This window comes from Nuphar pumila, chromosome 16 (genome assembly GCF_984573655.1).
Source record: "Nuphar pumila chromosome 16, dmNupPumi1.hap1.1, whole genome shotgun sequence".
NCBI classification, from domain to species: domain Eukaryota; kingdom Viridiplantae; phylum Streptophyta; class Magnoliopsida; order Nymphaeales; family Nymphaeaceae; genus Nuphar; species Nuphar pumila.
The window spans coordinates 79903085-80047263 of NC_143264.1; the positions used below are offsets into that span (position 1 = coordinate 79903085).

At 36.8% G+C, this 144179-nt stretch overlaps 3 protein-coding genes and 1 pseudogene across 4 annotated transcripts; 1 reads left to right on the forward strand and 3 right to left on the reverse strand.

Moving 5' to 3' along the window:
* Positions 1 to 8949: 8949 nt before the first annotated feature.
* Positions 8950 to 10095, reverse strand: LOC149813784 (uncharacterized). Its single transcript, XM_089992043.1, has 2 exons — positions 9824 to 10095; positions 8950 to 9339 (listed from the first exon to the last, which is right to left on the reverse strand). Exons 1-2 carry the CDS (start codon positions 9943 to 9945, stop codon positions 9129 to 9131), a joined length of 333 nt encoding a protein of 110 aa, XP_089848169.1. The 5' UTR covers positions 9946 to 10095; the 3' UTR covers positions 8950 to 9128.
* Positions 10096 to 14638: 4543 nt separating this feature from the next.
* Positions 14639 to 51593, reverse strand: LOC149813785 (Nucleic acid-binding, OB-fold-like protein). The gene is made up of 6 exons (XM_089991453.1): positions 51314 to 51593; positions 51100 to 51174; positions 48099 to 48187; positions 18209 to 18293; positions 16085 to 16166; positions 14639 to 14959 (listed from the first exon to the last, which is right to left on the reverse strand). The coding sequence occupies exons 1-6, from the start codon at positions 51482 to 51484 to the stop codon at positions 14871 to 14873; spliced, it is 591 nt and encodes a 196-aa protein (XP_089847579.1). The 5' UTR covers positions 51485 to 51593; the 3' UTR covers positions 14639 to 14870.
* Positions 51594 to 66028: 14435 nt separating this feature from the next.
* LOC149813786 (uncharacterized) lies at positions 66029 to 111897 on the forward strand. Its single transcript, XM_089990931.1, has 15 exons — positions 66029 to 66297; positions 67969 to 68105; positions 68648 to 68803; positions 70108 to 70224; positions 70309 to 70393; positions 79584 to 79692; positions 79865 to 79932; positions 80059 to 80181; positions 80262 to 81469; positions 83801 to 84004; positions 84103 to 84163; positions 88637 to 88750; positions 109729 to 109842; positions 109926 to 110015; positions 111609 to 111897. Exons 2-15 carry the CDS (start codon positions 67996 to 67998, stop codon positions 111630 to 111632), a joined length of 2583 nt encoding a protein of 860 aa, XP_089847057.1. The 5' UTR covers positions 66029 to 66297; positions 67969 to 67995; the 3' UTR covers positions 111633 to 111897.
* Positions 111898 to 116419: 4522 nt separating this feature from the next.
* LOC149813787 (ammonium transporter 1 member 1-like) lies at positions 116420 to 118644 on the reverse strand (annotated as a pseudogene). Its single transcript, XR_016428270.1, has 2 exons — positions 116936 to 118644; positions 116420 to 116659 (listed from the first exon to the last, which is right to left on the reverse strand). The product of XR_016428270.1 is annotated as an ammonium transporter 1 member 1-like (transcript).
* Between the last annotated feature and the right edge of the window lie 25535 nt (positions 118645 to 144179).

The window sequence follows — 144179 nt, forward strand, 5'->3', positions numbered from 1 at the left end:
TTATGTCATTTACTTTGTCGTATAGTTGTTATATGCACAGGCTACTGCTTATGCAATTTATTTAGCTAATGTATGGTTTCGTACATCATGCAATGCTTACGCAATTTATTTAGCCGATGTATGACTTTGTACGTCGTGCATTGCTTATGCAATTTATTTAACCGATGTATAGTTTTGTACATCGTGCATTGCTTATGTAATATATTTAATTATTGTTTAGTTTCGTATATCATGTATTGTTTAAGAAAATTTATTTAGCTCGATGTATGGTTTTGCATTTTGGGTCTTGCTTTACGTCATTTAGTTTGTCGTTGTACTACAATGTGCACAGGCTTACGCTTTACTATATATATATATATATATGATTGTATAAGGTATACATACTCCTGCCTACTTTAGATTATACGTACATTTAAAGACGCAGATTTGTACATCATCGCTAAGTCTCTATTTTTAAAAGGTTTTTACATGCGAAATTTCAAAGCTCGTATTATTTGTTATACTGAAAAGCAAAAACAATTATTTGTCGTTTGCATATTCGCAACCGAGTCTTTCTCTCAAACCTGTGTAACGGAAAGGCTTCGACTATGTAGCCCTAAGTGGTACATACGTTCGGTCCATCATTTTGGTATCCGAAATGACTCGGATATTCTTAACCTAAAGCATGGGACTTTAAAATTTTTAAATGATGTTGGGGTTTCTTTCTGAGAAACCTATATCCCTCTTATCGTAGTGGTACTATCAGACTTGCACATCTTGTTAGTATTACGATGATTGGATGAGAGGTTTATGGTAACTTCGTAAAGTGAAAATGTACAATGATTAAAAAAATTACATAAATGATGATTATTCGTCTTCACAGGAAAGATGCTCGATTTGGTTGGAAAGACCAGAACATGTGGAAAGGGTAGTCAGTTAAAAATAAAACCTGACATATTCATTCATCTCTTTGGTTTTATCAAGAGAGAGGATGAGATGATACAAAAACTCCAATGGACAGGTTGATAACAATTACGCTCCTCGAGTAGCAATTGAATCGATGTCCCTAATCATCGGAGTTAGGAGACGGGACTACAAAAAATTATCCTAGGTGGTAGATCCCATAGACTTCTGCAAAAGTTTGGATGCATCCTTTGCCATGTATGCTTATAATGACTTTGTTCTCGATTATTGGTCGTCCTCTTAAGAGCAGACTCACCAAGTTCTTCGGAGTATCAAAATACATAGAATAACAAACCTTCGAGCAATTTCAGTTGTTTTTACATTTCTCCTATGTATACCCTCAGGACAGTTAATATCGAAACAAGATTATCATGCTCATGCCACTTATTCTAAATTGCACATCATGAAAGGAACAATGTATATGTTAGGCTTGTTTTGAATTTTGATATTTATGCACCTACCAGATTTTTATAAGTCTGACCCATTTTATGGGGTATAGGTGATGATTAGGTTGATACGATAGGCGATGACGCGATGATACCACGATCCCACTCTTTCTCTGACGTTTCGTTCCTTAGCGCGTTTTCTTTGAAAGTTCTTATTTTGTATAAACTTTAAATTATCAAAAACCTTGTTTTAAATGTATGTGATTTCAATGCTTATATGGAGATACAAATTTATTGTGAAAAGTAAGGTTAGCTTGTAATGCGCCCAAGGTTTGTTGACTTGTTATTTCAAACATCATTTTTTGTTGAATTGTCATTTTAAACTCCGAAAAAGAATTGATTACAAAGCTTTCAATTTTTTCTTAAAAAGTTACAAGTTCAAATTTTTGGGGCGTTACAGTCTCCCCCACTTTCTATACATAAGAGAGGATAAGGTAAGTCCTCTTCCTCTCCTCCATTACCCATTTAATGGGAGAGAGAGAGAGAGAGTGGTCTTGCCCTCTCCTCACTGTAACCGACCCAGGTGGGGGTTACTCCGACCTGGTCGATGTTACAGAAATACACAACTTTTGATGTATTTTTATGCGGCCCACCCGGTCACTTTCCTCACTGAAAAGAAACTCTAAAATCAATGTATGATTCCCCCCTCCCCGCCTTTCAGCTACATTTCCCACTTGAGGATCCAATTCATTTACCTCGGAATGAGACACGGAGCCTCATTCCGCGACATGCATGAAGCATTTTCGTGAGTCCCACCATAGCAAATGCAAACAACATGGAAAGAGAGTCCCAAAATCAACTGGACCACCCCCTTTCAACGAAATTGCTTCTCGTGGGAGACTAAGTTCGACATTGTTTCTGCAGAAGGAGGCTCAGTATGGATTGTGGCATGGAGCTTCCTTCCATTGTACACCCTTAGCCAGAGGCAGCCCAGTCCTGCATCCTGAAACAGTGATTTTTTTTTTTTTTTAAAAGCCCAGTCCTAACCCAGCCCTGATTCTATATGACATAGATTTTTATCCATTTTTTAAGCCCAGTCCAGTCCTAGCCCAGCCCTGACTGCAGCAAATAATTTGATTTGTCCATATGAAATAGATTTTTATTAATAATTGTAGCCATTTTTTATTTTATCTCAAAAAAAAAACGGGGGTGCTACCACCAACCCCCGACTATCACACCAATTTTTTTTTTTTTGCTACACCCCTGTTCCCCCCCCCCCCCCCTCACATGAATCCTAGCTAAGCCACTGCCCTTAGACAATCTGTGAGTGTTTAAGGTTGAATGGACTCCTCTTAAATCGACAATGCCCAACACTTGTATGCGGTCAAAATTACAAAAAAAAAAACCTAAAGCAGAAAAAAACCATTAAACATCTATCATTAAGCACCTATGCTCTACTCTCTCTCTATATATAGAGAGAGATTACTATTTGCTACTCGTATGGATATGGAACCTTTTAGGAAAAAATTAAAATACTTTTTATTTTTTAATGTTTTTAAAGCATCTCACCCTCCAACTGCTATTTAAGTGTTTGGATTAATAGAAATTGGTTCATGGATCATATCATTCCAACGTGCGAGTAAGATTTTGGAGTGATTGAAAAATTAATTGCCACAATGCGCTAAATTGTCAACCCTCATAAGATCATATTTTTACATAAAAAAAATTCCATCCAAGAGCCGGTTCCTACTATTTTTTATCCATGAGATTAGATTTAATCAAAATAATCTCCAATCTCCGGCTATGAGTTCCAACTAGGTAGTTCTTTAACAACCAGGATAAGAAATACTTTCCCTCATGTTCTAGTCTCCCGCATTCAACTTTCCATGCATGATTGGTCATGCTTCGGTTCTGTCAAGTGCTGCTTAAAGTGCTGATGGTGTCGACATTAGCCACTTAAAGGTGTTAATGATTTAGCTGTTTGCCATATATATCCATCATACACACCAGATATTTTTTCTAGGGATGGCAGTGGATTGGAGGGACAAGGTCTTCATCCTCGTCCCTTCTCAAAATAGTGACCTTCATTCTTGTGATGGGAGACTTTGGATCTCCACCCGCCCTGTCTCAAATTTACCGCTCCCGTCTCCATCTCCACCCATGCTTCGTCCATGTTCTCATCCTCGTTCTTGTTCTTGTTCCTGCATCTCACCAAATTTATCGTCTGTCTCGTACAGTTGTGTTCGTTAGGAGGAGAAGAATGAGAGGCTGAGCTGCCGAGAGGGTCGAGTTGTTCACGTGGAGCGGCATGAGGAGTCTTGAGAGGAGGCCCAAAGGGTTGCCCATGGTGACCGAAAAAAGGAGAACCGGATAAGCTAAAAAGATTGTTTTAGGTTTTAGGGTTAAAAATTTAGTATTAAGAATATATATATATATATACATACATATATATATATATATATACATACATATATATATAATTTTATTAAATAACTAAAGATATTTTACTCAATTTACTAATGGAGGATCAAGGGCGGGGCAGGAAAAAGTGTAAGTTCATCCACGCATAGGTTTTAATTTTCGCGCTTATCCCCGGTTCATTCCTCGTTTCATGCCCTCCCTCCTCGCCCCAAATGAGGTGGGTTTGGATGGATCCGGGCTTCTCCCGGGTCCACTGTCATCCCTAGCTATTTGCATAAGATCACAGCCACTTTAAAACGTGAGCTATGCTCATACAAGAGTTTTGTGTTTTTTTTTTTTTAAAGAAACTTCACTTTTCCTTATCCCTGTTTGGACCTATTACTAGTATGTCATATCTCTCTGCATGCTCATACAAGAGTCATATCACCCAAATTGCATAGATTCGGAGGGTGATCACAATCATTTTAGGTTCCTCTTGCTTCCATTCACTCGTCTGAATCATCTGCATCCTAGACAATGGTGAAGATGCCTTCAGATGTATGCACCCGTTATCTATCTGCGCATTTTATATTTGACCATTCTTTCATAATAGCCTTGTTAACATCACATAATAAGCCTATGCATACTCTGACAAAATTAAATGCATAATGACTGACTAAGCCAATCGAAGCAGTATATCAATCCATTTTTACAAGTATTTCATGTTTCACCGACGTGGTATCCCATGTGGTAAGCGGTCCTGTGTCAAGCTGAAGGCCCAGGATCGAATCCCTCTGCCACATAGGGCGGCTGTTGTTCCCAGCTTGCCTTTCAAAAAAACATGTATTTCATGTTCAGTTTTTTTGGAAAGGAAAAAGTACACTGCATTTCATGTTTTATTCCATTGCATGCATATCAACATATATCGGCAATACTTTGAAAATCATGAAAAAGGCAAAAATTTAGTCTAAATGAACAAAATATCAATTGTATTGGCATTTATGCCAAAATATCACGATATTTACTGTCTTCTTTTTTCTTTGGACAACGGACCTCACTCACTAGCAAGCAAAAACCCCATTCCCCCTTACCCATTAGGGAGTATGCTCAGCTTCAGCCTTTTTGGCAAGGAACATGCACTTGTGGGTTTCAAACTCATGATCTCATTGGCTATTTAACATCAGAGAAAAAAAAATGATTGGTCGAGTGTCAGGGGGCTCAGGGAGAAGGTGCTGACCCATTCGTTCCAGGTTCAACTCCCACTGAATGTGTGGGTGCCTTTAACTAGTAGGCTTCATAAGGTCTTGGATGCCAGTGAACCCACCCAGGGTTTACCTCGGAGGGGTGGGCTCATTAAGTGACTCAGTTCTTGACGAGGTTCTTCATCATTGAATAAAGAACGTTGGAAAAAATGACATGTTTATTATATATATATATATATATATATAGAGAGAGAGAGAGAGAGAGAAAGAGAGAGAGAAATGGGTAAGTGCTAAATGAAACATGCTAAATAGGTTTTTCTGATCTTCAAATATTTTTTTTGCAATTCCAACCCCATAAATGTGTTGGCCATGGTCGATTTACAAGGAATCCGCCCCTGGATCATGTGTTTTTTCGATGAAAAAAATAATATTTGGAGCCTAAAAATTTTACAAAGATTTTGGACCCTTGTTTTTGCGAACTTTATAAAAAACCCACCTATGTGTCGGAATAGAACACTTCAAGAGCTGATCCCTATAAAATCAAGTGCATAGATCACATCTGTATGGTCAGAATTAAAAAAAAAAAACTGAAAAACTCATTTAGCACGTTTTATTTAACATATTTCATTTAGCATGAACCTCTCTCTCTCTCTCTCTCTCTCTCTCTCTCTCTCTCTATATATATATATATATATATATATATATATATATATATATATATATATATATATATATAGGTGTGTGATGGGCGTTCGTGATACTTTTTATAATTTTTAGTTATGTGATGGAGATTCTGCATTGCCTGGGGACCCAACTTAAAATGCAAGGCAGCATGTAATCAAAATAATCACACGTCCATCCAGCAGAGAAAACATGAAAAAATATGCAAGCGAAACAATATGACTATAGCATCCAGCATTGCTAGTCTTTGCCGAGTTTGAACCCAAGAAAGAAAAAGCTTTACCCAACCATCACTACAAGAAAAATGTTAATTAGCGACGGAAATTTGCGACGGATTTTTTCCGTCGCAAATTAGCGACAGATTAGCTAGAGAAAACTTTCTTAATGAATCTGTCGCTAAGTAGCAACGGATTAGCGATGAAAGTTGTTTCATCGCTAATCAGTCGCTAATTAGCGACGAATTAACGACAACAATTATTTTGTCGCTAATTCTCAATACAAGAAAAACATTTTAGCGAGGGATTTAGCGAGGGAATTTTTCCGTCGCTAATTTTCGATTTAAACCGAGCGCAAAATTTTCCCTCTCTCCCTGTTTGAAATTTAAATCGACCACGCTCGATTTAAACCGAGCGACGTCGGAGAGCTTATTGGAGAGCATGTACATGAGAGTGGAGGACGGTGACGCCGGAGGACAGTCGGCGATCGCTGGAGGACGTCAGCGCCGGTTCACGGAGGACGACAACGCCGATTCACGGAGGACGGCGACGCCGGAGGACAGCGACGCCGGAGAACGGTCGGCAATCGCTGGATGATGTCGGCGCCGGTTCACGGAGGACAACAACGTCGGTTCACGGAGGACGGTGACGGCGAAGGACGGTCGGCGATCGCTGGAGGACGTCGGTGCCGGTTCACGGAGGACGATGACGTCGGTCCACGGAGGATGACGGCGACGCCGGTTCACGGAAGATGACGGTGCCAGTTCATGGAGGACGGCGACGCCGGAGAGCACCGGTTCATGGAGGACGGCGACGCCGGTTCGCGATGAGGCAGAGCGATCGTTATGTGCATGCAATGCCTGTCGGGTGCGGTATAAGTCCGGCTTAGTGCTGCCGGAATACCGCCCGACAAGGATCAATTTTTTTTTATTTTTTTTTTAAGTTTAGCGACAGATTAGCGACGGATAATGTCCGTCGCTAATCTGTCGTAAATTAGCGACGGAATTAACGACAAATAATTTTTTCCGCTAATTAGCGAGCAAAAATTCGCGATGGCCTCTATCCATCGCTAATCCGTCGCTAAGCCGTCGCTAAACAGTTTAGCGACGGCTTAGTGACGGATTAGCGATGGATAGAGGCCGTCGCTAATCCACGGTTTTCTTGTAGTGCATTTTCCAGCTTTACAAAAATACAGGTTTTACAAGAAGCAAACTGTAGGCCATTAAATTCTCACACATTCCATTGACAGCCTTACCGTCAAACTTTGTTCACACTTTTAAAATAGGAGTAAACTAGTAATTTTATCTCACAAGTTAAAGAGATAAAAAGTAATTGGTCGGCGCTAAACTGTGTGCTAAATAGGTTTTTCGGGCTTTTTTCGTTTTGTTTTTAAATTCTGACCTTTCAGCTGTGATCTATGTACTTGATTTTATAAGGATCAGCTCTTGAAGCGTTTGATTCCAACACATGGGTAGGTTTTTATAAAGTTTAAAAAATTAACGGTCCAAAATCTTTCTAAATTTTTGAGGCACCAAAGATCAGTTTTTCATCAAAAACACATGATCCAGGTGTGGATTCTTAGTAAATCAACCATGTTCAACACATTTATAGGGCCGGAACCTCATAAACAGCACCGAAGAAGCTGAAAAACTCATTTAGCATGTGGTTTAGCACCAAATCGGTTTAACACGGACCCATTACTATAAAGATAAAATGCTAACTTTAAAACATGAATTAGTGTTAACCCAAGAACAACCCAAAGTTACCAATGGGGCCTCTCCTTGTCTCGTAAGAGCAGCTAGTGCACATCACCTTGTGTTGGGACGCTGCAGGTTCAAAACTCAATGATATAGTTGTATAACTAGTAGGGGTATGCCTAACCCCAGCTTGCCTTTAAAAAAAAAAAGAACAGCCCAACTTTAATTTATGATTGGAAAAGTTTGATTAACCCAAGTAGATTTTCTAAACTCCCAAACTTTTGATGTGCACATGAATTAAACAGAAAAGTTTGAGGATATTTGAAAATTTCATCCTTGATGTACTAATACGTTTCATAAAGTGCAAGTCATACTTTTGAGCCTCCATGTGGTTAGCCCAGTTGGTTAAGACATGGGATACAGTGTCTTATGTCAATCTTAGCGGTCCATAGCCATCCAACCAATGTATCTAGACAGCTAAGATCAGTTCACATCCTGGTTAGAATGTGGACAAATTCTAGCCATTGAAAGGACATCAAGAGTTTGAAACCTATGGGTGCAAGGCCCGAGCTGAGTGTACACCTATTGGGCAAAGGGGACTTGAGGATCCCATCCTTTGACATAGAATACAGTGTCTTATGTCAATCCCAGCCATACATAGCCGTCCAACCAATGTATCTAGACAGCTAGGATCAGTCCACATCCTCGTTAGAATGTGGATTAATCCTAAGCGTTGAAAGGACATCAAGAGTTTGAAACCTATGAGTGCAAGATCCAAGCTGAGTGCACTCGCTATTGGGCAAAGGGGATATGAGGTTTTTTTTTACACAAATGAACTAGCGAGTAAGGTGGTTTTCCCTGCTCTCTCTCTCTCTACGTTTCACTTGTTCTAATTTTGCCCAATATTTATGGAAATCTTTAGTAGGACCTGGAGGCATCCGGAAGTATTTGTTAAGGAGGAGTCCTTTGCGCTAGATCTGATCTTGGGGCCGGTTTGTATTAGGCGCAGCAAGAGGTGGAGGTTCATCTGGCGGACGTGGTTGCTTACCTCTTGGTGGTTTGTTTGGATGGCGCAAAACAATGCTCATTTTCGTCATATTCGAGTTAACATTCAAAACCTGGTGCATAAAATTTTGGTAGATGTTTATGCGATCTTGCGTATGCATCTTAGTGATCTTCCACTCCCTCCTACTGATGCTACCTATCCTTTGTCTCAATCTGGGCAAGCGGCTATGGCGTGAACCCATTTTTATCTGTCTAATGTTCTTTTCTCTTGTGCTTTCTTTATTTGTTTTGGCTTTTGTTCTTGTTCAGTTGATGGGTTCAACATTTTGTTGATCTTCATGAGTGGTAATGTTGAATTACTTTCGGCTCTCTCTCTCTCTCTCTCTCTCAACTGGCCAAAGAAGTACTAAAGGCACATGGGGAAGAATAAATGTGATTTTTTACTGCTAACAAGCATCTTTTACCATGCAAAGTAAACATAGAGGACCCTTGGCTCAATTACTCCCAGATTGAATTAATTCTAAGACCACAACAACAAAACAAAAAACCCAAAAGAGGATTAAGAAAAATGAAAAACAAAAGAATAAGAGATCGAGCAGATCAAGAGCAATCAAATTTGTAGTGCTTATCTACTGCAACAGAAACTTCCCAAGTGCAACTGAGACCCTTTGGAATGACCACCAAATCACCTGATCCGAACTCCACATACTCCGAAGACCCCTTCCTATACGCCCTCACCTTACCCTTAAGAAAATAGCACGTCTCCTCTGCGTCGAATTTTAGAGGAAATTTCCCAGGAGGACATCCCCATCTGAGAAAAAAAAGCAAATCAAAACATCCATAAATTGTAACAAAAATCAGAAAATGAATGTAAAAGCCTCATATTATTGCAGCACCAATGAGAAAAATCCATCAAGAGTCTAGACTATTGGATTCCAAAAATATGGCCCTCTCAAATTATTAAAACTTTTCATTCTGGAGACCAAAAAACTATTGGAACATTTCTTTTCAAAGAAACAAAGTATTAGAATGTTTCACATCACATCAGCTCCAATACATTGAAATTATAAAAATCATCATATGGTCATCAAGCCTTGTCCGATATTCTGTTTCCATCAATCAGTCGAGACCAAAATCATCATATGGTCATCAAGGCTTCCTTTATCCAGAGCCTTGGGACTCACACATTAGTAAAAATCAATACACCACCAAGAAGAAAAATAAAAGAAAACAAGCTAGACAAGATACAGAAGCAGAAGAAGAAGAAGAAGAAGAAGAAGAAGAAGAAAGCTTACTTTGGCCATGAGCGAACACTGAGTTCCGACAAGCGTGATCCTGATGGTTCGTGTTCGATTCTTATATCAAAGACACTGGCCTCCTGCTTCGACTCCGAGTCTTCTTGACAAGAATCGGCCATGAGGGAGGAAGAAAGAAAAAGAATACCGATATAACAAGAACAACAAACAACAAACAACAAGAATAAGCAAAAAGACGACGAGGAGGAAAAGAAAGAAATGTATTATCGTTATCTCTTCCTCTTAACTTGTTAGGGTTTCTCTTTTCTCAGTCTTGGTCTTGTTCTTGAGTTGAACGACGAGGTATCTATACTATATAGAGTGAGAATCAGGTCAGAGGCACATTTGACGATAATACCGTGATACGCGCCTTGGATGCCGTTCATCTTGAAAATGAAGGACGCACATGAAACAGATAATAAGGCTCATTGTGAGCCGTTCATTTTAAATCATTTAGATGTCATCCATCCAAGACACGAACGGTATCGGGGAAAAGGTGGGGGCCACCCATGTGATGAGCATCTCATCCGTGTAGGTTTGGATGTCGTTCATCTTGAGATCAATGGCATCCAAAGGAGATCTGACGGCACACTCTGATCACCTGATCCCATCCCTGCGTGCACAAGTGAGAAGAGAAAAGAGAAAGAAGGAACCTGAGAGGAAAGTGTGTAGAGAAGCTATTTTGGCGTGAGGATATAATTTATGGTATCTAGTCAGCGTTGACCCAATAATCAAAATTATGTGGCAGCTGTTTATTCGTTGCTCTGACTTTTTGACCGGATAAAATCAATGCCTTTATCTTGCCGATGATGGCTCAGATTTTTTTTTTTATGATGAGTAACCTTGGCCGAGAACTGGGTCACTTAATGGGCCCACTCCTTGCGAAGTAAACTCTGGGTTAAATTACTAACATCCGAGCCCTTACGGATCCCACAAGTTAAAGGGACCTGCACAGCCGGTGGGAGTCGAACCTGGGACGAAATGGCCATCACTTTTGACCCAGGCCCTCTGCCACTCGGACGACCTTGGCGGGTGCGGTTCATCTTGGTTTGACCTTTTGCTATTAATCGCCTAGCTCCGTTGTGGAGTCCTGGATCGAGTTTGTGAGTTTGTAGACCAGGTCTTGGCTAGGTCATGGTTTGATAAGTTCTGTCCTTGACACAAAAAAGACCAGTTTCTGGTTGCAAAGATGTTGCAGACACAGTCCAATCAAGCGCACTCATCTGAAAGGGCTTGAGGACGTAAGTTGAAGTCAACTGGGTTAACACAAGAAATGCAACTAGCATAATTCAGCTTGGGTTAACCAATGTTTGAATATGATGCATCTTCTCGCAGGCAAGCTGTCTCAAGCAACTTGAACCCCATTAGTCAAAACTTTTTTTTCCGTTTATCACACAGAGACACTGCACCTGCCATCTGAGACTGAGACTTGGCCGCGCTGGTCTTAGCCTGCCACACCTACGGTCGCCATCCCAGCAGCGCAGAACTCTGTGGGTGCCCTACCTCGATGTCCACAGAGCCTCTCCTGTTTCGATTGTGAAAGGGGTTGCCCACACAGGGACTCGAGTTTGGGGCAGGGGAGAAGGCCTCCTCCCTAACCATGAGCTCGAGACCATGTGGGCAAACTCTTGAAGTCTCATCAGTCAAAACTTGACAAGAAAGTCATTGAACTGAACTGGGTCTTGATTCAGTCAAGCTTTCGTTGAAAAGAAGTAAAACCGAACTGTTATTACATTTTTTTTTTTTTGAAAGGTAAGCTGGGGTTAGGCAGACCCCTAAGCCCCATGTAGCAGAGGGATTCGAACCTGAGCCTTCAGCTTGGCAAAGGATCACATGGGATACCACGTGCCTTTATTGTTTGGCAATTTATTGCATCACACACTTTTGACCATACAGAAGGCCTAGAAACGTCAGGCATTGATTGCAGAAAGCTCGTTGACAACATTTAATAGGAATTGATGCTTGACTAATAAACCACCACAATTTCATTACTGTCTAAAAGAGAACCATGGTATCAGTATCACCATACAAATTCCCAAGCCATGCCCATGTGTTCCACGAGATGTGCAACACAATGAAGAAACCTGTGGTTTAAATACAAAGGGGAAAAGTAATCAATAGTTGCAGACAAGCGTGCTGGCTTAGCAACCACAAAACATTGCAAAAGATCCAAAGATTTTAGTGTTTGGAAACTGCACATTGATGACACCTTTCAGAGCAATTCATATTCATATTCTGGTGAAGAACAGCACTTGCTTTACCCAACAGCCACTTTTTTTTTTCTTTTTCTTTTTATAGCCCAAGAGAAAAACTCACCCATCACTGACCCCACCTCAGGCGGACCTCCAGTTATCAAAACCCTTGAGGTTTTCCCTTTACCCACCAGAGAGTACACCCAGCTTCGACCCTACAACAAGAGATACCATCCATGGATTTCAAACTTATAACATCTGATCAACTTGATGATATTCACAAGCCACCCCTACCAGATGAGCAGAACCCTTGTGAGCAAGCGCTCTATTTTTATGCTAGAGACTAACGGTCTTTTCTAGTAATCACTATTCGACCATTTTTTGCCTAAAGAAACTTACTTAACCATGGGTCTAGGGGTGGACATCAAGGACCCAACAGGCCCGATATTAGCTTGGTCCAATTATTGTGTTTTTTTGGCCCGATCATCAATCAGGCCGAACCCCAGCTCAGGTCCGACATGAGCCCAGCCTGGTTATTGTGCTTTTCAGCCCATTATCAATCAGGCCGAGCCAAGCTCAGGCCCATTGTCCTTTTAATTGAGCTGGGCGTGAGTCAGGCCCATTATCATGATATTAATTCAACAAAAATGCTTTTTAATATTTCATGTTATTTATTTAATTGTTTTCCTTTACTTCTCCCTTATAAAAACAGGAAAAGTCAGATTCTGCAGAGAAAAACACGGCAGATAAGATGCAGTTTAGAACTTTTGTCACCATAATAGGTCGAGATTCAAAAGATGCGTTCTGTAAATGCCTATATAAATCTTTCACCATTCTAATTCTCCTGTTTTTATTTTCCACAGTTTGATCCTTTTTTCCTCAAATTCTCATTAACGTATCTCTTATTTATTTTTTCCTATTTGTTTTTTTTTTTCGAGAATTTAAAAGTTTCCAATTATTTTTTTTGTCATTGACATCATCATCAGGCATTGTCCTGTACACGGAGCCAATCAAACTTAAGGAGTCCTATCCCTTCATTCATTCTTAATGTCCATTATTGATACATTAAACCAACTTTTTGAATTTCAAGGTCCACAGCCACCAATAGACCCTGCAGTTCCCAGACAATGGTGCTGCCTGGCCAATTCAGCATTGTCAGGTAATGTATGCCTGCAACAGATCAAAGACAGTAGATGATCTAGTTTGGCTTATTTATACCATCTTAACTGTGCCACCCTGCACCATGATGGACAGCCTGCACATACCACTGATTATATACAGGGTTCAGTCTTTTTACCAGTTACACCCTTGTCCATTTCCATGCATCTCAACATGGACCATGTTTGGGAGGACAGAGCACAGTATCATCACTATTGTCAATTGACATACCATCCCCTATATTACGGTAGCTCATGGACCAGTAAGAAGAATATGGGACAAACGGATCAGACACAGGGAACATCGCATTCGGGACCAGGCTCTGTTTCTTGACTACACTACGACTCAGACTGGTGAAGGATCAATCGGAGGACCATGACAGACCACTGCAACCAGCAAGCTTCAAGGAAGATGTTGGCATGTGCATTACAAGTACTCTAAATTCTTTTCAAGCACCGCTGGACCTGATCATCTCTCAGATATTCAAATGTGATTTTCTACAAATCCAGCAATTTGTATCTGTAGAAACCAAATGTTGTCAGTATAGTCTCAGGCCCTAAATCGATTTCCAAACGATTCAGGTGAATCAGACGATACCGATTCAGTGCTGAATCATGTATTGCCCAACTTTTAACCTGAGAATGACATGCCAAAATATTTAAAAAGTATTTTTAAATTATTTTTTGATCTATTTGAAAATTAGCCGATTCAGGCCTGTTCCGTATCAGTTTTTGCCGATACGGTACTTATCAGAAGATTCAGCCCAATTCAGGTCGATCCTGACAACAATGGTAGAAACAACAAAAGGGCAGTTAAGCTTTGCTTCAATCATCTTGAGAAGGCAGAAGCACAAATTTCTTAAACATCATCCATCCTTGGAAAGAATATGTTGATTTTTTTTTTTGCTAGGTGAAGGGAACCCCCTCCCCCCCTTCACCAGCCGTACATTGGCTGGCCTCAGCTTGGTAAAACCCTTCAGGTTCCCACTGCCCATCAAGGAGTTCACCCAACTTCGACCTTGTGGCAAAGGACGCTCCCCTAAGGATTTCAGACTTATGACTTCTTGTCAACTTGGTGATGTTCACAAGTTGCCCCTACTAGATGAGTGGAGTCCTTGGATACCAATCCTTATCTCCTGATAAAGGTTATTTTTATACATGCATATGAAACCAATGGATGACTGAATGGGAAAAATATGGATCATCATGAATGGAATGCATCAATGTAACCAATGCCAGGTTGATTTATACCAGGCAAACCAACTTATTGAAAGAAATGGCAGGGTCTGGATAGACATGACCACAACCATGGCCAAGTAATATATGGCAAGGTTTGGATCTTAAAGCATCATGCTAGTCAGATTAGGATTCCCCTGCATCACCAGTCAAGGTGGCTGATCTGCATACATTAAGTAGGGGTGGGGGTGCTGAATATGATCACACAATGAGTTTCCTGTGTCCATTAATGTTCAGAAGTAGCCAATCTGTATAGTTTTTCAGATCATGACTAAAACTTGTTCATATTACAGATGTGGCGAGCCTTAGGCCCAACATGATCCATATAAGCCGTAAAAATTGGAAGCTGGTCGGACCCATCAAAAGGCAAGGTCATCATATATTGGCACAGAAACAAAAAAAACTGGTCCATATCTCACAGGTAGCAGCAAATGAAAAATATGTCCTCATACATAGAAATGTCTATGTTACCTTGGCAACTTTTCTTTGTTCAATTTGACCTGTCAATGGACATTGCATCTCTGTCCAACTGATAGGAACCATAGTTGCACCTAAAGTACCACCAAACATCAAGATGTTATCCTCCTGAAGAAAGTTTCAACAATAAATCTATGTATCCAAGATTCCATTAGCAAACATGTTTATTATTTACAATCTAACATGACCAGAGATATTAGGTGACGGGTGCCTATGTGGTGTGATTCGTGCCTGTGGTATGATTCTTACATGAAAGACACACATAGCATGAACACCTTTAGATTCCAAAGGTTCAGGGGTGATTATCCTCTGGAAGTTGCATCTCCTATCATGGTGAATCGTGACAATAAGCATCTATATCCTATGTGACAGGGACAAGACATTTTGGCTTGGTGTCCCTGGTGAAACGACCAGACATGCTGATACGGACACTTGACATATGGTCAATATTTTATAATTTTTTACATTTGAATGCTTTTTATTAATTTTCATTAAAGTAGCATTCTTAAATATTAAAACATCAAAAACAGTTTTTTTATTGATTAAAAAACATTAAAACTTCCATGTCGTCCTGTCCTGTTTTCTAATTTTGAGCTTGCAGGTCGGACCCTAGTTGTGTGTTGTGCCGTACCTGTATCATTTTGAGATAGTCAATAACTGTTATTTCACAAGTTCGTAAGCACTACGATTTTTCAAGTTTGGTTATCCTGTAATCCTACTGGAAGCCACAATGCCAGCACGTGGTTACTGGCAAACAGGCAAGTTTCAGGTCTTCTTTTTCCCCTCTGATCCTATCTACCGGAAAATCAAAACCAGAATTTTCTGTCCAGAATATGACAATATCAGCTCATATTTTTACTGCCCAAGGCCCAAAAGAGCATGCTTTTATTTAAGTCACTGCAACATGAGAACGGCATCCAGATGACAGACTTATAGTAAACACTATATAGTTTACTACATAAAGAACAAGTCTTTATCTAGTGGAAAACAGGAAAAAATAAGCAAGTACTAACATCCATCGTCTCCTACATAGTAATGTAGGAAAAATACCAATAAATAATCTACAAGACAATCTAGAACAAGTAAGGTCTCTTTGAGAAGATTTTACTGACTCTATGACACATATAAGCAAGGACATCAACAATCGCTTCTATATGATTCCTTTTATAAGCATAATGAGCAGTAAAAGGAATAATTACCTGCAATACTTTCAGCAGACACAACACCCAACTCATTCTTTGCAGTCGAAAGGTAATAGGCCCGTGCATCCCCAAGAGATAGCTTCACAAAAATCAAGTCTAACAATTCCTTTTCACATAAATTGCTATAAAAAGAAATCAGCCCAGAAGCCTTTATCAAGCAATAACTATTATAATCAGCCACTTTCGCCTCAAAGAGAGGAAAAGAGAACTTATAGTTCTTTAATAAATTAGCTTGTGAACAAAAATAAGGAAACTGAAATCTCCCTAAAGACGTTCACAGCAAGAGTGGGGTATGAGAGCAACTAGTCAAAAAGTGGAGGACAATGAAAACCTTGCAGAAAGGTTTGTATTTTGAGAGAGAGAGATGAAACCTTATTTCACCTACATAGATCACCATTGCTAGCCTCGTTTCTTCTAGGCTCTCAAGTCATATATTTGCCAACAGTTCATAATAGAAGAGAGAACTCATTAAGCCAGAATCTTTAACTAATATTTAACATAATAGGAGAGCAGCCTGCAATGGCACGGCCCTAAAACTAATAGTAAGATTCAAATAAAGCCTAACAAATAGGCATCTAGAGACAAAAAGAACAGCGTTGTGATTAGCATTTGCCTTTTTCTTACATCAAATAATTGTCCTTAATTGAAAAAGGAGATTTGAAAGAATGAGAACAACAGATAACAAGTGACAGCATGAGAACACAAACTTGCCTACATATTTACATCTTAATTGGTTTTTACAATGTGTCTTCTTACATGTGCATGCCTTGACTCAAGTGTCTCAAATTTTAACCAGATACCAAAATGAAATCTTGCCTTGTAATTCAAAACATCAAAATTAAAGCACTTATTCTTATTCAATCAGGAAAACCAAAAGCATGATGAACTTCGAGTCACTGCAACAAATTCTTGAAGTTCTAGGTTGAAAACCATACTTTGGTTACACCAGATTTAATTATAACAAAGACATAATTCATTATGTGCTCAGGGTTTTATTGAAGTTCACCAGGAACAAAATAACATCTTTAGACACACTAGAGTGATATGAAATATAGGAACATAAGGACTTCTAAAATGACACTTCCCATCAAGATCATCCCTTACCAGAGCATTAATGACATAGGAAATTGTTAACAGAACCTCAGGCCAAGGTATTTTAGATCACTTCCATCAAACAGTGAATCTCAAGATTTGAGATCATAGAGCTACGTTCTTTAATACTTTTGCAGAAGCAGATTGAGATTTCTTAGTGTGTGTGGGTAAATGGTAAGTAGGCAGGAAGGGAGTCCTTAGTAATGAGGGTTCCTAGATATCTGAACAATGAGAATTGCACAGCACTGTGGGCCCCAAACCTTGCCATTATTCCACGGGTTCCCTGTCATCACCTTTATAGGTGGTAATGTTGCATCCTGTTGAAAAGCTGAAAAGCCTCTAGTTTATTGGGGAACAAGAATTCTGGTCCGTATTTCAAGAGTTCTGCTCCACATTTCACGTAAATGTATGAATATGGTGTGTGAAAGGAGGGCTTGGGGATCCAATGATCCATACACAACCTTATGTCCAAGAATAATTTAGATCAGAGTCTCAGTTCAGACGAAGATCTTGAATATGTTGTACCATGGTCACATACTTGAGCTCATAATGGCACTCGAACGTTAAAACTTGTTTATGTGTACTTCAGATGGTAAGTCTTTCACTGATCAGAAGCCATGCACAAAATTGGTGCTCTTGCACCTTTTTCTTTTCTTTTTCTTTTTTTTTAAGGTGGATTGTATGAATCCATGTTCGTCCCAGCAGAAGATTGTACGTGGGTGGTACATTGACGACAATGACAAATTCAGCATTCCTCATGGACACTCCTAACATCAACCTTTTCATCTCTTGATCTTGCGGCTTAAAATATTTGATGTTGGATTTTATATTTCTTAGAAGACTTGTTTCCACTGCAGACATGCAATGTGTTGCACAAATAGCTAAACCACACTGAAAAATAAAAATCAGGCTTGCTAAACCAGATGAACAAGAGTCAGGCTAAGTAATTAGCATACAACCAAGCATAATATCACAAAGATACTAGCTAGGGACAAAGGTGTACAACTAGGTTCAAGTAAGAAAGGATACAACAGCAGCGCGGACAATGTCACCAGGACGAAAAGATAAGTGCATATCAACCTTGTCAATTTCTGTTGCCCGAACATCTTGTTGCCTGCCAATTTGCTAAAAATTAGATTAAGAACCCCTTAAGATCATATACATGGTCACATTAATGCTATGAATCTATGATCAATAAAAGCATACATTAAAAGTACCAAAAGTCAAATGAACAGGGTTGCATGCCTACTAAACAGGTATAAACTATAAACAAGAAAGAGTTTCCATTTTTCAATCTGAAAATTCAAACCATCATTTTCAGGAGTTAGCAATTCTAACCTGAAACAAATTGTTTAAGCTAAAAAATCCAACCCATATTAATTAAACCAGAATGGTAGAAACAAATTTATCATCATAAGAAGCCCAACCTCATAATACATAATCTGAAGAACAAAATCACTTGTGAGCGAGAACTAGAAGATTAAAAACCTTTACTGAAGAAAATATATGAGTATAGACAGAAATACCTTCCATATCACACATACAGACACTAACTAGCAGCCCCTTAGCCCCATGCATTGAGAGTAACATCTACAGTTTGCTCAGAAGTATCCAAACTCTAAAACCTAGTGCTCACTTCAGGCCTCATACATGTCCATATAACTGACGAAGTAGAGAAATGTAATACAAAGAGATAGTACTCGAGTGAAACTCCTGTAAATCTCAAAACGTAGTTTTTCCTTCTGTTTTACTTTTAATTTATTTACATTTTTTGCCCAATGATGTTGCTAAATCTTTGGTAAAAGAAACAGTATCCAAGAAACTGCCTAGACAAGGTATTGCCAAGCCCAAAATACTAGATAATACTCTCAAAAGAAGCATTTGCCTTGATGAAATCTGAATATGCATGCAGTTCAATGCATGAAATCAATTTCAAGAATCAAGAAAAATATTATTTAAGTATATTACTGTCACAGGTGGAGAGTGTAAAGACACCAGATAAATCATGAATCATGACAAGAATAGAATATGCAATGGTAAAAAAATAAGGGTAAGCTAATCAAATTTTCAAGTAGTTTATATTGATGAGTGAAATGAAATATCTGCCTAAGGATAGGAATTCTAATTAAGTCGAAGACCATGTCATCATCCATGCTTCAATGCACCAACCAGAGCATAATCTAAAAAGGCTATAAGAGCACAATGCAGAAATGTAACTATTTATAATTATCCAACCAAAAAATGATCAATTTTGTTCTTAAATGACTCAAATTCTGGATAGAAAGTTCATGTAACATTCTGCAAAGACAATGTACGTTGAAGCTATTTTGGTTAGTAACTAATAGATTCTTCACATCTAGTCAACTTGTGAGCATTGATGACCTGATGCAAGCGCAACAAATAAATGCCTAAATGGCAAGGCCATGAAACTAGTGCTCATAATGAAGATTGTACCAGGCTCCGAAATTAAGAATCCTGTCTAGGACAAAGGAATATCTTCCCATTGGGAGAAACTCTCAAGCACCAAGACATTATAAAGCATCTCTTTTAGTGTACTGATTAAAGGACTGAATCTTATGGTTAGAAAGGCAGCAAGATCATAGAGTTGATGAAGCACCCAAGGACGTATGGATGAAGTGAAGACCTGTCAGAAAAAACAACATATCCAACTGCCAAGATTGGATAGTAGCATAAGCAGTGAGCACAGAGAGCGAAATCATGCAATTTCATTAAACTCACATCTTCAAGCCGCACATCAAATTATATGACAAAAAAAACAAAAAAATGGATTCTGTACTCAAACCATGAATTCTAAAACAAGCTCATCTATATTTATGCCACTGAGAATGGTAAAAGATCAACTTTAAATGGTTGTAGTTTAACGGGAGGTTAATTGTGTAAGGAAATAGGCGGAAATACAAATAACAAGTGATATCACTTGAAGGTCCAATAATAGACACGAAATCACAAGCACATAAAGTGCAAAATAGGAGAAATCACAAGCACATAAACCCAGAAAGGGGTAATGCCAAAAGACTAAAAAGAAATAATTTTACTAAGAGAGGGCAAAAAACTCTACAAAGAATGAGGAAAAAGATAAATGAAGAGGGAGGAACACCCCTTATATATACAACAAAAATGAGAGAGGGAGGCCTTGGGGCTCCCACATATGGAGATGTTGGGGAGCCCCAACGGTCATATTTTTGGGGACCCAACAACTCCAATAGTGGGGGCCCCAAGGTCTCCTTTATGAACAAATAAAAAATAAAAAAGGAAAAGAAAAAAACAAAAAGGTTGTTTTAATAAAAACAACTTTTACAAGATGTGAAAAGACCAAAATACCCCTATTGGGTATTTTAAAGTAAATATAGAAATATATATACATACGTGTATATATATATTTAACACGCCCCCTCAAACTTTACATGGGGAGGATGGAAAGTTTGAAAATACAATAAAGAGGATTCCAAGTCTTCGTGAATCTTCAATGAAAATCGTCATCTCTATATCATATCAAAAAAATTTGCAAATGTTAGCCTTCAACTATGATCATGCATAATATTTGCATTTTAGTAATCATTATGTATGCATGATCCATGTTAAAATTACTATAAAAACCCATTTTTATCGTTAGTTTTAAGAAACCGCATTGAATTGAATTTTATCAGAAAATCGGGTTTTTCAAAGCTTTCCCTGCAGTTTTAGTATTTTTATTAGATTTAGATTTTCTTAATTGTAGTTCAATTAGTTTAGGCTTGTATTAGCTAAATTTTAATTAGTTTAGTAAGTTTTGATTTTTAGAAAAACATGTTTTTCATAAGAGACCTTGTTTTGAAAATTAGCAAAAATCTTCGGACACTTTTTAAAAAACTTGTTTTAACCTAATTAGATCATTATAAACTCATCTTTTCCAGCCATGGAGGTTGTTTTTCCAGCAGCCTTCACACCCCCTCCATCTTGCCTCTCTCTTCTCTCTCTCTCCCTCTATTGCCGATTTCTCCTCCTCTCTTCTTCTCCCCTTCTTCTTTTTCCTCCTCCGTTTCATCAAACTTCGAACCCTTTCGTCATCGGCAACTTCTTCTTCGTCGGAGCAGCGTGGATGCAGCTGGATCAACCATCTTCTCTTCTCAATCAGTCTGTCGAAAGCGAGTCGCAAGGTGATCTTCTTCTCCCTCTTCTTCGTAGCTTAGGAGCATTCATTGCATGTCTCGTTTCTTTTATTTATTTATTTTTTCTGCGTCTCATCGTGGCATATAGCATAATCAGTGTTATTTTGTTCATATACATCATACTCAACATACATAAACTAGTTGCATATTAGAATAGGTAGTTGACGTCGTTTTTAGCGTTTATTGATTTCATGTGTTAGATAATCTCATTAGCTGTTTATTGATTAATTTATTTTATATGATGTTAGTTATTAGTTGTTTATGTGAATCATTATTTTACTTCATAGTTGTAGGGTAAGACGTTAACTCATTGCATAGATTAGGTATTCATTAGTTTATATTTTATAGATTAAGCAATCATTGTTTTATTTTTTTAGGTATTGCACACAATATTCAACGTCAATGAAATAGTTGTGTTACAAACGTTGAATTATGCCAACATTAATTCATAGGTCATAGGGTAAAGCTTTGATGGTGGGCATGTCTGCGTTAAAATCTTTAGTCGGCTGCATGTTTATCGCTTTATTCATATAAGTCGTTCTTATTAGCATCAAACATCAACGTTTTTCCCTTATGCACTAATGCTTGACCTATTGTTTTATTACTTTGGTTGGTTCAGCAGTTTGTTAATTCAGCCACAAAGTTTTTTTTTGTTTGTGTGTTCAGCCTATAGCTCAGCGTCAAGAAAGCATCCAGCATGAATGGTGCTAAGCTAGATCTTAGTTAGTTTTTGTTAGGTGATTTACTTGTTAGTTGACATTGCAGTGCCTAACTGTTTAGTTTAGAAAGTTATTTTGTTTAGTTATGATCGTGCACTTCTGTAGATGGGCATCTAGTAATTTATTGTGAGCAACTAATTAGATTAATATGTCTTCAGCCAACTGGTAATATTTCATTAGAGTTTTAACGTGTTCTATAGTAGTAAGAAAAAATTGTTCTTTGTTAATAGTTAATTTAGGTAAGAATTTTGATATTCTCGTCAACTCATAGTAAGTTATGTTAGTCATAGTTAAGCAATTAAGGTAGTTAATTAGATTAAGATTCATATATTCATAGCATAGTTAGTTTCAAGTTGTTACAAAGTGTTCTTGATTAGTAGTTAGGTGGTTTTGGTAATTTGTCATTTAGTGGCTTGATGTTAGTTACCTTAAATCTTAGTTTTTGTTGATATTTAAGTTTACATTTGGTTTAGTTTTCATCGTACTGCTTTGTTTTTGTATTTTTTTGTTTTGCAGGGAAGCATTGGAACGTGCGGTAGAGCCTTTTTCGTGCCTTAAAAGTACCCTCTGAGGTCCTCGCAGGCTCTCAGAAGTGCCCTCAGAAAAGCAAAAGTTCAAGAAAACATACATTACCTCAAGAAAGGACAAGAAGACTCGAAGCACTGAAGCCTTTTATTTTCTTTTTAGATTAGGGTTTTATTTTATTTTATTAATTGGGTCTGTAATAAAACCATTTATTTATTTTGTTTAAGCCATCTCCGTAGGGCCGTACTCCTTTAGTTAGTTAATTATTTAATTAATTCTTTTTATTTTGGCAATAAAGAGTAGCATAGTGGTGTGCTTGAATACGAGTATATCCTGTTCCCTGAGATCGACCCGGACTCCACCACTCGTGCGAGTTGGTTTTTATTATTTGGTGTCTGACTTTCACACTAGTTTTATCAAAAATATTGTTTTTAAAATTGTTTTCATAAAACTCACACCAAACAGTCTTTAATGGTGATCATCCCCAACCACATTCATTGACTATCTCCATGATGTATCAAAGGTACTCTTCCATCTCATCTTAAAGATCCTGAAAAGAAAGAACAAACCAAAAGAATACTCCAAGTACACATGAAAAATATTCTATAGGCCAAGAGTTACAAAACAATATATTGTAAAGCAAGAATAAAATGGTTTGAACAAAATAGTAGCAACTTTTCGAATCATTAGATTTTAAGGACAAGAGGAGCATCCCTCAAAGATCATAATCAACTTATTTTTCAAGTAACCATAACATTGATCATAAGAAGATTTGATTATTTAAGGGGCATATGATTCATTAAGAAGATAAACAATTATGCATTAAAGTGAAATGGTGGTCTTCCAAAAAGCATACGAATTTCTCAAAAAAATGTCTATTAGAGACACTTCAAACAAATCTCATAAAAAGATATAAATGGAAGAACATGATAAAATAATGAATCTTTATTTATCCCAAAAAACAATGCTTAAGAAGCATTTCAATCATGCACCATGTGAAAATGTCTCCAAGACTAAAGCTATGTACCCAAAGGCACTAGATTCTCAATAGACCAAAATGCGCACAACAAGATGAACACTCTCAGAGGAGTCCGCATGCACAAAGGCATGAAAAATAAAGAACAAGTTTATTGTATAAGAGAACTTTTACAAAACGGATTAGAAAGAACTAATTAACTCCATGCTAACACACATATATAGGGATCATATAGTTAAAGCATGTTCAAAACACATGAAACAATAATGAAAAGACAACTAATTTTATTAATAAAAGACAAGTTAATTAACTTTATGCGTACCACAATGTGGGCACGATAATCAATTAGAAACATAACTCACACATCTTAGATTAGGGGCCCAAACATATATATATATATATATATATATATATATATATATATATATATATATATATATATATATATATAATCAATGAAATACATAAACTTTTATTGATAAATATTTTTCCATATAAGGAAAAAACAAGTAGTAAAAATTTAAAAAATTCATTACAGAATTAAAAAATCCCACATGATAAAGGAAATACAAATCAAAATCAATTTGCAGAAGATAAAAAAATTAAAAATTCTCATAAATATGAAATTTTGCAAATCTCAACAATAGTTTATCCACCACAAGCAATCACCTCATTAGACCTTCAAAACCCACAAATCAAGTGTATTAGTGACTAGAACAAGAGCATAAATACAATGTCACTAAAGAGTCAAAGACACACACAAATGTGTATATAAACATCACTTGTCTACATATAATGACACTTAAAACTAGTGTATTAGCGACTACAACAAGAGCATAATGCCAACAAATGACTAAAAATCATACACGAATGTGTGAATAAACAACTCTTGTCTACATATAATAACACTAAGAATCAAGTGTATCATTTACTAGAACAAGAGTATAAAACCAACAATGAGCTAAAAATCACACACGAAGGTGTGAATAAACATCGTTTGTATACATATAATAACACTTAAAGCAAATGTATCAGCTACTAAAGCAAGAGTACAAAGTCAACAATGGGCTAAAAATCACACACGAAGGTGTGAATAAACATCTCTTATTTACATATAATGACACTTAGATAAAAAGCATAAAAAGGAAAAGACAACCGAGGTAAGAAGGCTTGTAATAAAAGCATACTAATGCAATCAATATCAATTTTAACTACATTTCGAAACACCGTGGTTTCAAAAAAATAGATAGTCATCATAAATACACATAGTTAAAAGCATCCATAATAAAGTCAATGGCTAAAGAACAAATGAGTGATACCATATACTCATAATCAGAGATCACATAACTATCTGTTAGAGTAAAAGTACAAGTTGACAATCTAAAATGACAACACAAGGTACACATAACTCACCCCAACAAACATCTCTGATTTAATAATAACAAGGCCAAGAAGATTGATGCATCATATAAAAGTCTATGATAGACAACACAAATGTCATACGAAGGCAATAAATACTCATGAAAAACATTTTTCAAACAAAATACTGATTTGAAAAGCAAAGTTTCAAATCAAATTCAATAATGGATCTTCCACAAATGCACAAAGAATCCACAAAAAGGTGTCTATTAGAGACACTACAAGCATGACCCTTGAAAGGGTATAAATGGAGGAACACTCAAAAAATAAATAATACTTTATTAATACACAAAATGCTTAAGAAGCATTGATAACATAAGCAAGTTCTATAAAGAGCTAACTTGATCTAGTTCATAAAAGTAATCGATTTGAAAAAAAACTCTAACAAATAAGATGAAATCTTAGAATGAATGTAGTGCAATCATATTGTTAGAAAATGACATATATATGTATATACTTGAATATATATATATATATATATATATATTTTTTATATATATATACATACTTTTCGTAATACAAGAGTATGTATATGTATATATATATGTATATAACTATATATTTAAAGTATATACTTATATTCTTGTAATATTTTTATTTTTATTTTTGTAATTTTATTTCTTTCTTATTTTTTGTCTTTTTGTCAAAAGCTGTTGGACTGTCAAAACAGCCAACAGCCTTTTTGTCAGGTTCTGTCAAACAGTCAAAATGTTGACTGTTTGAATAGAGCTGTTGGGCTACTCCCAACGGCTCTAATTAGAGCTGTTGGGAGTAGCCCAACAGCTATCCCAACAACTATTTTAATAGCTCCTCTCATGTAACCTCTCTATAAATAAGGTCATGCTGCCCATTGTAATTTGAATACAAAGGTAGAGGGGTTTACCTCTTACATATTCAGATTCAAGTGCATTTATGCACTATTCTTATGTTTGTGCTGTGGAGCATTTTGTATGCTATTTTGATTTACCATATTGGGTGAATGTATGTTTTGTCAAGTTGTTTGTAGACTTGATTGTGTGTAAGACTCTTTTCATGGTATCAGAGCTTGGTGTATGATCAACCGTGCATTGGTGAGCTGCCTCGTAAAGCGTGCCTTCTTTCTTTCGTGATTGGTGGTTCCTTTTTTTCTTTGGATTCATCATGGGTGAATTTTTTCCGCACAATACAAGCAACTCCAACTTCATTCCGCCATTCAAACTTGAAGGAAACAACTATAACATTTGGGCGGGACACTTGGAGACATTCATCAAGGGTCAAGGTTTGTGGGGATTTGTAAGAGGTACTATTCTTGAACCCACTTCCAAAATTACATTAGGTGAAAATGACGTTGAGACTAGTCTTGAAGAAAAAACCAAAGCCATGGAAGAATACTACAAAAAATTAGATGAATGGGAAATGAAAAATGCCAAAATTCTTTCATGGATGCTTAGTGGAGTTGAGACAAAAATTGTCTCAAACCTTTTGTGTTACAAAAAGGCAAATGAAGCATGGGAATATCTTAGAGGTATGTTTACCGAAAAAGATATGGCTCACAAGTATTATCTCCAAGAAAAAGTTAGAAACATTAAACAAGGAGATAAGAATATAAGAGATTATTTTATGGAGTTATCTTCCATTTGGACCCAACTTGCCCAATTTGAACCCAAATGGGAAGGAAAGTGTATAGAAATGCGGAGAGTTCAAGTTGAAGAAGAGAGACTTTTCGCTTTTCTCTATGGTTTGAGACCCGAGTTTGAACAAACAAGGGCCTCCTTGCTATCATCTTCATCACCTCCTCATATTCATGAGATTCTCACTAAACTTAGTGGAGAAGAGACTAGGCTAAACATGAGTAAAAATGTTAGTGTGCTTGCTACTTCTAGCAATGGTCAAGAAGAGTATTGCGCACTTGCCGCATCAAAACCAGGACACTATATCAAGCCATATAAACCTCCTCATTTTAATAAGAATCGAGGAGAATAAAAAATCATTTGCCATAATTGTAATGAGCCCGGTCATATTAGGCCTCAATGTCCTAGATACAAATATAGGCCTCAAGAAAAGCGTGTTGCGGCTGCACCATCAAAACAAGATGAAGATACTTTGAATCTCAAAGACCTCACCAAATCATTATCTCAACTGACGGAGGCATTGCAACCACTGCTTAAAGGATCTACCTCAGGAGCGGCCATTGCAACCTCTTCTACTCCTGGTATGTGCTCTTGGCTTCTTGATTCAGGAGTTTCTTTTCATATGACCCCACATAGATCTATACTAACCGAATGTCAACCTAATTCAAATGCATCATTTGTTTCCACTGCCGATGGTACTGCCTTGGAAATAGAGGGTGTTGGAATTTTTAAAAATGATTTGTCAAAACATAACAACTTTTATATTCCGAAAATAAGACTTATACCAAAACTTCATCTTAATCTACTTTCTGTTTCTCAAATCTCGGATCATGGATGTGATGTCATTTTCTCATCAAGTAAATGTTGGGTGCAGATCTCTATTATATGGATTTCCTTTGTATTCCAAAGGAATCATTTTGCAACACTGCCCAAACAAAAGACATACGGACTTGGCATCATAGACTTGGGCATCCAAATATAAGAAAATTAAATTTTGTACCTATTACCAAGAATCTTTATAAAGATAATTTTGAATGCAAAGAATGTTTACTTGGTAAAATGACAGCCTTGCCTTATGGTCAAAGAACTTTTTACTCCTCAATGCCTTTTGAATTAGTTCATTCGCATGTATGGGGTCCTGCTCCTGTAGCCTCTAAAGGCGGATTCTCCTACTATGTTGTGTTTATTGATGACTTCACTAGATATTGTTGGATTTACTTTCTTAAGTATAAATCAGATGTATTTGCAACCTTCAAAACATTCCATAACATGATTAAAAATCAATTTGAAAGTAAACTCAAAATTCTCAGAACTGACTCTGGAGGAGAATACTTGTCAAATGAGTTTAAACAATTTTTAGAAAATGAAGGAATTTTACATCAAAGATCATGTCCTAGAACCCCGCAACAAAATGGAATTTCAGAAAGGAAACACAGACATATTATGGAAACTACAAGAACTCTTCTTATTGCTAAAAATGTTCCAAAAAATCTTTGGGCTGAAGTTGCATTAACCTCAGTGTATCTTATAAATAGGATGCCTTCCAAAACTTTCACAACAACAACAACAACAACTACGCCTTCATCCCAAAACAATTGGGGTCAGCGATATGAACCAAAAAAGAAATTCATTTTGGGTCTTCCACATGAATCCTTTTCCTCCAATCATTTCTATCCAACGCCATGTCCTCGGTGAGGTTCAAAGCATTCATATCCTTTCCTATCATCTCCATCCAAGTCTTCCTAGGCCTACCCCGACCTCTTTTAACTAATATATTTTCCCATTTCTCCAACCTTCTAACTGGAGCATCATTAGGCCTTCGCCGAATATGTCCAAACCACCGTAAACGATTCTCTCGCATCTTATTTTCAATGGGTGCAACACCTACCTTCTTACGTATCTCTTCGTTCCGAATCTTATCTTTTATTGTATTTCCACACATCCATCTAAGCATCCGCATCTCAGCTACACTCATTTTTTGAATATGATGTCTCTTGGCAGCCCAACATTCCGTACCATATAGTAAAGCGGGTCTAATAGTCGTCCTATAAAACTTTCCCTTCAACCGCAATGGCATTCTACGATCGCACAGCACACCAGTAGCACTTTTCCATTTCATCCACCCAACCTTTATCCTATGATTTACATCTCCATCAATTTCTCCATACATTTGAATGATGGATCCCAAATATTTGAAATAATCATTCACCGGTATATCTTGCTCACCAAGCTTCACTACACTCCCATCACTACTTCGTTGCTTACTAAACCGACATTCCATATATTCAGTCTTACTCTTACTCAACTTAAAACCTCTAGCTTCCAATGTCTGTCTCCATAATTCTAACTTAGCATTAACCCCAGCTCTAGACTCATCAATCAAAACAATATCATCAGCAAACAACATACACCACGGTACATTTTCTTGAATTGATCTCGTAAGTTCATCCATCACTATCGCAAATAGGAAAGGGCTTAAAGCAGATCCTTGATGTAACCCAACCGTTATCGGAAAATTTGTTGTCACCCCTCCACAAGTGCGGACATTGGTTACTACTCCTTCATACATATCTTTAATTATACTAATGTACTTGAGAGAAACACCTTTCTTCATCATTGTCCACCAGAGAACGTCCCTAGGTACTCTATCGTATGCCTTCTCTAAATCAATAAAAACCATATGCAAATCTTTGTTCCTCTCTCTATATCTTTCAATAAGTTGTCTAAGAAGATGTATAGCTTCCATAGTTGATCTTCCAGGCATAAAACCAAATTGATTCTCCGATATCATGACAACCTTCCTCAACCTAGACTCAATCACCCTCTCCCAAAGTTTCATAGTATGACTCATGAGTTTTATACCACGATAGTTTGTGCAATCTTGTATATCACCCTTATTCTTATATAAAGGCACCAAAGTACTCTTCCTCCACTCATTAGGCATCTTATTTGTTCGCCAAATCAAGTTAAAAAGATTTGTCAACCATTCTAAACCTTTCTCTCCCAAGCATTTCCAAGCCTCGATAGGTATACCATCTGGGCCAACTGCCCTTCTTGATTTCATTTTCTTCAAAGCCTCTGCAATTTCTTTCTTTTGAATCTTGCGCATGAAGTCACGATTTATCTCATGAAAAGGAATGGAGAAGTCTCCAAGATCTTGAGCATGACTATCATTAAATAGCTTATCAAAATAATCTTTCCATCTCTCCTTAATCTCCTCATCTTTGACTAAAACCCTTTGCGTTTCATCTTTGATACATCTAACCATACCCAAATCCTTCGATTTCCTATCTCTCATCTTTGCAAGCCTATAAATATCCTTCTCGCCTTCTTTGGTATCCAACTTGTCATAAACCTCCTTATATACCTTAGCCCTCGCGTTTCGAACAACTTTTTTAGCTTCCTTCTTTGCTATCATATACTTCTCCAAATTCTCATTATCACGACTCTTACTTAGATTTCTATAACACTCTCTTTTAACCTTAATAGCTAATTTGACATCCTCGTTCCACCATGATGTATCCTTACATAGTGGTGCACCGCCTTTAGACTCACCCAATACCTCCTTAGCTACTTTTCTCATACCACCCGCTATCTTATTCCACATTGATTCTGAATCCTCCTCGAGACACCAATCAACTTCCTTAACTACCTGCTCTACAAACATTCCTTGTTTAGCTCCTTTCAGTGCCCACCACTTAATTCTAGGATCTATCCTATGTCTATCACTTTTGCGGCATTGTCTAATTCTAAGATCTAAAATTAAGACTCTATGTTGTGTAGCTACACTTTCTCCTGGTATAACCTTACAATCGATGCAACAACCCCTATCTCTCTTTCTAAGTAGGAAAAAATCTATCTGACTCGTATTAACCCCACTTTTAAATGTTACTAGGTGAGACTCCCTCTTCCTAAACCAAGTGTTTGCTAAGATCATATCATAGGACAAACAAAAATCTAAAATCCTTTCTCCACTTTCATTTCTTTCTCCTATACCATAGCCTTCATGGATATTCTCAAATCCATCCCTACTAATGCCTACATGTCCATTAAGGTCACCGCCGATGAAAAGCTTTTCTCCATAAGATGTCTCTTGTACTACTCCATCTAAATCTTCCCAAAATTGATGCTTAATGGAATCATCTAAACCTACTTGAGGTGCATAAACACTAATAATATTAATAATATCCGTACCTAATACTAATTTAATAAGTAAAATTCTATCACCCTTCCTACGGACCTCAACTACATTATCTATAAACTGACGACTCATAGCAATCCCTACTCCATTCCTATTCCTATTTATTCCTGTATACCAAATCTTATATCCCCAAGGTTCTATCACTTTAGCTTTCTCACCTACCCATTTGGTCTCTTGAAGACATAAAATATCAATCTTTCTCCTACACATAACATCTACTAACTCTACCAACTTACCAGTTAAAGACCCTATGTTCCAAGTGGCTAACCTAATTTTATGGTCTTGGACTAACTTCTTTACCCCCACCCGTCCAACAAAGTGAGGGAACCCTTGCCTATTTGACACCACACCCGGGCGCCGGTGTGACTATCAACCTGACTATCAAAGACTTAGAATCTTTGGTTGCAAATGTTATGTTTTGAATGATAAAGGAGATAAACTATCTTCTAAAGTTATTTCCTGTGCGTTCATTGGTTATTCAGAAACACAAAAAGGATTTAAATGTTATGATACCAAAAATGATAAACTTCTCATTTCAAGGAATGTTAATTTTGTTGAAAATGAAAGTGGATTTGAAGAAAACATGTCGGAAGACATAAACTCTGATTATTCTTTCTTGTTCAAACTATTGTCTAATGATGAAAATATTTATGTAGAACCTCTTATTGAAAATAGAACAATAGTTGAACCAATAGTATACACTAGAAGAAATCGAAATGCATTCAATGAAGGTGTAAATCAAAGTAATCATGAAGCATCAGAAATTCCTTCAGAACAAACCACTATTCGTAGATCAGAACGAATCTCAAGAATCCCAAATAAATTTGTGTCTTATGATTCATTCTCTCCTAAACATAGAGCATGTCTTATAGCTATCCACTCATATTTTGAACCCTCATGTTACAATGAAGCAAAAAATTTACCTGAATGGATAAAAGCTATGCACATAGAATTAGAAGCTCTTAAAGATGCTAATACTTGGGAAATTCTGGATTTACCTATAGGAAAAAAAACAATAGGTTGTAGATGGGTTTTTAAAGTAAAAACCAAAAGTGATGGATCCTTGGAAAGGCATAAAGCCAGATTAGTTGCCAAAGGATATTCTCAAGAATACGGAGTAGATTACGAAGAAACTTTTGCTCATGTTGCCAGGATGACCACTGTTCGAATGCTTGTAGCTATTTCAGCTATTAAAAATTGGAATATATTTCAAATGGATGTTAAAAATGCATTTTTAAATGGGAATCTCAATGAGGAAGTATATATGGATATTCCACCTGGATTAATAATTCCTTCAGGTAAAGTGCTTAAATTAAAAAAGGCATTATATGGCCTCAAACAAGCACCTAAAGCTTGGTTTGATACTTTTAACAATGTTATTACAAGGTATGGTTTTAAACCATGCTATACTGATACAGCTTTGTTTATCAAGAACTCTTCTGCTGGTATTATAATTTTACTTTTATATGTTGATGATATGTTAATTACAGGTAGTGACAAGGAGGGAATCAAGAAAGTAAAACAGTTTTTGAAAAATTCTTTTGAAATGATAGATCTTGGGTTTCTAACATACTTTCTTGGTATAGAAGTTTCATATTCTAACCGAGGATACATATTGTCACAAACAAAGTTTGTTTCAGATATTATTGACAGGTCAGGACTTTCAGATGATAAAGTTGTTGATACTCCAGAGATTGTTGGAATGAAAATGCGAGTCGATGATGGAGTTCCTTTGGACAATCCAACTCCCTTCAGACAGCTAGTGGGATCTCTTATGTATTTAAGTATTACAAGACCAGACATAGCCCATGTTGTACATATAGCCAGTCAATTTCAACATGCTCCAACATCAGCTCATATGAGTGCAGTCATGAGAATTATTAAATACATCAGAGGCACTATAAATAAGGGAGTCTTTCTGTCCTCATCTTCCTCCTTAGATCTTATTGCATATTCTGATGCTGATTGGGGAGGAGATCCAAATAACAGGCGCTCAACAACTGGTTTTTGTATATTTCTAGGTGAATCTTTGATTTCATGGAGGTGCAAGAAACAACAAAAGGTGTCATTATCATCTACAGAAGCTGAATATAGAGCAATGGCAACTACTACTATGGAAGTCGTGTGGCTCAAACAACTGATTTCAGATATGGGGATTCACCTTCAGAATCCTACAAGATTGTGCTGTGACAATAAGAGTTCGATATACATTGCTCGAAATCATACATTTCATGAAAGAACTAAGCATATAGAGATGGATTGCCATTTTGTTCGTGAAGAATATTTGAAGAAGACTATTGATCTTCCCTATGTAACATCAGAATATCAACTTGCTGACTTCTTCACCAAGGCACTATGCTCACCAAGATTCAACTTTTTACTTGACAAACTTTCGGTGATTTCACCATAAGTTTGAGGGAGACTGTTAGAAAATGACATATATATGTATATACTTGAATATATATATATATATATATATATATATATATATATATATATATATATATATATATATATATTTATATATATATATATATGCATACTTTTCGTAATACAAGAGTATGTATATGTATATATATATGTATATATATATGTATATATATATGTATATAACTATATATTTAAAGTATATACTTATATTCTTGTAATATTTTTTTTATTTTTGTAATTTTATTTCTTTCTTATTTTTTGTCTTTTTGTCAAACAGTCATAATTGACTAGAGCTGTTGGACTGTCAAAACAGCCAACAGCCTTTTTGTCAGGTTTTGTCAAACAATCAAAATGTTGACTGTTTGAATAGAGCTGTTGGGCTACTCCCAACGGCTCTAATTAGAGCTGTTGGGAGTAGCCCAACAGCTATCCCAACAGTTATTTTAGTAGCTCCTCTCATGTAACCTCTCTATAAATAAGGGCATGCTGCCCATTGTAATTTGAATACAAAGGTAGAGGGTTTTACCTCTTACATATTCAGATTCAAGTGCATTTATGCACTATTCTTATGTTTGTGTTGTGGAGCATTTTGTATGCTATTTTGATTTACCATATTGGGTGAATGTATGCTTTGTCAAGTTGTTTGTAGACTTGATTGTGTGTAAGACTCTTTTCACATATGTCCTGCAATATGTCTTTATAAGCAATTCTTCAAAAAGAGTTCATGAATCATCAATCAAGAAATAAGTATAATAAGGCATATCACATGCAAAGAATCCAATGACTCAAAGAGAAGATTAAAAACAATATATATGATTTCGAAAAAGACTATTTAGATTTAACTCACAAGTCGATTATGAGACAATCAATGCTACTAAAATGAACCAAAGCATATGTATAGATACCAAAAGAACCATAAGAAAAACCAAGTTCATACATTTTCATAAAGGAATTAAAAAGACTCGAGTAGATGCAATAATTAAAGTCACATATCTCATATAAAAGACATGCTTACAAACAAATTTAAGCATATATGCAAGTGATAAATTTAAAGCACTAAAGTCATTATATAAAATTTTACATTTTAAGTATGCAATGAGTCAAGGGTTGTAAACATAAACACGCATGTCCATCAAGCATGCAATACAATATTTAAATCATATGCAAGGCGTGAGGTCAACAACATAATCATAAGTCCAAAACACCTAAAGTCATTACTATTGTTATACACACAAGTTTAAGTAAGATTATACTTTGTGAAATATAATATCATTATTAAATTATTTTAAGATATGAACATGATTGACGAACCATCTAAGGTCAATAATACATGATTATATATATAAAGGCAAGTTTTGAAAATTTTCAAGATTCAAACATGATACACATATCTAATTTTCTAAAGATATAAGATAAGTAAAAAATGATAAGAAAACAAGTTCAACGATGATTAAAATATCATTTAAAATTTTCAAAGCATACAGTTTGTTTTTATTTTTTATTTAACAAATAACATAGAGAAGTATATCTATATATATATATATATAACGATAAAGAAAATAAGTTATACATATATATATATATGTATAATGATATAAATAAATAAATATTTTTCTCATGCGTAATGCATGAGCTAAATAACACAAGAAATACTTAAAAAATATAAAATACATACCGAGTAAATCCAAGGAGAAGAAAAGAAATGAAAGGTAACGAATACTTCACCACCTTCTCGAATTTTGAATGACGCGTTTTCCGATACACCAAAAGAATAGTTTGATCACAAACAGGCTCTGATACCATGTAAGAAAATAGGCGAAAATACAAATAACAAGTGATAACACTTGAAGGTCTAATAATGGATACAAAATCACAAGCACATAAAGTGCAAAATACACAAACCCACTAAGGGGAAATCACAAGCACATCAAGTGCAATTACATAAACCCACAAAGGGGTAATGCCAAAAGACTAAAAAGAAATAATTTTATTAAGAGAGAGTAAAAAACTCTACAAAGAATGAGGAAAAAGATACATGAAGAGGGGGAAACACCCCCTATATATACAACAAAAAGGAGAGAAGGAGGCCTTGGGGCTCCCACATATGGAGACGTTAGGGACCCCAACGACTCCAATAGTGGGGACCCCAAGGTCTCCTTTATAAACAAATAAAAAACAAAAAAGGAAAATAAAAAAAAAGGTTGTTTTAATAAAAACAAGTTTTATAAGATGTGAAAAGACCAAAATACCGCTATTGGGTATTTTGGAGTGTACATGTATATATATATATATATATATATATATATATTGTAATACCCTTTAAGGGTAAAACTGTTATTTTTATATTTTACACATATTCTCCTTGGAATATGATTGTACTTTTTCTTCTTTTTATTTTTTTATTTTTTTCTTTTTTCCACTTCTTTCTAGCCTTGAGGGACCCACATATAGACGTTGGGACCCTCCAATGGTCACAATTGTGATCGTTGGAGGGGCTCCAACGTCTATATGAAGCCCCTCCAAGGTCTCCATATTTTGTATTATAAATAGGGGTTAAACTCCATTGTATTCCTTAAGCTTTTTAGCAAAAGCTCTCTCACTTCTTCAATAAAGATTCACATTTTTTATGCCTTTGTGCATGTGTTCTCTTAAATGAATATTGTGCCTTTGTGCACATTTGTTCCAAGTGTTCTTCTTGTGCCTTTGTGCACGCGTTTCTTAGTAAGAACTTTGTATTCTTATGTATGTTGTCTCTTTGAAGACATTTTCACATGGTATCAAAGCTTGGTCTCTAAGAAGAATAGTTTGTGTATCGTGTCATCACGGTAGTCGCCTCAAAAGTTGTGCCCACACTTCATTCTTGTGTTTTGGCGTGGAGAGCTTTTGCAATCCGCATCTAGTGAAGATACGCTACAACAAGTAAGCATAAAGAAGACTCATTGTGGTAAGTGCTCTATTTATTAAAGACTTCTCTTGTCTCTTATAAAAAGCTTCTCAAATGACCAAAAAAGACTCATTTTTCCCTTGGTTTGAAGCTTAATGGGTCAAACTATCATGTTTGGGACGGCAATATGAAAGCTCATATCAAGGGTAATGGACTTTGGGGTTACATCCAAGGTACGATTTTGGAACCCGACCCAAAAATTATTGTAGTTGAAAAAGGACAGATAAAGGTTCTTGATGGAGAGGAGAGAGCAAAAGCATTTGAAGAGTACAACAAAAAGCATGAAGAATGGGAGATGAAAAATTACAAGATTCTCTCATAGATTTTTTTTTGGTTGAGACTAGAATTAATGCAAATATCTTGAAATTTAAGAAGGCGTCTCAAGTATGGGAATATCCTGAGAGGATGTATACCTCAAGGGATTTGTCCCACAAATATTATCTTCAAAAAAGGGCTTTGACCCTTCAATAAGACGAATTGACTATTAGAGAGTATTTCGCCGAATTATTTTCTATTGGGGATGAGTTTGCTATGCTTGAACCAAAATAGAGTGAAGAAGCCATTAAGCTTCGACACAAGCAATTAGAAGAAGATCGGTTTTTAAATTTTTCCGAATTCGAACAAAGAAAATCTTTTCTTCTATCTTCTTTCACTTCTCCACCACTTGAAGATGTTCTTACCAAGCTAAGTGGAGAAGAAACTCGTATGGGATTGAGCAAGATCAATCCAAGGGTTTTTGTGATGCCCTTAAACAAAGAAGAAAATGAAGGAACATATGTCGTTTCTAGACTGGAGAATAACTTGAAAACATACAAACCCCTCATTTTAAAAATCAAAATCAAGAAGCGAGAGAAAATGGTGGTCAAAATGGAAGAAGTGATTATAGCAAAATTATATGTCATTTTTTAAAAGAACCGAGACACATTAAACCGATGTGTCCAAAATGAAAGAAGATGGTGGTTTGTCTACTACATTTCAACCATGTATGGAAGAAGGTTCATCTACTTGTACTAATGGAGCTCTATCTCTAAGTCAAATCGTGAAAGCGCTTCAACCTCTTCTTAAAGGAGCAATTTTCGGGGCCGCCATGTCAACCTTCTCTCCTCCCGATAAGACTTCTTGGCTTTTAAATTCGAGTGCCTCATTTCATATGACTCCAAATATTTTCTCTCTTTCCGAATATTCAAAAAATGTATCTCCATCTTTTGTTTCAACCACGGATGGCACTTCTCTTAAAATCAAAGGAATTGGAAATTTTAAAAATCAAGGATTTTTTATTCCTGAAATTAGATTTATACCAAAACTAAATTTAAATTTGCTTTCGGTCTCTCAACTCTCGGACCATGGGTGTGATAGAAAATTTTCATCTAACAAATGTTGGATACAAGATCGTTGGTCCGGGGAGTTGATTGGGGAAGGCTCTAGGAAGAGAAATCTATACTATTAAAAGATAATCATATATCATATATACATATATATATATGCGTATATATATGTATATTTTTTATGTTGTACTCAAAATACCCGATAGGGGTATTTTGGTCTTTTCATCATGTATTTTTCTCTTAGGTTTATTTTCTTTTTTCCTATTTTCTTATTTTTTATTTCTTTATTTTTATTTTATTAAATGTATCACATGGGACCATTGGGGGCCCACTTGTGTAGTCGTTGGGGTGCCCAACGGTCATAAATATGATCGTTGGGGCTCCCCAACGACTACCTAGTGGGAGCCCCAATGGTCCCCTCAATCTCCCTTTCTCCTCTTGCATATAAAAAGGTCTCCCCCCACCCTTCTCAAAGTGTGGTTTTGGGGTTTTACCTCCCACCAATAATGAAGATCATTATTTTTTAGCCTTTGTGGCTTTGCTCCTTTGTGGGTTTGTGTGTTGGCACTTTATGTGCATTCGGTTACCCCTTAGTGGGTGTGTGTATTCGCACTTCATGTGCATGTTTATTGGTTCATTCTTGATCCAATTGTATTCAAAGTCATTTCCTAACATGGTATCAGAGCGAGGTCGTGATCGGGTTGTCTTTTGGTGCATCGAAAAGCATGTCGCTCAAAGAAACTTCAAAGAATTGTGAAGTATTCATTGTTTCTCTTCTCTCAACTTTTGAAGTCATTCGGTATGTATTGTTTTGTTTCTTGAAAGTAGCATGAATCATAAAGCTATTTGTTTGATCATTTATATGCACATGTTTCCGTTATCATTATGTTGCATGTTGAGTGATTGTGTGATTTGGGTCTTCATTTGAACCCTTATTGTTTTCGTATATCACATTTCACTTGCATGTTTTAAAAATATATATATAATTGGGAACTTGTTATTTTCTAGATATATGGTTGCTCAAGACATACTTTAATGGGTTGTTTATCTCTCAAAGCATAATTTGATCTTACTCATATGTATAGCTTTAGGAGGTTCTATTTCATGTCTTGCATATGATTTAAAAGCCTTGTATGTGGCTGTGATAAAAAAATTTAACACTATTTAAAGAGTGTTTGAAAGCATAAAATCTTTTAACACTTTTCAAATTTAAAATTCTTATAAAATAACTTTCATACTTTGAAGTCATCAATTGCATATATTTTGTTTGAAAGCATATGTGTAGAAAGCTCTTAAAGAAAATTGGGTTGAAACTTTTAGTTTATGAAGAATTGTGATAATTCACATTCTTCTCTACACATCTATCGATTTCCCATTACATATAATAGTAATTTATGAAGAATCCTCTATAGAGTGATATTTTTCAAAATTGTCTTCAATTATGTAAGATTGAAGATTTTTGCATAGGTGTTTCATGATTGATTTATAAGATAACTTTTAAAATTATATGTTTTCTTGCTAAATTATTGGTCTTTGCTTAATGCTCTTGACTCTCATATGAAACCTAATTTGTTTTGAGGTCCTCTCTTGTTTATGGGTTTTAGTGCATTTTTTGTGAAAATTTGATATAATTCTTGTATGTGAATTTCTCACATCTAAATCTTTGTTGTTCACTTTTGTATGAATCCTAAATGGTTCTTGTTAATGATAACTATTTGTGAGAATTCTGTGATTCTTGTGAAAAGAAGGATTGTAAAGGTCTTTCAATGTTTTTGGTTTATTTAAAGAATTTTGAATTTTTTTTGTGATAAATATGTTGTATGAACCATTGTGTTTATTAAGAAAGATCTTTTAAAAGAACTTCCCACACTATATAGAATCTTGATATGCATATATGTGAAACACACAAAAACCGTTTTCTTCAAGCACCTTTGCTGCTATTTAGTCAATATATTGACTAGAAAACATCATGAGATGTTGGTTGTGACATGGTAATAGTCCTTGATGCAGAACTTGGATGGGCAAAAAGTTTTTAAAGCAGTTTTCAATTATTTTACGTTAGGTCTAAACTTTTGGTTTATTCAAATGACCATTCCTTAATTGTGATCAGGTACGTTGATTTGTTGTTGGGTGAGTTTAAGCATTACAAAACAAGGCTAGCTCATGGAGGAATACATAAGGAGGTAGTATGTCTTTCTGTGGTGATTTTGTTTATTTGAAGATTTCACCATGACAAACACACACTATGTGACATGTACACTTCTGAACAAACCGTGTCGATGCAGGTGTGACACTTGTTCATGGATTCTGCTGTGGGTGCAATCAACTTCACCCATGTCCATTTCTTTCCGAAACTGTTCATAGTGTGTCTATTGCATCTTTTGGTATAAAAGATTTCATTAATTTGGATTTTCTTCTAATGATGCAATTTTATAAACTTGTTTGTTTGTATTTTATACATAAAGTTTCAAAACCTCTTGATTGTCTCCTTTTAAAGGATGCCTACGTTGGCCGTAATATGGTCACCTTTGTCTTGCATTGAATTGCACTTGTTAAGCATATAATTGCATAATTAAAGCTTGAGAGACTCAAGCATTCCCTCTTTTTATGAAATACATGCCTTAGTGCATGTTTGCTCCTTTTACGCCCTTTTGTGTATTTGTTTAAGTATTGTTTGAGTGCCTTTGTGCACATTTTTTGTGAAAGTGTTTTAGAGTCTTTTATATTTTAGAGCCTTTCTCAAGGCTTGTGAGTGCATTGTCCCTTAATGGACTTGGATATTGACTCTTTTGTTTGATCATTATAAGACATTGTAAGTGCTTATAGCACTTTGTATGTTTCCGCATATCTCATCACAATCAAAGAATATTAAAGCTTGTGTGGGATTTAATCCCAATTTTATAAATTTATTTTTCAAGTATTTTGAAATATCATTTCTTTGGGTATTGTGTTGAAGCTCTCTTTGTAAACCGTTATGGTTCTTGTGATTCCTTTGTGAAGAGTTTGGTTTTTCTCTTGATTATCCCAAGATGATTTCTTTAAATGTCATTCTGTATTTGAAAGAGTATTTTTGCCTTTTATGGCACTTATTTTGCCCATCACAAGTTGTTATATGATGCATCAATCCTTTTTGGTCTTGTTATTGTTATATTAGAAATGTTTTTGAGGTGAGTTATGGGCACCTCGTGTTATGTCATTTTAGATTGTCAACTTGTAGTTTGACTCTAAATGACTTGTTATGTGATCTCTAATTATGAGTGTGTCCCTCGTTTGTTTTTTGCCATTGATTTTTTTTATGGATGCTCTTAATTATTTATACTTGTGATGGATGTTTAAAGTTTGAAACCATAGTGTTTCAAGGTATATTGAAAATTTGATGATCTTTAATTGATTTTCCATTTCAAGCTTTCCTTCCTCAAGTGTTTTCTCCTTTGTTTGCCCCTTATCTAAGTGTCACCATATGTAGACAAGAGTTGGTGGTTTACACTTTTGTGTGTAATTTGTTTTGCCCGTTAGTGGCTTTTGTTCTCTTGGTCTAGTAGTTGAACACACTTGTCTTGAGTGTCATTTTATGTAGACAAGGTTTGTTGTTTCACACCATTGTGTGTGATGTTAGCCTATGGTTGGCTTTTGTGTCATTGTTCTAGTCGCTGATACACTCATTTCAAGTGTCACTTTATATAGACAAGAGATGTGTTGTCACACCTTCGTGTGTGTTTTAACCCATGGTTGACATTTGTGCTCTTGTTCTAGTAGCTGAACATACTTGATTTTGAGTGTTATTATATGTAGATGAAAGTTATTGGTTCACACCGTTATGTGTGATGTTGGCTCATGGTTGGCTTTTGTGCTCTTGATCTAATCACTGATTCACTCACTTCAAGTATTATTATATGTAGACAAGAGGTGTTTTATACACACCTTCGTGTGTGTCTTTGGCCCTTTAGTGGCATGTTTTTATGCTCTTTGTCTAGTCGTTGATACACTTGATTTGTGGATTTTGGAGGTCTAAAGAGGGGATTGTTTGTAGTGGAAAACCTATTGTAAAGATTTATGTGTATTTTCAAAGTGACTTCACTTATAAATTATATGACCAATGAAATTTTATGAGCAAAAATGATTATCAATATGTCTTTGCATTATGTAATCTTTTGCTTTTGCCTTGTTGGCATTTATCTATTAAGTTTTTTTCTTAATATGTGAAGTTCTCTACTCAAATGATATTGATTCTTGACTCTTAGGTGGATGGTTTTCCTACTTAATTGGATGTTAAGATATGTTGATTGAATTATATATTTTCTGTCATATGGCAATATGCATAATATTGCACAATTCGTATGTGCATGTGTTCTTTTGTGACTAAAAGATATATCTTTGTCCCATCAGTGGACTTGCATATGGTTTTAAAAGATATACCTTTTCTTTATAAGGCTTTCTTTTTAAGCATTTCCTAATGTCTTTGAAAAATCATCATATAATGACTTACCTTAGTGTTGATTTATTGCATTATATGATGTCGCATATGCTTGTAATGACTATTATTCTTGAGCATTTATTGGAATTTTTTCTTTTCTTTTTGCTTATATCCAAGTAATGTATGACTCAATTTTGCATTCAATGTTTTGTTTTTCAAAGCTTATGTGAATCATTGAATGCACAATACATCATATGATTATGAATTGAAGATTCTTACTTGTTTTAAATGCTTTCTTGTATACTTTGAGCTTTCCGTTTTGTTTGTTTCAGGACCTTCAAGGCAAGATGAAAGCATAATTCTATTTTTCTAAGGGAGCTCATTGGCAAGAACAATTGGAATAAGTCATTTGCTAACTTCACCAATCTTCTATGAAGATGGCACCTTTTATTGAAGACTGAGACTTCTTGCTATTATATTCAAACTTTTCGTTCTCCCTCGCAAAGTTTGAGGGGGGGTGTTAAAAGATAATCACGTATCATATATACATATATATATATATATGTGTATATTTGTTATGTTATACGCAAAATATCTGATAGGGGTATTTTGGTCTTTTCATCATGTATTTTTCTCTTAGGCTTATTTTCTCTTTTCCTATTTTCTTATTTCTTTATTTTTCTTTTATTAAATGTATCACATGGGACCATTGGGGGGCCCACTTGTGTAGTCATTGGGGTGCCCAACGGTCATAAATATGACAGTTGGGGCTCCCCAACGACTACCTAGTGGGAGCCCCAATAGCCCCCTCAATCTCCCTTTCTCCTCTTATATATAAAGGGGTCTCCCCCCCCCCTTCTCAAAATGTGGTTTTGGGGTTTTACCTCCCACCAATAATGAAGATCATTATTTTTTAGCCTCTGTGGCTTTGCCCCTTCGTGGGTTTGTGTGTTGGCACTTTATGTGCATTCGGTTACCCCTTAGTGGGTGGGTGTATTCGCACTTCATGTGCATGCTTATTGGTTCATTCTTGAACCTATTGTATTCAAAGTCATTTCCTAACATATACTACATGAATTTTCTTCAAATACCAAAGAAATCTTTTTGTAATACTGTCTAACATAAATATATAAATGTTTGGCACAAAAGACTTGGGCATCTCAATGTCATCAAGCTTTCTTATTTACATTTTGTTAAGGATCTTTATAAAAGTAATTTCACTTGTAATGATTGTATTCTTAGAAAAATGAGAACCTTGCCTTTTGAACAAAGATCTATGTTTACAACCAAATCATTTGAACTTGTTCATTTGGATGTATGGAGACCGGCACCTGTTATATCAAAAGGAGGGTTTGCATATTATGTTATTTTTTATTACTCTATATATTTTTTGATATACTTTCTTAAACATAAACATAAGGTTTTTACATTATTTAAAGCATATCACATGATGATTAAGAATCAATTTAATGGAAACTTAAAGATTCTTAGAATTGACTCCGAAGGTGAGTATCTCTCAAATGAGTTCAAAAATTATCTTGAAAATTACGGAATTGTTCATAAAAAGTCTTGTCCTAAAACACCTCAACAAAATAGTTTAACCGAAAGAAAACATAGACATATTATTGAAACCACTAGAACCTTACTTATTTTTCAAAACATTCCAAAAAGATTTTGGGTCGAGGCGGCCCTTGCATCCGTTTATCTTATAAATCGTCTTCCATTCAAAAATTTAAATAAAATTTCACTTTTTGAAATATTATATCAAAAAGAATCCAACTACAATAGATTGAAAATTTTTGGATGCAAATGTTTTGCTCTTACGGATAAAAATGACAAACTCTCACCAAAAGTCATTCCTTAAGCATTTCTTGGATATTCCGAAACTCAAAAAGGGTTTCGATGTTATGATATTAAGAATGACAAATTATATGTGTCTAGAAATGTAACTTTCTTGAAAAATATTACTGGTTTTGAAAAATGTGAACCTCATGAAGAGAATGTAGACTATTCTTTCTTATTTAAATTATTGTCTAGAAATGATGATGTTTCTAGTGATGATAAATTCACATATAATGATCTTAGTGATAATAAAGTAGAAGAAAATAACAACTCTTTTTATCAATCTACCGATCATCATATTGAAGAAAGAGCATCTAATGATCCTATCACTTATACTCATAGAGATAAAAGTATTTTTAGAAGTGCAATTGAAATATATAGTGAACCTAGTGAATCTACCTCTTCACATGAGATAAATCCTCAAAGAACCGAAAGGACTCGAAAAGTTTCTTCTAGGTTTATATCCTACGATTCATTTTCACCAAGATATAAAGTGTGTCTTAGCGTCATTCACTCGTATGTGGAACCTAAAAACTTTGAAGAAGCCAAGAAAAATATTGAATGGAGAGAATCTATGGATAGTGAACTTAGAGCTCTTAGGAAAGCTAAGGCGTGAGAATTTCAAAATCTTCCTAGTGGTAAGAAAAGTATAAGGTGTAGATGGATTTTCAAAGTCAAGACCAAGAGTGATGGATCTCTTGAAAGATACAAAGCACGCTAGTTGCCAAATGGTATAGTCAAGAATATGGAATAGGCTATGATGAGACATTTGCCCTCATTGCGAGTATGGTTACAGTTAGATGTCTCATTACTATTGCTTCGATTAAAAAATAAAATATCTATCAAAGGAATGTCAAAATTGTTTTTTTGAATGGTGATCTTAACGAAGAAGTGTATATGCATGCCCCTCCACGTATAGAGATTCCTAAAGATAAAGTATTTCGCTTACAAAAAGCTCTTTAGAGTTTGAAACAAACTCTCAAAACTTGGTATGATTGATTTACCAGCATAATGGTAGAAAATGGTTTTGTCTCATGCTACACTAACACTGCTTTATTTGTCAAAAACTCTGATACAGCTATTGTAATTTTGTTATTATATGTTGATCACAAGTGATGATGTAGTAGGAATCAAGTCTACTTTAATGGAAAATTTTAAAATGTCGGAATTAGGTTTTCTGACATATTTTTGGGGCATTAAAGTTGTATATTCTCACAGGGGTTATTTTTTGTCCCAAACTAATCTTGCTTGTTAGGTCATTGATACAACAACAACAACAACAATAACAACAACGCATTCATCCCAAACAATTGGGGTCGGCGATATGAACCAAAAAGAAAATCATTTTGGGTCCTCCACATGAATTCTTCTCCTCCAATCATTTATATCCAATGTCATGTCCTCGGTGAGGTTCAAAGCATTCATATCCTTTCTTATCATCTCCATCCAAGTCTTCTTAAGCCTACCCCGACCTCTTTTAGCTAATATATTTTCTCATTTCTCCATCCTTCTAACCGGAGCATCATTAGGCCTTCGCCGAATATGCCCAAACCATCGTAAACGATTCTCACTCATCTTATTTTCAATGGATGCAATGCCTACCTTCTTACGTATTTCCTCGTTCCGAATCTTATCTTTTAGTGTCTTTCCACACATCCATCAAAGCATACACATCTCAGTTACACTCATTTTTTGAATATGATGCCTTTTGGCAGCCCAACATTTTGTACCATATAGTAAAGCGGGTCTAATTGTCGTCCTATAAAACTTCCCCTTCAACCGCAAAGGCATTCTATGATCGCACAACACTCCAGTTGCACTTTTCCATTTCATCCACCCAACCTTAATCCTATGATTTACATCTCCATCAATTTCTCCATTCTTTTGAATGATAGATCCCAAATATTTGAAACAGTCATCCACCGTTATTTCTTGCTCACCAAGCTTCACTACACTCTCATCACTACTTCGTTGCTTACTAAACCGACATTCCATATATTTTGTCTTACTCTTACTCAACGTAAAACCTCTTGTTAGGTCATTGATAGGTCAGGTATTTCATATGGCAAAACTTGTGAAACTCCTGAAGTAGTAGGAAGAAAGATGAAGATTGATGATGGGATTCCTCTAGAAAATCCTACTCCTTACAGGCAACTGGTTGGTTCATTGATATATTTTAGCATCACCAAACCAGATATCTCTCATGCAATGCATGTTGCAAGTCAATTTCAACATGCACCTACATCAGTTCATATGAGTGTTGTTCTTCGGATTATAAGATATGTGAAAGGGTCAATAAATAAGAGAGTATTTTTATCTTCATCTTCTTAGTTAAATTTAATGGACTATACTGACTCTGATTGGAGAGGTGACCCAAATAACCGTCACTCCACCACTGTTTTTTGTATTTTTTTTAGGTGAATTTTAGTTTCATGAAGATGTAAGAAACAACAAAAGGTATCTTATCTTCTACGGAGGCTGAGTACCGAGCCATGGCAACTACAACCATGAAAAATTGTTTGGATTCAGCGATTATTAAAAGATATGGGAGTTTGTGTTCCAAGCTATGTTGTGACAACAAAAGTGCAATATATATTGCAAAGAATCACACTTTCCATGAGCGAACGAAGCATATCGAGATGGACTCCCACTATGTTAGAGAAGAATATCTAAAGAATGTCATTGATCTACCTTATGTGATATCATAATACTAACTGGCAGACTTTTTCACTACGGCGCTTTGTTCCCCTAGATTCAATTTTCTTCTTGACAAACTTTCAGTCATCACACCATAAGTTTGAGGGGGGATGTTAAAATGTATTCTAAATATATATATATATATATATATAATAATTTTTGTAATACCCTTTAAAGGTAAAACTGGCATTTCTACATTTTACGCATATTCTCCTTGGAATATAATTGTACTTATTCTTCTTTTTTTATTTTCTTTTTATTTTGCACTTCTTTCTAGCCTTGAGGGGGCCACATATAGACGTTGGGCCCAAGGTCTCCATATTTTGTATTATAAATAGGGGTTAAACCCCATTGTATTCCTTAAGCTTTTTAGCAAAAGATCTCTCACTTCTTCAATAAATATTCATATTTTTTATGCCTTTGTGCATTTGTGTTCTCTTGAATGTATTGTGCCTTTGTGCACATTTGTTCCAAGTGTTCTTATTGTGCCTTTGTGCACGTGTTTCTCATTAAGAACTTAGTGTTCTTATGTATGTTGTCTCTTTGAAGACATTTTCACATCATCATGATTCATGAAGCAAGAAATATAGTGACTCACACTTTAGCGTGGAGCCTCAATATAGAGTTATGGCACAAACTTCACGTGAAGGTGTATGGTCACTTGGTCAGGAACCATCCTCGGGTAGGCACGAGTTTGATGCTTCTCGTGAATCTATTTTGTGATAAAAATGTGACCATTCATGTCAATTAGAAAATATAGGATACACATAAAACATGAAAAAACAGAATATGTAGAAGTATAATTTCACCTTATTTGGGAAAAGGTTTAGTGTGAACTATTTACGAGTCAGCATGCAAGAAGTCAAGATTAATTAATTGACATCGTCACCATGGCCATCAGCATATCAAAAACTCAAAGATGCAGCATCCATGTTGGTGACATTTGACATATTTGCTTTCATAGATTATTAAACTATTAGACTGATTCAACTAATTCAAAGTGTTTCCCTTAAAAAACAAGTCAACTATCACCTTGCTGTACAGAATATTCAATTGTATTTCTTCATTCCTCTCTTCTTTAATTAAATGGATGAAATATTCTATGAATTGTAATAAATAGGAATATTGAATTTCGTTCATTTTAATGAACTTTAGTGGGTAAAATATGCACACAGTTTTGGATGTCATACTAAATGCTGCAAGCAGATTGGTCGCACATCATTGATAGTCCTGGCACCCTCAGTGAAGTCATTCAGAGCACAATGGTTGTATTGCAAATTTGCAAGAGATAAGTAGCTAGAGCAAACACGGTGGTATAAACAACCAAAAAATTGTTTAGGGATGTGTGCAATGTTATATTATATTGAAATAATATCTCCGGATTTTTCTGCACTAAATTAAAAAACATCTGCAAGTGCCTAGTAGTATTGGTAACTATAAGTTCGACCATAAATGACATAAGGAGAATCTATCGCATAATTAACAATCACAAACATCTATTTCAATTATCAAACATAATGAGATTTATTGAATCAACATAAAACATTCAAACTCCTTGTATGCATGCTGTATAGACTGTATTAGAACTTTAGAACATCTAAGGGTAAATTTATCCTAAAACCAACTTGACATTTGTGCCACCACCTACCTAATAATTCCTGTAAACTTTTCTTTCACGGACTTGGGTCCAACACACATTATATCAGCTGAAGCCATCCTCACCATCACTTTGGTTACCTATTGTACAGAAGCAAGGATGGTAAAAATAACCTGATGCAGCATCAACATGACAAAGAGAAACAAAAGGATGCCAACAGTAAATATCCTAATAACCTTTCAGGAACCAATCACATGAAAGCTGGCACTGATGCATATGAATACGTATAGAAACATAAGAATCTGATTTTTAAAGAAGTGGACAAAAAATGGATGGTTCTGCAAGCAACTGAATAGGATTAAGCCTAACAAGCAGTGTTGTTGAAAGCGCAAAAATGTGCACCGCCTCAAGGTGCAAAAAGCATGCATCGCCTCAAGCCGAGGGACTTTTTGGCTTGAGGCACAAGCCTAAGGCGCAACCATGTATGAGGTGTGCACCTCATACGCCTTGAGGCACTCCTCAGGGTGAGGCACATGCCTCATTTTTAATTGAAAAAAAAAACTTGAAACAAAAGGGGGCAGATGTTAGCCCCCCCTCCCACTTTTTCTCCCCAGCCCCCACCTTCTTCACCACCCACATCTCTCTCTCTCTCTCTCTCTCTCTCTCTCTCTCTCTCTCTCTCTCTCTCTCTCTCTCTCTCTCTCTCTCTCTCTCTCTCTCTCTCTCTCATTTTTTTTCTTCCCTTCCTTTGTTGTCGCTTCTTCTTTCCTCCATCTTTCTTCTTCCCAACTCCTCCTCCTCCTTGATGTGCAATTAATTGACTGCTGAGTGTAGGTTTGTAAAGACTGTTTGTCATTGACTTCATTGCAGAATTTGACCATCATTTTCATTTTTTTTATTTTTAAGATTGTTCAGCATCTGTAATATTGTGATGCTTATGTTGTGTATTCCCTTCCGCTTCCATCCAGTTACGTTTTATCTATTTGGTCGTTGCATACTCCTGGGAAGATGACATTGGCTACATGCAGCAATTAATTGACTGTGCATATGATTATGTTGTTCTTCCTGATGTGAAATTAATTGATTATGATTATAGGTTTGTAAAGATTGTGCAATTAATTGACTGTGCATGTGATTATGTATATGTAATTGACTATGTATGTGTTGGTTTTTGTAAGATTGTGTATATCAAATTGTGAATGTTAGTTTGTGTCATTATTTTAAAAGTAATTTTATTCTCATATTAGTTATGTGTAACAAACAGATTAGATTGGTTGTTAATGCTAATATACATTATATGATGATGACATGATGCTGAGGAATTTAGTTGTTAGTGATTTTGTTACTTAATTTTTTATTGAATGCTCATATTTTATTTGTTAGTTACTTAGATAGATCAGGTGGTTGCATTCATGTCACTTTTACATATCCTCAGATTTTCGGTATGTATTTGATATTTTCTATTTCTTATTGGTTGTTGCTTCATGAATAGAGCATTTATTTTGTTTATGTATATTTTTAGATATTTTAAAAAAATATATATATATATATATTTTTTAGGCTTACACTTTACATATTTGGTGGAGCGCTTCGCTGCGCCTCAACGCTTTCACAACATTGCTAACAAGTATTGATCTAACTAACAAATCCCTTATCTGTGAAAAAGGCATGCATAGTCAAACAGATGCAAGATAAAAGTACATTATTTGCTGATGCAAAATTACTAAAACCAATCTGTACTTACAATAAGTGTTTTATGAACAGATTATGAAACAGTTTTACAAAGAAGACATGGTAACCAGTTAGTTTAAGGTTTGTCCAGGTAAGAACTCCACAGACATATGACAATTTGAATTTGAGATTGCAGCAATGATAGAACATCAGAATTATTGAAATTGAAGTGAGCTTTCCTAATTTTGGACAGAAACAGTAATACAAGCCCACATCACAACCAATATAATGCCCCAGAGATCTCAGTTGTATCACTGAATTTCATTTTCTGTCAGCAAAAGAGGCAGTAGTTAGAAAAGGTCTCCTATATAACCCAAACTCAGATACAGCGTGAATTTCAAGATAGATCCCTACACGATGGTTCATTACAAAAACAGCCATCACCACCAACAAAATATGCACCTAACAGGATTAGCCGAATTGAACAATAAAGATATAGCTAGCATATCATCACCCCCATGTTAATGATATTTGACTCGAGTGAAACAGCAATGTGATCACACCGGATCAATTATTGAAATCCACTGGGTTTCATGCTATCATCCAAATGAATATCAATGGGTCATGAATGGAGGCAACTATAGTGAATAAGGCCATTGCAAGGGCCTTGCATAAGGCCACTAGAAGGGATTCAAAATGGAAATCAAAACCAGCCAATCATTTTGTCGATTTAACATGGGATTAATCAACCATTGACATCAATATCATTGGCATGCATCATATCCTTAATGAATACTCCGAATTAATGGTGAACGTCTCGGCTTCTATTCCCATCCAAATTGCAACATCTTGCTTTCATGTTAAAAATTGCAGTGAGCAAAATAAACCAAGACATGAGGTCTCGTTCAATCTACAAGGCAGGTGCCTAGGTATCATAGAGAGCGTTGGGGTTACAAACTCTTGTGTAATCAGAAGCTTAACATGTCGTGCCAATCAAATGCAACGCAACACTCAAGTCCTTTTGGTCAATTTAATTACTTCACTTTTATTCGAAAAAAAAATGCAATGCAACAGGCACGCTCCCTCAACTGAATAGGTAAACAATCAAAATCTTTGAGGGGGCTCTTAACGTTTCGAAGAACCCCTGATTACGTCCCCCACGTATCAAAACAAGCAAGCAAAACCCCCCAACAGTACATGGTATTATGCCCTTCTGCCATCGTAGAGAATATATATAAAAACTGTACGAAGCATAGAATATAAAAAACATACGAAGCACAACCGATCTATCTTGCACACAACATAACGAACCGAGTTCGCATTCTAAAGATAGCAGCAACCACCAGAGAGAGAGAGAGAGAGAGAGAGAGATTCTGCTTACTCTAGCGAGCACGACGGATCCAGGTTCAGGTACAACACCGTGTGCCTTATCGCTTACAACTTGAAGGGTGTATCTCTGCAGACAAACAAGCAAAAATCCCATAAATTTCCCGTCAAAAACAGACACAAGCCAAGTTGGGGAAGTGGGTATGTGACTGAAAACAGGAATTTAATGCACACACAGTTGAGATGCCAACAGAGAGATAGAGAGAGACTTTATCATTGGAGGCCGGAGGGGGAGCGGTTCTGGTGAAGCGCCCAGTGAGAGAAGCGTAGATGGTGTTGTTGTGGGGGGAGAGGTAGCATCCCTTTCCCGCCACAGCGTCGGAGCCTCTGCCCAGCACCTCTCCCGCCGTCACCACCTCGCCTTCCTTCGCCGCCCCCATCACACCTCTCTCTCTCTCTCTCTCTCTCTCTCTCTCTCGAAGCCCTCGCGCGCGAGAAAAACGCTCTTAGCGAACGGACCGCAATTCCACCGATTCGCTTTACGCGTGAGGTTGGATTGCTCTCAGATAACCCGGGATTATGCCAACAAACGGAATTCTGCTGGATACCGGTCGTGGGTCTGTACACGTCGATGCCGGCTGGACTTTAGCATGCTTGACATACTACTGTTTTTTTGCTAGCTTAGTGTTTTTTTATTTATAATTCTAAGAAACCAGCATGAAGACCAAGATCAGCCTGTCATACCTAAAACACGGCAACCAAGATCCTGCCCTTGGGCCTATGTTACTGGCTTAGGTTGCTTGGACCAAATTGGTCACGTCAGTGATCAGTCACATGTAGGGATGGCAGTGGGGCGGGGCGGGGGACAAGGTCTCCACCCCCCACCCCGCCTCAAGATTAGAACCTCCATCCCGGCACGGGGATGGATTTTAACCTCCACCCCCGCCTTCATCCCCATTTCATGTCCTCCATCCCCGGTTCAAACGAGGATGAGGCAGGGCTATTGCGGGAAAAAGTAGCAGGGACAGGGATGAGGCGGGGATCGTGGCAGGGCGGGAAAAAGTGTACGTCCATCCCCGAAAGAGGATGGATTTTAACCTTCATCCCCGCCTCCATCCCTGTTTCATACCCTTCATCCCCGGTCCAAACGGGGCGGGGCGGGCCCCACTTTCCCCCATTCCACTGCCATCCCTAGTCACATGGACACGCCATTTTGGTGGAGTATTACGATCGGATGCAATGGCACTGACACTGTCATGAGCAGATATATTAGTACTTTTAATAAAATCACTATAAATATTTTTCATATATTAAACTAACATAATTGTGGAAGCCTGGCCCACGCCCACCTACAATTGATGCAATGCTTGGACGTGATCATTGCAGTTTTTTTTCTCTTCAATTTCTAGAGTTCATAAAAAAACTTTCATTCAGTTGCTATAATGTGCATTGAGGTAGCTCTACCTCACTTGTCTGTGGCCAAGAGGAATGAGCCACAAAGCTAATATGAGGTATTATTTGTTGCTATGTGGGATTTGTTTCTTTTCGTTGCCCTGTCTTTTCTATTTTTTAAGTGTGAATAATACATCAGTGATTTAGTTGTGTTTATTTGATTTTTCTATTTGGTTTTTGTTATATTTTGATATATGAGTCATTTAAGGACTAAGCCTCTTGTCTCTACAATTTTTTGTACATATAAAAATTCCATATTTTTCGTGCTTACTAGTGTATACTAATGATATTTATGTTTAATTCATTTGCCATAATGGGGAAAAAAGTTTTCCCATCATAGTGACTTTCAAGATTTTGTCCAGAAAATCCACACACGTTATTTTTATTTGTAATATTCAGTTTCTTTGGCAGTGTAAATATATAATAAATATGGCCACACATTTCTAAAGGCATCTCTATTCTTTCTTATATGAACTTGATGACTTAGTATTGACCTTTAAGAGTGGATGTAGTTGTTGCACGGTGGTAAGCAAGGTTGTAATTATTGTATTCTTAGGCTCAAAGTAATATCACAAATGTATCATAAATTTTTTTGAAAATAAAAAAAAAACTCAAAATAAAAAATATCATATGAAACAATGATGGATTGCACAAAATACAACCATAAGATCATATATTAAGCATTTATATCTCTATGAGACACATAAGAAATTATGAGACATCATATAGAATCATAGATAATATTGCATGCATATCTCACAAGAACAATACAAAATATTAAATATATTTCAATTAAGAACATACCACACTACTCATACTTTCATATTACATAAACAAAAACAAAATAACCAAGTTCATGAACAATTAAGTATTAAATAACTAAGTTTTTTTAAAACATATTACATAAAACTTCAATATACATTGGGTCTTCATTATCTAATTCATCATCATTATCTTCCTTTTTTTCTTTCCCTTCTTCGCCATTATCATTGTCTCCAAGATATGTGCAATCTTCACCATTTACTTCATGTGTTTTTTTCAGGTTAATCTATTGAATGTCCTCTTCATTCAAAAGATATCATTCTTCTTTTCCAACCCAAAACTTAAAAAATAAGTTTTGATTTTTTTTTAAGTGTGATACACTCTTATCACACCTTGATTGTGTGATACACCCTAATCGCATAATACGACATAATACAAAGATGTACCATACGATACACCTGATATGGATATGATACATACTCGTATTGCGATATGTGTGTGTAGTGTATTGGATTTCACAAAAAATAATGATATGTATCATATAATACAGTGTGATACAACATTGGTTTTAAATGTTCTTTCTATTGAATGCTATTGAGTACTGCTTTCCAACTTGGCTTTCATAAAAAATTATATGAGGAAAGATACTATTTAAATTTAGTAGGCTTGTCTTTGTCTCTTATGCTTGATCCTTATAGATCATAAAGTTAGGTCAGTTTTTACAAATGTTATGATATCCAATATGGTAAAATATAGATTTGCATGGTTTATTTATGTTGATTTTCATTCTCTTTTAATATCTAGATGATGTGCTTCTTTGCCGTTATAATATCTTTGTCAAGTATATATGTAAATTTCATTTATGCAACACTAATTAAAACTTCAAAAATTTGTCGAGCTCCTTGTTGGTGCTATGCAGTTTTAGGGACTATGAATGTATAAAAGATTATTATGTGGATGTCAAAATTATGTAGATTTTTTCTTAAATATGTTGAATTGTAGACATTTGTACAAATCCATTATGATTTGTTTTTAATGTTGCATAGTACTACTAAATTTTGCAACTTCTTCAGTATTGCTATAGCAATATGGTTCATAACAATGAAAGAATAAAAGGTTGAACTTTTGATGGCCGAATTAGAAAATACACAAAAGCGCTTCAAGCATTGCAAAGTCAATCGCGCATCGACATATTATATAGTTATAGGACTAATAAGTTTTGACTATTAACAATTATGTTACTTTTAATTACATAAATGCAATCATGGTTAGTGATGTGCCCTTTTTTTTTATAAATGGCTGTTGATCATGGTAGTTAAAGACTCTCTCTCTCTCTCTTATCTGCTGTGCATAGAGCTTTATCAAAGGATGCAATCTACAGAGAAGATGTTATTTCAATGGTTTTGTTTCATTGTTTTTGTGTGATTATTTTCTCAATTTACTAAATTTTATATTTTCGAGTTACAACCCAACTGAATTAAGTGGAGCTACTTGTCAAACATTATTTTTTTGGGGTCTTACGGTGGTGTTATTTTCTCATCTACAATATCCTTTGCCTTTCATTGCCCTGGTTGGATAAGGTACACGGAGCATAAAATTATCCAACCACTGTCCAAGCCTCTGTTTGACCAAACCTACCTGCGCTATAAGTATTTGGTGTCCCTGTAATATAGTTGGTCAAGCTATTAAAACCATCCAGGCCATTCACTTCTGTCAAAGTTCAGTAGACCTGAAAACAATATCAATAATCAAAATTCAGTAGGACAGGCCATTCACTTCTATCAAAGTTCAGTAGACCTGAAAACAATATCAATAATCAAAATTCAGGACAAGCCATTCACTTTTGTAAAAAAAAAAAACACAACTTCGGCTCCTTTTCAAGCTTCATACCATCCCTTTGATTGTTCTTAAGACCTCCATAATTCTAACTTCACTACTCTCTCCTTCCATAATTCTAATTCCTTTGCTCTCTTCTTCAACTGCAATCACACATTATGTGGTAGATGACAATTTTATGAGCCAAATTGAATTGGACAAAATAATACAAATCATGCCATAACACACAATATTTAAGTTTAAACACCAAACCAAACACCCCACAAGACTGATAAATCATAGTCACTATCTTCTATCATCAAAGGATTGATTTAACAAAAGACTCAATTATATTATACATTCTAAATACCCCAGCAGTACCATTCTAAATAAGGAATCGTCTTGGAAGCAAAATGTACTCTTTGTTTGAGAACCCGTGTTGGAGGGAGTTGCAAGGAGTCGGGGAGAGTAAAACTACCAGAATTCAAGAGAAAATGACTTGGGAGGAGTTGTGGACTCCCTTTTTTTGTTTTGAAGCATAAACAACTCCTTCAAGGATTCAGGATTGTAACTACTGATTTCTCACCATATTTGGGACAGGGTTATTAGAAGCACCATACAATATGGGAAAGCTTTTCCAAAACACAATTTGGAAGCGTGAAACGTGGCACTTCAGAAACTTGCGAAAAAACATCAAAAAAAATGGGAAGTGCACTTCCCATTTAGGGAAAGCTTGTTTTCCCTTTTTTATCATTTTTTGTGTTTTTTTTATTTTTTCTTACTTTTTCTCTTTTTTTGTTTCTCCCTCACTTCCTAGGTCGCTTCCAAGACGATTCCTGGTTTGCTTCTAAGTTGACCTGCACTTCCTGCTTCCTAAAATTTTGGAAGTGCCTTGCTTCCCGCTTTGGCTTCTCGAATCGCTTCCCACTTCCGCTTCCCCGACTGACAACTCTAGTTTGGGAACCCTTAGCATGGCATTTGGGCTGACTAGGGCCTATAAATTAGGCCTTAGCTCAGCCTATATATATATATATATATATATATATATATATATATATATATATATATATATATATATATATATATATATATAATGTATACATACATTAAAATTTAAAATTTATTGAGGTAAAATCATATTATTTATTAAGGTAAAATAGGTGAATATAAGATTTACTAAGGTAAATGGGATAAAAAATTTGAACCATCGAAAATTTAGGAACCCACTTGAATCCTTGTGATTCAAGGATTTGCAAATACTTCCTCTTTTTAAGAGGAGTTCAAATGGGTATTTTGAAGGGGTTGGAGTCAACTGATTCTCAACTTAAAATGTTGACTCCCTCCACCTCCTCCCAAACGGCATCCAATTCCGTGAGATGAGAGCCACATCATATAATCATTTTTTATTATGCTACAAATACTCTGGTAACATGCACCCAAACAAAGCAGTAGAATCATTATATTTAATGCAAGTTGCTACACATCCAACCCGACTATTATTATCTTTGGATGCCCTAACAAGAACCCTTCCATCATTGTATTTGGGTCTGCCCATTCATAATGGGAGGTTGAACCACACGTTGCTTGGAAACCGGTATTTGGAATAGTGTAGGCCTCCCTACAAGCATGGTAGGGCATTATTTATCCTTTGTTGGGTGCACCACAAAGTTTAGGTATGTATTTTGCTCAATCTCCACTTCTTTTTTTTAACAACAACCTTAGTGGATGACTTAGGTATAATATATTATTTAAGAAATTGGGTAAAAGTATTATCTTTTTTCTTTAACTTGAGTCTCACACTAGTGGACTTGAGTATGAGTTGGCGATGGTGATTCATACAACTACGAGACTCATTTTTTATCAACAAAGTCAATGTAAACTCTAAAAATTGTAATAATTTTTTTTTAATATTAATCCAACTTTGCTAATCATCTGGACTTTCTCATTCTCGTTGTCACTTGCTTCATCTTGATCTTCCTCACTTTTCATGATTAGTTCACCTTTGTCAATGTGGTCTTAGACTATATGTTTGAGAGGAATGCACTTTTCAGTATCATGAACTCATATGGAAGGCAATGTAGTCATGGATTAAAATGGATTTATTTTCTCAATTACAATTTTAGGTGAATCTCTTTCATTATCAATTTCAAGGCGACATTAGAGTTTTTCAACTATTTGAGAGTAGATATGTGTGAGAACACTTGGACTATATGTTTTCCTTTGTCTGACACCTCATGACTATATTGAACCTCATCTTCCTTATTTTTTGGATCAGTTTCTTTCTCATATGACTGATTAAAAGGATCTACTCCAAATTGCTCCTCATTTTGTACCTTTCACAAATATACTCAAGCTAATATTCCTAGTACTTATGATCAAGGTATCCAGCTTATGGGGTCCACCACCAATATGCTTGAGCTAACACTTCTGGTACAAGTTGGGGATTTGATGTTCCAAGATATAGGATAGGATGAAGGGAGTGTAAATCCAAGCAAGAAATTTGAGGTTCTATAATCAAAGTCCTAATAAAAGAAGATAAACCAAAAGATAGGCAAATGAGATATAAACAATGTCTCACACATAATGAGAGACTAACTTATTAGAAGTTGATAAAACTCGAACCCTTAGAGAATTGGTTCTATTGGTCCAACACATGGACCAGGACACCACCCAACGTTTCACATCACAAATGGAGGTAGGGACGTGAGAGGGTGTGCAGCAGGGAATAAGAAAAGGTCATGTCCTTGGGAGGAGGACATGATCAGGGCTGAGATGGTCGAGCATGGAGCTAGTTTGTGTTCCAAGTTGGGGACTCAATCACACGAGCCCTAAAGGGGCGAGTTCTGGGTAGGGACTCGACCAAGGAAGGAAAGAGAAGGGTGTCTCAGGGTGGTGACACAACTAAGTAGGGAAGTGAAAGAGGTGTGTCCCTATGGTAGGGGATACTAATAGAGATGTGTGAAATGAGTGGCATATGGTGAGGACGTGTCTTAGGGCAGGGAGACACAACCAAGGAAAAATGACAAGGACAAAGATGGGGATCTCACTTGGCATGCACAAAATTTGAGGTGAAGGGTGAAGGCATGATTGAAATGGAGAAATATAAGCAGTGATGGACGAATTGATGAGAGAGCAGTTTATTTCCTTCAAGGGGCAATCACATAAACCAGAATAATAATTAGAGGTTGAACTCAATAAATTTCATTAATAAATAAAATAACTATATATGTCTATCCATATAAACATGAATGGATAAAAAGGTGAAAATACATTCATAATCCCACCCTAGATAGGACTCTAGGGGGTGCCTTACCAGAGTCCCAACCTGGGCAAGACTGTAAGCTGGGTGGGTTTCTAATAAATTTGTAGAGTCCCAAACAGGTTGGGCAGCTGCCATTGGGGCGGATCTAGCTTGGACAAATTTTCTGAGTCAGACTTGGGGCAAAAAAAGGGGTCCATAAGAATTCACTCCTCTCAAACATGGCTTGTCCTCAGGGCAAGAGCTCTCAAAAAACTGGTGCAGCAATTGATCATTATTACCTCTGGGGTCAAACACTAGGCGTGTAGTTTTTCCATGTGCCCTGATGATCCCATCCGAGAGTACCTCCTTCACTGGCTGCTTAATCTCCAACTCTTGCACGTGTGAATATCTGTGGGGCTGAATATTCACAAGCTTGATCCATGGCTCAAATCAAGAATACTCGAGAGACACTTTACCAAACAACTTTGGTGTGCTGTTTATACCTAACCAGAAAAGAAGGTATCACGGAAGGAGCTCAGATCGAAACTTGATAGCCACCGTACTCAAACTCCATCATCATGTTCTTAAATTTCCAATAAACAAAACCCAATTATTAGAGCCAAAACATTCCTAAAACCATGTCTGCAACCTTAATCGACAATACACACCTGTTTGTGGTCAGGATAGATCTCTAAATCTCTAGACAAACCTCGGCCAAAGGGCAGTGCATTTGAGCTTGCTATTGTTCCTAATCACCACTTTAAAGGGGTGATTCAGGGTAGTGATGCACATGGTTTGTTTAGTTGTCTGAGAACACACAAAGTTGTGTGTCAAACCAGTATCTATCAACACTAAAATCATCAACTGACTGATTCTACCAGGTACCCTTATCATCTGAGGCACCTCCACGTTGACTAATGCATGATATGATATCTCTTAAACCACCTCTAGAGTGTCATCACCTGTATCGATCAACGCGGAATCACTGAGCTCTTCCTCCTCAACCTCACTATCGACAAGGTACATATTTAGGGCCTTACACTTGTGATCCTTGGTCCATACCTCATCGCAGTGATAACAAAAGCCTTTCTTGAGCGCTCCTATATGTGTTCGTGAGAGAGCCACTTCACTTGCATCTTGGGTCATGGTTCAGACACTTGACTAGGCAGCTGGGAGTGATTCGTGTCTCACTCGATAGACATAGGATGGGAGGCCTCCTGTATAGAGCGGGACACAGACCTGCTAGAAGTTGGGTTCCATGGAGACATGTACTTCTGACTTGACGTCCCACTGTGACATCTTCTCCTCATCCATGCATGCCAATTCAAAAGCTTTCTTCAAGGATATTGGTCTCATGGCTTGAACCTCAATATGTATGTCCGGTTTGAGGCCCGCGATAAAGGTCTCAAGCAACGACTCTTGGGATCAGTCAATGACAATGTTACTCAGCCTCTCAAACTTTGCCTGATAGTTGATAATGCTACCTAGTTGGCGAATCTTAGACAACAATGCATGGTGATTTGTGTAGGCAAAGAGACCATATTATATCACTAGGGATCTAGAAAACCCCGCTCATGTAGGTGTCAATTGTCATCAGGTGTGACACCAACAAGTGATACCAGCAGATGACATATTCCTCGAGATAGATTAAGGCGAAAGCCACCCGATCCTCCTTAAGCATTATGGTAATACTGAAATGTTGTTCAGTTTGGAATAGCCAACTCGTAGGGTTGATCCTGCAAATTTAAGAAATTTCAGTCGGGGTTGGCGGGCCTAATAAGGTCTGTTGGTGGACCTCGAGGTCTGGTTGCCCAAGCCGAACTTCTTATTATGATCATCCTCATCATTATTGCTTTCATGTTGATGGAACTCTTTTACTATGCATGAAAAGCTATCAAAATCGCCCATCCAACTTTCCATTGAGTGTAGCTATGTCATTGGCCAATTTAGCCAGTTGCCCATCGATTTGAGCAGATCTTGCTTTGAACGTACTTCAAAGTTCATTGTACATCTCGTGTGCCTAAGTCATATTATGGGTTTCTAGGGTTACGAAAACAAGAAGGGTGTGGGCCCTTAATGACTACTTATAATATAGTAAAAGAGTTATGTAATGGAACCGATAGTGCCGTATGTGCAAACGTTCGAGTAGGCATGGGGCTCCCGTACACGAAACAAATACATCTCAGAATAACAATCGAGCACCTGGGTTGGTCAGACTCAGACCCTCCCAAAATTGCCTAGGTTGCACCAGAATGCATATTCAGCTTGGTGCATGGTAAGAAATAATTAAGTCACACGTTTGCAAGGTTGTCGAGACTATTGTTCGGTTCTTTAGAAATCCAAAATTCATTATGGGCATAGGAAACGAAAATGAATCCTCTAGATTGGAGTAAGATCAACATTGGATATGATATAGGACTCCACACGCTAAAATTTAACTTAACGAAATCGAAAAATATAACTAAAAAATTTAACATGTGCATCGAATTTTACCTAAATAAAAGTGAGAAGGGCATGGGCCTCGAGCTGGGCAATCGGTTGATTGGTGTGGCTCACAGGAACGATTGTTATGATACCAAATAGGTTGAGTGGCTACCATTGGGGTAGATCCAGCTGGGGCAAAATTTTTAGGTTGGACCCGAGGCAAAAAAAAAAAAGGTCCGTGATAGAGGTAATGATATTTTTTTCACAAGAAATGACTTTCTTATGTAATCTGATTCATAGGAACATGAATCATGGGTGTGTAGAATGGACCCAGAAAAGAACATATCCATGGAATATGTTCAAATCAGAACACAATACAAAAGCACACCATAATAATATCACAATGATTCACAAACTTAGTGTGTTGGAATTGCTAGATTCCAATACCTAAAAAGCAAAATCTAATCCAAAAGTCAGGGAGTAGAATTTGATTTTGTAGTCCCATCATCAAATTTAGAACTTAACACTTATTTTAAGCTAAGAAAACAACAAGATCTATTAAAATTTCTAAAATAATAGAAAAACATGACTAATATATTTTAAACAACACTTGACTTGCTAGAAACAATAAATGGGTGTTAAGATATATCCCCAAAAGCACACCTATGATAGGAGAAAACATGTATTTGGGTAACAGTTCTGATTGACCTACTTTATTTCTCAGTCATCACACACACAAAAAAAGGAAAAACAGTAAAAAGAACATAAAAAAACATAAAATCAGCTTTCTAATGACACTAATATCACCTTGATATGACGTGTGGTTGGAAAAATTTGACTTTTGAAAGATTGATTGATTGATGACCACCGACTTCATATCAAAATTCATTGGTTTTGCAACTCATAAACGATGACCCCATATGAGTTTTTTATTATGACTTTAATTATAAGAGGCTTAGATTATAACCTCAACTTTCCAACATATGTGAAAGCACTGATTTTCAAAATTAGAGTATTGAATATGATCCAAAAAGCAAGAGCAACTCAACATAAAACAATAAGAAAATTGATCGGTTTCTTTATACTCATGCATCTTCAGATGCCTTTTGGGCATAATTTGAACTCGTGTAAAAAATGAAAAATGTAGCTCCGAATGTCTATTTTCCAATGACTTAGAACATGATGATATAACTCACAAACAGATAAATATGATATTGTCAACAGGGCAAGGTCACTATAGAAAAGTAAAACAAAAAATGAATTTTGTATATAGGGTTGATCCAAACATTGCAATGCTAAAATCCCAAATATCTTTGATTCTGAAGTTTAGATAAGCGATCCTACCACGGTCACCATTCCATGATATGCTAAACGTTACAATAATTTATACTTTTTATATTAAATAAATATAATAAAATATGCATAAAATTTTGAATTTCACCTCAAGCTTAGGTAGCCATTTTCTATAATGATAATGAGTGTGATGAGAATCTAGGAGCACCTCCACAAGACTTGAGCTTAGGGAGATTTAGGTATGGTAAGATGGACCCCAAGATTGAACCTAAAACTAGGATAGCTGGCTAGTGGGCTCCACATAGTAAGGTTGAGCTAGGCTAGGATGGACCCTCAACATAATAGGGATTTCTTACTATGGTTCTAGATCTTGATATTAGACTAGGGATATGGGGTCCCTATTTATAGATTTATTGTTGGATGCGAATCGTAATCTTATTGGGTGAGTCCAAGTATTTGGATTCACCTTTAGAAAACATGAAAAAATATTATTGATTGAGGATTTTAAGATTTATTTTTCTTTGGTTATTGTTTTCTATGTTGAATCTTATTGGTTGAAGTCACTTAGCTTAATAGTTAAGCATCTTAAGATTTATCAAGTTCAATGATTCTAAGATGAGAACAATCCTTAAGAAATTATTAAGTCTTGTTTTTAAGACAATAGGAGGGGCTTTTAGGGTTTTGTGAGAAAATAAGATTTGAGGGGCATGAACAGGGCTTTAAGAAACTTTTTAGGGACTAGATATAGGAATTTCGTATATTCACATTTCATATTAGGTCGTACTTCATATATATTATGATAGGCCTACTTGTTTTTTTCATAATTCTCTATTCGAGTGTGAGATTGAGACACAATTTGATAAGTTGAAAATCTAAAATTCACAACTTTAATTTATCTTTTAAGTGCAAACCCAATTTATATAGTTTTTGTGAGAAAATTGAACTCTAATTGTGTCATACCTAATTTTTTTTTATTGAATAAATCCCCTTATTTTGGTCATAACTCTCTATTTTCCTGTCATAATTACCTTTTTTTGTTGAAAATTAGAATCCTTTGGTTTATTTGATATTTTGAAAAAAAAACTTGAGAATGTTGTTTTGAAGGCAAATAATGAAGTTAAAGTTAGAATTACTTTGAAATAAAACAAAAACACTCTATTCTAACACATGATTCCTGGCATACAATGACTTGGTCAAGATTGAAGTATCTAAAAATGTAAATCAATAGCTTTATCCTTATCATAGGGACACACCATTTTGATGGAGTTTCATAATTGGACACGCTGACGCAAGTGGACATGGACATGGACATGGACATGTATGATTAATATTTTAATATTATTAGTTGTTTTGAATATTATTTCAATAAAAATATATATTTTTAATCTAAAAAATATCAAAAACTAGTTTTTATTGATAAAAAATATAATCATGTGTAATTGTTTATTGTTTTCCTATAAATTTTCAAACTTGCAAGTTCAACCCACATCACGAGTCCTTGTGCCCACGTCGACTTTGTGACATAGCTTTATCCAATTATTTCGACTTAGCTCAATGATATCCCAAAATAATTTGAAGAATATATGTTTTTAATTACCAAAGCATAAACTTATGTGTTTTTTGTTATTAGTGCCAGAACTCTAGGGGTAATTTTGAACTTCTTCCAGATAAAGTATTTAGATATGACATTGTTGTAACATAAAGCATATAACTTATTGTTTGTTTGGAAAATTTTCTTTGCAAAACAATCACATAATGTCGATCACAGTCATTTGGGTAAAATGCTGCCACTATACGATATTTAATGAAAGGCAAAAAGTTGTGCTGTTTTCATTAGAAAATGACAAAAACGTTATTTTGCACTTTAGGTGGGTATTTGAAATGCATGAGGATAAAACATGCACTTAAATGTAACAATGTTTCAATTGAGCAGTTATTTGCAAATAGCTGTTAACTTGAATACCTTATTTGTAAGATATTATTTTCAAAATGAAGATATTACGGTCTTTTTTTCAATGTATATCTCCTTATCACATCCCTCGATGATAATTGCCACCGGCTTTACTCGTTTGGTAGGGCCAACCTGTGAACATCACCAGGCCGAAGAGAAGTCACGAGTTCAAGGATTTCACCAACTAAATACGTGTGGTTTGTAACGGGCTTAACTTAATAAATAAATAAAAAAACGGAAATGAGGTAGAGGTTTCTCACTTTTTGCCATAATTCATTGTTTTTAGCCAAACTAAAGAAATATATCTAATTCACTACTCAAAATATGTCAAACAGGACAACTTGATTTTTGTTGTTGACAATTTTACCCCTTATGTGGCCTTACAAAATAGATGCCTTGGTCATGGGAAGCAGATCAGGTCATGCTGAACATGAGAGTTTTTGATCATGTCAACATCGTGGCCATAGGATTTGTATTTTAAAAAAATCTCAAAAGCCAACAAAACCATGTGGCATTCATCCAAAATGCAAACAGACGGCCACGATGTCGGCGTGAACCAAAACGAAAGGATTTCACCAACTAAATACGTGTTGTTTGTAACGCGCTTAACTTAATAAATAAAAAAACCCGGAAATGAGGTAGAGCTTTCTCACTTTTTGGCATAATTCATTGTTTTTCGCCAAACTAAAGAAATATATCTAATTCACTACCCAAAATATGTCAAACAAGGCAACTTGATTTTTGTTGTTGATAATTTTACCCCTTATGTCGCCTTACACAATAGATGCCTTGGTCATGGGAAGCAGATCAGGTCATGCTGAACATGAGAGTTTTTGCTCATGCCAACATCGTGGCCATACGATTTGTATTTTTAAAAAACTCAAAAGCCAACAAAACCATGTGGCATTCATCCAAAATGCAAACAGACGGCCACGATGTCGGCATGAACCAAAACGCTCATGTTCAACATGACCTGATCTGCTTCCTTGGTCACGTGCTCCGCTTGTCTGGCAGGAGCAGCTAGTGCGAGCCACCTTGTGAAACGTTGCAAGTTAGAATCCCAATGGTATAGTTGTATAACTGTTAGGAGTCTGCCTAACCATAGCTTTCTCTGTCGAAGAAAAGAAAAAAAATTGTCTCCTCAAAAAACCAGGCACCATACATAGAAAAATCAGGGATTGTGTCTGAAAAAATCGAGTGTTGACTGAAAAATCAGATGCCTAAATTTGTAGGTGACAAAGGGCAAAAGTGTAAAGTAAACAATAATTTGGCCATCTTAGTTATATTCTTTGACTTGCGGTTAACAGTGATATTTTCAATAAAAACGATGGTCATCTACATCATTGTTTCAAACAAACAAAACCCAATCAGGTAATAATTTGAATTTTCAACAAGCAACAAGTCTACCAATTTTGCTTTTTTTCCCCCCAAAAAAATCAATTAAAATTCTTTTTACCCATCCAAACGCACTGCAACAAACAAAAACAAACTCATTAGCCATCGGCCCATTCGAGAATGATCGATGGCAGCCAGTGTCACAAATATAGTTCTCAGGAAAATCTTGAGATACTAAAATAACCGACTTTTTGATAAAAATACCAGGAATATATCACTCTATTACTTTATCTAAAAATATAATAAATATAAATAATAATACAAGAAACCTAATATACGCGAGAAGCGTTTTACCCTGTTCATAAAAAGGTTTCTCAGCTAAACATTTTTTTTCATTCAAATTTGACTTGATTACCACCCTTTTCTATCAAAAGTTGTACTTTTTTCAAAACATTTTTTCAGCAAAATATTTTGCTTGTTTGGAAAGGCCGAAAAAATAGTAAAGTTTTTCGACCTCGGTTCACTTTTCCTAGATGATTCCCGTGCACTTAAGGTGTTTTTTTGCAAATAGCAAATCGAAGCGCGGACTCTTCTGTAAATTCTCCCTACTTCTCAAATTTCTTTAAAAAAAAAATCCCCTTTTAAGATTAAGAAAAAAAAGGCATGGCGTGGCATAAACGTTAAATTCATATGAAAAAGGGCCATTTTTACGCGGCTCTGTTCTTGGAAACCGCTGCATTCGACGTAGGAGCCTCCCTTCTTAGATTCTTCTTTCTTCCTCTCTTCGTCTTCCTTTCTCCTCCTTAGGGTTTTCAAAATCCACGTCCAGAGAGAGAGAGAGAGAGAGAGAGAGAGAGAGAGAGAGTCTCCTTCTTCCGACGACCACGACCAGTCTTCTTGTCTCTCTCCTTATCCATCTCTCTCTTTCTGGTTTCTGCTCGTTGCTGGCGCGGATCTAAGATCGTAAAACCCGCATAGAGGTATTTCTCCTTCCCATACAGCGATCGCTTCACAGTTTTCATCGGAATTTGTGCTTTGTGTCGATTGTGATCCAATCGTACGAATTCAATTGAAAATTCCGCGTCGGAATTGGGAAATTCTGGAATGGGGGAGTTCAATATTGCGCGGGTGGTCGGGTCGTGCGTCGATAATTGAGAATTGTATCGAAGAGTAGAAAGGTTTTTAGATCATTTTAGGGGAGTTTGTTCTGGTGGATGGTTTCTTTAGGGCGAGTGAGTTTGGAGGGAAGATTGGAGCCACGATCCTTTTTGTTTCTCGTATTTTGGTTTTGGGTTTGCTGTTTTCGCATTTCGTTTGGGTTTTGGAGGGGAGGGGGGATCAGAATTGCGAGTCGGGAATGGGCGAAAAAGGACGTGCAAGTGAAATAAATCGTTTCCATTGCAGTAGCTCAATCTACGAACGGTAACCGTGGAGGATTGGTGATGTATGTGGCGGGCGACGTTCAATTAGATGGTTGTAAATTGATATTTTTTTGTTTTGAGCATAGTGAACGTGTGGCTAAAAGCATCTTTTTGAGTTTTTTGTAGTTTGGCGAATAGTTAATATTTGTCTTTGTATTGGGGATGTTTTGTGTAGCTGAATTGCGAGATTGTCACAGGGGATTCGTGTTGATTTCCATTGGCCTGAACTTGTCCTGTTAATAGCTTTTTTCCATTGTCGGGTCCTAAAGTTCCTTGCTATCGAGGCATTGGTATAATTCTGATGTTTGGGTGTAAGGTCAGAGCAGCTTGATCATTTAATCCGTTTCTTGGGTTCTTGCTCATGAGTTAATTATGCCATTGTATCACTTATCTTCATCTTTTTTTGGGCACAATGTCGAGCATTCATGCCTGGCACCATATGATGCAAACAAATATGTTGATTCCTTTTTCTGTTAGCACACCCTGTAGCTATATGTAATCTAAGGAACTTGTTCGCTCTGTCACATTTCCAAATGGAACAACCCCTCTGATGTGTCAAATGCGATGTTTCCTTGGTCATCTTTTATTAATTATTAGCATAAGTCCTCCTGAAGAGCTATATGTAATATTTACCTCGGTATCTAGTTGTACTTGTGCCTGGTTCATTTGTTCCATTTTACCTACATAGACTCTTTATGTCAACATTTTACAAAGGTTTCTGCATGTGTCTTAGTGGCAAGATAGCCAATGCAATTCGTCGGTGCCAACTGTGTGCTAGTGGTGTGAGCACTGCTTTTATTATTATTATAACTAAAATTCTGTTCTTGATATAATGCTTTGCAGTTGGGATTGACTAAAATGTATGTCACCTTTCTGCAGTATTGATATTGCCTGATTGCATTAACTGTAAACATAGTTATTCTTGGCATCAGGTTGATATATTGATGAGATGAGCTTTTCAAATCATATCATACCATTATTTGTTACCCATGCTTTCCTCAAAGAAGAGAAATAAACAGCTTTTTCTTTGTTATTTTATTACAGGAATACCATTTTTTTTGAGAGCAGTGTCTTGTATGGTTAAATAAGCCTGTTAAGTTGTATGTGGTGAACATGAATATGATTTGGGTTTAAGTTATACCTTCGTTTTGTGATTTATCATGCTTGGTTCAGAAGTTTTTTAGTTTGGACATATCACATGATATCTTGTTTTAATGATCCAATGCATAGGAAGGAGCATGTGTCTTAAAGAAAGAAATGACTCAATCTTGGTCAGATGACACTAATGTGCTTTCAACTTCAACTTTGCGCACCAATTCATCCCGAGAGTACTCTGAACCTCAGACTCATTCATGCACTAGACAGAGGTGAGAACTGATTTTTTGCAGCAGGGTAGTATGACTTACTAAATAGTATGTTGAAAGTGTCTGCACAACAGTAACAAATATAAGTTGTAAGGCTTTGTGTTGTCTCTTTCTGATTCATGGCCATTTAATGCTGCCTGTTCCTTTATTTTGGGGTGCCTAGTGAATGTGTCTTGTTTAATAAAAGTTGTTCATAAATGACATTATTCTTGTGTACATACGTATGCATGCATGTATATATGTATGCAAATATCAAATATGTCTATGCATATAAAACTTATGTTTTTATGTAAGGCAAATACAAATTTTTAAATTTGGGGTTTATTTCATGAAATAGAAAATTCTATAGAAGTTTCTGGCACTTTGTATCCATGTGTGAGAATATGAATTTTTAACTTTGGGGTTCACTTCAGAAGAGTCTTTTCACAGTTAAATATTGCTTCAAGTGGTCTCGTGTGATGATTGTCACAATGGTTTGAGCAGAAGCAATTGATGAAACTACATTACGACTGAGTATTCTGACTGGTTTTTATGTGCTCTTTCAGTGGTAGCAATGTGTTTCAGTTGCTAGCTTGGAGGGAAATTTCTCCTCGAGTAAAGAGGTCAGCAAAAAGACTCTGGGGTGATGCTGCTAGTCAGGATGCAAATTTTTGCAGGGCACGATGTGAAGTGACAGATGCAAGACAACGTCTTCTTTCCTGGTGCTGCACAATTCCCCTCTCAAGTGTTTGTGTTAATGCTTTAATATTTTTATAATCAAATTTGTTATAATGTTGTGTTATGGGAAGAAGTCAATATCATTCTAGACCATGCGTGTAGATGTCACAAAATGGTATGGATTCCAATGCACTTCATGATGAACTCCAAGAATCAAAATATTATACATTTGGACACAAACTTAAGAGCTAAAAAGACACACATGAAAATATGAATGAATAACTCTATTTATAATGGACATTAAAAATATAAAAGGAAATTCCATTGGTGAATGAACATCTTTATTCATAATGGACATTAAAAATACAAAAAAAAAATTTACATTCAAACCTCACTACAAATACACTAAAAAATAACACACAAACCTAATACTACCCATCACTCTCTCAACCCTTACACATACACACACATCCTTGTTTATAGAGGAGAAGGACAGGAAGAAGTGAAGGAAGAGAGGAAAAAAGTCCTCTCAAATAACCAAGGGAGACATGGTTAGAAATCTAGCTATTGGGAGCTTAGTCAAACAAGTTTGACTAAGCTCCCAACGGCTAGAATTCTAGCCATTTGACTAAGCTCCCAATGGCTAGAATTCTAGCCATTGGGACTAAGTCAACTTGTTTGACTTAGTCCCAGAGTTACCGGAAATGTCATATAGAGTAGAGAAGCACACTTCCCCAAAGTGCGTTTCGGAAGCGCAAAACGTCGTGCTTCCAAAATGCGCAGGAAAGCACAAAAAAATTTGGGAAGCACACTTTCTATTTTGGGGAAGCTCGCTTCCCCCTTTTTTCAATTTTTTGTATTTTTTTCTCTTTTTTCGCTTCCCCTTCGCTTCCTAGGTTGGTTCCGAGATGATTCCTGGTTCTCTTTTAAGTCGTCCCATGCTTCTCGCTTCCTAAAATTTTGAAAGTGCTTCGCTTTCCGCTTCCACTTCCCGTATCGCTTCCTGCTCTCGCTTCCTCGACTGATAACTCTGCTTAGTTCCTATATATACTATATATATAAACATATGTAATATATATAATTATATATATAATATTTAAATATATACATATATTATGTATATGAAGATGTATACATAAATATGTATATTCATAATTAACTATATATATATACACACACGCACACACAAAAGGATACATTAATCATAATGGTAGATGCATTGATTTCAGTTCCTGATATTTTGGTTTTCCTGTTCTGGCATTTACTTTTCAAAGTTAACAGATGCACATCTTTGTAGCATCCTATGGCTTCTATTAAAATTTTAGAATACTTTCTCTATATGTTTCAGGGTGGAAGCAGAGTCATTGAGGCATTTGTCTGCTAGGTATTGCCCTTTGGTTCCACCTCCTAGGTCAACAATTGCTGCGGCTTTTAGTCCTGATGGGAAGACCCTAGCTTCAACTCAGTAAGTTTGTACTGCCTTTTGTATTTGTATCCATTTGTTTGTGCTTGTTCCTGACCTGACATGCTTTTCTGCATTATTGTGCAGTGGTGACCACACTGTAAAGATAATTGATTGCCATAGTGGAAACTGCTTAAAAGTGTTGACTGGACATAGACGTACTCCTTGGGTGGTATGCTGTTGTTAGCTATTTTTTATTCATATAATCTCTTTAGCTCTATGTCACATGGGTACGAAGCAATTTAAAAAATTTTGGACACAGAGACATGCTATATATATATATCATAACAATCATAAATGGACTTGGTCAAAGTTGACCGAGTCCAAAATTAATTTTAATAAATGGACAAAAATAGACTTGGTCAAAGTTGACTGAGTCCAAAATGTGGACGGACTCAGCCCCGGTGCGTTGACCAAGTCCGACACTTAGTTGACCGTGTCCGCCCCTTGTCGGAAGCCGCACCCGTGTCCGCACCCGTGTCGAGGCGTGTTGACACGGGTGCATCGACCTTTTAGCCGAGTCCATGTGACTTAGCTTTAGCTTTGTTTCCTATTGTTTAACTATTTAATTAAGAGAAAATGCCTTCTTGTATAAGGCAGGTTTATCAGCTGAAGCAACATCACGTCAGGTTATATTTTAAATTTTAACATCCAGGGTTGTTAAAATTTGCTTGCCACTCGGAAGGATCTCAAATTTCAGTGCTCCCTGACTTTCAAGTTGATTATTTGTTCTGTACATTCAAAGAATTTTAGTTCATTCAAATATTCTATAATGAGTTGACTGAGCATGGTCAACTTGGGAAAGAGAGAAACTTTGCTTTCATCATGAAAAAACCCACTTGGAAGGGGCCTCAAGTTTAAGTGCTTCCATGACTTTCAAGTTGATTTTTCTTCCTGTACATTCAAACAAATTTAGATCATTCAAACACCTTTGTAATAAGTTTGAGCATGGTCAACTTACAAAATGGTGGATTTTTCATCATGTAGTAACGCATAAAGTTATGCTCATTAACAGGCCACAATGCTATATGGTACACCATTGCCTTCTAGGTGGATAAAGGGAGGGGGATGGTGTGTTGTTGGCACTTGGAATATTTGGTTTATTGAATTGGTTAAGCTTTATATTATTATTTGGTTGTAATTTTTTGTGTTTTTTTATTGAGATTTTGAGTTGCTAATGGTATATTTGTAAGGTCTTATATCTAATCTTTTTTTTTCTTTGGTAGTTCATTGGCATTGGTTAATTTGACTTTTCCCGTGTCCATTTGCTTTTGTCAAGCTTTGTTTGATGAGCTCCAATTGTATAGAGGTTGGTAGCATTACCACTAGTTTCATCATGAGTTGCTTTTCTATGTTGACAATTCCCACCATTCTTTATCTTAATTTTAAATCATTGATAATTCATGGGGCTTGCCTAGTGTGCTGAGAGCTTAATTTTGTTATTCATAATTACCAAACTAATAGCACATGACACATTGGTGCAAGTTATCTTGGTTGAGAGGAGTATGACCATAAATGTTGGTCAGCTTGGTTTAGTTTGTTTCAGCACAGTTCCTTTATGCAGTTGGTTTGAGGTTACTTGGTTTCACCTAAGTTCAATCTGTAGCCTAGGACTGCTCAGTTCGTTTAGGGCTGTTCAAGCTTGGCTTGGTAGAAGAACGATAAGCACAAGCTCGAGCCAAGTGTTAACAAAAAACTACATTTATTTCTTTTAAACCTTTACATAAAGTGAAGTGCTCGGGACTTGAACTGTCACCTCTTGCATGATAAAACACCCTTCCCATTGTACCTTTTTTGTGTTAATATTATTCATTTCATGCGTTACACGTTTAATAAAAAACTTAAGCTGATTGAGCTTTTGTCAAGCCTAAACCTTATGAGTGGGCTTGGCTTATCTATCTAAATGAGCTCTACTTGATCCCAAGCTTTGCTTTTTTATTAATGAGTGAGTTTAGCCCAAGCTTTTTTCCCACCTCTTCTAGAGCCATTGTACATTTGGCAAAGATCATGACTACTGGGTTGCTTTCTTAGGATGCATGACTTGTCACCCTAAGGTTATGTTATTATCGAGGTTATTGTTGGTTAAAACAATCTTCCACCATCATCCTAGTTGGCAGCCCGTGTCCTATAACTGTGGCAAGACTAATTTAGCCTCTTGAGGCAAATCAAATCAGGCAGGCGGAGGAGAAGGGATTGCGGACTCAACCCTCTCTCTTCCCTTTGGGATACATTGACTTATTTTTGAGGCAATCCTGGATGGGCAGTTCAATAAGCTTATTGGAGCAGGGAAAGCAATCACAAAGCACATTTGGAGCTCCCTCTGTTGGAATTTATGGCTTATCTGTCAAACAACATTTGGAGTCCATGATAGATTTTTGGCTTTTCTATTCATACTTCTAAGATTATGGGATTTCTGTGTTGCATGGATACAGGAATGGGGTACGACATGCGTACAAAAGATATAACACTGGAATTTCTGAAAACATGGGTATGTGGGTATACAGATGCAAACACATGCAAAAACATAAACATGCTACACATTACAAAATTATCTAGATTTAAAGGATGATAGCACTTTTGATGTCGAGCATAAATTAGACACTGATTGGATCATAAGTTGAATGAAATGGGTTGAGTTAAGTTTGAAACCACTTCACCTATATCCAGGTGTACCTAGTACTGGTATGGATACAACATGGTTGTGACATCAAAATCGTAGCCTGGTAGAAGTACCCATTGTTACATAGATGGATTCTTTCTTCAACAATTGCGTTTTTGACCAACTCTACTCAATGGATCTATGGTAATTAGCCTAGCTTGTGTTTATGGTTTAATGCAAATACTTCACCAAGTTTTGGAGTATTCTTTTTCCAACAAGCTTGGATGTGAATGTGGGATGTTACTCTACAAATGTCTCTATGATTCTGAGAGGTTCTTGGTTCAGATATTGCTGTTTGGTCCAATTTAAACTTGGTGAAACTATTATCATTAGCCTCGGTCATTCATGGACTTGAACCCATAATCTGGTAAGTTTGATTGGTTTGCTAGGATTTGAAGCCCACATATAGCAGACTCCTGATATGGACAAATACCATCAAGTTCCATTTAAATGTTGAAACTTGCTTGATTAGGTCTGTCTTGTATGGTTGGTTGAATCTGGTTTGGTTTAGTATGAAGCAAGGATTTGTTATTTGAGCAGTGTTAACTTGGTGCATGTTGCATAACTTTATAATTATGCTTGTCAGATAATAAAAGTAAAGAATTGTACACAAGCAGTCTGCAGTACTGTTACATACTGGAAAAACTATTATACAATAGTTAAAAATTTGGAAAGAGAAAATGCAAAATTTGCCTTGGACTATGTCACGGAACTTTAGTGTCCAAGTGTTATCTTGACAACATGACATTGTTATGAAAGCAAAGGATAATTGTGCTGGTAACTTGGGGTTTTATGTGTTCTGATCTTCCGAATCAGTAACTCCAAACATATGAACTTTCACAATTTACACTATCAAGTTGAGAACATGATGGTTGAGTTGTTAGAAAGTGGCATGAATACATTAGGTTCAATAATGAACCCATACACATGCACATGAAGTGCGAATATACCCACTAAAGGGAACAACACCAGCACATAATGTGCTAACACATAAACCCACAAAAGGGGCAAAATATGACTTAAAGTCATAAGTTGAATATCATTGAAGAAAAAAGGAAGAAGAGGGTAAAAACCCAATACAATGGAGCGAATGCTCCTCCAAGGAGTAAAGAATACAAAGGGGGAGACCCCTATTTATAACACAAGAGAGGAGCCACATAGGGGGCTCCCAAAGGAGTCGATGGGAGCCCCCAACGGTCACATTTGTGACCGTTGGGGGCTCCCCAACGACTCTTTGGGGAGCCTCCCTAGGTGGCGCAAACCACAAAAAATAAAAATAGGAAACTAAAAAATAAAAGAAAAATTACATGCATATTTCAATTGGAATATGCGTAAAATGACAAATTACAATAATACCCTTGAGGGTATTTTAGGAAGAGAATATATATATATATATATTTATATATATATATATATATATAAATAGAGATATGTATACATATACATGTATACGTATCTTTATATATATATATATAAATATATACATGTACATTTAAGGATTATATTTCAACATGCATATATATTTTAACACCCCCCCTCAATCTCTACGGGGAAACGAAAAGATTGAAAAAAGGCGCAAGACTCCAAGAGGCTTCCGTAAGGATGCTATTGAAACTTGTAAATGCCTTCTTCCAATTGCCTTCTAATGGTAAACACATTCCCCGATCCATCCAGGGTACTTCTTTTTATCCTATCTCCAAGATTCTGTGGAATAACAACAAAGAACAAGTAAAAAATATCTTTGCACTTTACTTAAAAGGAACATTCCTAACAAAGTTAATTGAGACCATATCGGATGACTCATCCGTAAAACAATGGTGCAAAATTATAACTTATGCATAAAAATTTGAAGCACATGATAGGATAATTACTTTAGCATGAAAAAAAAAATTAGAAAACAAAAGTTTCAAAATCATATATCATGTTAACGAGTGAGCGGAAATAGATAAGGTCCAACATTGGACAAACACAACCCCATAATGGGGAATAACAAAATGGTCCACTAAGGGACACTACAATAAGCCTACGAAGAGGCATAAGCTACATATACTCTATGTCACAGGGATTCGGCTAGCAGGGTGCCGCACCCGCGTCGACGCGACTCGACGCGGGTGCGGGTTCGGGTGCCGCACCGGGTGCGGTCAACCCGATCCTGGGTGCGTTGACCGCACCCAGGATCATTTAGGTCCATTTGTTTTTTGGATTTTTAAAAAAAAAAAATTTTCCTGTGAAATGGGCTTGCGAATTTGAATTTTTTTTAAAAAAAATCTGCTGTCAGGCCTGACAGGCAGCTGCTGTCTATCTTTAAAAAAAATCTGCTGTCTGTCAGGGCTGACAGGCAGCTGCTGTTTATCTTTAAAAAAAATCTGCTGTCAGGGCTGACAGCAGCTGACAGCCCAGAACTGTACTGGAAGCTTTTCCAGCTCGTATAGAGACCATTTTGCTCTAATAATAGTATTTGTCAGTGCAAGCATGCTAGAAGTGGTATATCATGAATGATATTCATCTTTGAGAAATACTATCTTTGAGAGATACGATGCATTATAAAAACCCTCATTTTACCCTAAATGTCTTATGAAACTTTTTAATGTCAAAATATGGCCTAACTTTGTATAAGCGGGAAACTCCATCAGTGGCATGATTTTATTATCTGGGAAGACCACATCACCACCTTCTCTTGTGATAAGATGATCAAAGTGATACACTTCCCTTTTATATATATATATATATATATTTACATTTTTGCCCCTGCCGCACCCCCGCACCCGGGTTTTTTGGAAGTGCCGAATCCCCGCACCCGCACCCGCACCCGCACCCATGTGACATAGCATATACTTTATTGAATGAGGGCCTAAAAGACCAAAATGAGCATACACATATACTAACATAAGATGAATTAATACTTAACGAAATCATTAATGAACATGCTCCAAACATATTTTAGACAAAATGAACACAAGAGTTCAAAAGGTTTTAAATCCATTTAGGAGGCAAAATAATGAGTGTTATTTGAGTAGAGAACCTTATACATTTAGAAAAATCTCACTCAAATGACAAAAAACTCATTTTTCATATCAAATACAAAAGTAGCCAAAAATATCAATTTGATTTATGCATATCAAATATATGATTCACTTGTATCTAAAAGAAAACGACATATGAATGAAGTTTCATAAATTTCAACAATAGTTCATCCATTACAAGCAACTACCTCATTAGTCCTCCAAAAGCCCATAAATCAAGTGTATAAGCTACTAGATCAAGAGTACATATAATGTCATTAAAGGCCAAAGACACACACAAAGGTGTGCCAAAGAACCTCTTGTCTACATGTAATAATACTTGAAATGAGTGCATCAACGACAACACAACAAGAAAATACCCGCCAACATGGATCAAAAACATCTCTTGTCTACGTAAAAATACATTCAAGACCAAGTATGTTCAGCTGCTAAAACAAGAGTATCAAGCCAACCATGGGCTAAAACACAATACGTCTCTTGTCTACATAAGATGACACTTGAAATGAGTGAAAGAAGCCAACCATGGGCATACATCTTAGCGACTAGAATAATGACACAAATGCCAACATAGGCTAAAAATCACACACCATGGTGTGAATCAACGTGCCTTGTCTACATATAATAACACTCAAGACAAGTGTGTTCAGCTACTAGACCAAGAGAACAAAAGCCAACAAAGGACTACCGACACACAAATGTGTAATAATATGTCTTGTCTACATATGATGACACTTAGATAAGGGGCATAAAAGGAAAAGACTTTTGAGGCAATAAAACTTGTAATGACAAACATATAAATAAAACCTTGAATCAATAGAACAATATTTTTCAAAAAGAATACCCATAATAATAATATTTTGAAATAAATATGTGAATATACACACACCAAGAACACTTGTGCACAGAAGCACAAAACACAAATGTGCAAACACACTCATAAGATTCATAAACAATAAAAGGTTGGGCAATAATCCCCAAAACCTTGATTTTAATATACCTTAAAACATTTAAGGTTTCAAATATCCATCACATTTACATATAAATGAGAGCATCTACTAGATCAATGGCCAAAAGAGAAAAACGAGTGACACTCATAATTAGAGATCGTATAACAAATTATTTTAGAGTCTCAAGGTGCCCATAACTCACCTCAACAACCATCTTTAATATGGCAAGTGGACAATCTAAAATGACATAATACAAGGTGCCCATAACTCACCTCAACAAACACCTCTAATATAACAATAAGGCCATAAAAGGATTGATGCATCATATAACAACTTGTGATGGATAAAATAAGTGCCATAAAAGGCAAAAATACTTTTGCAACAAACATAATGACATAAAGAAATCATCTTGGGATAATCAAGACAATCAAGCTTATAACAAATGAATCACAAGAACCGTAACGGTTCCCAAAGAGAGCTATAACACAATACTCAAAGAAAGAATATTCAAAAGTACTTGAAAATTTATAGAATTGGGATTAAATCCCATACAACAAGCTTTAATATTATTTGATTGTGATGAGATATGTGGAAACGTATAAAGTGCTATAAGCACTTACAATGTTTTATAATGATTAATCAAAAGAGTCAATATCTAAATTCATTATATTTTCCCAAATAGAAATGTGGACAAAAGCTTCACAATGGATGTGCACGAAGGCACTCATATAATACTTGAACAAATACACACCAAGGTGTAAACAAACATGCACTAAGGCATGTATTTCATAGAAAAGAGGGAATGCATACAAGCACAAATATTTGAAAAACAAATGTGCACAAAATACAAAAAATACACAAAAGTGAGCAAGCATGCACTTCATAGAAAAAGCAATGCTTGAATCTCTCAAACTTTAATTATGCAATTATATGCTTGACACATGCAATTTAAGACAAAGAAGACCATATTACGGCCAACGTAGGCATCTTTAGAGATATAATCAAGAGGTTTTGAAACCTTATGTGAAAAATACAAACCAACAAGTTTATAAAGTTGCATCATTAGAAGAAAAGTCAAAATTAATGAAATCTTTTATACCAAAAGATGCAATAGATACACTATGCATTCGATATAGTGCGAGAAGTTCTTTTAAAAGATCTTTCCTAATGAACACAATGGTTCATACAACATATTTATCGCAAACAATTTTTCAAAATTCTTTAAATAATCCAAAAACATTGAAAGGCCTTTCTCATAAATACTTATCATTAACAAGAACTACTTAGGATTCATAAAAAGGTAAACAACAAAGATTTAGATGTGAGAGATTCTCATACAAGAATTCTATCAATTTTTTTTCTCAAAAAATGCACTAAAATCTATAAAGAAGAGAGAAACTCAAAACAAATTAGGCTTTATATGAGAGTCAAGAGTTTTTAAGCAAAGATCATTAATTTAGCAAGAAATCATATATAATTTTTAAAAGTTAACTTATAGGTCAATCATGAAATACTCATGTAAAAATCCTAAATCTCTCATAATTGAAGACAATTTTGAAAAACATAAATTACTATTATATGTGATGAGAAATCGATAAATATATAAACAAGAATTATATATTTGGACAACAAACAAGTTTACCAAATTTAAAAAGGAGATATTTTAAAATATACGAACACGCGAAATGTGAAAAGAAATGATTCAACTATCATAAACACTAAATGTACAAAATATATGCAAGAAAAATAGTTTCATAATGCATAATATGTTAGAAAAAAGGATACATACCGGAAACTTAAAAAAGAGAAGAACAATGAATACTTCACCATTTATTGAGCAGCACGCTTTCTGTTGCACCAAAGGACAACCCTATCGTGACCTTGCTCTGATACCATGTTAGAAAGTGGCATTGAATACATTAGGTTCAATAATGAACCCACACATGCACATGAAGTGCGAATATACCCACTAAAGGGAACAACACAAGCACATAATGTGCTAACACATAAACCCACAAAAGGGGCAAAATATGACTTAAAGTCATAAGTTGAATATCATTGAAGAAAAAAGGAAGAAGAGGGTAAAAACCCAATACAATGGAGCAAATGCTCCTCCAAGGAGTAAAGAATACAAAGGGGGAGACCCCTATTTATAACACAAGAGAGGAGCCACATAGGGGGCTCCCAAAGGAGTCGTTGGGAGCCCCCAACGGTCACATTTGTGACCGTTGGGGGCTCCCCAACGACTCTTTGGGGAGCCTCCCTAGGTGGCGCAAACCACAAAAAATAAAAAAAAGAAACTAAAAAATAAAAGAAAAATTACATGCATATTCCAATTGGAATATGCGTAAAATGACAAATTACAATAATACCCTTGAGGGTATTTTAGGAAGAGAATATATATATATATATATATATATATATATATATAAATAGAGATATGTATACATATATATGTATACGTATCTTTATATATATATATAAATATATACATGTACATTTAAGGATTATATTTCAACATACATATATGTGTACGAGTACACATATTTTAACATGAGTAACATCTGTTGCAATCCAACACATATTCTTGATTTAGTGGTTCCATAATTTCTTGCGCCATACACTGCAAGCGCATTTATCTGACACAAATTCTTCTTGATTTTATCTTTTTATATGGTGCAGTTGGTTCATCTTTTCCTCCCTATGTATGCTAAATGTATGTTTCCTGTGCAGGTGAGGTTTCATCCTGGACATCCAGAAGTGCTTGCCAGTGGGAGTTTGGATCACGAAGTTTGTTTGTGGGATGCCAACAGTGCAGAACGTATAGGATCACGCGATTTCTGTAATTACATTTCTCTAAAACCCAGTTAGATTTCCACTGAATTAGAAACTTATATGTTCTAGTAATAGATGAAACCTGTATCATGCTCTAAGTTTATCTGTTCGCTTTATTTTGAGAAATATTTATATATTTATGTGCCATGGATTTAACTGCCTGGTATTTCTTCAAGCAGATCGTCCCATAGCTTCTATTGCTTTTCATGCCCAGGGGGACTTGCTTGCTGTAGCCTCAGGTCATAAGGTAATTAATGCTGATTGGATAACTTAGAAGATAATTCTCCTCAGTGCAAGTATGGAAGTTGCTATACTATTTCTTTTGTTCTTTTGTTTTTTAATCAATGGCTTTGTTGCCTTTGATCATTTTCAGCTGTACATATGGCAATACAGCAAGAAAGGGGAGTCTTCTCCTTCGATTGTGCTACGTACTCGTCGTTCACTGAGAGCTGTGCATTTTCACCCTCATGCTGCTCCATTTCTTTTAACTGCTGAGGTAGTCTTCTGATGTTAATGTATTCATTCACTATTCACTGTTCTCTTTATATGATAGCTGGCATGTCTAACTTCTTGCAGGTCAATGATCTTGATTCTCCAGACTCGATGTCTCTAGCAACATCTCCTGGCTACTTGCATTACCCTCCTCCTGCTGTGTTATTTGCAAATTTTTATTCTACTTCCAGCCAAAATAATGATACTGCGATCAGCACCCAAGCCCCTATGATGCCCTTCCCTGGTCTTCTTTTGCCTGCTGCTCTTGTTAAAGAGCATGTCTCGTCATCTCCACAGCAAGATAGTATGGTCATTGATTCAAACTCTGGGCCACAAGTAGGGGAATCTTCTCCACAGCTTCAGACAGATAGACGCACAAGCGACCATGACTATGTAGCAACTCCCATGGATATATCGTCCTTAGCTTCTAGTTCAAGTAATCTGCCTGAAAGCATTAGTAACCGTATTACTGGGACAGATGGTATTTGTTCAGACTCTACAGCTGACTTAATGGAAGCTGTTGAGGGACAGTCTTTTGACATGCTTGAGCCAAGAAGAACAGGCAACATCATGGAAAGATCAGATGATGCTAATAATGGGACAATATTGACTGGACCTCCTGTCCATTCAGCACCTAGTGGTACATATATTCCACAATCACCTCGCAGGCAGTCCAGCCTGTCAATGGGAATTTCTCCCACCATACATCAATCAAGTATTTCTGGAAATTCTAATCTTCAGTTTCTGCTAAGAAACATTGCTGTTGGACAGCCACATCAGTTTTTGCCACTTGGTGATCCATCATGTTGGGAGCTGCCTTTTTTGCAAGGTTGGTTGATGGGTCAGTCACATGCTGGAATACATCCAATATTGCCTGTTTCTGATGGATCTCAGGGACATTCACTAGTAATTAGAGGAATTGTGTCAGATGTCACGGCATCTGATTCACAGGCAGCCCAAAGTGTGGAAGCTGGTCTTGCTTCTTCAGCAGTAACAAGAGGCACTGTGAGATGCCGATCACGGCATCGATCCCGCTCAAGGTTGATGACAAATGTAAGCTCTGGAGAAGCATCTGTTGCTGTTGCTCCTAATGTAGATAATGTTCCCTATACTGGTGCTGGTACACTGGCTTCTGATGTTTCTGCACCAGCATCACTGTCAGCTGCAACTGCTGCTGCAGAGTTGCCTTGCACTGTGAAGCTAAGAATTTGGCCGCATGATATCCAAAATCCTTGTGCACAGCTGGATCCAGATGCTTGCCGCTTAACTATACCACATGCTGTTCTTTGTAGGTATGATGTTTTGGCCAGGTTAAAGCCCTGTTTGGATGTCATTTTTGAAAAAAAAGTTTTTGATAAAAAAGTTTTTGATAAAATTAATTTTCAAACCAAATTTATTTGAAAAATGCAGAAGTGTTTGATGATGCATGACATTAAAGTGTGTTTGGCTGCCACTTAGAGTTTTAGAGATAGTTTTATAATTTTTAGAATTAAAAATACTCTCTTTCTCTGCATCATATGGCACCCAAAAAATGAGATGGAGAGGATAAAGGAAGCATAACAGTTCTTAGACTTTGAATCTGGCCTCCTTCTCTGCCCTTGAACAGAAAATGACCTTGATCTGCCAAAGCATAAAAAATCCCATCACCAGGGATTCGACTCATGAGGGAGCCTGCAGTCCAGTGACTATATGATGCCAATAGTAATTGGGCAAAGGAAGGTGGCTAGTTGGTGGGCCTGCAGTATGGTGTCTCTATGATGCAAATAGTAAGAGTCAAACACAAAATCGAAATCCAGTTGGGAGAGCACGAAACATTCTCCGATGGTTGGCTCGCCATCAAGTTGTTGCAGTTGCAAGTGTGGAGGCGTTCACGTCGGCCGTTTGCTCGCCGGAAGTTCCATGCTTATGCATGGGGCAAAGGGAAGGCATAGATGATTTGAGAAAAGGGAAGGCCTCATATGAGAAGATAGTTTTCAAAAAACAAACATGTTTTCAAAAAACAAACATGTTTTAAGAAAATAATATTTTGCTATTTTTTCCCACAATGTTTTAAGGTCTCAAAAATACATTCTTTGGAATAGTGGCAGCCAAACATTAGAACAATATTTTTGGTAACATCCAAATAGCTTGTAAGTATTTTGTTTTTTCTACTTCTTTTGGGTGGCATGTTTTGCAATCCTTCCTAGAAATTTCTTGATAAACAAATAGGAAAACCAATGTTGTAAAAAGCATATCGAAACCCGTATCAGAAGGGTCTAAGATATGGGTATATTGATCTGTATTGTATCGTAATACATGACAAAGATTTTTAAAACTTCAAAAATAGAAAAAAAAATCAAGACAGAACCATGAATTTCAAATGACACAGGGTATATCAACATAACACTAAACTGCTAGAAATTTAGAACATCAAATACACATAAAGGTAGATTACCAAATTGTTTCAAGACAAAGGTGCTTTATAGAAGAATTATTTGGTTGTTCATCACTTTGCTGTTATATATTTGTTGGTGAATCCCAAAAGAAGTAGAAAAAACAGTGTTGATTGGGCCTCTTACCTTGTGGTTTCGAGTTTCAGGCCCCTTTTTGACTTTAACAAATTAAATTCTTCTATAAAGCACCTTTGTCGATGCTTTTGGGGCTTGATTCTTCAATATATTTACACGAAAAAGGGTGCTTGGGCTTGGAAGAGGGTAGATAGAGCAAAAAAACACTCCCTAGGGCTTGAGTTTATGTAAATCCCCAATTTTTTAGGCTGACTTGGTTCAAAATGCAAGCAGGAAAGTTGTTTTAAGGATCTGTGTGTGAAAATGAGATCAAAGTACCTCCCCTTACAAAGTGTTTGACAACATTTTTCCAACTATTAGGAGCTTTAAGTTCTTGGCGATTGTCAACTCTGATACACCAATTCACATCATATCGGACAAATCTAAGTCACACAGACTCGGCTAAAAGGTCCACACACCCGCGTTGACCATACCTGACACGGGTGCGGACACAGGCGCGGCTTCAGACACGGGGCGGACATGGTCAACTAAGTGTCATACTCGGTCAATGCACTGGGGCCGAGTCCGTCCACATTTTGGACTCGGTCAACTTTGATCGAGTCTATTTTTGTCCATTTTAAGGGCAAAAGTCGTATAAAAACTAAAAAAAAATCGATCTTCGATCGTCTTCCTCCTTTATGTGTTATATTTTGGTAAGTTTGTGTTGTTACTTCAATAGAATTACTTTTTTTTATTTTTGCTTTAAAATTTACAATCTTATTATATATATAGCCGTGTCCCCGTGTCCAATTTTTTTGAAATTGCTCCGCACCCGTACCCGCACCCATGTGACATAGCGGACAATACAATACACTATTCATAACATTGACTGGACAACTAACTGAAAACTAATCTTCTTTTTTACAGATCACAGTGCTTTTTATTCTTTCTATTTTAAAATTCTTCACACATACCAAGAAATCAAAAAGCAAGGATCTATGACTTTCATCCTATCTCTTGTTTTTTTTTTTTTTTGAGTGATTCTGGTTAATCCACATTTTCAGTGTTGTAACTTTGGGGTGATATGCATCTTAGGCTAAATTTTCTAACTATAGTGAGCATGTTTTGTTGTGGCAGTGAAATGGGAACCCATTTTTCTCCTTGTGGCCGCTTTTTAGCTGCTTGTGTTGCATGTATACTTCCTCACATTGAGATGGATCCTGGATCACAACTACAGATTCATCAAGATGTTGTTGGGCCTGCAACCTCCCCAACAAGGCACCCAATTGCAGCACACCGAATTGTTTATGAACTTCGAATATATTCTCTTGAGGAGGCAACGTATAACTTTTTCCTGTTTGTAAAAGTATTTTGCCTTTTTTTTTGTTTACTCAATTTTTAAATAACTATTGATAGTTTATGCATGATTTATCCTATAGTTTTGGGGAAGTGATTGCATCAAGAGCTATCAGAGCTGCTCACTGTCTAACCTCCATTCAGGTTAGTTGCTTTATTTTTGATAAACATGAAAGACAAGTTGCTTATACTGTATGCATTTTCATATGATGTTGCATGCCATCCTCTATTGGTGTGCCTGTGCTTTTCTGCTTATGAGAGCTTCTAAATTGAAAAACCTTTCCTTTCAGAATAGTTGGAATTGAAGATGGCTCCCCCCTTTCCCTCTATTGTTTGAACATTTTATCAGTATCAATATTTATAATCTCCTGTTGAACATTTAAGTTCATTTATCCCTCAGTTTATGTGACAGGATTTTTTTGTGTAAGACCAGATTCAACCTCCTTAGCAGCTTAAATCTTCATCTCTCTTTGAAGCTGTCAAATTGCGTCTCTGTGGCATCTGATGAGACAATTCTTTCTGATGATGAAGGCTTTCTGGCAATTCATTTGGATTGAACCCTTTTGAGCTGATATATCATCACCTTCAAAATAATATTTATTTTTGTTGCTAATACTGAATGCTCCTAAATCTTGTGTTTTTAGTTGTGTGCTCCTCAGGAATTAGGGCCATTGATTTATTTTAAATCTTCCATAAGTGTATGAACATGACAGTGATGTCACTAATACATGAAGTAACCTTTGAAAGCCGATGGGGTCCCTGGAAAATGCATTGTAGTCTTCACTGTATTTGTCACTTCAAGCTTGTGAATTGTTTTATTAACTAGGACAGGAGGAATGGTTTTACTTGGTTAGGTAGGAGGAAATGAACACCTTTTCCCCTCCCTTGTCTCACATAAGCTCCATGAATCTACTTTGAAATAGTTGGTGGGCTTTTCAAAGCTTTTCCATGTCCATATTGTTGATATGCCCACTACACTAAAAGTACATCAATGTCTTAAATGGTCTTTCCAAGGCCATTTTGTGTAAGATTTTGGATTTTGATACTTGATTATGTGATTGTTGATTTTGCGATGTTCTTAACCAGAGATGTACATTTTCTATGTGGTTGTATAGTCTTGCAATTGCATGTGGAGACTAGAGAGCTCTTTCCTGCAAGGATTGATGCTTGCAGAGTGATCCTACCTCATTTATCTCCATATGCTGATTGCCATTCTTCCCAGCTTGCAGATGATAGTAATAATCTCCTTGTCTACCACTGAGGTTGGGGATTGGGGGGAGGGGGAAGAGGAGGCTTAGTTTATATCTGTCTCCTTTTGTTCTCACTAATCAATTAACTGATTAAAGTTATCCATGCTTGAACACCCCCTTTGAGGCCATATTTGTCATCTAAGAACAATGGGCAGTTAAATTCTCCATGTAAACATGCTGTGGGTGTCATTGTAAAATAGATTTTTATGATGATATTATTTTTTAAACCATTGTTAACCATTAATTGTTTAATATAGACATGATGTTTTCAAAATGTGGGGCGAGAAGTTTCCATGTGTACCCATGTTTTTCAAACATTCCTATGTTAAACAACTTATAGTAGATTGATGTATGATATAAAGCCTCTCAGTGTCCACATATGCTTACAATCAGCACAGTTAGCCTTTTCGGAAAATGTTATTCAAAGCCTTGGATACAAATCAACTAGATTAACAGGCAAGTTTGGCCTGCTTAAGTCTGGTACAAATCATCTCATAATGATGGGTTAAATATAGGCGATGTTTTGCTGCTAGAAGACTTAAGGGACATTGAATCTTCACATCTAGGTTTTAATGGCTGACTGGTTCTTTGGTTAAGTAAAAGGCTATGGAACAGCTGCATGGATAGGGTGAGAGCAGGAATGTTGATGGATGAACATGATGCAGTTTGTAACTTTGTGTTGGCCAACACTTGACTTTAAATTAAATTTCGTCAACATGGGTGAGATACTAAATAAGTCAGTGTTAGGGTGGTTCCACATTGTGGATTGGAGGACTTTGTCAAGCCTCATCCTTTGTAATATTGGAGGATTTGGTTGGCTCTTGAAATTTCTTAAACTGGCTTTGAGATAATGAAAATTGATGAGAATGTTGTACTCCCTGTATATATGTAAAACAATATAAAAAGTGCACTTTTTGGCTTCTTTAAATGTTTGGACTTTGGAAGGAGGCCTTTCCATGAAGCGTCACGCTAGATTCCACACTTTAGGCGATCCCTGGATGTTGATTAGGCATGTGTAGAAAAGTACGGTCTAGTGGTACTGCTTGATGCTTTTGGTGTTTTGTCTTTTTCAATCAGCATATGTTGCTTTGAAAGACAGTAGCCTTCCTCTAGATGGGTGTTAACATGACAAAAAGGTTAAACAAGTGGGAACTCTCTACACTCTACTTGTTGATGTTACCTTGCTGGCTATGTAACACGGACTCTTCTAACAGGGCACCACACCCGCGTCGCACCCGCACCCAGGCGGGTGCGACACTTTGACACAGCTTCCATTGTGTTAGGTGAAGGCAACCACATTGAGGTCCATTTCTATCCAAAAGCAGATTCAGTTAACCCTAATCAAGTAAATTTATATCTATATTATATATATAAATACATAAATGCACACACATACACGTAGTGTTAACTTAAAACTGTTAAAAATTATATGTATATATGTACCCTCCCCACACCCCCGCACCCCCACACCCAAGTTTTTTTAAAGTGCCGCATCGCCACATCCGCACCTGTACCTGCACCCGCACCTATGTGACATAGCTTGCTGGCATTGGGAGACTTAGAATTTTGATAAAACATTGATTATAAATTTTTTATTGTATTTGTATTTCTACTGCTAAGCATTGAATAATTACTGAATTTCCTGAGTATTTGATGGTCACTAAATATTTAACATGTTCAGTATTTGCCAAAGCTGAACATGTTAAGGATATGGATTATGATATGTTTTTCTGTTAGTCATGGAAGAAAGGGTTCGTAGAATGCCTATTAAATAATTGGCAGGTAAAAGTAAAGCTACTTAAATTTGCAAGTGTGATTTGAGATAGTTGAGACAGGTAAATCTGGAATACTGTTGCACGAACAAATTGCCATTTTTAACGTCATGTATGGCCCAACTTATTGATGTTTTTTTAAGGAATGTAACCTTCAATAAATTTAGGAAAAGGTTAGTATTTGAAAACTTGGAAAAAGTGCAATTGTTATGTGGTTGTGAAGTCTTGAAATATTGAATCTTGGGCAAGATGTGCCACTTGGTCAGATACTTCCTCATGTTTGCTGCATTCTTATGGTTTCCATTCATTTTCTTCCAAATGTTGCCATCTTTTCTTCATTATCTTTACATTTTTTGAAGGAAAGCAAGCTTTCAATTTAAAAGTGGATGAACAATGCCCAAAAGTTACAGCATCAAGGGAAAAGGGGGAAAATAGTATAACTGATCTTTTACACTTTGAGAATAAGCTGCTGTGCTCTTATAGCCTATCCAGACTAAATCTGTATTAGCCCAAGATTCTTCAGCGTAAAGGTTGATAGAGGACTGAATTCTGAAATGAATCCAATTGGGTGTCTTTGCAAATCTTTCAAAGATCCAACATGTCTTTTCTTTCCAAGTCACCACACGCAAAATCTCCATACCTTGAACCATTTCTTACACTTCTAACCAATGACACCAATATGACCTGTCTAATTTACGCAAACCTGCTAATTTCAATCCTCCTATCCTGCCACGTGATCAAGAAGTTTGATATTAAAGAAAGTAACATAACCAAGAGAAGATGCAGAGTTTTCTTGAGCAGATAGGCATGAGAACACCTATTTGGCAAAGAACGTCTTCTCTTCAGGTTATTTTGAGTTAAAGCCTTGTCTTTGGAGATTAAACTTGAGAAGACCAATCCTTTGAGAAGGCGTTTATTACATATGGCATCCTTTGGAAAATAAGAAGTGATAGGCTCCCACAAAGAGACACCAATCAATTGAGCCTTCCTCAGCAAAAAGTTGGTTGTTAGCACTAAATTCATCCACTACATGCTCTTCCCTAATTATATGTCGACTTGCAATTCTTTTCTTTCCCCACGTACTTTTCCATATGTTTAGTTGTATGTCAACTTCAATATTTTCCTTCCCTACTTTAATGCGAGTTTATATGGGTGCACTTCTTTATTCATTTGTTCTATATCTACAGGGCCGCTTTCTCTTTGCCACCTTTTTTGTTTTCTTTCTTCTAGTGGTACTTTTTTCCGTCTACCCTTGTTTTGTCATTTTTGTGTATGGGGACTAAGTGCCTATTTTTTATAATTATCCATGGAATATTTTCTTTAGTTTTCCTCACTCAATAAACACTCAATAAACCTTCAAAAAGGATCTTAACTTTAAAATGGAAGCTCCTGAAAACATGGATACATATACTGCAGCGATACTAAAACTTCATCACAGTCAAAAGACTCAAAACCTGGTGTTGTAAATGTCTACTGGGGCACCTTAACTTTACTAGTTTTTTGTGTCATCTTATGTATACATTTGTATTGCACTACATAATTTTCCTTTTAGGTTTTTCTAATGAACTTATGTTGATTGGATTTGGCTGTTGCAGTTTTCACCCACTTCTGAACACATATTGTTAGCTTATGGTCGTCGCCATAATTCTCTTCTTAGAAGCCTTGTCGTTGATGGGGAGACTAATATACCAATATACACTATTTTGGAGGTAAAAAATTGTTTTGCAGTCTTAGTTCATCTGATGTGAATTGAAACAAATTTATTATTGCTTGCAGCATGATCACTGATCTGCTAATATATGCTATCATGCTTGTGAACTGAATTAATCTTCAATTTACTGATTACAATGGCTTTCTTTTTCATCCACTGATAGGATACTGAAAATTGTATGCCCTTTTCTTTGTTCTGTTTTATATCTTATATGCTAGTGAAGTTCAGATAATGACCTTGTCATTTATTCCAGATAAATTGGTTTAAGCGAATACTTACTTTGGGAAGATTACTTATTTTCATTAGTGCAAAATGTAGAATAAGAAAGCACAAAATTAAGGATCTTATTTCTCCCCTATTTCAACAATGTTTTAAAAAACATATTAAAAGGGTCTAGGATACGGGTGTATCAGACTGTATTTTATTATATCATAAGATACTCCTACAAAAGTTTTTTAAAATTTTAAAAAAATTGTAAAAGTAGTAAAATTCAGGGAAAAATCATTAAAGTAAAGGAAATATAATTATAAATAACTTTAGCAAAAAACCTTATACATGCATAAGGTCATTATAGTTTTTGATTATTTAAAATGATAAAAGTTTATCCCAAAAAAGTCCACAAAATACATTAGGGCTGAAGCTGCTACAACCTAGAAACCTAAATAAATAAATAATATATATGTATATATAACATTAGTCATCAGCTTGAGGATTTTCTCAGTCTCTGTATCCTGCAATTGTCAACTAGGGATGAGTTATCTTTTGAATTAGGGATGGACAATGTTTGCCTGGCAAATGCAGACCGTGCTTGTGCCTTTCTTCTATCTTGTTCTGTAAGTTTATTAACAAACTTTGCATGAGCATTGGATGTAATATGCAAATGAGGTACATGGTTAATATGAAGGAGCTGTAGTGGCGTACAACTTGATATTTAATCTATATAATCCACCATGGATTGTATCGTTCACAAAAACAAGATTTGACTAATCCCTTGGAATTCTTTTCCAGTTTGATCTGTTTGCAATATCCCATGCTGTTTTTCTTCCTCTGTTCATTGATATAATCTAAAGGTCCCCAAACAAGGGTTGACAGTGGAAGAAAAAGTGTAAATAGTATGGATCAAACCTTTTACCTTGCAGTTTTGGGTGTTACAACTCTTTTTTACCTTAAAAAGTGTTGATCCTTGCACAATACACCTTTTAGATCTTCTAGAGTTTGGTTTTTAAGTATACTTGTGCAAAAAAGAGTGCTTAAGACCGAAAAAGGTAGATGTAATGGAAAAATACCCCATAGAGGTTGTTTGTGGGTGAATCCTCAAATTTTAGGGTGAGTTAATCTAAAAGTGCATAAGGCAAGGGAATTTTAGGGTTATTTGATTTTAAAATGCAAGAGACAAAATGACCCCTTTTGCCCTGAAATTATGCCACATAGGTACGAGTGTTGGGGTAAGACATGAGAATTTTTAAAATTATGGTTACAGAGATATAACTACACATATTGGTGTTTCTTTTGAGAAAAGAATATGTATATGCATGCACTTGTGTCATCAAACACCACAGGAGAATGGATGGAAACAACTATTTATGCACCTTAAAAGTGGATGCAAATGATCCCACATAACAGGACACCCTTTCAAAAGTACCTATGTACAAGAACTCTAAAACCCAAGAGTGGCAAGGCGTTGCTTTTTCTATCATTGGAACTTTGCGTTGTCGGTGATCATCAACTTGTACGTTACAAGTATTGCAGGATACTATATGATACACTTAGTTGTCAAAGGCGGTAGGCGGTGTGTCCCTAAAAAAACTAGTCAGGGACTGGGCAGACTAGAATAAACAAAATATGTAAACAAACTGATAAAATTAATAACAAACATGTATACAACATAAAATCAATCAACAATAAGCAATCGGCAAAACACGCCATTGAACACTGTAAAACAATTATATTAAATAACCTGCTCAAAAAAATTAAGAATAAATGAACACTTGAATAAACAAACCATACAACTAACAATGTGAATAAACAATATACAAAAATTAAAATCATGTAACTTAGAAACAGCCAACCAGAAATATAACTCAGAAACAGTCAACAAGAAATATAACTCAGAAACAGTCGACCAAAAATTTAACTTAGAAACATAACTCATAAACAATCAACCAGAAATATAACTCAAAAACAGTCAAACAAATTATTTATGAATTACACACACACACACACACACACACACACACACACACACACACACACACACATATATATATATATATATATATATATATATGAAACACACAAACACAAAATATATATAATATACATATTATAATAACTGAAACACAAGATATATATATAACTGAAAACCATAAACTATAGAAAAAAGAAAAAAGGAAGGAAAAACAGGAAGATGAAAAAAGAAAAGAAGGAAAAAAAGAAAAGAAGGAAAAAAAGAAAAAAAAGGGACGGGGGAAGAAAAGAAGAAGAAAACCGAAAGAGGAATGGAGAGAGCAAACCGAGAGAGAGATCCTTCCCTTTTATACTTCCCCCTTTGGCATGGTGGTCAACGAAGTTTAAAAAAAGGACAAAAACAGTCTTTAAGCCTAGGCGGTAAAAAAGGGATTCACTTTCTTAGGCACTGCCTTTGATAAATAAAATGATACATAGACAATAATTAGAGGTGTACATCGGGTCGCGCTGCCCGCGGCTTATTGAGTACCTGACCCAACCAAATAACTAATCGAGTCGGGATCGAGCACAGGGGCTGGCCCGAGTCGGGCCTTTACCAGCTGTAACAAAATATTAAAAAAAAATTAATTTGAAAAAGGTTCCCCCCCTTTCCCGCTCTTGAACTTTGAAAAAAAAAGTAGCTGTCATATGATAACTGTCACTTGTTAACAAGAGAAAAAAAAGAGAGACATCTCTCTATATCTCTCTTGAGAAGAGAAAAAGTCCTGTCATATGACAACTTCCAGCCTGCCACCTGCCACAATGACGTGACAGGAGAGATAGTCTCCCTCTCTCCTTTCTTGGGAAGTAGAAAAGGCTCTCTCTCTCTCTCTGTGTGTGTGTGTGTGTGTGGTATTCGGGGAGGCGGTGGTCGACCAGCGCAGGTCAAGGAGATAGGTATAAGCCGTAAGGGAGGGGCTGCCGGCAGAGGCACCCCTCTCTATCTCTCTCTGGTTTATGACCGGGTCATGGGTTATGGGGCAGTTGGGTTAGTGGGGTTGGTCATGGGCATGACCACAAAAGCCAGGTCGGGCTTTCTATGGGTGTTCAAGCCAGTCAGGCCCGGCCCGAGGGCCACCTCTAATATTAACTCTTGTTTTGTGATTTTTAGCTTGAATTGTATCGGCCAACAAACCGATATACCGATTATCCATATGATATTGTGCGATATGATATGATATCGACAACATTGATGAAGAGCGAACACTAGGAACAATTGCTCTGTCACATGGAAAATGAACAAAGGATGAGTGAAGATATGTGGTGCTCAAGTTTGACATTTACCCAAATTAAGCAGTCTTGAATGCAATTGGTGAAGCTTAGGCTAAGTTCATAGTGTCTAAGCACAAGCTTTCTTCAACCAGTATGGGCATGAGCATTCAAATGATCTTTTAGAAATTAGAACCTCTAGTTGGAATTAAGAACAGGAATGCGATTTGAGTTATGAGCCTTTTGTTGCAAATGGGAGGATCATAATAAAGGATCTTATGAAGAAATTGAAGGAATATTTAAATGTAATGTGTGGAATTGAAGGGACTGGGGTTTTCTTAACCTACTAGGGAGGATCATAATAAAGGATCTTGAGAAGAAATTGGAAGAATATTTAAATGTAAGGTGTAGAATTGAAGGCACTGGGGGTTTTCTCGACTTACTGGCCTTCTTTGATACAATAATTGGAAAAGCAACACAGATAATAATGTTGAATAAGATGTGGTGTTTTGGGCAGAATAGGGTGCATCAGTTCATATGAGAATTCTCCATCAAATTAAATTGTGTTTCACAATGTTTTCGTCAACGAATCAACATAATGTGCTAATTTTGGTTCATTTTTATAAAATTCTTATCAAGAGTCTTGCTTGTTCACCTTTTGTACCTCAACTTAATGATTTTCTTGTGGGCCAAGCTTTGTTACCTAGAGGTAGATGCTATTGATGCAACTTTTTGTGAAAGTATTTTAAAAGATATTTTTCAATAAAACTTTTTTGTGCAAACCGTGCATCAAATCTCAAATTTTCGGGTCAGACTAGTGGTGAAGTCCGGGTCGAACACAGGGATCGCGTTTAAAAAGACTTTTATGTCCCACACAAAACAATCTTTATTGCCTTAAATGAAAAGTAAATGAAATGTGCTACCCTCTACAGAGGGCTAAAAAATAAAAAGACTTATTACAACCCAACTTAATCAAATGGCCTCTGGACCCTAAAAAAATAAAAATAAACAACAACAACAACAACAACAACTACGCCTTCATCCCAAAACAATTGGGGTCAGCGATATGAACCAAAAAAGAAATTCATTTTGGGTCTTCCACATGAATCATTTTCCTCCAATCATTTCTATCCAACGCCATGTCCTCGGTGAGGTTCAAAGCATTCATATCCTTTCCTATCATCTCCATCCAAGTCTTCCTAGGCCTACCCCGACCTCTTTTAACTAATATATTTTCCCATTTCTCCAACCTTCTAACTGGAGCATCATTAGGCCTTCGCCGAATATGTCCAAACCACCGTAAACGATTCTCTCGCATCTTATTTTCAATGGGTGCAACACCTACCTTCTTACGTATCTCTTCGTTCCGAATCTTATCTTTTATTGTATTTCCACACATCCATCTAAGCATCCGCATCTCAGCTACACTCATTTTTTGAATATGATGTCTCTTGGCAGCCCAACATTCCGTACCATATAGTAAAGCGGGTCTAATAGTCGTCCTATAAAACTTTCCCTTCAACCGCAATGGCATTCTACGATCGCACAGCACTCCAGTAGCACTTTTCCATTTCATCCACCCAACCTTTATCCTATGATTTACATCTCCATCAATTTCTCCATACTTTTGAATGATGGATCCCAAATATTTGAAATAATCATTCACCGGTATATCTTGCTCACCAAGCTTCACTACACTCCCATCCCTACTTCGTTGCTTACTAAACCGACATTCCATATATTCAGTCTTACTCTTACTCAACTTAAAACCTCTAGCTTCCAATGTCTGTCTCCATAATTCTAACTTAGCATTAACCCCAGCTCTAGACTCATCAATCAAAACAATATCATCAGCAAACAACATACACCACGGTACATTTTCTTGAATTGATCTCGTAAGCTCATCCATCACTATCGCAAATAGGAAAGGGCTTAAAGCAGATCCTTGATGTAACCCAACCGTTATCGGAAAATTGGTTGTCACCCCTCCACAAGTGCGGACATTGGTTACTACTCCTTCATACATATCTTTAATTATACTAATGTACTTGAGAGAAACACCTTTCTTCATCATTGTCCACCAGAGAACGTCCCTAGGTACTCTATCGTATGCCTTCTCTAAATCAATAAAAACCATATGCAAATCTTTGTTCCTCTCTCTATATCTTTCAATAAGTTGTCTAAGAAGATGTATAGCTTCCATAGTTGATCTACCAGGCATAAAACCAAATTGATTCTCCGATATCATGACAACCTTCCTCAACCTAGACTCAATCACCCTCTCCCAAAGTTTCATAGTATGACTCATGAGTTTTATACCACGATAGTTTGTGCAATCTTGTATATCACCCTTATTCTTATATAAAGGCACCAAAGTACTCTTCCTCCACTCATTAGGCATCTTATTTGTTCGCCAAATCAAGTTAAAAAGATTTGTCAACCATTCTAAACCTTTCTCTCCCAAGCATTTCCAAGCCTCGATAGGTATACCATCTGGGCCAACTGCCCTTCTTGATTTCATTTTCTTCAAAGCCTCTGCAATTTCTTTCTTTTGAATCTTGCGCATGAAGTCACGATTTATCTCATGAAAAGGAATGGAGAAGTCTCCAAGATCTTAAGCATGACTATCATTAAATAGCTTATCAAAATAATCTTTCCATCTCTCCTTAATCTCCTCATCTTTGACTAAAACCCTTTGCGTTTCATCTTTGATACATCTAACCATACCCAAATCCTTCGATTTCCTATCTCTCATCTTTGCAAGCCTATAAATATCCTTCTCGCCTTCTTTGGTATCCAACTTGTCATAAACCTCCTTATATACCTTAGCCCTCGCGTTTCGAACAACTTTTTTAGCTTCCTTCTTTGCTATCATATACTTCTCCAAATTCTCATTATCACGACTCTTACTTAGATTTCTATAACACTCTCTTTTAACCTTAATAGCTAATTTGACATCCTCGTTCCACCATGATGTATCCTTACCTAGTGGTGCACCGCCTTTAGACTCACCCAATACCTCCTTAGCTACTTTTCTCATACCACCCGCTATCTTATTCCACATTGATTCTGAATCCTCCTCGAGACACCAATCAACTTCCTTAACTACCTGCTCTACAAACATTCCTTGTTTAGCTCCTTTCAGTGCCCACCACTTAATTCTAGGATCTATCCTATGTCTATCCCTTTTGCGGCATTGTCTAATTCTAAGATCTAAAATTAAGACTCTATGTTGTGTAGCTACACTTTCTCCTGGTATAACCTTACAATCGATGCAACAACCCCTCACAAAAATAAAAATAAAGAAAGAAAAAAATTTGAAGGGCTCTCTTCTTCGAGGTCTAGCTCTCTTTTCCTTCGCAGGGGCACTACCCTCACAATAATAGTTCCTTTCACACACAAAGAATTACCTGCAAAACATGAGACACAAAAGCAAAAACAAAAGGAAAGAAAAATACATAAACTGATTTCTAACTAATGAAGGTTAGTTACAAAAAAATCAAAATCAACTAAATCTAAACTAACTATTCAACATAATCTAACTAACTAATATGTAACAAACTAAAGATTCTAACTAACTACTTGCAAAACAAACTAAACTAATTATCAAATGTAACAAACTAACTACAAAATGTTAAATCATTATACTGACATAAATCAATAAAACAAATTCTGGTCTAAACTAGTTAACAAAAAGTAAGAGTAGAACAAATTTAGCTAACTAACTACGGACTATTGAATTAACTAATTAACTAGGAAAAACGTGAAATCAATCTAACTGATTACGCAAAGCATTATAAAAATTCTGATCTAAACTACTAACTAAAAGTAATTAGAACAACTCTAATTAGCTAGTGCTTAACTATGTAATTATACAACAACAACAACTACGCCTTCATCCCAAAACAATTGGGATCGGCGATATGAACCAAAAAAGAAAATCATTCTGGGTCTTTCACATGAATCCTTTGTAATGAAATAAGCGGAAGTAACTAAGAATGCTAAAGCATTCACTATGTCCCACACGGACAAGTGCAACAAGCACAAGAGAGAAAATCCACTAAGGGATATACAAAGGGCCTTATAAAAAGGCTACACACATGAAAAATAATATCACTATTATTGAAGAGGAGCTCTCAAGAGCAATACTACATACATGGGGGGTTCCCCCTATTTATAAGAAGAGGAGACCAAAGGGGCTCCCAATAGAGTCGTTGGGAGCCCCCAACGGTCACATATGTGACCGTTGGGGGCCCCAACGACTCCATTGTGGGGCCCCTTTTCGGTATCCAAAAAATACAAAAATAAAATTAAAAATAAAAATAAAAAATAGTGAAATACGAGAAACAAAATAAGTACCCCTATGGGGTACTTTGTGAAATGACCATAATACCCCTATCGGGTATTATGGTATTATTACATATGTTTTAACACCCCCCCTCAAACTTTACGGGGGAATGACCGAAAGTTTGCCAAGGAGGAACAAGAAGCGAGGAGCAGGCAGGGCTTTGGTGAAGAAGTCGACAAGTTGATATTCTGAAGTGACATATGGCAGTGTTACTGTCCCACGAAGATATTCATCACGTACATAATGACAGTCCATTTCAATATGTTTCGTCCTCTCATGGAAAGTGTGGTTGCTGGCAATGTAGATAGCACTTTTGTTGTCGCAACAAAGCTTCGAAGCCCCGATAATTTAGACTCCCATATCTTGAAGAAGACTTCGAAGCCACACCAGCTCCATTGTAGTGATTGCCATAGCCCTGTATTCTGCTTCAGTAGAAGACAATGAGACTTTCTGCTGTTTCTTGCACTTCCAAGCAATTAGCGAATCTCCTAGGAACACACAAAAGCCAGTAGTTGAGATTCGATCATTTGGGTTTCCTCCCCAGTCAGCATCAGTATAAGCTAGTAAATCTAAGGAAGAGATTGAGGATAGGAATAGCCCTTTAGTCAAAGTATTTTTAATATATCGAATGATCCGGAGCACAGCACTCATATGCACAGATGTAGGAGCATGCTGAAATTGGCTTGCAGAGTGCACAACATGAGCAATATCGGGCCTGGTGATAGTCAGATAGGTGAGGGAGCCTATGAGTTGCCTGTAGGGCGTAGGATCGTCCAGCAGAACTCCATCCTCCAGTCGTAGTTTAGCATTGATAACCTCGGGAGTCTCCACCTTTTTATCATCTGAAATCCCAGATTTGGAACATATGTCGGCAGCAAGCTTCATCTGTGACAGTATATACCCTCGAGGAGAGTATGCAACTTCTATACCAAGAAAGTACCTGAGAAAACCCAGATCAGACATATCAAAATTATGTTTTAACATATTTTTAACTTTAAGAATACCGCTTTCATCATTGCCAGTGATGATCATATCATCAACATAAAGCAGAAGGATGATGATACTATTACCTGCATTTTTAACAAAAAGAGCAGTGTCAGTATAACATGAGCGAAATCCCAATTGTAACATGATAGCACTAAATCTATCATACCAAGCCTTAGGGGCTTGTTTAAGACCATATAAGGCTTTTAATAACCGAAGGGTTTGACCTTGGTTAACACTGATTCCCGGCGGAGGGTCCATATATACTTCTTCATTCAACTGACCATTAAGAAAGGCATTTTTAACATCTAATTGGAATATAGGCCATTTCTTGGATGATGCTACCGCAATTAAAGTTCTAACGCTTGTCATGCGAGCCACGGGAGCAAAAGTCTCCTCATAATCGATGCCATATTCTTGTGAGTATCCCTTAGCAACTAATCTAGCTTTATAGCGCTCTAGGGAACCATCACTTTTTGTTTTGACTTTGTAGAGCCATCGACATCCTATAGCTTTCTTATTTGGAGGAAGGTGAACTATTTCCCAAGTTTTAGCTTTATTTAAAGCATCTAGTGCAACTTTCATTGCTTCAACCCAATGAGGTATACTTTTTGCTTGATTATAATGGGAGGGTTCATAGTAAGAATGCAAGGCTATTAGACAAGCTCTATATTTAGGTGAAAGAGTTTCATATGAGACAAACCTATTAGGTGGAATTGATTCTCTAGAAGAACGCCTAAGGGAGGTTTCTTCTAGGGGTTCATTAAGCCACAAGAATTTTTCTAAAGCACTAATAGGTTGGGCTTCCTCACGCCGAGTGTATACTTGGAGATTATCACCATTAGTTGGTGATACATCATCATCATGAGAATCATGAGTATTTTCTAAAATTTCCGGATGACTCAAAGAGTCATCATTTGAATCTTCTAAAAGATCATTGATAAACATATAATCAATTTCATTTGATTTTTCCAATATGTCAAATCCATTTTCATCTTCTAAAAAGGTTACATCTTTGGAGACAAATAACTTATTGTTTTTATGATCAAAGCATCTATAGCCTTTTTGATTTTCACCATATCCTAAAAATACACATTCTATTGCTTTAGGTGACAATTTATCTCTTTTATGTAAAAGAACAAAGCATTTACACCCAAAAATCCGAAGACGATTGTAGTCGGGTGTCATATTAAAAAGTTTTTCATAAGGAGAGATATTATTCAATTTTGAAGATGGCATCCTATTGATTAAATAGGTGGAGGTTAACACGGCTTCGGCCCAAAAATTTTTAGGAATATTTTTAGAAATGAGTAAGGATCTAGTGGTTTCCAAAATATGCCTATGTTTTCTTTCCGCTAGACCGTTTTGTTGAGGAGTTCTTGGGCAAGATTTTTGATGACAAATGCCATGTTGTTTTAGATATGCTTGAAAATCATTTGATAAGTACTCTCCACCCGAATCGGATCTAAGAATGGATATTTGACTTTGAAATTGATTTTGAATTTTTGCATGGAATTCTTTAAAGAAGTTAAAAACTTCCGATTTAAAGTTAAGAAAATAAATCCATACATATCTAGTATAATCATCAATAAAAGTAACATAATATGAATAACCACCTTTAGATAGAACCGAAGATGGCCCCCAAACATCGGAATGCACCAATTCAAAAGGTCTTGTTGTCACAAAGGATCTAATAGGAAAAGGAGTAGACTTCATTTTGCCAAAAATGCAATCTTTGCAATTGATATCTTTTTCTTTACAAAACTTGTGTCCAAAAGGAAAAAGATACATTTTAGAGTAACTTGGATGTCCAAGCCTTTTATGCCAAGTTTCAATATTTTTGTCTTGGACATAAGTACAAAATGAGGTATTTGGAAGTATTAAATTATCCATAAAATAAAGGTCTCCCTTCCTATGGCCTTGCCCAATCCGCTTCCCGGACCGGAGATCCTGCACAAAGCACCCTTGGGATGAGAAAGATATTTCACATCCATGGTCGGCTATTTGAGAAACGGAAAAGAGGTTAAGATTTAATTTTGGAACTATTCTAACTTTTGGAACAAGGAAATTTTGAACATTTTTAGAATCAAGAGTTCCAACACCATTTATTTTGAGAAAAGTTACATCGGCCGTAGAGACACAAGACATTTTTGAATTGGTGTGCACATTGGTTAATGTATTTTCATGAGGGGTCATGTGAAAAGAAGCTCCGGAATCTAAAATCCAAGAGTACGTACCGGGAGGTGATGATGAGGCAATGGCGGCACCGGAGGTGGAAGAAGTGACCTTTAAAATTTGTTGAAGAGCCAAGGAGATTTGTCCAAGAGTGTCTTTGAGATCCCCGTTCTTGCCGTCATCTTCTTTGGTGGTGGATTCTTCAACGGAAGCCACCTTTGGCTTGAATGCCCCATTTAGCTCTGGGCAAACGGGTTTAATATGTCCCGGCTCATAACAATGGTGACATATAATCATTTTTCTTCCACCACTCCCTTGCTTACCAAAATGAGGTGGTTTGTATGTTTTAACATGATTGCCGAGTTTAGATACGGCAAGAACTTCCTCTATGCTTTTTCCCATGCTATGCCTAGTCTCTTCTAGAGTAATCTCGGCAATAGCTTCTTCTAAGGGAGGAAACGTGGATCTATGGAGAAGTGAGGATCTCACTTGTTCAAATTCGGGACGAAGCCCAAATAAAAATTGAAACAATCTATCTTGTTCCATTTGTTTTTGTCTTAGAACCACATCCTCCATAGATACCCATTTAGGCTCTAAAAGAGCCAATTCATCCCACAAGGGATTTAGAGCACTATAGTAATCTTGTATGCTCATGTCACCTTGTTTTGTGGTTCTTACTTTTTCTTGCAAGAAATAAGCTCTTGCAAGATCCTTTTGGGTAAACATACCCTTCATAAAAAACCAAGCTTCATTTGCCCGGCAGAATTTTGCAATATTTGCACATACCTTAAGTTCAACATTATTCATAAACCATGCTAGGATTTTTGCATGGTTGCTCTCCCAATCTTCCATTTGATGATTATAATCTTCAATGGCCTTGAGACGAGCATCGCCTTCAAGTGCTTTCTCTTGATCTCCTTCCATCTTTGTGAGCTTAAGTTGGGGTTCCGGAACGGTTCCCATTACATAACCCCAAAGCTTCTTGCCTTTGAGATTATTCTCCATTGCGGATGCCCACATCATGTAATTTTTTCCATTGAGTTTGAATGATAGATCGATCTTGACTTCCATTGCTACACAAGGAAGATGTGAGAAAGAAAGGAAGCAGAGAGAGACAAGATTTTACCTTTAGAAGATCTTATGGCTCTGATACCATGTAATGAAATAAGCGGAAGTAACTAAGAATGCTAAAGCATTCACTATGTCCCACACGGACAAGTGCAACAAGCACAAGAGAGAAAATCCACTAAGGGATATACAAAGGGCCTTATAAAAAGGCTACACACATGAAAAATAATATCACTATTATTGAAGAGGAGCTCTCAAGAGCAATACTACATACATGGGGGGTTCCCCCTATTTATAAGAAGAGGAGACCAAAGGGGCTCCCAATAGAGTCGTTGGGAGCCCCCAACGGTCACATATGTGACCGTTGGGGGCCCCAACGACTCCATTGTGGGGCCCCTTTTCGGTATCCAAAAAATACAAAAATAAAATTAAAAATAAAAATAAAAAATAGTGAAATACGAGAAACAAAATAAGTACCCCTATGGGGTACTTTGTGAAATGACCATAATACCCCTATCGGGTATTATGGTATTATTACATATGTTTTAACACCCCCCCTCAAACTTTACGGGGGAATGACCGAAAGTTTGCCAAGGAGGAACAAGAAGCGAGGAGCAGGCAGGGCTTTGGTGAAGAAGTCGACAAGTTGATATTCTGAAGTGACATATGGCAGTGTTACTGTCCCACGAAGATATTCATCACGTACATAATGACAGTCCATTTCAATATGTTTCGTCCTCTCATGGAAAGTGTGGTTGCTGGCAATGTAGATAGCACTTTTGTTGTCGCAACAAAGCTTCGAAGCCCCGATAATTTAGACTCCCATATCTTGAAGAAGACTTCGAAGCCACACCAGCTCCATTGTAGTGATTGCCATAGCCCTGTATTCTGCTTCAGTAGAAGACAATGAGACTTTCTGCTGTTTCTTGCACTTCCAAGCAATTAGCGAATCTCCTAGGAACACACAAAAGCCAGTAGTTGAGATTCGATCATTTGGGTTTCCTCCCCAGTCAGCATCAGTATAAGCTAGTAAATCTAAGGAAGAGATTGAGGATAGGAATAGCCCTTTAGTCAAAGTATTTTTAATATATCGAATGATCCGGAGCACAGCACTCATATGCACAGATGTAGGAGCATGCTGAAATTGGCTTGCAGAGTGCACAACATGAGCAATATCGGGCCTGGTGATAGTCAGATAGGTGAGGGAGCCTATGATTTGCCTGTAGGGCGTAGGATCGTCCAGCAGAACTCCATCCTCCAGTCGTAGTTTAGCATTGATAACCTCGGGAGTCTCCACCTTTTTATCATCTGAAATCCCAGATTTGGAACATATGTCGGCAGCAAGCTTCATCTGTGACAGTATATACCCTCGAGGAGAGTATGCAACTTCTATACCAAGAAAGTACTTGAGAAAACCCAGATCAGACATATCAAAATTATGTTTTAACATATTTTTAACTTTAAGAATACCGCTTTCATCATTGCCAGTGATGATCATATCATCAACATAAAGCAGAAGGATGATGATACTATTACCTGCATTTTTAACAAAAAGAGCAGTGTCAGTATAACATGAGCGAAATCCCAATTGTAACATGATAGCACTAAATCTATCATACCAAGCCTTAGGGGCTTGTTTAAGACCATATAAGGCTTTTAATAACCGAAGGGTTTGACCTTGGTTAACACTGATTCCCGGCGGAGGGTCCATATATACTTCTTCATTCAACTGACCATTAAGAAAGGCATGATCTGGTTCCTGGGCAGAAAAAAAATATTGTGATTTGAAAATCTCGTTGGTCAGATTAAACGCAATCACGCCATTGGACACACGCAACTGCTGCATGATCTAGAAACACTGATTGTGTGCGTGGTCTGTGCATGAACAACACAGTTTTCTGCAAATCCAGCGCGCAACGAGATCTTTTAACAGCGTATTCACGCTGGTTCCAGCATGTTAAAATGTAAAACTGTACATATATGTATATATAATAATATTATATTATTATATATATAAAAATACATTTTTAATTTCTTTCTTTTCTGTATTTTTTTCCTTTATTTTTATTTTTTGTCTTTATGTCATCTAGTTCAGTTTGAACTAGAATGACTGTTGCTAGTCAAGTCCTGTCCAGACTTGACTAGCAATAGAGCTGCTCTTAATAGAGCTGTTGGACTGACACATTCCAACAGCTCTAAATAGAGCTGAGAGCTGTTGGAATGTGCCCAACAGCTCTATTGAGTCCTCTTTCAGCTGTGTATATAAAGGGGTGCAGCCCCTCTTGTATTTCACTCCAATGCTTCTTAAGCAATTGTTTTTCATATCAATAAAGAATACATTTTTATTTTTATTTTGTTTCCAGTTATACCCTTTTTAAGGGTTATGCTTTAGTGTCATTCTTGACACTTGCTCTTGTTAATCAAAGCTCGTGTTTCGAAGATCCCCATTTCATTTCATGGTATCAGAGCCGCGGAAGTACTAAATCTTGAGGAAAAGCTGCCTCGGTTTCCGTGCCCGTTTGCAAAAGTGTTCGCCACTTGAAGAGAAGTGTTTTATCACTTCATTGGAGAAGATTTCACATCTTGTTGTATTGTTTTTTTTTTTTCTTTCTTTCTCATTTTCCTTCTTGTTTCTCTTCTATCCCTATTCTTTCTCTCCTTGTAATCGATGGATGACAATGATAAAGTCACCATCATGCCTATGAAACTAAGCGATACGAACTATGTAACATGGGCTTCAATCATGAAGCACCATATATGGGAAAAAGGCTTATGGGGGATTGTGGATGGTTCCGATTCGGAACCTAAGCTATCTCTTACTAAAAAGGAGGGAGATAAAGACGTCCCTCTATCGGAAGAAGAGAAAATCAAGGCTATTGCCTCATACGAGAAGAAATGGAAAGAATGGAGAATATCTCATGCGAAGATAATGTCATGGCTTATCAATAGCGTTGACATTAAAAAATGCTCAAGTCTTGCCAAATTTGATCATGCCGATAAGGCATGAGAATACCTTAAGAATATGTATTCCCTTAAAGATATTGCACACGTGTGCAACCTCCAAGAAAAAGTTCGAATGATGACACAAGGAGACAAAACTATTCGTGAATATTACAATGGGTTGTCCGAACTTTGGGAAGAACTTTCTCTTTTAGAACCAAAGTGGCATTGTGCCGAAGACATCGAGCTTCGTCAGAAACAACTCGATGTTGAACATTTTTACCAGTTTATCACTGGATTAAGGCCGGAATTTGAAACCACTAAATCGGCCCTACTTCACCGGGGAAAAATTCCTTCTATTGTGGAAACTATTGAAGAGTTAACAATGGAAGAAAATCGTCTCCGGAAAGGTTCTTTAAAAATTGAAGATGATTCCGTTTTAGCCGTGTCTAGACCAGGGAATCATGTTCGATCATATAGGCCTCCTCACTTTAACCGACAAAATGGTGACTATGATAAGAAGAAAGTTATTTGTCATCACTGTCATGAACCGGGACACTACAGGCCACAATGTCCCAAACTTAAGGAGCTGAGAGAAAAAAGAGCTGCAATTGCTGGATCGGAGCCTAAAGATCAGGATGCACCAGTTTCCCTGGCCCAACTAATGGAGATCCTTCAGCCTCTCATCAAAGGTGCCTCTTCCTCATCTGAAGCTTCAACCGGCGCAGCAGCCTCATCTTTTTCTGATTTAGGTAAAATTTCTTGGCTTCTTGACTCTAGTGCATCTTTTCATATGACCCCAAATAATCAAAGTCTATCCAATTGTGTTAAAAATAAAACAAGTGTGTCAAAGGTCTTTACTGCTGATGAGACTTCTCTTGAAATAGAAGGAATAGGAGATTTTGAAAAAATTTATAAAACAAAAAATTTTTTTATTCCAGAAATTAGACATGTTCCCAAATTAAATTTAAATCTTTTATCTGTATCTCAAATTTCTGATTATGGGTGTAATATTTCTTTTTCTTCTCATGGTTGTTGGGTACAAGATCGCCAGTCAGGCAAGCTGATTGGGGAAGGCCATAGAGAAGGAGGACTCTATTACATGGATTTTTTGGAAATGCCGAAGAAAGCTTTTTGTTATAATATTCAAAAAATAGAGTTGGAACTGTGGCATAAGAGACTTGGTCACCCACATATAGCCAAAATCCAACATTTTCCAAATCTAGGGAAATTTTGTAACTCTGAATCATTTGATTGTAAAGATTGTATTCTCGGCAAAATGAAAAGATTACCATTTCAGAACAGAACCTTTTTCTTTTCAAGACCACTTGAATTAATACACTCGGATGTTTGGGGTCCTGCACCAGTAATTTCTAAAGGAGGATTTGTTTACTATGTTATTTTTGTCGATGATTTCTCCCGACATACGTGGATGTACTTTCTCAAACATAAGTCTGAAGTATTTTCATACTTTCAAACTTTTCATAATATGGTTAAAAACAAATTTCAAAATGATATTACTATTTTTCGCACAGATTCAGGGGGAGAGTTTTTATCCACATATTTTCAAAATTATCTTAAATTGCATGGCATCACACATCAAAGATCTTGTCCTTATACAACTCAACAAAATGGACTGGCAGAACGAAAACATCGTCATATTATAGAAACCACTAGAACTTTATTAATAGCAAATCAAGTCCCTAAAGACTTTTGGGCAGAAGCTGCCTTAACTGCCACCTATCTCATTAATAGGATGCCATCTTCTTCGTTACAAAATATCACTCCCATTGAAAAACTTATGAACATTTCTCCAGACTACTCTAGATTAAGAATATTTGGGTGCAAATGTTTCATATTTACTGACAAAAATGATAAACTTTCCCCTCGTGCGATTCCCTGTGCCTTTTTAGGATATGCTGAAAACCAGAAAGGTTATAGATGTTTTGACTTCAAAAATAATAAATTATATGTGTCTAGAAATGTTTCCTTTCTTGAAAAGGAGAGCTTCTTTGATTTTAGAAAATTAAAAGACGTCACTGAGTACTCCTTTTTGCTAGATCTAACATCAACATATGATGAATATGACCTTGATTGTAACTTTGATGATGATCCAAGAATTATTGATCTTAATGTTGAAAATGAAGAAGTTCATAGAGATACTAGTATTCAATATTCCAGGCGACAAGAGTCTAATACTCCATGTGCACTTGAGAAATATTCTAACATTCCAACTAGACAATCATCCCGAATCTCGAGGCCTCCAGAAAAGTTTGTATCATACGAGTCTTTCTCACCCACATATAGGGCAGTTATTGCATTAATTCACTCATATGAAGAACCATCCACATATTTTCAAGCAAAAAATGATATCAAATGGATAGAAGCCATGAAAGTTGAATTAGATGCACTTGAAAAGGCTTCTACATGGAATATTCAAGATCTTCCTCCAGGGAAGAAAACTATAGGATGTCGATGGGTTTATAAAATTAAAACCAAGAGTGATGGTACTCTTGAAAGATATAAAGCCCGTTTAGTAGCCAAAGGTTATGCCCAAGAATATGGGATTGATTATGAAGAAACCTTTGCTCCGATGGCTCGTATGACTACTGTCCGAACCTTAATTGCCTTAGCTTCTATCAAAAAATGGTCTATTTTTCAAATGGATGTCAAAAATGCTTTTTTAAATGGAAAGCTAGTTGAAGAAGTATATATGGAACCCCCTCCTGGTCTAAGTATTCCTAAGGGTAAAGTCCTTCGCTTAGAAAAAGCTCTTTATGGACTTAAACAAGCACTAAAAGCTTGGTATGATAGGTTTAGTCGTGTTATGATTGATATTGGTTTTCAATTCTGTTTAACTGACACTGCTTTGTTTATTAAGAATTCTGATGCAGGAATCATTGTGCTTCTTCTTTATGTGGATGATATGATCATCACCGGAAGCGATAAACAGGGAGTTGAAACAATCAAAACACTTCTTAAATCTCATTTTGAAATGACTGATTTGGGCTTGTTGAGATATTTTTTAGGCATTGAAGTTGCTTATTCTCCTAGAGGATATTTATTATCTCAGACTAAATTTGCTTTTGATATTGTTTTCAGGTCTGGTATTACTGATGATAAGAAAGTTGACACTCCAGAAGTTGTTAATGTTAAAATGAAGATTGATGATGGAGAACTTCTTGCAGACCCTACTCCTTACAGACAGCTTGTCGGGGCACTTTCCTATCTATCCATTACCAGACCAGATATAGCACATGCTGTTCATACAGCAAGTCAATTTCAACATGCTCCTACTTCTGTCCATATGGGAGCAGTCATGCGTATTATCAGATACATCAAGTCCTCTCTTTCACGAGGACTTTTCTTATCTTCCTCCTCTTCTCTTGATTTAATTGCATATATTGATGCTGATTGGGGAGGTGATCCCAATAACAGACACTCAACCACTGGCTTTTGTGTCTTTTTAGGGGAATCATTAATCTCGTGGAGGTGTAAAAAGCAGCAGAAGGTATCTCTCTCATCCACCGAAGCTGAATACAGAGCCATGGCAACCACGACCATGTAGTTTGGCTCCGACGACTGCTTGCTGACATGGGAGTTGAAGCAACAAAGGCTTCACAAATGTGTTGTGACAACAAAAGTGCGATCTACATTGCCAGTAACAGAACATTCCACGAACGCACCAAACACATCGAAATGGATTGTCACTACGTCAGAGAGGAATATCTACACGGGATAATTGATCTGCCATATGTCACTTCAGAATATCAGTTAGCAGACCTCTTTACAAAGCCTCTCGCTGCTCCCCGATTTCACTTTCTCTTAGACAAACTTTCGCTCATTGTACCGTAAGTTTGAGGGGGAGTGTTAAAATGTAAAACTGTACATATATGTATATATAATAATATTATATTATTATATATATAAATACATTTTTAATTTCTTTCTTTTCTGTATTTTTTTCCTTTATTTTTATTTTTTGTCTTTATGTCATCTAGTTCAGTTTGAACTAGAATGACTGTTGCTAGTCAAGTCCTGTCCAGACTTGACTAGCAATAGAGCTGTTGGACTGACACAGTCCAACATCTCTTAATAGAGCTGTTGGACTGACACATTCCAACAGCTCTAAATAGAGCTGTTGGACTGTGCCCAACAGCTCTATTGAGTCCTCTTTCAGCTGTGTATATAAAGGGGTGCAGCCCCTCTTGTATTTCACTCCAATGCTTCTTAAGCAATTGGTTTTTCATATCAATAAAGAATACATTTTTATTTTTATTTTGTTTCCAGTTATACCCTTTTTAAGGGTTATGCTTTAGTGTCATTCTTGACACTTGCTCTTGTTAATCAAAGCTCGTGTTTCGAAGATCCCCATTTCATTTCACAGCAGACCGGAAAAATGTGGTTCTGATCGTGTTCTACAGACTTCAGATCCACGTCCACTACAGCACTTGCTCTACCATACGCTGTTCTATGTGATTTTACAAGTCATGTGAACAACAGTAAATCAAATCTGATCAGAAGAAATCTTATTGACGCTAAATCTGTTTTGAACTTTTGACAGAACTTGATTTCCTTTGCACACAGTGCTGCGGATTAGAAAACACGATATTCACGCCTATCTTTTGGGCGTTTGCAAAACCAAACAACCCTGTGTGAAGGTTTGTTTGCAAGCCCGAAAAAATATGAATGCTGTGTATTCTAAAAAAAATATTACTGGATGAAATTAAAATAAATGAAACTACTCTACGATGCAAAAAGAATAAAAAATCGTCTATCCTAGATGAAACAATATTACAGAAAAATAAACTATATGATATGCCATGCTAAACTATGTCTTTACGTATGCAATGAACTGAAAATAAATCTAAACTACCTACGGATCAAATAAAGAGATGTGGGAAAAGAAACGAACCTCGCAGCCACTTCTGATGGAGGGGTTGAGAAAAAGTGGTCATTTCCGTGGTTGAACGCACGCTCCGACGACAGGGTAAGAAGCACCGATGATAGAAAGGATTAGAAGTAGGATGAAAATCAAGGGAGAAGCGAAGAGACGGGGAAGAAACCGGTGATAGATCAAGATGAGAGAGGGAAAGAGAAGAGGAGAGGAGGCTGGCATTTTTCCCAATGGGAGGACGACAACCTCTTTTTGTTTAGGACTATTATAAAATAAAAATTAGGTTAAACAAATTATTTTCTAAACACTCTACCTAATTTTATGAAATTAACAAAACTACCTTTTCTAAAAGTATTTTCAAAAGAAGGCTCCTAAAAGAAAGCAAATACTTAAAACTAGTGCAGATGAACTCCCTTTTGTGCGATTTTTCTTCTTTTTGAAAATTAACCGGTGCCCTGGAAAACGTTGATAAATATGAGTATTTAATCCATTTTCGCAACGAATCATGCATAAAAACGTGGATCTAAGCATAAATTATGCATGATCAGCTACCACAGGCTTTGCATCAATGTTCAGTGTGGATTGTTTTTTAGCTTGCCTATTTCTATTTTGCGTTTTTACCTTTTGCTGTTGTTAGAGTTCTCGCCAACTTGTACAACCTATCACTCTTGATATAAGAGAACACTTTTTCTGGCTAAGAAAACATTGTGATATAATGGTGTATATGATTATGTAATATTTAAGTAAGATGTTATTAGTATGGGCATCTGCTACAATCTTTAAGATAGTATATATTTTTATGTAATGTCAACATACATAAAAGCTCTATCTTGCTTAAATGTTGAGAGGTGGAGGCGGTTTTCCCATTGGGCTTCTGAAGTCTTCTCTGATAAAGTGTATTGTTCTTCAGTGATGTCAAACAAGTAATCATTAACATAAAACCATTACTGCATGTCTGGAAAATACGATGACTCGAGTTTATTATGACTCGAGTTTATTAATTATGACCCGTAGTGGAGATGAATATTCTGCTATTATTTCTTGACAATGAAAACATGTTATTTTCTTGTAATGTCTGCATCTTTTTTGGCTTTTCAAGATGTGAAAATCTTGTCCTTTAAAATGTCAGGTCTATAAAGTTTCAGACATGGAGCTTGTCAGCGTCCTTCCTAGCGCTGAAGATGAAGTTAATGTTGCTTGCTTTCACCCAGTAGTTGGAGGCGGTCTTGTCTATGGAACTAAGGTAAGAAATGCTCATCCTGCTCATATGACCTTTGAGGCTCTGATTATGTTTTCCTGATAACTTCACTTGTTTTCATTGTGCAGGAAGGGAAGCTTCGGATTTTACATTATGATGGTTCCAACAGTGCAAATTGTATGGGCCCTGGTTTTTCTTTGGATGAAAATATTCTCGAGGTACAATGGAAGAAAAGTTGCACGATCATATTATTCCTTGCATTAGCTCTTTTTGAATTATTATAGGTCGACATCTCATTCTCCGGTTCATGAATAATGTTTGCATCGATGAGATCTTTTTTTTTGGGGGCCTTTTGTCAGTTGGTTAGTCTGTAATACTCAGGTAGACCAATTTTTTATCAGATGAAGCTTAAGTGCAACACAGTCATGCTGCATGCTCTTTACTGAATAGTTGACAGTATTGCTGTAATGGTAGAACAGAGTACATGTTTTATATGCATAATACACACTATTATGTGGTGTGTGATTACACGTTTGCTATTATCAATAATAGGTTGGTAGATATTGGGGGATGATGGATTATATAGTAAGATTATATTTGCTTGTAATCCTCTTATTGTCTATACATTTTGTCTATGGCTGGAGCTTGAGAGGACTATGGTGAAAACATGTATGCATGTTTTACATTTTAGGGTTTTGAAGTTACCGGAACAAATTTAACTTGGTGACTGTTAAGAAGTATGGGATCTTTGATAGCAGTCTTGAGGATAACATGAAGGCAGAGCGTTGGTCTTTTTCACCTCCAGAATTTGGGCTCAATACCTCTGCCATGTGGTGAGAAACCCACAAATCTATGGGGCTGGATCTTAGAGGATGACTTGTTTGGTAGGACTGGATAAGAGGAAAGATGCTTACATCTTTAGTCTGAACAAGGAAGCACACAAATCATACTTGCTTCAAACTTCTATATCTGGTCGACTTGCAATATATATGGGACTGGACTGTGTTGGACACCGATATGAATGTTGGTGTCAGACCGGGGGGCACAAGGTGTGGCATACACTGCCTTGAAAACTAGGTATGCAGACAGAACACACACACAGTTTATCTATTGTTTATGTTGACGTTATACCTCCTTAATTGATCGTAGATTTTTTTTTTATGAAATATGAATATATAACTAAAAAAATTGGTAAGATACTTGTACTTTTAATGAAAAAAATGGACAACCACAAAATATATCTTCGAGTCCAGAATAAGCAAAATCCGAAGGGGAAGCTTCTGGCCTAAATCTAAAATCGATCTTTACTCTTCTGAAGTATTTTCCTCAAAAGCCAATGGATCCAAGTCAGGCCCTGTAAAGTGTTCCATACCAATTGTGGCATGGAAGAGGTGGCCTTGAGCATTGTCCTGTTTAGCGACTCAGATTTCGTGTTACCACACAAAGATCTAAAAAATAATCAAGATAGTAATTTTTGGAGGATGAAGCACCGAGTGATCAGCTATGAATCGATTGTAGCTTCTTTGACCACCATGTGATAAATATGTACTTTCAAGACTTACAAATCATGCTGCACTTGTTTTAATTTTTTTTCCCTTTATATAGCATCCAATGAGTCAGCTTGACGGTTGGTTCATTTACAGATACCTTAATTTGCTGTAGCAGTTGCTATCTTGTGCTTAGCTTGTTCATTTTGTGATTAGTTTCACTGTCACTTGTAAATTTTGTTGTGAATGAGATGGGCATATAGTATGGGATGTAATGGTGCTATGTGTGAACTCACACCCACAATATGTTTTTGACATGTGCAGACGTATGCTGCATTGGAATGCTGAGCTTCTTTTCTGCTTCTGCCAACTACAGACCGTGTGATGCTCATCTTGAATGCAGTCCTTGTCATCTTTGCAGCGGGACACCACAGAGCGATGCCACCCATCCATGTTCATCATATTTATAGCCTATGTATGTTTCTTTTTGTGTAACAAGTTAAATGTTTCCTGTACGGTTGCCTCTTCTACTAATGTACAATACTGGGGTGAGCACGCACGTAATGCCCGCTAAGATTTCTGCTGAAGTAATATATTGCACAATTTTGACATGGAAGACTTGTGTAAGTCCCATTACTGGGCTAATCAAATCGAGGCATTTCCATGGCATAAGTTATTGAAGCAAGTCGTTTTTCACTTTGCCATGTCGAATCAGTACACACACTTATCATGGAAGCTAGCCACGCGTTGGCATAGAGCATAATTCGGATTCGGGTAGGATGTGACCAATGCCATATCTGACCAATCTGATATTGGCCGAATGGATTTGATTTGGATGCGGATGGTTAAAAGCTCATATAAAATCCAATTTATTTACATGTAATCGGATTTAGATGTCTATCAGATTGGTTAGCAAAAAGTCAAAAACCATATCCGCATCTGATGATAATTATATATGGTTTTGGTTTGCCAAATTCTATGAAGTTTCAGACACACAAGAAAGTGTTGTGAGTGAGAAGAACAATGCTAAGAGACATCCACATGCAATCCCAAGGGACTAACTACCATATGTGCATGTTACCTCCGTGAAGCTGATCTAGTATAACAGGACGTGGTTTGATGCATGGTTCCTGAATGGGGCCCACAGTTTTGCGAAGAGGATGAACGACGTCGTGATTTTAAAGCTGCCTGTACAGTCTACAGTGGCAAAAGAAACTGCCACGATAAATATAGTAAAGTGTCACTGTTTGGCGAGCGGCAATTGCATCAAAAGTCATTGTCAGCATTAGGTGTAGTGGCGGATTTTTGAGCTACAGCTGCAATAGTGTTCCGCTAAAAACGTGGGCTATAGTGACACTTCATTAAAAAAAACAATGGCCACTATAGTTTTTTAGTAGTAATATTACATTGCCGCTATAGCGGTGTTTAGGGTCTCATTACTTGCTTGTTGCCATCTTATGCTTTTAAAATAGGAATTGCTGTATAGTGGCAATTTTAACTGCCATTCCATAGGTCCCACTAAGAATTCTGTAGCGGTGGTAACAACTGCGGCTGTCTTTTTATTTTTTTACACCTTTGATGCAAAATAACACTTTGTGTAATATAAGAAAAAAAAGAGGCCTCTAGCGGCGGGAATATTTGACAGTAAACAACTTCAGAGGTACCTATAGTGGCAATTGTAACTGCCAATATAGGGTCTGGTAATTACAAGTTACTACTGTAGAGTGTTAGTGGTAATTACTAATTGCTTCTAGGGACAAATAGTGGCAATTGTAACTGGTTGGGCTTAAAGGGCCTGACCCATCTCACCTACACCCAACTTGATAAGTCTCGGACCTGGCTGGCTTGAACCTGAGTACCCAAAAAGATCCGGATAGGGCTTTGGGTCGAGCCTGTTGGGTCTTAACAGGGTGGCTGGCCTGGCCTGATCCAATGTCTACCCTCATTCAACATTGTCCGCGTATAACTGTTCATTAAGAATCTAAGATTATAATGTGCTTGGTGACCTTTCTCACAATGATTCTATATTGCTTCTTACTCATTTTCGTGTTGTTTCCTATTTACTTTAACTCGTGCTTCATATTGATTTCGTGCTTTTACAATTGCTTTACAAACATGTCCCGCTTCTCGCTTCATGCTACTTTCTATTACTTGCTTCCCCACTTCTGCTTCAGGCGTTGCTTTTGATATCCATTTCGCATCCCAGTAACTATGTGACAACCTCAATTTGGCCTCATTTTGTGCAAAAAAAGTAATAAGCATTATAAGACCTACTATATTGTTTACACTTAGAAAATCAGCCATTTGAGAGAGAGAGAGAAAGTTGCAGAGAATTCTGGGTTGCTGCTGAATTCAAGTAGAAAAGAGAGTACGCAAGTTTTTCTTTGTCGATAAACAACAGTTTGTTTCATTCCCATGGAAAGAAAAGATCTTTCATGGGAATGAGCACAGATTTCTAAAAAGTCCTGCCGGCTCAGCCTTTCCATTAGAATGCATTCACGGTGGAGGGCAGGAAAGAATTTGCATAGGAAAGAATTTGCATACGAAAAGTGGTAGGTGGTGGGAAAAACTGAGGTCCACTTATACCAGCATGACACTTTTCTATTATGATGATTTGCTGTTTGTTTCACATGAGGGGAAACGAAGGCCAGCTCAGCAATTTTTCATGAAAATTACATAAAACAAACAGGCCCTAATAAGAGCATAAGAGTGCATTTGATTGCCATGGATAAGATATGTAATACATATATCTTTGACTAGAGCCCCCCTCTCCGGCCACAAATCAGTGTATTTAGGAGTCTTTTGAGAATCTCAAAATGAAGGGTTTGTGATCTTCTGTTTGCAAAACCAGGGATCCGGCATGGGCTGCGTGCCAGATCTGGCCATCGGTTCTCAGATGTCAGATCCTTGGCAATCAAACGCACCCAAAAAGGAAATCCATGAAGTATTTAGACAGTCTTGTGTTTGGATGCTGGTTACAGCGTGCATATGAATTGGAACTAAACTGATGAATCTCATAAATTGGACGTCGCATCCATGACCAATATCCACAAAAGTAAGATGATTTGAATGATGCCACCAAATTGCATTGAATTACCCATCCATCTAACAAGCTGGCCTCCTAATCTATCAACAACCCTTTTACAAATGTAGAATGTTTTTGTGAAATAAAAATTCTTCGAATCAATTTATCAGGAATAATTTGCTGGATTGCAAGAATATATTCAAGATTACAAAAAGAAGTTGAAAATGAAACAAAGGATATATATTACAGAGACAGTCGCATGTTTTTGTGTTTCTGTCATGGTTCACTGAAGGTGGAGATGGGGACTTCTTCCCCTTTTTCCTTAACAATATTCTCATTAATGCTAGATGCCATAACATCTTTTAAGATTCCATGGTCACTATCATGGATGAGTAAAAATAAAGCAGAGAGCCTTTCATAGATTGCTTGCTTTTCCTTGCCAAACTTTGCCTTTTCCTGGAAGATGGTCATGGTGAAGTCACTTGTGAAATTTGATTTTTGATCTGACATTGGCGTTACCTTTGGTGGATCATCTTCTTGACCACCTATGGTTAAGATGTGACAATGAAATCTTTAGATGGACCACTTGGGCAAGAGCACTCAGAAAGTTAAATTCGGAGAAGGCTCAAGGACACCATAATTCAATGTGGACATCTTTTGTCTGGTGACTTTGGTCCATTGACTAAAAAAGTACATGTTGATTGGACAATATTCATGTCCATCATGGTTTCAGAGATGTAGACCCAGTCAAGATCTGCAAAAGGAGCTGCCTATACTCTTCTATAGAGTCTGGTGTGAACAAGGCTAGTACATGGATCATCCACAGCAATACTTCTGTCGAATACAAAGACTGATCGGTCCACAGACAGTTTGATGTGGGTTCATATATTTGTAGGACCATGAATTCTAATCAATGTTGTTAGAATCGGTTTTCCATAAAAAGCCTGAATAGTCAGAATCGAATAGAAGCAAATAATTTTTAATCAGTGTATTTAAACAAATGACTATATATATATATATATATATATAGAGAGAGAGAGAGAGAGAGAGAGAGAGAGAGAGGCTGATTTGGACCAGATTCAGGCAGTATAATGGCCATTTGGCCTGACACAGCTGAATCGCCCTTCAAATTGGATTGAAAAAGGGCCGTTTCCATTCTATCAATTGGCCACTTCAATTAGATTTTGATAACACTGATCTAACTGATTAGCTTAAACAAACTAAAACATGGGTCCAGCAATTAAAGCCAGCTTCAAAAGTAGCTGCATATTCCCTTCTTAAGAATACTATCGCGATTAACCTGAGCACCACAAAACTCATTAGCCCAATAAGCGATTGATTTATAATTTTCGTAGGGGATAGCTGTCTACTCCAATATGTGCCTACCAAAAGATTAGTTTATGATTTTTTTCATGTTTTTTCTCAAATCTGACCATACAGATATATTTTACATGTTTGATCTTATAACAATAGATTCTTGGATCATCTGACTTCAACACACGGGTAGATTCTTATAAAGTTTGAAAATTGACAATTTACAATTTTCAGAAACATGATCCACCAATCGTTTTCTAACAAATTGATCATGCTAAAAAGCATCTGTGGGAACACCCCCAAAACTCCGTTGGGCTCCTAACTTTGGCATGCACCTACTCTCAATTCATGAAAATTGCTTTTTGTCTGGTTCACTATTTTCTCTCTTTTGGATGTATTTCTATATAGTGAGTCTCATGTGAATCAATAACAATGAAACCATTAGCTGCATTTAGGAAAGTGACATACATCCTATCTATGTGACAAGGATACTTCATTTTGACTTCCTTTCGTACTAGTTATATTTAAAACTTCGTAAAAATTGGCCGTATTCCCTTATCACCACAGCCGAATCCATGTTTCCATGTGACATAACTGGTTTGAAATCGTACCTGCCAAACCCTGTCAAAACTGGACCTAGCCAGGGCTCCAAGAACTTGGTCAAGTTGATCTGTCCTTTACGTAGACAGAGTCAACACCAACTTCCCACCGTGCAAAAAAAAAAGGTACACCACAATGAAAACAACCACCAATCCACAAACTCAAAAAAGGAGGAGAAAGAAGACAGAAGCTTCACTTTGGTGTGAAAATTTATGGCATGATATATCAAAAGCAGTACAGTAAAAATCCTCTTATTTTACAAGCCCCACCTTTTCCAAGCGAACAGGAAAACAGGGTATCCCACCACTCACAAGGGAACAAAACCAGGGATTAAGAACCCTCACCCTTTTCCTCCCCCCACATGCCACAGCCCTCATTTTCCCTGACAAGAAGGATCACATCTGTGGTCGCTATCCCACGAAACCCCCTTCCCATCCTGTCCATCATCAACACGAGGAGTAAAAACAAACAAGGGTATGAGAGAGAGAGAGAGAGAGAGGACACTGGCCCATCCAACCCCATTCAATCCCTTCTCCAACGCAAACACGAAGAGAAAAAACAAACGAGAGAGAGAGACACTGGATCATCAAACCCCATCCCCTCCCTTCAACGCCAACACGAAGAGAAAAATAAACGAGAGAGAGAGAGAGGTGTCTTGTAAAACTCACCCACCCACCAAAAACAAAACAAAAAACAGTAAAAAAAAATTTACCCATCATTCACAAATCACAGAAGGACACCAAAAAGGAGGTGAGAGAGAGAGTTTCGGTCGACTTAGACTTCATTGTTGTTATCTTTCTTGTTGGTGGCGGGCGACCTATCGCCAACCCGGAAGGGCGAAGTCGTCATGAAGCCGTTGCCGGAGACACCGTCGCCGTCGTCGTGCCAGGCGTAGGCCAGCCCGCCGTGGCGGGTCTTGTCCATCCCCTCGAGCTCGTCCTCCGTAGATATCCTGAGAAGGCGGAGCTTGTGAAGGATGAAGAAGAGGGGGCCCATTGTGGCGCTCACCCACCCGACGATGGTCACGATCTGGATGAGGTTTGCGGCCAAGAGCTTGCCGCCTCCGCCCATGAAGAGGCCATAGGGGCGATCGGCCTTGTTTTGGTAGACCTCGTTGACGTACTTCTTGCTGGCGAAGAGCCCCGTGAAGATGAGCCCCCATGTGCCGCAGCCGCCGTGGAGCTGCGCCGCCTCGAGCGGGTCGTCGTACTTGGTCCAGGCGGCGAGCTTGTTGCAGCCGATTAGCACCCACGAGGCGACGAAGCCGCAGATGATGGCGGCCCACGGCTCGACGACGGAGCAGCCGGCCGTGATGGCGGCGAAGCCTCCCAGCAGTCCGTTGCAGACGTCGAGAACGTTCCAGTGGCCGGAGAGGAGGCGATTGCCGAATAGGGTGGTGAGGGCGGCGCTGCAGCCGGCGAGGGTGGTGGTGAGGGCGGTGCGGCCGACAGCGCTCCACTGGCCGTAGAAGCCGCCGGGGGAGTACTGGACGAGGATGGTGTTGAAGGAGCCGGGGTTGAATCCGTACCACCCGAACCAGAGGAGGAAGGTGCCGAGGACGACGAGGGAGGCGCTGTGGCCGCGGAGGGCGACGGAGCGGCCGGCGTGGTCGAAGCGGCCAATGCGGGGGCCCTCGATGAGGGCACCCCAGAGGCCGGCGACACCCCCGACGAGGTGGACGACGCCGGAGCCGGCGAAGTCGATGACGCCGGTGCCGAGGAGGAGGTTGGAGGTGTTGAAGGCGCTGCCCCAGCCGTTGTTGGACCAGAACCAGTGGGAGACGACGGGGTAGACGAAACCGGTGAGGAAGGCCGAGTAGATGAGGTAGGCGACGAACTGGGTGCGCTCGGCGATGGAGCCGCTGGTGATTCCGGCGGCGGCGATGGCGAAGGCCCACTGGTACAGGAAGTTGCTGTAGTCGTAGGTGGAGTTGGGGAAGGCCTTGAGGCCGAAGTAGTGCTTTCCGATGAATCCGTTGCCCGGGTAGCCGAAGGCAAAGGCGAAGCCGAAGAGGTAGTAGAACACTCCGCCCGTTGCGGCGTCCAGGACGTTGGTGAGCATGATGTTCATGGTGTTCTTGGCGCGGACGGATCCGGCGCACAGCATGGCGAATCCGAGCTGCATGGAGAAGACGAGGTAGGCGGAAAAGAGGAGGTAGGTGTTGTTCACGGCGAAGGTGGTTGCCGTGAATTGATCGGCGGCGTTCTGGAAGCGGCTACAGATGAATTCAGCCACCTCGTTCGCGTTCGCCGAGCCGCCCAGCAGCGGCCCCAGATATTGCGCCGAGCAGGTCAGGTTCGCCATCGCTCGCTGTTAGTCCGTCGTCTCCCTTAGGCCCAACAAGAGGCCACAGACAGAGAAGAAGAAGAAGAAGAAGAAGAAGAAGAAGAAGAGGATGAGAGAGAGAGAGATATTTGGAGAATTGGGTTTTCTTCGGGAGATGAAAATATTTGTCCCACACTGCCGATTTTCGTGTCTATAAATAGACCAAGATGGTCAAAATCTTCCTTCTTCTAGAGAGAGAGAGAGAGAGACAAAAGAGAGGGAGAGATATTGATATTCACATCTTCCAGAGACAAGAGACAAGATAGTGAGAGAGAGAGAGAGAGTGTGATGCGTAACGCTCTGCAAATTGTCTATATTTGATCTGTATTTTTTATTAATGGGAGTTTTTGATAATTCAATAAGACGCCCATCTTTCGGTTATTATTTCTAATAAATAAGGTTGCCTTGCCTTTTCTGGGCAGGGGATGTTTCCCTTTTTGTGTCTGGCTCGAATTGGTTGGTGTTTGGGATACGGTTGATGCTGTTTGAAGCGTGACCAAGTTCCTGAAACCTGCTACTTCTGTAAGTTGCAGGTGAGGAAATCACGAACTTGGACAGCTTTCATGTCTGTTGATAAATATCTCTCGTTTCTAATTCTATTAATTTTTTTTATGGCAGATGCCGGTTGGTATTTGTATGGGGATTCTTATGGATATTAGCAGAACTAGCAGCAGGGATATAAATGGTTTGGATTCGGGTTGGATGTGGCCAATACCAGATCCTACTAATCTGATGTCGCCTAAGCAGATTTGGATTCAGATTCAGACTTAAACGGTGAAAAGCTCATACCAAATCCACTTTTTATATGAAATCGGATTCAGATGTCCATCAAATCTGGATACCCATCAGGTTTGGTGGCAAAAAATCAAAACCATATCTACATCAGATATGGTTTCAGCTTACCAGATTGGATATCGGGTAAAATCCGATCTATTGACATCCCTAAAGCAATAAACTATGTGGTTTCCTCTACTCGAGCAACTAGACGATTTATGAAAATCAAGAAAATGAGTTTGTTCATGGATGAAGTGCAAGCATAGGTCATGGACAGATCCTCACCCTTCATTTCTCAAAATGGATTTTGGCCAAAGGGAGGCAAACATAGGACGATAACTTAACCGATTTACAGACATAACCATATGTTTCAATTACATAACCCCTTTTCTTCCATATTTCAAAAACATGCCTGCATTTTTTTCATACTAAATCAAGCTACCATCTACAATTCAAAACCATAGTAGGTAGGAATGATATTGAATTATTGGAAATAAGTGGTTGTGCTTTTTAAATTATTATTTCAATTACAGCAGTGATTCTAAATTTGCTAAATTATAGTTGGCTAAAATTGGAAAATATGCGGAGAAAGTGCAGAGTAAACGTTTGCAAAATAAGTGGACATGTTTTTTTTTTTAATAATTATTATTTCTATTTCAGTATTGATGCGACTAGGGGGTTCAACGGGTTCCGTTTACCCAGACCCGACCGGTACCAAACACTATAGGGTCCCAGTATGTTGATAAATAATAAGACCCTATTAAGACTCGGGTTCGGACTTAAAGGTCCGATTAATAAATGGATCCGGGAATAGTTTGTGAAATTTTATACCAGACTGGGACCCGAACCGAGTTTTAATTAAGACCCAGAATTTTTCAATGTAAAGATGATAAAAAAATATTATTTTACCGGTTATAGCCAGGGTCTGGTTCATGTAATTTTTATCGGGTCCGGGTATGATTTCTCTTATGGTGGGTCTGATTACACCTGGGTCCGGACCTGAAACCATATGCAAAAATCAGGACCAGGTCTGGTTACACCTGGGTCCGAACCAAACTCGACACAATGACACCCCTACATGGAACCATTGGAATTATAGTTTATTAAATTTGGAAAAAATGCTGAGAGTAAACTTTTTGAATATTCGGCTGCCTCACTTTTTCCATGACTTGAAAATGTGTGGTCGGACTATATATATATATATATATATATATATATATATATAGAGAGAGAGAGAGAGAGAGAGAGAGAGAGAGAGAGAGAGAGAGAGAGACTACCAATCTGAATTAGGAAACTAAGGGGGTCCACAATGAGTGCATAATTCTTTTATCTAAATTACTTTATAACTCTCAAAATATTCTATTTTTGTCCTCTAAGATAACTAAATTTCTTCTTTGTTAGACTGCTATGGTAGGGTAGACCCTTATTTTAGAGGATATCAATTGAAGGTAGCAAAAAATCAAAACCATATCCACATCCGATTATAGTCGGACATCTTTTTGTCTTACCAAATACAGCTAAACAGAATTGAATCAGGTCGGATATAAAAAATGGTTTATTGACACCCCTAATTTGAGGGAAAAAGTGTTATATTTGGATCGGATATCTAACCAAATGCGATCCATTTTGACCCTTACAATTGATAAGGGGGTACCCTCTTAACAATTTTGTCCTGGTTCCCAAAGGTTATTAAATTCCTACAAGGGGATTTGATAACTGACAAAACTGTCTGCTAACCCATGTTAGAACCTTGATTATGCTGCCCTCACGATTAGCATCACGAATGATGCACGAGCAGCACAACTATAAAAATCGTGGAATAATTAATTTAATCTCTGTGTATTATAAAGAACAAGGTTGGTTGTTTTTTAGAAGGTTGGGTTAAATTAGTGGACAAGATGGTGAATGAACAGACTTAACATTAATTAAGAGTATGATAACATGTCATCACACCTATGATTAAAGGTAATGAAGTTATTAAGTCATGAGAATATATAATAATGTCGTGTTCATGATGTAAACCAGTGTTATCAGTATCGGTGGGTATGGGACTGAATCGGCCGATATCATATCGCCAGAAAATCAATACGATCGATTCTGACCTGAATCGACTATTTTTTAATAAATATAAAAAATAACTTTAAAATAATTTTTAATATTATTTTAATGACTTTTGATAGATTTTATATTTTATATTTTATTTGCTTCACCACATGACACACAAATCAAGTCATATTCCAACCAACCAAAATAAAACTGAGAATAATATGGACCACCACCACTATGCCTAAGGGATTGAAGCCCTGTGGTAAGCTGCCTAGTTTTCCGGTTTAGTCTTTGTTTTGTTCATTAAACTATTTACAGCAAATTAGCAACGTTTCACCTTGCTTATTACGCCCAAGACATCAGGCAATTAAACGCTAAACATGTGTTCTCTCTCTCTCTAGAACTTACTCATGTTTTAATATTTATTTCTTCATTAAAGCAAAGAACTGAACATGTCAGCTCTCTCCACAGAACTTAGTCAGGGCTTAATCTTTATTTGTTCATAGGAAAAATTCTAAACATGTCATCTCTCTCTCTCTCTCTTGAACTTAACCATGCTTTAATTAATCTTTATTTCTTCATCAGAGAAAAAACTTTAAACATGTGATCTCTCTCTCTCTAGAACTTACCCATGGTTTAATCTTTATTTCTTCATTAAAGCAAAACTCTGAACATGTCATCTCTCTAGAACTTAGTCGTGTTTTAATGCTAATTTCTTCATTAACTCTAAACATCTCTCTCTCTCTCTCTCTCTGAAAAGAACTTAACCATGGTGTCCAATTCAATCCATGGCATCTCTCTTTCACCTCTGCTGAAGGCACAATCAAGTTGAAAGTATCTCGCAATATTTATTTTTCATTCAACGGTGGCAAACACTTGTGGTTATTAAAAAACTCAGCTGAAGTCAATGAAGAGAAACGTTATAATCTGCAATAGCAATGATGCATCAGGCTGACAACTAACAAAGCTCAGATTCAACACAAACAACCAACAAATTTCGTATATTCTATCCACACAGAATATCTAGGGCCCAACGCACCTTTTAACACAGACGTATGTATATATATATATATAAGAGAGAGAGAGAGAGAGAGAGACCACAGCCATACAATAAACAAACAATTAATTAATTTCTACACGTCAATACACAAGACAAAATTGCCACGAAACCGTGGTTAAAAAAATTCAGCATTGCATTGGATCCAAGACATGTCCGGATTAATAGCCAAAGATTCTCCCTTTGAAACTTGTGAAATATATTAATTGTCTCATGGTTTTACTCAAATTCTTGTAGGGATGTAGTATATAATGAGGGATATGGGTGGGTATATATATAGAGCCGGTACAAAAGCCTGGTTTGGACCGAGCTTGGGCCTAATTTATAGGCCCAAGCCAGACCCATTTCCCGCCTCTATCTGAAACAATCCAATTCATATAAAATATATCCAAATTAGCTAATCAGATCCAGGTTCGATATTAATTTTTTTTTCCATCTAACTCTGAACCAGAAGTTGAATCTGATTTGGTCAGATTCAATAATGCTTATATCCAAACCGAGTCCCACCCCTTTACATAATATAATCCATTTGGGCTTCTTACAAATGAGATCCAATCAGGACAAGTTAGCTGACGAAAGAGAACAAGATTGAATATCCTCAACGATCAAAGCATGGACCCACCACCTTAAAGGCAGCAACCGTTTCTCTCTCTCTCTCTCTCTCTCTCTCTCTCTCTCTCTATATATATATATATATATATATATATATATATATATGCAACCCTGATACACTCATGTTTGTGTAAATCTAGCCACAAATTTTAAGATCTAAGCATATAGATGTGTTTAACATGGTTCATTTATTATGTTAGTAGGTTTAATCATTATCAATATGCTATGTGATTTCAATTTTAAAACGGGTGAAATTTCATATTGGAGTTGATATGTTATGTTAGTAGGTTTAATCATGAAGACAAGGGTGGCTTTAAAAATGGCCAAATTTTCCCTTGGAGTCAAATTTGCTGCATAAAAGTATAACTAGAACATGCTAAGCATGATCCTAAGCTTGTTTTTTTTTTTGAGATTCGATCTATATAAATAAAGAGTTTATATATCACAAGTTGACATGATATATATATACACACACATTATATATATATATATATAAACTGGGATATTCTCCATCTTGCTTATAAAAATTAAATATATACGATGATCTGATGTGTCGTATGTTGACAAGAATTGATCAGGTTGATAAGAATTGATAGAATTCACCAGATAGTACAACTCAAGCGTTGGTAGGGTTGCCAAGGAGGGTTTCTCTCATAGTCACAAGTATCTTCGATCGATGGTATGAAAACATTGCGATATTTTCGGTCATCGTTATTTTTCTGTTACGAACACAATATTTTCGAAAGTATCACATATTAACATGATTTTAAAGTGACATTCACATATTAAAAACGAACTTACTATTTTTTTGTATTATTTATATGTTCACTCTATTATATATATTTTCTAAATTTATATACACAAATATTTTCCAAAGAAAACAAAATTGTCCAAATTATCACGATTTTTTGCCAAGAATGATGAGATTTGCGTATGGTTGGCCTTAGGTGGAAACCTGCATAAGAGTGTCACAATATTCCTATGAAAATACAAAGTAATAAAACATCATAAATACTATCTACTATGTAGTGGAAAAAACATGTCAAAGGTACCCTTTACAACCTGTAGTTCTTTGTATTTTGTTTGGTTTCACATCCAAAATGCATGCCCAAGACCAGTGTTGTCAGTATCCGTGTGCGTATAGTATCGCCAGAAAATCGACACGATACTGACCTGAATCGGCCATTTTTTAATAAATGTAAAAAAATAGCTTACAATTACATTTTTAATATTATTTTAATGGATTTAACATGTGTCACGTTCTGATTGACACATAATATTTTTTAATTATTTTTGGGCCGACCGTATCGGCCAATTCACCTGAATCGTTGGCCAAACTATACGGATCAAATTCCGATACTGACAACATTGCCCAAGACAAAAAGAGTACTAGAACAATGCCAAAATTGTGAGGTAGGGATGGCAGTGGACGGGGGCGGGGGCGGTGACAAGGTCTCCACCCCCCGACCCATCTCAAAATCCTGCCCTCCATCCCTGCCTTCATCCCCGCACGAGTTTTGATTTTAACCTTCATCCTTGCCTCCATCCCCGTTTCATGTCCTCCATCCCCAGTTCAAACGGGGCAAGGCGGGGCCTCATTTCCACTCTGTCCATTGCCATCCTTAAAGAAGGATTGTGGATGGGGTGGGGCAGGGGAAAGCATAAGTCTATCCCCGCCTCCATCCACGCATGGGTTTTGATTTTAACCTCCATATCCCCGTTTCATGTCCTCCATCCTCAGTCCAAAGGGGCGAGGTGAGGCGAGGCCGGGCAGGGCCCTGTTTCCCTATATTGAGGGATGGAATGGGAATTGAGAACTCCCCACTTTGGTTGCTTACCAGGGAAGGACAGGGCAATTCCTTCATTGGCATAGACATGCTTTTGATTATATATCATGGCAATAAATGAAAAAAATGAACATCAATCCTCTCACTTAAATGAATTGAAAATGCACACACACGTGTGCACATGTTCGGGTTGAAAGTTTAGGCCGATAGATTTGTAGCATACAATTCGGTACATCTTGAAGGATTAAAAACTTGTGGATCGTTCACACAGTAAGACTTCACAAATTCTTTTTGTTTTAATAAGTCATAGCATGCAAGATTACGCATACCTGAGGAAAAACGATCAATCATGAAAGATACTGAAAAGATGAAAAGGAACAAGGTACCAAAACGAGTTGACAAATGAATATTCAACTTCTAGGATTGGAACATGCTAATTAATGATCCCGGTCAATTTCAAACCTTACAGATTTGTCAAATACATTTCACTATTCTACTTCCAATATTAAAAGGTCAAGACTATAAATTTCTCAAAACCTGGCCTATTATTGAGTTGCATTATATATATAAGAAAACAAAATATATAAACTAGTATGAACCAACACTACAAAAAAAATGCATATTAGCGACGGACGCTATCCATCGTTAACCCGTCGCTAAAGATGTTAACGATGACTTTTGTGACGGATAACGTTTGTCGTATAACCCTAGTCGCTAAACTGTGGCAGAATTTATCTATCGTCAATCTATCACTAAGTAGCAATAGATCATGTCCGTCGCGAATCCGTCGCTAAATAAAGACTGGTTTGGTTATGTGACAGAATTTAATCCGTCGTTACTATTTAACAAGAAATACATATCTGTCGCAAATGTCTGTCGCCAATTTGGCGACGACCATTAGCGACAACTTAAATTTTATTGCAAACCAACGGCAGCTTTAAATTGGCGACAGTGGCGACAAATATTATCCGTCACTAATTTTTTAAAAAGATTTAAAATTATTTTTTGAAATATTCTGAAACTCGAGAAAAATTTCTCGTTATACAATTCATATAAACTGCTTATAAAAAATAAAGTACACATAAAAAATACATATACAAGTGGAACAAATTTAATGCAAGTTCTAAGTTAAACAAACTTTAACAACCAAATACAGTCCTTGCCAAGTTATAATTAGTTACAAGTACGTCAAACAAATTAAAAAAATAAATCTAATCATCGCCAAGATTCTGGGCATCATCCTCTTCATTTTCTCGATTTTCCCTTCCCTCCAAGCCTCCATAAGCTCCTATACGTTGATCATCTTCAGCATCCTACACGAGAACCAAAATGTTAGTATTTATAAACAAAATATAATGAAAAAAATTATATGCAATGCACCTAATCTAATGCAATAAAGTAAATGGCTGAATGACACATAGACTAGCAATAAACTGAAGGACATTAAAAGAATTCAAATATATGTTCTAAGACAGGAATTTCTTTTTATAGTAATTCAATCATGCAAATATGTGTTCTAAGGTTGTCAAAGAATGTCACAATGATTCACACATGCACATATGGTTTATAAAGCTGTCAAATAAATGTGTTATGTATTACAATCATGCATATATGTGTTACAAGACAGTAAAAAAACTTTCATAGTGATGAAATCATGCTTATATGTATTCTAATATTGTAAAAAAACTTTCATAGTGATTCAATCATGCTCATATATGTTCTAAAGCAGTAAAAAAAACTTTCATATTGATTCAATCATGGATAAATGTGTTCTAAGCAAAATTTTATAGTAATTCAATCGTGCACATGTGTGTTCTAAGGCAGTAAATCAATTTCATAGTGATGAAAGCTTGCTTGATAGTGTTCTAAGGTTGTCAAAAAACTTTTATAGTGATTCAATCATGCATATATGTGTTCTAAAGCAGTTAAAAAACTTTCATATTGATTCAATTATGCATATATGTGTTCTAAGGTTGTTAAACAACTTTCATATTGATTCAATCATGCATATATGTGTTATAAGATAGTAAAAAAATTTTATATATGCTAATATCATGCTTATATGTGTTATAAGGTAGTAAAAAAAACTTTCATAGTGATTCAATCATGCTCATATGTATTCTAAGGAAGTCAAAAAACTTTATATGTGATTCAATCATGCATATCATGTTCTAAGGCAATCAAAATTTTTTATAGTGATTCAATTATGCTCATATGTGTTCTAAGGCAGTCAAAAAACTTTATATGTGATTCAATCATGCATATCATGTTCTAAGGCACTTAAATTTTTTTATAGTGATTCAATCATGCATATATGTGTTATAAGGCATTAAAAAACTTTCATATATGCTAATATCAGGCTCATATGTGTTCTAAGATTGTCATAGTGATGAAAGCATGCTTGTATGTGTTCTAATGTTGTCAAAAAACTTTCATAGTGATTCAATTATACTCATATGCGTTCTAAAGCAGTAAAAAAACTTTCATATTGATTTAATCATGGATAAATGTGTTCTAAGGAAAATTTTATAGTAATTCAATCATGCATGTGTATTCTAAGACAGTAAAACAATTTCATAGTGATGAAAGCATGCTTGATAGTTTTCTAAGATTGTCAAAAACCTTTCATAGTGATTCAATCATGCATATATGTGTTCTAAAGCAGTAAAAAAACTTTCATATTGATTCAATCATGTATATATGTGTTCTAAGGTTGTCAAACAACTTTCATATTGATTCAATCATGCATATATGTGTTATAAGGTAGTCAAAAAACTTTTGTATATGCTAATACCATGCTCATATGTGTTATAAGGCAGTAAAAAAACTTTCATAGTGATTCAATCATACTCATATGTGTTTTAAGGCAGTCAAAAAACTTTATATGTGATTCAATCATGCGTATCATGTTCTAAGGCAGTCAAATTTTTTTTTAGTGATTCAATTATGCTCATATGTGTTCTAAGGCCGTCAAAAAACTTTATATGTGATTCAATCATGTGTATCATGTTCTAAGGTAGTCAAAAAATTTTATAGTGATTCAATCATGCATATATGTGTTATAAGGCATTAAAAAACTTCCATATATGCTAATATCATTCTCATATGTGTTCTAAGGTTGTCATAGTGATGAAAGCATGCTTGTATGTGTTCTAAGGTTGTTAAAAAACTTTCATAGTGATTCAATCATGCGTATATGTGTTATAAGTGTGTCATAAAAATTGTATAGTGAATCAATAATGCATATATGTGTTATAAGGTGTCAAAAAATTCATAGTGATTCAATCATGCGTATATGTGTTATAAGTGTGTCATAAAAATTGTATAGTGAATCAATAATGCATATATGTGTTATAAGGTGTCAAAAAATTCATAGTGAGACAATCATGCATATATGTATTCAATCATGCATATACTACTTTAAAATCTAACGACATGAAACAAATGACATGAATCTTTATACCTGACGGGCATCAGAACTCATGTTGAATGCAGACGAAGTTCTCCTGTCCTGAAAAAAGTTGCACAACTCATTACAGACAATGTTGGGAATGACTTCATTTAAAAAGTACTGCATTTTGTCCTCAAGACGCTGACAGACACCATTCCAAGACATAGCAGGGTCAATCAGACGTTAGGAGTTGATGCTGGCGAAAGAACTCTGAGAGCCATGGATGCTGGAGGCAATGACTGCTGTGGTGTTCATGTTACTCCCAAACTCGAACACACGACCCTTTTTGGGTTTATCGGTTGTAGTCACTCATGATGCAGGATCAAAAGGCGGATGCTGAGTGGAGTCATCGTCATATCGTTGTACCATTTGTTGCTCGTATGACTCCTACAAAGTAATAATTAGAATATGAATTAAGAATTACAATGTTTATGATAACGTAATTCATAGTAACTTATATATTATAATATTTATTAATACAATAAATACGTACCGATATCGTTCTTGCCTTCTCTGATGTGTTTCAATAAACACATCCTTGTAAGGCACAATGTCTTCTTTTTCTGCTTTCTGCAATATTAAATGATAAAAATTTTGATTAATAAGTATGCAGAAATACTTACAAATTATATATATATATATATATATATTTATTTATTGATGAGTTACCATTTTCTTCTGGTGGCTCCCAAAAGTCCTAGATTCACTTGTGTGTAGATGGGCATCGGGCATTTTTGCTCGATTTTGTGCAGCCTTTGCTGAGCGGTTTCGAAATTCATTGCTCGCCCACTTGTCGCACATGCCCTCCCAATAATCTCTTCTGATAGTAGAAGACCCATGACCCTTTCACTGCAGTGGATCATCTATCCCACCAGCTGTTTTTTTTCCTGCAGTTTTCATATTGTGCAACATGTTGGCAAATCGATTGGCGGCACCTTCTGCCACACTACCCTTGTATCTTTTTTCTCGTTCGTAGTCATGAAGCGATGAGAAGTCTACAAATACTTTATGCAAGTTAGCACACATGAGTATAAAAAAAAATAAATATGAAACACATTAGTTATGATGAACGATTGTATACCATGAATGAAAACATTAATCTGTCTAACACCTCCGTTGGGTACTTTTTTCATTGCGCTATCAGTCTTGGAAGATGCTGCAATAGTGACTTCCTAATTTCTCGTATTACTTCTTGTCGCTCAAACCTCGCACTGCACATGAATTGATACACATTAACAATCGACTGTCGATATACACTATTTATAAGATAAGTATTGGACAAGTGACACTGAAATACTTATGGTAGACTATCGATATGCACACTTTGAATTAGTCATCATGTGTCACACTAAGAAGATCTTGCATCACCCGTTATCTCGTGATGTGTATGAGTAGCTGGTGTAGGTGGGTCATGTGTAGGTGAAACATCACCTACAAAATAATGAGTTAGAAATTCACACAATGCATATTTAAACTAATCAAGTATACAATTATTTAAATGATATACCTATCGAAGCAGCCTGTGAAGATGAAGGCTGAGACTGACTACCACTGGGTGCTCGACGACTGTGACCTCCACGAACCATATTCTAACAAATAAAAAATGTCATGCGATACATTCAAACATTGTAATACCTCATATATCTTCATGGATACATAATCAATTCGAAGATAACTTCATGCAAGACATTCAAATATTGCAATACATTCAAATAATTTAAACGCATTACAATACATTCAAATCATAACTCTATACCTATCAAAGATACATAATCAAATCGAAAATAACTTCATGCAATACATTCAAACATTGCAATGCTTTCAAATCATTCAAATCATTGCAATACATTCAAATCATTCACATCAAATAGAGATATGTATTACAAGATGTATTTCACTAGCACGAGAATGTTTCCTTATCACTTGTTTGACTTTCATATTCTTTTTCTTCCTCCTCCGCCTCTTCATCATCTTCTTCTTCTTCTTCATTGGGCCCCATCCACTTGGTATATCATTTGGATCACATTCTTTCGTGCATGTGCTATCGGACAATAGAGATATGACATGCATACCATGTGCAACATCGTGACCATAAGAGAAGTCATACATATCATCTGATTGATAGTAATCACCATCTTCAGCAATCTTGTCATCCTGTAACTGATCATACTCAGGGTATAGTTTAGACTTCACCTTACAAACTGCGCACCATTTATTTCTATCTAACTTTTTTGTACTCGGATATTAAGTATAATAAACTTGTTGAGCTTGTGAGGCTAATATGAATGGTTCATATGTTCCAAACCTTGATTTATGATTCACCTCAAAAATGTTTTAGGCTTTGTCGACTCCTGTTACTGTAGGATCAAACCAATGACACTTGAATAAAGTTACACTATTATTTGTGCCTAAGTAAGTCAACTCCATTATTTCTTCTATAACACCGTAGTAGTCATATTCATTTTCACCATAGCTGCTACCCTTGACGCACACGCTACTATTCATCATTGACTTGTTGACACCATAGTCTTTTGTATAGAATCGATAACCATTTACGATGTAACCGTTGTAACATTGCACAACTTTGATCAGACCATTTTATAAATCAGATATTCCTTGATTTTTAACATCACCATGACAGACCTACAAACATAAACAATGACTGTGATCACGACCAATTAAGTATCTTATTGTTGTTTACACAGAATGAATGTATGTCATCGTCCTTACCAACTCTTTTAATCGTGCCACAAACTTATTTTCACATTCTTTTTGTACTTCTGCATCAGTGAGATGTGAAAGTTTTTTTCGCAACTCCAGATCAAATCGTCTGCACTTAACAAATGCTTATATTATCAAACCATATACGCACGTATAGAACTTAGTGCTACATATTAAGTATACTTACTCGATGTATGGGTCGATTGCTGAGCAATTAAAAAGGATATAGATTTGTGTTGTGTCTTCCTCTCGATCTTCCAAGAGTCTTAACCGGCAACTGCCAAATGCATGCCCAAGTGGTTGAAATATCAATAATTTGTCAGCTACAGTAAATTAATCTTCATCATCATTACGAGGTGGGCATGTGTAACATGTTGGAATATGAGGTTCAAAGTACATAGATGAGAAATTTGAAATCTCCTCTAAAGTGTACGCCTCACAAATAGAGCCCTCTACTCTTGCTTTATTCTGAACCTTTTTTTTTGAGGTCATATATGCATATGTCAACAATATACATCTTGGATTACAATAAATTTCTTAATAGTATTAAAGAAAAAAATATAAAAACATTGCACAGGACCACCAACCCTTAGTTCATATGGCAAATGTATGATCACATGTTCCATAACATTGAAAAATGCTTGCGATTTTTTTTTTCTAGCTGACAAATAGTAGTGGCGACAGAATTCTCGATATTCTTTACCTCAGATACTACAACTTCTAATGTGCACAATGTTCTAAAAAATCTACTCAGCTCGAATAATACCTCTATATAGGTTTGTCTAACATATCACAGAATGCTAGGAGTATCAACTGTTGTATAATGACATGACAATCTTGGCTCTTCAACCCATATAAATGCCCCTCATCTATCTTCACATCCTGAGCATTGTTAAAGACGTATTCATCTGGAAATCTCAATTGTCTCAACCATTGACATACCTGCTTTACTTGATCTGGTCCAAACATGTACCTTGTCTTTGGTTTCAGTACTTTGTCATTGTACTCTTTGAGTTCCAATTCTGGTATTTTACATATTACTTTTAAATCCATATGGGCCTTCAGATTATCCTTCATTTTCTCTTTCACATTCATTACCGTATTGAACACATTATCAAACACATTTTTCTCTACATGCATCACATCCAAATTATGTCGTATCAATAAGGTTGACCAATATGTTAGTTCTCAAAATATATATATATTTTTGTCCAATTGTGATCCTTCCCAAATCCAAAGAAGGGCGCCGGACTATGGGCATTTATCAGTCCATTTGGAAAGTATCACAATCCTCTAAAAATCTCTATGTGAGACAACCTTATGGGTGGACCTTCTATTTCAGTTGTGTCTGCTCGAAACACATTTCTTTGTCGTCAGAACGAATGGTCGTTGGGTAGAAATCGATGGTGACAATCAAACCAGCACGATTTCCTTCCATGTGTCAATCTAAAAGATTTTGTATCCTTCATGCAGTACTGACATGCCAACCTCCCATGTGTGCTCCAACCAGATAACATACCATATGCTGGGAAGTCACTAATTGTCCATATAACAACAACTTTCATATTGAAGTTTTATTTTTGTGGGCATTGAACGTTTGAATACCATCGTCTCACAGTATTTTCAGTTCATCAATCAATGACCTTAAATATACATCAAGATTTTAGCCCAGAAAAGTCAGACCTGGGATCAATAAAGACAAGAAAAGATTTTGACGCTTCATACACAAGCTTGAAGGAAGGTTGTATGAGGTGATAAATACCGGCCAACACGAGTATGAGGTTGATCTACCCCAAATGGATTGAATCCATATGTATATAAACCTAGCCTAACATTTCTTACTTCCATTGCGAAGTTCTGATGAGTACAATCAAAGTGCCTTCAAGCTTCTGCGTCAACAGGATGTGTGATCTTGTCTTCATAATGTCGAACTTTATTTGCATGTCATATCATTTGTTTAGCTATCCTCGAAGATATATGCAGTCATTGCAATCTAGAGGTGAGAGAAAAGTAACAAAGTGACTTGTATGACACTTATTTTGACCTCGTGCTACCATTTTCCCTTGTCTTTGGCTTGAACCGAGGGTGTCTACATGATGGACATGATCTGTTATTTTCTTGATCTTTAAATACAACATGCAGTGATTTGGACAAGCATCTATATTTTGATACCCCATACCTAGAGCATTGACCATAACCTTTGCACGGTAAAGATTTTCTGGCAATTTCTCATTTTTGGGCAACATACTTTTCACAATAGAGCACAGACGATCAAAACATAATTGACTCAAATTATACTCTAACTTCAAATTTAGTAGTTGAAGAACTGCAGACAATATAGTATGACTCTCACAACCATTCCACAATGGCTCATCAACATCTCTAAGTAAGTCATAAAATCTACTACCTGCATCGTTTGTTGCTTCTTCCTCTACCCCAGTTGGTGCATCACTATGTCCCATAGCAGAACCCATTTTCGGTCCTGCGACATCAAATATCAAATACATATATAGATTATCATGCACCACATCCACCCGTGCATCAAAATTATTCCAAAATTCTTCACCATGAAGCATCCAATTCTCATAACCACTAACAAAACCCTTCTTGTAAAGGTGATGTTTAACGCCATGAGGTTCTACAAATCGATTGTTCTTACACATCATGCAGGAGCATTTGTTCCGACCGGTGGGATCCACTGTACTGATACTTGCCATTGCGAATTCAATAAAACTGTCAACATCATCCATATATTCATGCGACACCCCATTATCAACAATCCTACGATACATCCATTCACGATTTGCAATCATTTTGTCCTATAATGTTACATATATTATCATCACCAGTTAAAAGAGAATCTTAATAATGTTATGATGAAAAAAATTATAATTTATCTACTAATTCTTGTTTGGTGATAGTTTGTGAGCAATTTTTTGTTTCAATTAATGCACAAATTTTCTTTCCCACTATATCACAAACATGCTTAACAATGCAATTTCATGAACTATTATGCAAGCATTGATATACAACCTAGATTTTGAGAAATAGAGGAAATTTTGAAATAAATATCTAGTGTTTTGGAAAAAGTGAAGTAAATAAGGATTTACAAGATAATATCCACAAAAAAAGCAAAACTATACAAGCACTGATGCATAAAATAATATTCCCTAAAAGCTGACTCTAAATGCAATATTTGAAATGGCATGATAATTTAATATTTTTGTGTATAACACCATCACATCATATTTATACACATTACGAGGATATTTAAAAATATGAAATCACATTCCATAACACGATACATTCATTTGAAGCATGTTTTTATGATACAATTTCATATGGAAGGCATAATCAAATGAAAAATAACTTCATGCAAGCATGGATACAGATACATCAAACATTACAATACATTCAAATCATTCATATCAAAATAATGTCAGACATGTACTTGCAGCAAACACACTCCAATATCCCTCTAATTACTACAATGCCTAGCATGGAATCCGTACTCCAAAAGTAAGAACAATTTTATTTTCATACATTAAAATCATGCTCAACATGATCTCTAAACTCTATCAAAGCAATCTTAGATATCCACCACTAAGTGACTATGTGAACAAAAAAGTGTTGCATCTAAGAAATTAAATAACATGTGATGCGCTTGCATCACTTACTCACCACAGGTATTTACCCGATTTGCATTTTGCTTGTTTATTTTTGCATAGCATTTTAAGCCGCATGTGATGCTTAGCATTAAGCATCGCGCATTTTGCTTTGTTATGCACATGCAATGCATATTACTCTTGCCCGCCAAAGACAAAGACACGGAAAAGTACCAACGGCAGGGGTACGGGGCCCCCTGTCGGCCGAGCAAACACAACGGCAGTGGAGGAGGATCCCCCTACCGTTGTTGCTTAAACAAGTGCAGGGGGGCTTCGCTCCCTACAAGCATATCCCCCTACCGCTGAAAATACCAGCGACAGGAGGGCTCCCACCCCAGCCTGCCGAGCAAACAGAACGACGGGGGGAGGGGGCAGATCCCCCTGCCGCCCTTGCTTAAACAAGGGCAGGGGGCGCCCCCCTACTAGAAAAGACCAGCGGTAAGGGGGGCGGATCCCTTGCCACCCTTGCTTAAACAAGGGCAGGGGGTCCGCCCCCCTATCAAAAAATAACAGCGGCAGGGGGGGTGGATCCCCTGCCGCCCTTGCTTAAACAAGGGCAGGGGGTCTGCCCCTCTGCCAAAAAATATTAGTTGCAGGGGAGGCGATCCCCTGCCGCCCTTCCTTAAACAAGGGTAGGGGCGTACAACCCTCTGCCGAAAAATAACAACGACAGGGAGGTCAGATCCCCTGCCAGAAAAATAACAACGACAAGATATGCTCCCTACAGACATATCCCCTACCGTTGAAAAATACCAGCGACAGGAGGGCTCCCGCCCCTGCCTGCCGAGCAAACAGAACGACGGGGGGGGGGGGGGGGGAGGGGGCAGATCCCCCTGCCGCCCCTGCTTAAACAAGGGCAGGGGGCGCCCCCTTACTAGAAAAGACCAGCGGTAAGGGGGGCAGATCCCCTGCCGCCCTTGCTTAAACAAGGGCAGGGGGTTCGCCCCCCTACCAGAAAATAACAACGGCAGTGGGGGTGGATCCCCTGCCGCCCTTGCTTAAATAAGGGCAGGGGGTCTGCCCCTCTGCCAAAAAATATTAGTGGCAGTGGAGGCGATCCCCTGCCGCCCTTGCTTAAACAAGGGCAGGGGGGTCCAGCCCTCTGCCGAAAAATAACAACGACAGGGAGGTCAGATCTCCTGCCAGAAAATACTGTCAGCAAGGTGGCTGGGGCTATCATCGGAGAGCGGGAGGTGGCCGGGGTGGTCGACGAAGTGCGATAGGTGGATGGGGTGAGTAGCGTGAGGGTGGTCGAGGGAATAGCGGGTGCGGAGAGGGACAAGGCAGCCGTCGAAGAAAGGGAGGTGGCCGGGGCGGTCGATGGAGAGCGGGAGGTGACCGGGGCGGTCGACGGAGAGCGGGAGGTGGCCGGGGAGGTTGCCGGAGAGCGGGAGGTGGCTGGGGAGGTCGCCGGAGAGCGGGAGGTGGCTGGGGAGGTCGCCGGAGAGCGGGAGTTGGTCGGGGCGAGCGACACAGAGAGAGAGAGAGAGAGCAAACACAAATTCGTGCCCTAGATGGGTGTTTTACATCGAAACTTAGCGACAAATTCGCGATAGAATAATTTCGTCATCAACATCGACGCTAATTAGCGAGACGAAATAATATCCATCGTTTCTCCGTCGTTAAGTTCTGACATGTTTTACGATGAAATAATATCCGTCGCTGAGCAGCGATGGATATTATTACGTCGCTAATCCCGCAACTAATTTCAATGTTAGGGACGACTAGTTTGCTGAGATTTTCATAGTTTTTTTTTTTTGCAAATCTAACCCTGCAATGCATTTGCTTGGAATCAACTATTGAATCATTGTAATCACATCAAGAAATACGATTTTGTAGGCTTGGATATTTATAAAAATTTTGAGCCATTGATTCTTAAGCCTTAAACAATCCTTCTTATACATCGTAATCTAAGCATTCTATATCGCATTCGTATGATGAAATTTATAAAATACTATGAAAATCTTGATGCATTAGAGTTTACATATTCCGGCTACCAATATACATAAGGGAGAGAGAGAGAATTGACTTTATGAAAAGTCACGTAGGATCAAACGGCGTCAGAAATGTCATTAATTGAATGATGGCAACCCTCACAGGGTCACTAAGAATAAAATACATTCCATTGGTTAATAAAGATATTGCAGTCTTATGCCAGCAGTTAACGTGTACCAATAAGAATTTCATATAAGGAAAGAATCTTCAGGGTCTTCCACAAGAAACCCCAAAGCAGTTGGCATCCTCCCCAATCAGAACTGTGATGGTGGATAACAATTCCTATATTCCATTTTTTTATGAAAATTCGAATGGCATAAAAGTTTTATTATGTCAGAAGAAAAAAAGGTCAAATCATATTCGAGTATAAAATATATAATGTGTGAATGCACTTGGGATTCAAGAAATAATATAGTTATCCTGCTTTAGAACATCATAAGGAAAACTAAGTGGGAGATGTTAGATCCAAGAACTGGATCCAGAATGAAAACTAGATTTAGTGTATGATTTGGATCCAGTGTGACTATAGGGTCTCACGTATAGAACCTCAAGGGATCATCTATAACTCACAGGATACCCAATACTCTTGAGAATCCAAGAGCCATAAAAATAATGTCCGGTCCACACCTCATTAGATTCTCAACATATTTAGGAATCCAAGAGAACCGTTATACCTGAAAAACAACTACCCAAGGGAGGCTAAATATACCCAACCCCTGCACTCTGCAGGACAGTTCGATATCCATCTCCCTTAAAGCAGGCCATTAGTCACTATCTCCAATTCCCTTCTCCTCTGCCAAACTGATGCTTCCCCCTCACTCTGCACACAAATTCCAAGATTTTAGATTTACCTAATGCAAATGCAAATGAACTGCACGTTAAAATTAATCAATCCTTTAAAGCCTGTTGATGTATTCAAGATATATGAAAATAGAACAAGCTGCAGTATTACCTGCTACCTTAGCCTTTGTTTTGCTGTCCTTTACGTCAAACCAGACGCAAGGATAGTTTACTAAAATGCTGTCATCATGAATTTAAACTACTGTTACAGCATAAGAACTAAAGAAACATGTAATTTTCATGACAAATTCTGCCAATGTGAATATGACTACCAGCAAAAAAAATTAGTCACGGCAACATTTTTTTGTATTGATATGTCACCGCGTGCGGTCTAGATCACCCCGAATCACTAAGTTGGCGTGTTACAGTGTCTCGTTTGAATAGAGCAGCACTTGGTGGACTAAAAATGATTCCAGGCATGGACCAACTAATTCACCCCCTGCCACTTAGGGGTGTCAATGGGTCAGGTTTGACCCGGACCCAACCTGTACCAAATGCTATAGGGTCAGGGTTTGGTGATAAATAAGAAAGTCCGATTAGAATTCAGGTTGAACCCAAACGGTCCGGATTATATATCTATATATATATAGCCAGGTATGGTTTGTGAAATTTCATATGAGACCCAGGTCCAACCTGAGTTCTTGATTAAGATCCACAATTTTTCAATGTAAATTTGATAAAAAAAATATTATTTTTACCAAGTACGTCCAGGTCTGGTTCATGTAATCCTCATAGGATCCAGGTATGGTTTCTCTTATGTAGGTCTGATTAGACCCAGGTACGAACTCAGTACCACATTTTAAGTAATGTTTGGGTCTGGTTCCACATGGATCTGAACCAAACCTGACCCGTTGACTCCACTACTGCCACTAAAGATTCCAGTTTGCTGCTTATATTACAGTTATGACTCAGGTTGGTGGGCCCACTCATTTTAGTGTAACCATGCCATTTTGTTTTGATTATGTCAGGATCACTGGTAAATTGTATTGCTGACACTAGAGATGACAATTCTTGGGTCCCTAAAATATTTTGGGTGTCAAGATTGCCCATTCTTCACATGGCTCCCTTTGATAATGTTTTCTCTTGATCAAATCCACATGAATGCATCATCGATCAGGATGTAAATGGTTCATATTTGGATCGGGTGTGGCCAATTCCATATTCAATTAATCAGATGTTCAGGTGGTGTTAAACGGATTCAAATTTAGATGGTGAAAAACTCATACCAGATCCACTTTTTTACATGTAAATAGATTCATGAAAAATATCAAACCAGCAGGCACGCACCAAAGAAGACGCAGTTAGGCTTGACAGCCTACATCTACGGTTCAACCTCCCGCATCTCTCTCTTTCTCACTTATTCCAAAAGATATCCATTTACATCTCACAACATTCTGGGCCAAGTATGGGGAACTAAGGGCTTTGATGGCTTGACTGGGATTGAACCAAAAAAAATGGATAGAACACTCGTTATGTATGTTCTTTAACAATTGTACTAAGTCCAATGTTTGTTTGGACTATACTTGGATGTTGTGTTCCAAATGTCCGTTCATTGTTTGATGATGATGTACAGACAACTTGGACATACATGGATAGTGAGTTGGAATACTTCGTTTTGAATCATATGACCCGATCCACCCACCATTTTACATGTTTTAACATGTTTATTATGGATTTTTGCCCTGGATATAGATTCAATTAGGAATGTATGTCTAAAATCATAAAAAAAAATCTTGAATACGGATCTCAAATTGAATCCAAATACCATAACATAAAAAAATATACATAAAACAAATAAGCAACAATTTTTTCAACATCACAACATTATAATTGGTATCAAATATGGATCCAATTATGAATGTATGTCTAAAATCAAGGATTTGTACTCCGAATATGGATCTTAAATTGGATCCAAATAACATAAAAAATGTTTAAAATCTAAAATCTTGTATTTGATCTTAAAACTTGAGTAATATGAGAAAAAATAAGAATTGATGTTTTTAATATATAAATGATTTAATCAATGTCATATTGCATCTAATTATGAAAGTTTATCATAAAAATATCAAACCATAAAATCAAATTAACTATAAAAAATAAATTATCAAACCATATTAAATCATAAAACTTTAAAATGCAAGAAACTAAATCATAATTTAAGAAATTTTATTCAAAGCCCTAATTAATAAAAAAAAACTCTAATCAAATCAAAGAAAACCCTAATAAAATTAACTATAAAATCCCTTGTTTGAAAATTTTGATTCAAAACCCTAATTAAAGAAAATAAAAAAATAATCAAGTTAACTACAAAAAGCCCTAATTTAAGAAATTTGATTCCCTAATCAATGGAAAAACAAAAAAATATAATCAAATAAAAGAAAACCATAATCAAATTAACTATAAAAGCCCTCATTTAAAAGTTTTGATTCAACGCCCTAATCAAAGAAAAAAAATCCGTAACAAATTAACTGAAAAAACCTAAATTTAAAAATTTGATTCAAATCCATAATCTATGAAAATCAAAGAATGAAAAAAGAAGAACAAATAATGCCCTAAAGAAGAATGCAGATCAAAGGGGGAGAGACGAAGAAGGGAAATGGAAAAGTGGAAAAAAACAAACCCTAATATATGAAGTGTTGGAAAAAAAACTGGCCTTCCCACAAGTGTGAACATATGAAAACAATATATCGATGATAATGAGAGAAAATATATCAACATCGAAAACAAAAGAAGTACACAAAGATTTACGTGGTTCCCTCTCAAGCTGAGGTACATCTATGGCGACCAATAGGTCAACACCTTCCACTATTTTCAAACAGGGTTTATAAAGTGGCCAAAGAACATAAGCTCTTACAAACACACGAAGGTGTAATGAAATAAACAAAGAGAATATACCTCACTAAAGAACAAAAAACAAATGCTCTGAAGAACCAGCCTCACGAAGCTGTCTTGAAAGAAGTGTAACAACACTTCTTGCCTTTGTTCACAACACACCCTTTCGGTGCCCTAAAATTGTATCTCTCACTCTCTTCTGCTATATTCTTGTTTTCCTACATCCCTCTCTTATATCCCCTATAAATAGAGAACGAGACCTGCATTTAATACCGAAGACTAAACATCATTCCACAAGATACAGTGCGCCTAAACGCCTTATCACAAATCGCTATTCAGTGAAGCCACAAATCGCTATCCAGCGAAGCACTAACCACAAATCGCCATTGACAAATTGTTGTTCCTCAAAACTCTAAACAGCCGAATTGTCATTCAGCTGAGAGGACTTCGACAAATCGCTATCCAACGAGTATAAAAATCATCCTTGAGAAGATCAAGCGTCGTGCTTGGGAATTCTTCCGCGATAACGAATGTGCATCGATCCAATGATCATACCATAAATGATCAGATATCAGACGATCTAATTCCAAGATAGATGGGTCCCATAAGGAGAGAAACCCAACAATTCTCCCCCTTCTCAACTTATGTGGAGGCTTCAACCATCCCTGCTAGAGACCGACACTTCTCAAGCTTGTCCTTGGGCAATGCCTTAGTCAACATATATGATGTATTATCATCAGTGTGAACTTTCTCAAGTTGCAACAATTTGTAATTCAAGACATCTCGAATCCAATGGTATCGAACATCAATATATTTTGATCTTAAATGAAATGTGGAATTCTTGCTCAAGTGAATTGCACTCTGGCTATCACAATGAAGAATATACATTTCTTGCTTTAAGCTCAACTCTTGCAAGAATTTCTTCAACCACAATAATTCCTTACTTGCTTCTGTAATGGCGATGAACAATATAATCAAGTAAAAAAACATAAAAATATAAAATTATACAAATTGCACATAGAATGAACTGTGAGAAGAAACAAGTGCGGCATAATCAAGTAGAAGACAGGAAAAAATGTAAAATTGTACCAATCACATCGTAAATTAAAGAAACATAGAATCAACAAGTAAATGACGAATAGTGCTATGTCAAATCTTGCTCATACATTTTTTGATTCATTGTTCTTTGAATCATCAATTAACCCATCCAAGATAACGAATGGTGTTATGGCAATTATGTATATCTCGTCCAAGCTAACAGACGACTCTATGCAACAGGATCCCAACAATGATTGTGTTAGAAAAGCGTTGGGTCTGTCACATACTCCAACCAAGTTGATGGATGGGTGTTGTGACGATGATAATCCTGATCGCCTTTTTTATTCTCTGAAGTTGGATCATAGCAAGAGTAATTTTGCTGTTCACAGGACCAAGCTTGATCAGTCTTGGGCCCAGATTGTTGGATGCAATTCGAATTCACGATATTCTAAGTTGAGTAGGGAGGAAGGGAAAATTGTTTTTCGTATTCCTCAAGGTTTATACATTAACCGTATGAAATCATATGAATTTTCTTTGGTGTACAAATGAGATACTTATTGCTTTTATACTATGCTCATATGAAAATCCGTAAATATGAAAAAAAAAATTGCATTGTATTCATCACTATTATTTGCGACATACAGAAAAATTCACAAATTCCTTAAGAAAGCCGCATATAAAAAGCATATTCGCTTTTCGAAAAGCGAAATTTCTTTTCGAAAATATTAAATGCAACCCTCCCCACCTACTAGCATTAAATGTGGTGCTTCTATATTTAAAACAATACTTCAATATTTATAAAATGACGCTTTGGTACTTACAAAACAATAGTTCACATATATTTTATGTAGACCTTGTGAGGTCTTTCTCATAAAATGTATGTGTCCTTCTTTCTCTTTTCTTTATCGATCACTTAAACTTATATTTGCACCTTATTTTCACACCAGATCTACCCATGAAAAATGATTTTATCAGAAAAACTCAAAGAATTGATTGAAACAGTAGCCAATGAAGTGTCGTCGTTGTGTATTTCGTTGAAAATATTGACTGAAAATAGTAATAAAAATTATTGCCAAGGAGGAAGAGATTTGGAGACCATCGATTGGGCATCACAAGAATCCTAGGTGATGGAAAAAGAGCCCTAGGTTGCACATAAAAGGTTGTAAGAAACGAAACATCGCTTTTAATGCTTGCAGATTTTTTACACTAAAAAAGAATTTTGCATCACATAATGCAAAACTTCACGATTTTTGCAAACCGTTCAAGAATTTCACAAACATTTCAAGAATTTTGCAATCACCAACGTGAAATTCTTGACAAAATTCGCACTCTAAATGCCCATATATATCAGATAAATTAGCATGCTAAAATAAAATCTCACATCATTTAAAGTTGACAACATGCAAAAGTCCATAAATTTTGCATTTTTTCATGAATTTTGCATCAAAAGTAGACTTTTGCAATCATCAATGCAAAACTATTGACAAAATTTGTAAGAAATTTTTGCAAGTTGCGCAATTCATAACTCTGCATGGGGGTTACAAAAGAAGCGAAGATGAATTTTGCATGGTGGTTGTGAGGTGGAGATGTATGCTTTCATTATATGAATCGACTTTGTTGGATGTGAAGTAGTCATTTTTGCATCGTATATTATGCAAAATTCATTATTTCTGCGAAAATATCATGTGAATTTTATTTTTAGTGAGATTTGGCAAAATCGAGAGAACGTTGCGATGTAACACGTGAAAATCAAGAGATTCGCTCATGCTAAGGGTAAAATGGTTCCAAAAAAGTTGAGAATCTACAAAATTGGACATTGAGTGAATTTTAAAATTTGTGGGCATTTAGAGTAACACATGAAATTTATCGTAAAGTATGATCATTTTTCGTAAAATGAACTACAGAAACAAAGAATCAACAAGTAAATACAACATTAATCAAGTAGAAAATCGGAAAAAAAATGTAAAATTTTCACCAACCGCCCTTTTGGGTTAGGCAAGAATGGTGCCCACCTTGATTCGAGGCACTACCCACCCACCTTGATCCATTAACCCTTAGGAGATTTTTCTGGGTGAGAGTGGGCACGTGCCCACCCTACCCACAAGGTGGCTGTGCTCCAATACAGCCTTCTTGCTTAGCATTATTTTATTTTATTTTTGGATAATCCAAAGAAACAACCCTCCATCACCGACTGCACATTGGCTGCAAAACCCTTGAGGCCAAGTACACCCAGCTTTGACTTTGCGACAAGGGATGCCACCTGTGAGTTTCGAACTTGTGATGTCCTATCAGCTTAGTGATATTTATCACTTCCACTTGTGCATCTGTTTGGAATGCAGTTGAAAAGTTAAAATTAATACTGGAAGAGCATTGGGAAGGTGAGCAGTCAATCGGTGTAAGAATTGGTGTAGTATTTGGTAACTACCACCTCATCTAGGTGGGAAGTGAAATGTAGAACTGGAGGTCTCAAATGTCACCCAGTTTCATCACAGCATCCATCCATCCGGATACCTGCGACTGCTAGTTTGCGAACAGGGCCTAAATGACACTTACCATTGTATACCCTAGTATCAGTCTATTCCCCTTCACCTGGGTCATAGATTTATACTGAAAGGATCTTCAACACCTACCATTGAGAAGCATCTCTATGGATTCAAGTCCGTATTATTTGAAGGATGCAACTTTGTTGAGACATCAAATCTCTCCAAAATATAAGGATGAGTCAGTGTCTACCCTTTGGCCTTATGGACAAGACCTCTAGAGCCACAAGGCTGTTTATCTTGGCTCTACGGTGAGTCCTAACCTTAAGGACT

What these genes read in the sequence shown, in the direction of transcription:
- LOC149813784 (XM_089992043.1), bottom strand. Translation starts at nt 9,945, where the DNA reads ATGGCCGATTCTTGTCAAGAAGACTCGGAGTCGAAGCAGGAGGCCAGT. An exon ending in AGTGTTCGCTCATGGCCAAA is followed by an intron (nt 9,340 to 9,823) that starts GTAAGCTTTCTT and finishes TTTTTTTCTCAG; the next exon opens with ATGGGGATGTCCTCCTGGGA.
- LOC149813785 (XM_089991453.1), bottom strand. Translation starts at nt 51,484, where the DNA reads ATGGGGGCGGCGAAGGAAGGCGAGGTGGTGACGGCGGGAGAGGTGCTG. An exon ending in GATCCGTCGTGCTCGCTAGA is followed by an intron (nt 48,188 to 51,099) that starts GTAAGCAGAATC and finishes TCTGTACAATAG; the next exon opens with GTAACCAAAGTGATGGTGAG. An exon ending in GTCTGCTGAAAGTATTGCAG is followed by an intron (nt 14,960 to 16,084) that starts GTAATTATTCCT and finishes GTGGTACTTTAG; the next exon opens with GTGCAACTATGGTTCCTATC.
- LOC149813786 (XM_089990931.1), top strand. Translation starts at nt 67,996, where the DNA reads ATGACTCAATCTTGGTCAGATGACACTAATGTGCTTTCAACTTCAACT. An exon ending in CAATATACACTATTTTGGAG is followed by an intron (nt 88,751 to 109,728) that starts GTAAAAAATTGT and finishes TTAAAATGTCAG; the next exon opens with GTCTATAAAGTTTCAGACAT. An exon ending in TGGATGAAAATATTCTCGAG is followed by an intron (nt 110,016 to 111,608) that starts GTACAATGGAAG and finishes TGACATGTGCAG; the next exon opens with ACGTATGCTGCATTGGAATG.